The sequence below is a fragment of the Adiantum capillus-veneris genome, chromosome 12 (genome assembly GCF_014529385.1).
Source record: "Adiantum capillus-veneris isolate H3 chromosome 12, ASM1452938v2, whole genome shotgun sequence".
Lineage (NCBI taxonomy): Eukaryota > Viridiplantae > Streptophyta > Polypodiopsida > Polypodiales > Pteridaceae > Adiantum > Adiantum capillus-veneris.
This window is the reverse complement of record NC_140942.1, coordinates 32,150,117-32,294,295: the sequence shown is the minus strand read 5'-3', so window position 1 is coordinate 32,294,295 and position 144,179 is coordinate 32,150,117. Positions and strand designations below refer to the sequence as shown.

Here is a 144,179-nt window from a genome sequence, read left to right as displayed (position 1 = left end):
ACTCACAAAAAAAAAAAAAAAAAGATCAAGAGCAATTAGCAAACGAGTATGCACATTAAAAGTCAAGACATTGACTCAGACCTGCACATGTCACATCTGGTAAAGTGAAACAGAAACCTATGCCATAAAACACCTTTGATCCTCATCACTTGAGTGATGGAGGGTAGGTAAGATTAGTACGATAGGAGTGTTTCTGTTTTAGAGTTGAGAGATTAGCGAAGTTCTCTTTTTCCACTAATGTGCCTCCTGGAGGTATTCCTTTTGTTTCCTAGTGTGTACAGGAACGTGTTGCTATTGATAGGATTTGGACCTTCATGGAACCTTTCTCTCGTTCACACTTCAAATCAAGCGCGACCATCGACACAAACAGGTGTTTTATGTCCATTAGCATTGCCCTTATCTTTTTGCATCCATGTTTTTCTGCCTTGATTGTGATTGGTAGCATAATATTCATCGCATTTGCTTAGTATCAAATATTTAATTCAATGTAATGTTTTGTCACAATCAGTTGTCTAGGTTTAAAAATCAAGCAGTCCGACTAAGCTAGTTTGACCAAGCTAGGTGTTAGAGATCTTCTCTTAATACCATGGGGAATGCCTTCCTAATAAGCAATGGTTACTTAGGTTCTTAATCCGATTTAGGCAGCATTGTATGAAATGTACTAGGGCTTTCTAGTGGGCTTAACCCTATTGACCTTTAGCTTAAGTATTATAAAGGGAGTTTACTAATGTGATGAGCCTGGGGAGGGCAACAGTGTTATATGACCCCCCAAAGTTACAAAATTTAAATGCTGAAAATGAACAAGCAAAAAATCAAAGTGCCACAATGTAAAATTTTAAGCTAAAAGAGAAATCTCAGCTTGATTTGGTACTTCACTCACATGTATAGCCTATGGTACTAGAGCCCTAGAGGTTCCCAGTGTGGGCGCTTTTCCTTGAAAAGCAAAAAACTCAAGGCATACAAAATAAGCACACACATCATAATTGAATCACTGTGAAAAGACTTTGGGGGGTCAAAGAAAAAGTAATCAATCAGGCGATGATTTCATGAGAAATTCGTTTTATGGTAGCTTAACTACAAGGTTTTTTAGGTATAGCCTCCAGTCAGCCCTCGAACATGAATACTTGGCTCTCGCGATTAAACAACTTAATTGACCACAGATAATTAAGAAGCTTACCCATGGTATTAATATTCGATCTCTAGTGCCTTTCGACCGTCAAATTAGCGACCCCAGACTTGTTTAATCTTCCACCTTTACATCTGTTTATGCATTTGATTACATTGCAATTTAATGTTCATTGCTAACAAATTGTTTGAAATTCTTTGACCAATCAATTTTTCTACCTAAAACTGCATATGCTTTTTAAGAGAATGCAATTACTGTGCCAATGTTGTTTGATTTTGCAGTGACTGAAGAAGGCTAAGGACATTCATCTCAAATGCTCTTCCACCTCGACGACCCAGCTTCAACTCAATAGCTTTCGAGGACGGAATCTACATCAGGAAGGGGGGCATGTTAACCCTCACGGCACACGGACACCCTATGATCTATAAACGTTGTATTATTTAGAGTCAGGTACCGGGCTTGTCGGCCTAATAGGAAAAGGGTAGGAGTGATCGCCGATGAGAGGCGCACTCTAACACGAACATGCTAGGGTTAGTTGGCTAAGCATGGGCGCCCAAGTGTGAATGGGGTGAGCTCCTATAAAAGCCAACTAAACCTAATTTTTACTCATTCTCTCATTTGTGCAATAGAAGAGTGCTCTTGCTCCATCTCCATCTCCATCTTCTTCTTCTTCACCTCCTCGTATGTGTGTGTGTGTGTGTGTGAGAGAGAGAGAGAGAGAGAGGGAGAGTGTGTGTGCGATCGAGCATTACGAAGGCACGACGGCGGCGAAGCGGTTGAGCGCGGCACGACTGCAGCTTCTTCTTCATCACGGCGAGGAATCCACCACGAAGGCGAGCGTAGAGCGGTGAGTGACACACCCTTTGCTTCCTTGAGCTTGCTAGTTTAGGCTTGTTGTGTGCTTGGAGCCGTTTGTGGCTCGCACACGGTGTATTGGCAAGTCCCTTGCTTCGACAGTGCGGCAAGGAGCGCACACACTCTCTCTCTACTCTATAATCTCGTGTATATAAATCTGTCTCTCTCCATTAAGTAATCTACTCAATTATCTATTTAGCTACGTCTTATTTCCTAACGGTCTGATCATTCCTTTAGAAATGTTTCTATAATTCAATGATCAATGTCATTTGATCATACTTTGATGTCATTTAAATGTTGATATTAATTATAAAATTTCAACCTACATTGAAATAATCACATTGGTTTCTTTACATAGTTCATTCCAACATTTATCTAAAAAAGAAACAAACTAAACTTTCAAGTTAGGCTGAATTTTGTTGACAAGTAACTTCTCCTTGTTAAACATTGAAACAACTTGAGCTATTAGGTATCCCTTATCTCACAAAAATAAAAATTCTTTGAAAACATATTAAGTGCATAAGTGAAGGGTGAGTTTCGGAAATGAAAAGAAAGATGAAGGTTGAAGGTCAAAAGACATGTGAAGGTGAAAAGTCAAAAGACCTTTTCTGTCCATAAATAGAGGTGTTTCTCTTCTCCTTTATTTTCCCTTTAGCATTTTCTTCTCTTTAAAGTGTCCTTGTTTCTCTCTCTCTCTCTCTCTCTCTCTCTCTCTCTCTCTCTCTCTCTCTCTCTCTTAACTTACATCTTAGCTTACAATTCTACCATCTAGTATCCATCATGCCTAGGAACTCCCTCCTCCCCCTAAGCCCTTTACTCTCTTTTGCAATCAAGGTGAAGATCACGTAGGCATGTTAAAACAGAAAAAATTCTACAACATTATGGGGGGGGGGGGGGAGAGAGAGAGAGAGAAATTCTACAACATTATGGGGGGGGGGGGGGGGGGGGAGAGAGAGAGAGAGAGTCTCAAAATTTGGCTAGGATTTTCTAATCAATACATTAAACCCTGATTTTAATCAAATAGTGGTCTCGATAGCCCCAAAATGGGAAGGCAAGTGTATGTATGTGTGTGTGTGTGTGTGTGAGAGAGAGAGAGAGAGATAGAGAGAGAGAGAGAGAGGTCTCTAAGAGAGTGCCAAAACTTTTTTTCTTGATTGAAATAATTTTAAAGTAAATCTATACACATATAATGGAGCTTAAATTTTCCAAGCAAGGAGAAGCCTCCCACGTGTCATCCACTCTAACTTGCACAATTGCCCATGTTTGCAGCTCCATGCAATAACTACAGCTCAACGACCTTGGAGCTTGAACGTCTCAGACCAACCTTGACGTGCAAAACAGCTACTTGTGTGTGTGTGTGTGTGTGTGTGTGTGTGTGTGTTCATGTCCATGTTGTGTGTATGTGGTGTGTTCATGTGTTAGTGTGTGTGTGTGTGTGTGTGTGTGTGTGTGTGTGTGTGTGTGTGTGAGAGAGAGAGAGAGAGAGAGAAGCAACGCGATTGGCCACTGGCTATGTGTGTGTATGAGACTCAAATCTCAACCTACAATGCGATTGTGAGAGAGTCCAATCTAGATAAGTTAGCCCGTGTGCACACCTAAGGCTCTGAGAGTGTATGTGTGTGTGTGTGTGTGTGTGTGTGTGTGTGTGTGTGTGTGTGTGTGTGAGAGAGAGAGAGAGAGAGAGAGAGATCACAGCTGTCCACAGCCTACGTGTGTGTGTGTGTGTGTGCAAGGGAGAGAGAGAGAGAGAGAGAGAGAGAGAGAGAGAGAGAGAGAGAGAGATAGAGAGAGAGAGAGAGAGAACGTGAGATCACAATTTTCTGCAGTCGCTCTATGTGTGTGTGTGTGTGTGTGTGTGTGTGTGTGTGTGTGTGTGTGTGTGTGTGTGTGTGAGAGAGAGAGAGAGAGAGAGAGAGAGAGAGAGAGAGAGAGAGTCTCTTACTAAGTGGCAAGAGAGAATGAGAGGATATGTGGGGATTTAGTGGGGGAGAGAGAGAGAGAGAGAGAGAGAGAGAGAGAGAGAGAGAGAGAGAGTAGTTGGTCCCATAGCCAATCACGAACAAAAGTGAGTAAGCCGAAGTTGACCAATCCAGGATAGGGAGAAAATCTAAGACGAGTGGTGTGCAATTGCAAGTTAACAATGACGGAAGGCGGAGTAAATTTTTTTGTTTTAAAGGTTTTTGCGCTAAATTTCTCTAAAATTTGTAGGTATTCTCAACTTCAAATTGGAATTTAAAGGTAAATTTCAAAATTTGTGGGTGGGATTACACTATACCTAGGTTTTTCACTATTAACTTCATAGGCATTCTCACCTTCAAATTAGAATTTAGAGGTAAATCTCAAAATTTGTAGGTGCGATTACACCAAACCTAGGGTTTTTTGAGCAGATAGATACATAATGCTTTTCTATAAACTTCATGGGTTTTCTCACCAAAATTTATAGGTGGCATTACACTAAACCTAGCCTTTTTCCTAGCACCAACACTCGGATATATAGTGCTATTTTTCCAAAACTTGGAAAATCTACATATGAAAAAAGTATATTTGAAGGTCTTTACATGATTTTCCTAAAATTTGCCTCTAGAATTTGGAGTTTTGCCTTTAAAATTTAAAGGTTTATATGAAAATTTGGAGGTTATCATCAGGGGCTCTTAGAGAATCCCACAAAAAATTGAAATTTGAAAACGTACATATGATAAACTTTTAGAGACAAATTTACTATAATTGAATGTTTTTATATTTGAATTTCTTAGTTTGTGTGTATGATAATGATTGTATGCCTTCCGTTCATTTGTAGTTCATCCTGCTAATTTCTATGAACTTGTAGGTTTTCTCACCTGTAAATCTAGAATCTAGAGGTAAATCTCAAAATTTGTAGGTGGGATTACACTTTACCTAGGTTTTTTTTCGAGCACTTGAATATAAAGTTTTTTTTCCAAATACTTGAAAAACCTCCATACAACACATTTTAGAGGCAAAATTTGTACTATATTTAAAGTTTTCTACACGATTTTCTTAAAACTTTCCTCTAAAAGCTTAGAGATTTGCATCTAAAAATTGAAGATTTTTATGAGGTTTCCATCAAGGGCCATTTCTACAAAAAATTATTCTGTATGAGAAATTTTAGAAGAAAATTTACTATATTTGAAGATTTTCAAGTTTGATTTTCTCAATTTGCATGTATGATGATGATTGAATGCATCCTCTTTGATTTGTAATTCATCCCTACTAATTGGTCCCAAAGTCAGCAAAACTTGCAACTCCTCACGCTCTCTACCTTGTGGATCCCGCTAGAGTGTGTTTTGTCGGTGTCAATGTTTGGGTTGTCACTAAGGAACTTGAGAAGTCATCACTAATAGTTTCCCTTTCTAGAAACTTACATCCAAGTCATCCGCTTTGCATGCCAGCACTACTAGCTTTTTTTTTTGCTTATTAAATGGCCTAAATGATGTCAATATTGGCTTGCACCTTGAAGTTATGTTAGTATTATCGAATGCCAACATTTAAGAAGTTGACATGAATGAAAGAAATCATGATGAGATTCTTATCAAGGGCTCTTGGAGAAGCCCACAAAACAGATTATGGTTCAAAATGCTTTACACAACATGTACACTAAGTGTGATCATGTACTGAAAAACGCACAATAAGCTCTCGATGGTATTAACGTTTGTAGTTTAGGATGCCGCATTTGTCTAGAAGGAAAAGAGTGAGGGTAAGGAAGCTCTGAATAGTTTTCACATGAGACAAGGTGAGGGCTCGTGTCCGGATACAATTTTGTATCCTTATATCTCAAAGGCATGTGGCTTCATGGAAGTATTTGGCATAAAGAGACTAAAATGGCTATTGAGGGGCTCTTTAAACAAACCATCATGTTTCAAAATGTTTTGGTCGACATGTACACTATACTTGAATGTAGACTCTTGGAATGCAGTTATGTGGCCCTTAGCACCCCCATTCTTAGGGGTTCTTACTCTTTAGGGGCACTTTCAAGGAGGCCAATTTACTATATCTACATTAAACTTAGATTTTCTTTGAGCACTCAAGTACACAATGTTTTTTTCAAAAATGTAAAAACCTACCTATGAGAAATTTTAGAGGCAAATTTATTATGTTTGATGGTTTTCACTAAATTTTTCTAGATTTTGTAGAAGTTCTTACCTTCAAAACTAGAATTTAGAGGTAAATCTTATAATTTGTAGGTCAAATTACAGTAAATATAAGGTTTTTTTAAAGCATTCAGATACAGAAAATTTTCTCCCAAAAACTTGGAAAACCTACATATGATATACTTTAAAGGCAAATTTAAAATATTTGCAGGTGGGATCACACTAAACCTAGGTTTTTTTTAACACTCAAATACACAATATTTTTCCAAAAAACTTAGAAAACCTACATATGATTACAATAAGCGTACACTCAAATACATTCCTAGGTGTGATTGCACTAAACCTAGCCCTTCTTCCAACGTTCGAATACACAAAATCAATGTTATAAGAGATGAAAGCTTTGAGACTTTTAGCAAGGAGGGGAAGGTGTCGAAGTGCCTTACACATTATTTGTTGAAGGTGCCATTGATCCACCATTTAATAATGATGGTGAAGAGGCAAATTCTCCCTCATCTAAACCTTGCATGATGGCTAACACATTAATGGTTTCTTGAACTATTGGTTTGCTGAATGTGGGATGGGTATGGAGATGACCCTTTGAAGGCTAGCGGCCCAACAACATGCTTCAATGTTCGTAAACCATTCTTCATGTCTTCCTACATCAAGTTAGGGGACAATCCGACGGACTCAAGAATGTCGAGTCTGATGTATAAATCATCCAATGAGAGAACATGAGCTATGGTTCTTTTCACCTCTTCTAAATGCTTGGAATCATCCATTTTTAGCATACGAGCTCAATGTGAGTGCAACCAAGTGGCGATGATACTCCTCACCAGATGGATCATTGGGTGGCGATGACAGTACAGTAACATCTTTTGCACGTTTATAGCCAATTTCATCTCGCAGATGTGGTATACATAGGCATGATCGTCTTCCATGTTGGCCAAAGGTGTACAATAGCTCCTTGGAGAAGCTATTTAAGGTTAAATTCTCCTTCAGCATGGAGTTGGAAGGCCCTATGTAGCTCTCTTTTTTCTCAGACACTTAGACTCTCTCTCTCTCTCTCTCTCTCTCTCTCTCTCTCTCTCTCTCTCTCTCTCTCTCTCTCTCTGTGTGTGTGTTGTGTGTGTGTGTGTGTGTGTGTACAACAAACACCATAAGCGTTGGAGAATCTATTTAAGGTTAAATTCTCCTTCAGCATGGAGTTGGAAGGCCCTATGTAGCTCTCTTTTTTCTCAGACACTTTCTCTGTGTGTGTGTGTGTGTGTGTGTGTGTGTGTGTGTGTGTACAACAAACACCATAAGTGTTGGAGACTTCATGACTTGGGAGCAAAGCTTGAGAAAAAGGTGGAATGTCACCTACAAATTTTGAAATGCTACCTCTAAATTATAAATTAGAAGGTAATAAAACCTACACAATATGAAGGTATTTAGTATCTAAAGTTATTTTGTGAGCGCGCGTGGAGAGAGAGAGAGAGAGAGAGAGAGAGAGAGAGAGAGAGAGATTAATATGTTTATTCTCCTCCTCCTCCTCCTCCTTCTGTCTATATATTCTCCTCCTCCTCTTCCTTCTCTCTATTTAATATGATAGTTCTCTAGGTTGCTTGTAGTTGTTTAATTTTCACTATTCTCTCTCTCTCTTTCTCTCTCTCTCTCTCTCTCTCTCTCTCTCTCTCTCTCTCTGGTCTCTTCAATAGCAATAAAGCACTCCTAGCTGATCCATTGAATAAGGGATAAAAATTCTTCTTCTTTTTTTTCTAAACTCACAATTGTTAGTGATTGTATTATATAGTCACCAACATATATACAAATCAGCCTCAAGCTCAGGCCAAGCCGTGAGGGATAGAGGTTTACAACCGAGCCTACGTAACATGTGAGAACTTGCCAAGCTTGGTATTAAAGGAATATTTGCTACCACTTGCATGTATCAAATTTTTTGAGAATCCATAGAGAGATGTGAATAACTTTTTTGAAACACAAAAGAGTGTATACGTGTAGAAAAATAAAATCTATATAATTCTCCACCTTTGTAGTTGTAAGAATAGAAAACATGCATTTTCTAACCACGTCAACGTGCGGGTCACATACTAGTTCATAAGAAATGTTCTTCCTTTGGGAGGTGCTTTCCCATTCTATTCAAAAGAGAAGGATATCACCTTCTAGGATTCAGATAGCGACTCTTCGATTGCTTCAACAAGAAACATTCCCCTTGGAATAGTGAAAATGTTATAATGAAAAAGGTACCCAACAAAGTTCTCAGCATTGAGGTGACTAAATAGAAACATTCTGCTTGTAATAGTAAAAATGTACCCAAAACAATTGTCAGCATTGAGGTGATTAAAAGACATAGTTATTTGTGTCACCTTACTAGGTTGTTCAAAAACCCAAAGATGAGATCAATGTCTATTGTTATTTGATGTGATTCATCAAGAACAATAACAAAATAGACATCAAATAGAAACATTTCGCTTGGAATAGTTTAAAAAAATCATCATTGAGGTGATTAAAAGACATAAATATTTGTGTCACCTTACTAGGTCATTCAAAACCCCAAAGATGAGATCAGTGTCTATTGTTATTTGATGTTCCTTATCAAGCACGATATCTAACAAAATAGACATTAGATAGAAATATTCCGCTTGGAATAGTTAAAATGTAGGACCATCCCACTGACCATGGACGATGCAATCTTATGACTTCTAGGGTGTGCAGGGTAGCACTTGTATAATTTTCAAATGCAAAGCTCCTAGTGAACTTTGTCATCATCAGTTTACCATTAGAGAGGGAGGCATGACAACTTTTGGTACAAGAGATGGAAAGCATCATAAGGGTGGTCCTACACCATATGAAGGAAGAGTTTGCACTTCTTCTTTTCAGGAGGTAGATACTGATGAGGTAGTAAGGCCTTGTGAGTAGGTAGCTTTCCCTCTAAGACCCACACTCATCTTGAAACTCAATGCAGGAGTAGCAAAAAGAGGAGAGTCTGGGGTACTCTAAAGATGTTGCAAATACAAAAGAAAGTGTCATGTTTCTTTTCAAACCAACATTAAAATGCATAGAAACAACCCTCTAATGTATATATGCATGTAAGACATGGTAAGTGAGCAAAACACCTTTATGAGTAGATTTTTCTATTGGAGGGCCAAGTTCTGATTGGGAAGCTTCACAATGCATGGATTTTGGCACTGATGAAGGAATCTATTGGATAGACTTTGCATCCTTGAACAGTCTCTTGCACTTTCTAGAGGGAGTGGCCTTCTTAGAGATTGGAGTGCTAATCTCTATAGGACCGTGAAACCATGGCGAACGATGGAGGGGAGGTTGTGACATAGGAGTGATGGGACAAAGTAGAGAGTAGCAAACAATGACGAGAGTTTTAGAGGAAGGGAGGGCGAGGAAGCGTAGAAACAGTTAGTGTAGTTTCAGTTATGGCGCACAGGTATGAAGAGATAGAGGGAGTAGCGTGTGTAGTTTCATTGTGACAGACAAGCACTCATGGTAAATTAGGTCCACTTCAAAAAAAAAGGGTAAGTTTTAAAAAACGAGGACTCCACTAAGGGTCATACTCACTCGTGGGCTTTTGAAAACCCACTCTATCAAAGGAAAAACTCCGTCTCTCTACATTTGGATCATGTAGAGACAAGGAATTTTGCGTGCTTTTGGAAAACCGCTCTTTGCATGCAGATTTTCCACTCCCTACCTTTCGCAAACTTGAAAAGAATTAAGGTTCCCTCCTTCTAGGGGCTATTGGTCGCACCACCTATACATGCTTTCACCCAAATATTCTATGTACTTGACCCATGAGATGGAACTACATAAACCATACTTTTGGCTCTCTTAAGCTTCCCAAGAGTTGGTCATGGGAGGTATACAATTATGCAAGAGGAAGATTTGTGCATGAAAGGAGTCCCTATAAATTGGAGTAGCTTACGAACAGTAAAGAAATACTTTTCTTTTTGGTTATGAGATGATAAGAAAAGGGGCAAGAAAACTATATATCATTGAGAGGTTTCTTTTTTGTGAGAACAATGTCCTGATGGTCTCCTTTCCCATTTCAACTCCACATAGGCAAGTCAAGGGTGGGAATGATTTTAAATGGTCTTTGAATGGCCCATAGGATGCAATAATGGCAGCACACTCCTTGACAATTCTCGCGTAAATTGACGTAATGACAACATTGTAAAAGAAGGAACTCAAGGAGCTTTTGAGTATCTCATGAATGTGAGACTTCTTTTTTTCAACCCTAATTCTATCATGATACTGTGTGTGTGTATGGTATGTATACAATGCTACCAGCCTCCCTCTCTTTCCAACCTCGTCCAAAGGACCGTTCAGAACACATGTCAACACACTAGTTATGGATACTGTAGAGATAGATTGGGTTACCTACTTTATGACATCTGGCAAGATTAGTTATAGATACTGTAGAGATAGATTGGGTTACCTACTTTATGGCATCTAGCGAGATTAGTTTTGTCACATTGTGCTTGCTCTTAGAAGAAGTATCGTACCTACTCAAGTCGGACATTGCATGTGCAACCACCAGCCACTAGATCGTGGATGAGTGTGTATCTTGTGCACGCTAGATATTTCTAAGATCTCGAAAAAAAAGAACAAACCCATCAGCATTGGGAAGGAAGGAGTGAGAACTTAGGCAAATACAGTGCAAAACTTCTCTTTGCAAAAGCGTAGAGATACAGAAAATGCATGAGAAAAAGAGAGAGAGATTGATCGAATCAACCAACCAGGCACAATGAATTAGGTAGATTATTATAGTGGGGGCAAGATCTCCTCTGAAAGTCTTAAATACCCCTCACATGAATTACCTGGCTGAGACTCATGCCAAATAAGCAGAAAATATCTTAAAATGACCAAATAAATAAATAGCATCACATTGGGCATTCACTTGAGATGCTTAATATCAACACCTAGCTTCTCCCTAAGCGTTTTCTCTCTCTCTCTCTCTCTCTCTCTCTCTCTCTCTCTCTCTCTCTCTCTATATATATATATATATATATATATATATATATATATATATATATATATATATATATATATATATATATATATATATATATATATATATATATATATCTGTGTGTGTGTGTGTGTGTGTGTGTGTGTGTGTTTTTGACAGTTTTCAATTTTTTTGACCGGATACATGTACGTGTATTACAACCGGAATTGCACGAAGGCTCAACCAACTGATTAGCTACGCGCCTCTTTGGGCTGAGACCTTGATGAATTCAAGTGTGCATTTTGGACAGGCACGTAATTACACAAGCAGGGCCTTCAAAAAGCCAAAAAAGCAGAGGGAGTCCAAAAAGCCATCAAAAAATTAAGCTAGAGATTTCTAAGATCTCAATAAAAAGAACAAACCCTTCAACATTGGGAAGGAAGGAGTGAGAACTTATGCAAATACAGTGCAAAACTTCTCTATGCAAAAGCGTAGAGATACAGAGAATGCACAAGAAAAAGAGAGAGAGATTGATCGAATCAACCAACCAGGCACAATGAATTAGGTAGATTATATAATATAGTGGGGGCAAGATCTCCTCTGAAAGTCTTAAATACCCCTCACATGAATTACCTGGCCGAGACTCATGCCAAATAAGCAAAAAATATCTAAAAATGACCAAATAATTAAATAGCATCACATTGGGCATTCACTTGAGATGCTTAATATCAAGACCTAGCTTCTCCCTAAGCGTTTCCTGTGTGTGTGTGTGTGTGTGTGTGTGTGTGTGTGTTTGACAGCGTTCAATTTTTTTTTAATGCCGGCCTCTCTACACATTGCACCCACATGGGGACATACGTGGGAACCTGCCAATGGGAGGGTAGTAGGGAGAACTTTATACAATACTAGTACAGCCGACGGGCTTTGCCTGCTCTCTCTCTCTCTCTCTCTCTCTCTCTCTCTCTCTCTCTCTCTCTCTCTCTCTGCGTCACTGTGCTCCCGGGGCTGCAGGCCACACCCGTCGCTTGAAGGACATTCTGACACGTGGCACGGAGGGGGAACCGGAATTATAGTGGGGGCAAGATCTCCTTTGAAAGTCTTAAATACCCCTCACATGAATTACCTAGCCGAGACTCATGCCAAATAAGTAGAAAGTATCTAAAAATGACCAAATAAATAAATAGCATCACATTGGACATTCACTTGAGATGCTTAATATTAACACCTAGCTTCTCCCTAAGTGTTTCCCTCTGTGTGTGTGTGTGTGTGTGTTGTGTTTGACAACGTTCAATTTTTCTTAATTCCAGCCTCTATACACATTGCACCCACACGGGGACATACATGGGAACCTGCCACTGGGAGGGTAGTAGGGAGAACTTATACAATAATAGTACAGCCGGCGGGCTTCTCCCATCTCTCTCTCTCTCTCTCTCTCTCTCTCTCTCTCTCTCTCTCTCTCTCTCTCTCTCTCTCTCTCTGTGCGTCACTGTGCTCCCGGAGCTGCAGGCCACACCCGCCGCTTGAAGGACTTTTTGACGGTGGTAGGGAGGGTGAACCGGAATTCCCTCCCCCTTTATCCTTAGTATAGATACCTGTACATGTATTACAACCGGAATTGCACGAAGGCTCAACCAACTGATCAGCTACGCGCCTCTTTGGGCTGAGACCGTGATGAATTCAAGTGTGCATTTTGGAGAGACACGTAATTACATAAGCAGGGCCTTCAAAAAGCCTAAAAAAAGCAGACGGAGTCCGAAAAGCCATCAAAAAATTAAGCATATTGTCTTAGTGAGATAGAAGAATACTTACACAATGCAGTACACATCACCACCATTGAAGTTGAAAACCATGAAGTAGCCATATAGTGCCCACAAAACTGCCCACAAAACCCAGGCAAAGCTCGAGTATAGAGATCCATTCATCTATCCATGATGAGGAAGCCTCCTTAATGCTCACACTGTGGACTGGATATGGACCATGGGCTGCTTGACTGCAAGATTTCTCGAGAAGTGGATGCCCGCATAAGAGTGGATCTCCTCTGTAGCTCTCTTTGTTCACGAGCTGCGGCCCAGGGGGTATGGGTCCAACTAGCTCTTCATTGTATGAGACATTGAAAGTTCCCAGCTTGGTGAGGCCCCCCAGACTCATTGGCACGGATCCTTGAAGCTTATTGAATGATAAATCTAGCACTTCTAGCATCAACAGCTTCCCAAAAGCATCAATCTGTTATGAGAGAGGTTCAGCTGCATCAATGCAGATAGTTCAGATGGAATGGCACCCTCTAGAGAATTCTCCGAGAGATCCAAGAATTTAAAGTTATACCACAGACCCTCAAGAGTCATGTCCAGTCCGTTTATAACTAGATGTGAAATTTCGAAAACAATATATTCGGAAATTAAGACGTTCCATCGCGACACTTTTTGAAAGGATGGTAAATGTAGATTGTGGGGAATGTTGCCAGTGAGAGAGATCAATCAGGCCCAAGAATGGCATGAAGTCACCTAGAGACGGTGGGATAGAGCCAGTTATGTGGTTGTGATCTAGACGCAGCACTAAAAGGTTTCTGGGAAGGTTTTGAGGAATTGCACCAGTTAAGTGGTTGTGAGATAGACTTAGCACTAAAAGGTTTGAGGTTTCCTGCAGGAATGAGAAGGGGATCTTCAAATCACCTTCCAGCTCATTGTAGCTCAGATCTAAGAGTTGAAGTAAAGAATATGCCAAGAGAGAAGCTGGGATTTTGCCCTCAAACTGATTATTCAGCATGGAAACTCTGGTGCCACAGAGCACGTCATCTGATTGTAGACCCAACGAAGCCAGGTGCAGGGATGTCGAAAGAGCCAGTACGGAATTCGGGTGCTGGTGCCGTTAAGAGAGTTCCCTCCGCCAAGCCTGAGGCTGCCAAGATTACGGAGATTTTTCCATTCATCGGGTATAGGACCGGCGAATCCACTAAAGGAGAGATCGAGTTTTTGAAGAGATGGCAAATATTGGCCAATCCAGGGTGGGAATGTGCCGGCGAAATCATTGAATGAGAGGTCAAGGTTAGTGAGATTGATGAGCTGTGTGCAGTATAAATTTAGCCTTCGAGAGCTTGTTGTACTTAATTATCAAGGAGACAAGATGGGTGAGCTCACAAAAGATTGTTGTCAGACGACAAATGGAATCTGGGATGGATCCGGACTCCGGAGATGTTGATGAAGGTGAGGGAGCAGCTTGCACGACTTCTACTAGTAGTAGCGTACAGCATTCAGCATAATAATTCATTGCTGGTGCAAACTTGCAAACTTCTTCTCACAAACAAGCGGCCTATATATATAGGCCCCGGAGTCCAGTGTATTTTAACGGGCTCAAATTGTAAAATCCGGGGTTAGATTTTGAGCTTGCCTTTAAGAGCCGAGTCCCCTTATCTATACTAGGGAGGGATTCCGCCCCCCCCCTTCCACGTGGCGCAATTTGCTGCTCCGGCCAGTGGCGCCTACAAACCCGGCAACACGGCGAGATACTGTCACTATGCAATGTACACACAGAGAGAGAGAGATAGATAGCATGCGCACATGCGGGGTGCCGGCCGTTCACAGAGCTGGAAACCTCCACCGGTTGTAGTGACCCTGTTTGCGCACATTCATTGGCGGCAACAACCTCATCGAGCACCACCGGCCGTCAAGTGCAGGTGCACATGCCACACGACAGGCCTGATTGGCTGATTTTGCACTTCATTACAACACGGAGACGGGGCCATTAATGTGCAGGAGCCATGGCACTAAAAATAGCATGCGATCGCTTGAGCACCGTTGCAAACGGTTAGGGAAGAGGCATGAATTTCCGATTGCTGCGGCAGGATCGCGTTCAGCAGACGATACGCTAAGGTCCAAAATTGTGGTGCGGTAGCCTAGAATCTTCACCTGCCGGCGTGTAAATCTTGGTGCATGTGCGCACCCTGAGAGAGAGAGAGAGAGAGAGAGAGAGAGAGAGAGAGACGGTCGTCACTGAATGCTCCAAGCCCGTGTGTGTGTGTGTGTGCTTCGAAAGTTGCACTGGCGCTGCCCGTTGAAGACTCGGGAGTCGGGAGTCGGCAGAGAGCGAGAGAGAGAGAGAGAGAGAGAGAGAGAGAGAGAGAAGAATTCTAGAGCTCGGGAAAAATCATTTATCCAAACATGCAAATTTCTTTCCTCGATTTTGTCAAGAAGAACTTTTTTAAAATTAGGTAATTTTTTTCAGTTTTTTACACTATTTTTCTCTGTTTTGGGTCGGAATTTGTCCCTTTCCCCTTGCCCTCAATCGACATTTTGAAATTGAAAACGGCACAATATTTTTTCCGAAGACTGCTTTCAGTGTTTTGATGGAGAGAGAGAGAGAGAGAGAGAGAGAGAGAGAGAGAGAGAGAAAGCAACCCGTCTGTTTTTGCCGACAACAACTTCCAATTGTCTATGTTGGTATCTGCGCATGAGAGATTGAGAGAGAGAGAGAGAGAGAGAGAGAGAGAGAGAGAGATGACTTCCAGTCAGTGCTCGCGAAAAATCATTTTTCCAAACATGCAAAATTCTTTTTCTCGATTTTTGTGAAGAGGAAAATTATAAAAATTAGGTCATTTCTTCATGTTTTTACACTATTTTTTCTCTATTTTGGAGCGGAATTTCTCCCTTTCCCCTTGCCCTCGACCGGCATTTTTGAAATTGAAAACGGCACGATATTAAGCTGAGACACATTTTTTCCCAAGACTGCTTTGTTGGAGAGAGAGAGAGAGAGAGAGAGAGAGAGAGAGAGAGAGAGAGACCGACCGAGAAAGAGAAAGCAATCCGTCTGTTCTTGCCGGCGACGACTTCCAACTGTCTATGTTGGTATTTGCGCATGAGAGAGAGAGAGAGAGAGAGAGAGAGAGAGAGAGAGAGAGAGAGAGAGAGAGAGACGACTTCGAGCAGTGCTCGCAAAAAATCATTTTTCCAAACATGCAAAATTCCTTTTCTTAAATTTGTCAAGAGGAAAAAAATTTAAATTAGGTCATTTCTTCATGTTTTTACACTATTTTTCTCTATTTTGGGGCGGAATTTCTCCCTTTCGCCTTGCCTCGACCGGCATTTTTGAAGTTGAAAACGGCACAATATTAAGCTGAGACACATTTTTCCCGAAGACTGCTTCCAGTGCTTTGCTGGAGAGCTGGAGAGAGAGAGAGAGAGAGAGAGAGAGAGAGAGAGAGAGAGAGAGAGAGAGAGAGAGAGAGACACGAATTCCAGAGTGGGGAATCCAGTGCTCAGGAAAAAAAATTTATCCAAACATGCAAAATACCTTTCCTTGATTTTGTCAGGAGGAACTTTTTAAAAATTAGGTAATTTTCTTTAGTTGTTTCCACTAATTTTCTCTATTTTGGGTCGGAATTTGTCCCTTTCCCCTTGCCCTCAATTGATATTTTTGGAATTTAAAACGACACGATATTAGGCTGAGACACATTTTTCCCGATCGATGGAGAGAGAGAGAGAGAGAGAGAGAGAGAGAGAGAGAGAGAGAGAGAGAGAGAGAGAGAGAGAGAGAGAGAGAGAGAGAGAGAGAGAGAGAGAGAGAGAGAGAGAGAGCAATCCGTTTGTTCTTGCCGGTGACGACTTCCAACTGTCTGTGTTGGTATCTGCGCATGAGTGAGAGAGAGAGAGAGAGAGAGAGAGAGAGATAAAGAGAGAGTTCCAAAAGTGGTTGCTTCTTTATGCACAGCCTAAGTACTTCGATGTCGTCATAGGTGATGATGACGATGATCGGAATCGGATCTTCGCCTATAGAATAGGGGGGACTTGGGTGTTTATAGGTGACTTGAAACCTGTAGTTTCGACATTGTATTTGTCTACATCAATATATCGAGGTTAGGATTAGCGTCCTTCATTAGTGAGAGGGAGAGATCGTGATTTTTTTGGGTGGGTCGGTGGGGGTGAGGGGGGAAAGAGAGCTCATTCGACCGGATGACTGTGCGAGAGACTGCAATCGTCATTTTTGAAGTTGAAAACGGCACGATATTTTTTTCGAAGACTGCTTCCAGTGTTTCGATGAAGAGAGAGAGAGAGAGAGAGAGAGAGAGAGAGAGAGAGAGAGAGAGAGAGAGAGAGAGAGAGAGAGAGAGAGAGAGAGAGAGAGAGAGAAACCCGTCTGTTCTTGCCGGCGATGACTTCCAACTGTCTGCGTTGGTATCTGCGCATGAGAGAGAGAGAGAGAGAGAGAGAGAGAGATAGAGAAACTCGTCTGTTCTTGCTGGCGATGACTTCCAATTGTCTGTGTTGGTATCTACGCATGAGGGAGAGAGAGAGATAGACGACTTCCAGTCAATGCTCGCGAAAAATCATTTGTCCAAACATGCAAAATTCCTTTTCTCAAATTTGTCAAGATGAAAATTTTTAAAATTAGGTCATTACTTCATGTTTTACACTATTTTTCTCTATTTTGGGGCAGAATTTCTCCCTTTCCCCTTGCCCTCGACCGGCATTTTTGAAATTGAAAACGGCAGGATATTAAGCTGAGGCACATTTTTCCTGAAGATTGCTTCCAGTGCTTTGATGGATGGAGAGAGAGAGAGAGAGAGAGAGAGAGAGAGAGAGAGAGAGAGAGAGAGAGGGAGGGAGAGAGAGAGAGAGAGATGACTTCCAGTCAGTGCTTGTGAAAAATCATTTTTCCAAACATGCAAAATTCCTTTTTTCAATTTTGTCAAGAGGAAATTTTGAAAATTAGGTCGTTTCTTCATGTTTTTACACTATTTTTCTCTATTTTGGGGCCGAATTTCTCCCTTTCCCCTTGCCCTCGACTGCGATTTTTGAAGTTGAAAACGACAAGATATTAAGCTGAGACACATTTTTCCCGAAGACTGCTTCCAGTGCTTTGATGGAGAGAGAGAGAGAGAGAGAGAGAGAGAGAGAGAGAGAGAGAGAGAGAGAGAGAGAGATGAATTCCAGAGTGCGGAATCCAGTGCTCAAGAAAAATCATTTATCCAAACATGCAAAATTCCTTTCCTCAATTTTGTCAAGAGGAACTTTTTAAAAATTAGGTAATTTTCTTCAATTTTTTACACTATTTTTCTCTATTTTGGGTTGGAATTTGTCCCTTTCCCCTTGCCCTCAATCGACATTGAAAACATCACGATATTAAGCTAAGACACATTTTTCCCGATTGATGGAGGGGGGGGGGGGGGGGGAGAGAGAGAGAGAGAGAGAGAGAGAGAGAGAGAGAGAGAGAGAGAGAGAGAGAGAGAAAGCAACCCGTCTGTTCTTGCCGGTGACGACTTCCAACTCTCTACGTTGGTATCTGCGCATGAGAGAGAGACAAAGAGATAAAGAGAGAGATCCAAAAGTGGTTGCTTCTGTATGCACAGCCTACAGTACTTCGATGTCATCGTAGGTGCTTCCAACTGTCTGCGTTGGTATCTGTGCATGAGAGAGAGAGAGAGAAAGCAACCCGTCTGTTCTTGCCGGCGAGGACTTCCAATTGTCTGCGTTGGTATCTGCGCATGAGAGAGAGAGAGAGAGAGAGAGAGAGAGAGAGAGAGAGAGAGAGAGAGAGAGAGAGAGAGGACTTCCAGTCAATGCTCGTGAAAAATCATTTTTCCAAACATGCAGAATTCCTTTTCTCGAATTTGTCAAGAGGAAAAATTTTCAAATTAGGTCATTTCTTCATGTTTTTACACTATATTTCTCTATTTTGGGGCGGAATTTCTCCCTTTCCCCTTGCCCTCGACCAGCATTTTTGAAATTGAAAACGGCACGATATTTAGCTGAGACACATTTTTCCTGAAGATTGCTTCCAGTGCTTTGATGGAGAGAGAGAGAGAGAGAGAGAGAGAGAGAGAGACGACTTCCAATCAGTGCTTGTGAAAAATCATTTTTCCAAACATGCAAAATTCCTTTTTCCGATTTTGTCAAGAGGAAAATTTTGAAAATTAGGTCATTTCTTCATGTTTTTAAGCTATTTTTCTCAATTTTGGGGTGGCATTTCTCCCTTTCCCCTTGCCCTTGATTGGCATTTTTGAAGTTGAAAACGACACGATATTAAGCTGAGACACATTTTTCCCGAAGACTGCTTCCAGTGCTTTGATGGGGGGAGAGAGAGAGAGAGAGAGAGAGAGAGAGAGAGAGAGAGAGACGAATTCCAGAGTGCAGAATCTAGTGCTCAGAAAAAATCATTTATCCAAACATGCAAAATTCCTTTCCTCGATTTTGTCAAGAGGAACTTTTTAAAAATTAATTTTCTTCAGTTTTTTACACTATTTTTCTCTATTTTGGTTCGGAATTTGACCCTTTCCCCTTGCCCTCAATCGACATTTTTGAAATTGAAAACATCACGATATTAAGCTGAGACACATTTTTCCGGATTGATGGAGAGAGAGAGAGAGAGAGAGAGAGAGAGAGAGAGAGAGAGCAACCCGTCTGTTCTTACGGTGACGACTTCCAACTGTGTTCATTGGTATCTGCGCATGAGAGAGAGACAGAGAGATAAAGAGAGAGATCCAAAAGTGGTTGCTTCTGTATGCACAACCTACAGTACTTTGATGTCGTCGTAGGTGATGATGACGATGATCGGAATTGGATCTTTGCCTATAGAATAGGGGGGACTTGGGTGTTTATAGGTGACTTGAAACCTGTAGTTTCGATATTGTATTTGTCTACATCAATATATCAAGGTTAGGATTAGCGTCCTTCATCAGTGAGAGGGAGAGATTGTGATTTTTGTGGGTCGGTTGGTGGGGGTGGGGGGGGCGAGAGAGCTCATGCGACCTGATGACTGTGCGCGAGAGAGAGAGAGAGAGAGAGAGAGAGAGAGAGAGAGAGAGAGAGAGAGAGAGAGGGAGGGGTCGCCGGAGGCAGCCGGCCATACTAGTAGCTTATAATTTTAGTCGCATTTTTTTATGTTGAGTGGTCACCTTACAAAAATGCACAAAGAAATTCTAAGGAGCTTCACTTAAAATTAGACTAAAAGCTTTTACATGTTGAGAATGTGCCCTCTTTTTGAAAAAGGGACCCATCAAATCAAATTTCCATAGGTTAGTCTTGCTCAAAAACCCTTAATACGAAAGAAAATGTGTGTATTTGTGACTGTGTTGCAGGAACCGGCCCCCTAGCCTAAGGAAACACGTTTTTGCATTTCTTGCGGGGGAGCACGTTTCTAGCCAAGCTGGTGTTGGACTATTAAAAGAAAATTAGGCCTCCCTCTTTGAGCATGTTTAAACCGCCTTCTTTCAGTGTGTTTGAACCGGGAACCCATCTTTAAAAACCGAACCCTCTTATCCAAAACAAACGCTAAAACTTGAGAAACAAGGAAATGTTTCTCTGCAAACACACAAAGAGCTCCAGAACTTTGCAAAATTCTCTTCTCGGCACGATCGTAAGCAATGGAAGCTTCCATTTGTGCGTGTTAATGAAAGAGGAAGACTCACGACCACAAGCACTTGTTTTTGCTTTCTCGCGAGCTCAGATTGTTTTGTTTCTTTGTGGTTGGCTACTGTCAAATGGGTATACCCCCGTGGTTTTCTTGTCCTGTAGGTTTTCGTTTCATGTTCTTATAGGTAAGTTAACGTTTCCAAACTGAAACGTTTTGCGCAACACAGATTTGTGAGTTTAAAACTTTCAAGGATTCAGAGTCCTGCATATCACTAAAACAAAATGTGTGATGTCTGACCACAATTATGCAACTTGTAGTTCATCCCACTAAGGGCCAAGTAGCACCCAGGAAGAGTGGAGGGAGTGGGGGAAATGCTTTCTCTACAATAGAAAAGTCCTAAATAGGCCGTGCCAATTTTGTTTTTGGGGCTCATTAAGTGGCATCTACAGAGATGCTTTGTTGGTTTAATATAAAAAAGGAATGGGGGAAAATATTTGGGCAGGGCACGTGGTGGAGAGAGATGAAGAGAGAGAGTACATTTTTTAATGTGTGTGCGTGTGTAGTTGCACCATGTTCGTCAACATGGAAAGCGAGGTGCAAAAGGATCCGCATGCCGAGCAGGGGGGTTGAGGCTGTGCAACATCGGAGCCGGTTTTTCTCTGTCTGTCTCTTTTAATGTCTCTCACTAGCCGCAGGGAATAGCACGCCAGGCCGAGGAGATGTTGATCTCTCTCTCTCTCTCTCTCTCTCTCTCTCTCTCTCTCTCTCTCTCTCTCTCTCTCGTGTTGTAGGTGAGCATGCCCAGGTCGAGTGGAGCACAGGTGCGACTGGCTGCAAGGAGAAGGAGAAGACCAGAGAGTCGAGAACGATGATGGTTTTTGAATTCAAGCTTGAATTGAATGCAACTTTCGAGTTGAAAGACTTGGGGCTTTGCATGATTACTCCCACAAACGAAGCCGAGTATGCAGCAGAGCTGACCAACTCTAGAGGGGGGGATTGAAGGGGTGAGCGGGATAGCCAGAGCTGTGTAGACAGAGTGTGTGGAGAGAGAAAGGGAGCATGCACGGGAGGGTGGGACAGTATACATATTCCACTTCATGAAAGCACATGGACTCAGCAGTATACAGAGGAGTAGTAGCAAACCGGTGCTCGTTGAGGTCGAGAGACAGAGCTGGGTGCAAGAAGGCGAGGAGATGAAGGAATGGATGATTGAGGGTACAGACGCTGCATGGGAACGGGGAACAGAGGGACTTTTACATTTGAAATTGTTAAGAGATATGGAATCTTCCTGCTTAATTATTTAATGGGTTAAGTTTTGGACCGAGTAGAGTTTCTACTAATATATATCTCACCTACAGCAGCCTGCAACTCGGGAGAATGTATCCGCATGTAGCCACGTACCAGACAACAAATGCATGTGCGTTCTGCTACATGGAGGGCTCCCTTTGTGTGTGACACTAACTGTAGGATGCGCTTTGTGTGGATGATCGTGGATGTGTTCGCTCATATGTGGGAGGGAAGCACCGTTTAGTGTGATAAGGAGAGGAGAGATAAATGTGACAAGCTTTGACAAGCACAGGTGCAAGTGTAGCAACGCCTTCAGGAGAAAGAGCTTGCTGAGAAGGGGATTTTCTCCTTATTTGCAGGTATGTGAGTCTGAGCTTGGAGACAACTTGGCTATGGCAAGCTGCATGTGGGAGTGCAATAGGACGCACAAGCTAGGAAGACGGTGCGGGGCAGACCGTGAGCTTGGAGACAACTTCGCTACGGAAAGCTACATGTGGGAGTGCAACATGGCACACAAGCTTGGAAGATGGTGAGGGATAGAAGGCGGTCTGCATGTGCGTGGGAATTGGGGAAGAGCAAGGGAGGGCACGTGGCCGCTCCACATGACAGGTGATGGCGACACTTATGAGAGTTTTTCTTTGGAATTGCAAGATTCCAAGAGAATCCTGTGAACAAATTAATGGGTTTTGGGAGAGTAGACCCACTAATCCTAAAAGGTAACCATTGAAATAGAATGCAAAATGCAAAAAATAACCCTACTAGTACGTTGAAAAAGCAAGGTCATAAGCTGATGTTACGGGGAAACTATTCTTCTCCTTTTTTGGCATGCAGAGGCCATAGGGGCCTGGTGGAGAAAACGGGCATTTTTTTGGCCGTTTGTTTTTTAGGGTGAAGATGCGTGGCACGTGGCCAAGAGCCTTCAATGTAGTGTCTTTTCGGGTTGAGCGGACTTTTGCACCGCGTGGAAAACCACACTCTGCAACGCATGCGCCTGGAAGAGGGGACACCTGAAATGCCTGGAAGAGGGGAGGGTTGCAATGTATACCCCAGAGGCCCATATGGAAGGCGTGCCAAAATGCAGGCTGTGCAATTTCCTCCCGCAAGCAGCGTATCCCCCTGCTACGCCAGTGCGCCTTACAAGGCTAATGGCAATCCCTCTTGCACCTTACAAGGCATTGAATGCCATGACCTTTCTTTTCCACGCTGCATTGCAAGTGATGCGAGTAGGCATTGAATGCCATGACCTTTCTTTTCCATGCTGCACTGCAAGTGATGCGAGTTCACTGCCATGCAGTGTTCGAAAAAATTCATTTTTCCAATATTAAAAATTCATTTCCTTGAGTTTGCCAAGAGGAAATTCCTTTCCTTCAATTTGCCAAGAGGAAATTTTAAACACTTGCTCTTTCAGCCTACAATAAACAAATGGCTTTGCTGATGTTGAATTGAACGGTACTTTTGAAGACCTCTTGTGAAATTGTATAAAAGAAGGCATTGTCGTGCCTTTGTGTATCTAAAGAACTGTGTGAAAATAAATTACTTTGCTTGGCAATGGCTTCTAAACAAAACAATGGGAGTTCTTTTGCTCCTGAAGCCTGAGAATGGTACGTAAGCAGTGGAGATTATGATGGTGCTGACAACATGGATTTTGAAGGCGGTGAGACCTATTGAAGATTTTCGTCTTGTTCTACTTACCGTTTTTGCTTGGCCAAACTCTTTAAGAATTTGTATCATCGAATCTATTGTTGATCGGCATTATGACTGTGTTACTCATTGCGAGATTGTTCGATATTATTGTCTAATCATGCTTACTTTGATTATTGTTAGAGAAATGTGATGGTTGCTTCGCGGATTCTCTTCTTGTCTTCTTGTCCTGTTATTGAGTGCTTGCGTAGTCTTGGCTTTTTTCTCGCGTTCCACCAAGCCGTTCTTGGTTTTTTTATATCTAACTTTCATAACCCTCAAAATAGCAATGTCAATTGCTATGCTTATTGCTTAAACATGTCGAGGAGCGTTCCAAGCGAAGAAAATAGAAATACATGCTAGAATTCTTGCAATAGATATAGATTTTGAGATTGGATAGACCTCTTTCTATGTGATGACTTTATCGCCACAGCTAGCGGAGCGGAAATTTGGAAGCTCATTAGTGCAAAAATCTCTACCTAGGCTCGAATCCATTTCAGTATTGTTGATTTGACTTCTCTCTCCTTTGTACTTTTCGTGTTGTATCTTGGCCCATTGTGACGCCAGCAAAAAAGCAAAAGCAGCTCGAATTCGACTCACATCAACCAAATAGAGTCGAAATGGCTTGACCATTTCATATGCATATGCGTTGTGCGACACACCTAGGCTTTCATTTGAATTCCCACATTGTTCCTTCTCTCCATGAACGTAGGCTTGCACGGCTACAATCCTTCTACTATGTGGTTCTCGACTCAGATCGACCAAACAAAGTCGAAATGGGTTGACCATTTTATATGCATGTGCCTTGTGCGACACACCTAGGCTTTCTTTCGCCTCGCCGCATTGTGCCTTCTCTCCATGAACATAGGCTTACACGGCTACAATCCTTCTACTATATGGTTCAAAGGTCAAAATGGCTTGATCGTTTCATATGCATGTGTGTTGTGCGACACACCTAAGATTTCTTTCGCGTCCCCGCATTGTCCATGAACATAAGCTTGCACGACTACAATCCTTCTAATATGTAGTTCAAAGATCAATGTTCTAGATACATGCCCTGTTCTCCATATTTGCAAATACATACAAGCGTTTCTTAAGTTTGCTAGCTTTTAAGAAGCCAATTGGTAGGCCACTCTTGAGTAATCATACTTGGTCAACATGCTCTCCTTTCAATAGGCCATCTATGGAACTTCCTTCCATCATAACTAAGCTACCTATGTAATATATGAGGATAAGAATTATTATCTTGTCTTGTGTCATGTCATTTACGGTGCTTAATATCTCGTTATTCTTGCCGCATAATCATTGAATCTCTCTCTCTCTCTCTCTCTCTCTCTCTCTCTCTCTCTCTACAACACACACAGACATACATAGACTTGTATCACAATAACATTTTCCACTCTCAAATGATTACCACCCTCCTATAATTGAAAGCGCCTCTTTGTCTTCTAGGTGCTTTGATATACAAAGAGTAGTTATACGGCAAGGTTGTCACCTTGAACAGTTCGTGTGACAAATGACTTCTTGTGTTTCTACCTATCATTATCAAACTTTTCATTATATATGGAAGGCGTTAGGTGCTCATAATTAATTTTCTACAGAACTTCGAAGGTTGGCAGAAGGTACTCCTATCTCAAGTGGTAAACGCTCCGAGGCGCCCCCAATTGCTTGCACATTATCAGTGCCTCACAAACGATCGAAGCACGAGCTTCACAAGCCTACTGCACGCGCACTATTTCATTTGAACGACCCGGTGAACTCTGCAGGTGAGCATTCATTATTGGAAAAGCATTTCTGTTTGGAGAGCGATTTCATCAACTCATAGAGTTGTTTGTTTTTGTTGCTATCTTTTGGATTATGTAGGCAAGCAACCCGTGGTGGAGCCCATTAATATCAAGAAGGAAGCATATGTTGAGTTTTTCGATCCCATGCGCTAAACAAGCCAACACCTCTTGATATTGAGCCTTTGTCTATTGGGCCTCCCTTGCCACTCCAAGCAACAATTGTCCCAAACCCTATTGAGGACATACCTCTTAACAATGCCAATGATCCGAGCTCGATTGAAATTGAGCCTTCTGCTCAACCTTCTGGCTTGTATGGATTGGGTGAATCATCTCAACTAGATAGGAAGCCTATTGATCTTAGCATTGTTCCATTTCCTCAAAGTCTTCTCCCACAATTCTTGATCACTGATATCTCTGACTTAAGCCCACGATTCTGTATTGAGGGCCAGATAATAAATCTATATGGGACCTACAAAGTTGGTCTTGACCAACTGAAATACAATCGTTACTTGAAGCTCGACTTGGTTGATGAAGAATGCACGGACACTATTATGGTGGTGTTCAATGATCCATACATAGATCTCTACGTCAACAAGCTTCACCTCGGTGACTTTGTTCACATTGACAGCCCAGTTATCAGACGCAAAAATACGGCAGATGGGGGGTCAGCACTGTATTCCTTGTATATCGATGCTACTACTGTTGTAAGCACAACGGAACCTTTCCCAGTGTCTCTTACATTCACCCCTGATTGCAAGATATGTGCATTTTTTTATGAGATAGGTTAACAACAATGTTCGAGTGGACGATTTCAATTGAGCACACTTGCTTTTGTTATTTTACAAAAGCACAAGTCGCAGTCAAGATTTGGTGGGTCTGTTGGTGACCTTCTGGTTGCAGATGGTCCTTTCCCATCAGATAGGCATTTGTAAGAATTGACCTATCTTGTTTATTGTTTTCTAGTCTTTTATTATACATTTGAAATCTTCCATGATATATTGATGCTCTTTTTTATTTTGTTTCCATATTAAATCTTTTCTTGTAGCTGAGTTTTGTGAACTCTCGCAAAGATGATTGCCAACAACTGCTTCAAGAAATGGTTGTTGATGGCCCAGTAATGTGTGTTGCAAGAAACATCGATGCATTCCTTGCCAAGGCCAATACCTTGTCAATACTAGATGTTATAATTCTAGTGCCTGTTCGTAGTGCACGCCTCAGAGAGGAGCTTGCTGCCGTCTTTCAGGCTCAATCCAAAAATTTGGACTACAATCATGAGGTGCACTCATATAACATGTAGTGATATATTAGAAGTAACTTTCTCATTTTCTTACATAGTTACCTTGTCCAGGTTGTTGGCACCCTCCGATTCGTCAACTTCAATAGTGTGCTACTGGAGAAGCATTGTTCGAATTGTAAATCCACAAAAGTGTATAGACTTAGGCAGGCACCTTATTGTGGATCTTGCAATAACAACACCACAATAATCACAATACCGAAGCTGGAAGCACGTATTTCAACAAAAAACAAAAAGATTCTTGATGTGCAATTTATTGGTGCAACAGTCGTTTTAGTGCTTGCATTGGATAGAACCTTCAAACAAATTTACGTGAGTCTGTTTCCGAGGCAAGAGATACCCTGGCAAAATCACTGCGAGTGGCCATGTGGTGGTGTATCAAACTGAATCTTAGTCTTGTAAATGTTTGCCTTTCATTATTAGCTGCTCTTTACTTTGCTTGCTTGTTCTAACTATATCCTCAAACAAAACCAATGCTTCCATCCTCTACTTCTTTGTAACGTGCTTTTGCACACTTTTGGTTGTGGTTCTAAGTATTGTGGTTATGCTTATAAGTATTGTTCGCATCTTCCCCGAATTGAGAACTCAAAACATTTCTGTATTTATCTCTCTCTCTCTCTCTCTCTCTCTCTCTAGAATCAAATACAACTAGGCACACATAGATACAAATAAACATTCTCTCTCTCTCTCTCTCATTCACAACACACACACTCTTCTTTTCTCTCTCTCTCTCTCTCTCTCTCATTCACACACACTCACACACACTCTTCTTTTCTCTGTGTGTGTGTGTGTGTGTGTGTGTCTACTCCTCAATTCCTCTCTCTAGCTATCAATTATATGCAAAACAACAAAAACTACTCTCTTCCTCTCTCTATAATGGAAAATCCTACTGGTTTCAGTATTCCAAAAGAGATAGACATTGACATGCTATTTATGCAAACACATCCTCTTAATCAACATTTGTTTCTAGCACTCCATAGTGTATTGCAAACAAAATTAAGCTTTGAATCATTTAGACTTTTAATGCAACAATGCTTGTTTGAGAACCACTTAACGAATTTTATCACACACTCTTCAACTTCATTCTTCTTTGGATCACAACTAGAGTCATTAAGTGAAAGAGCTACACAATTGCATTCTCTATACGGTACTTGTAAAACATCGATGAGTCTCACAATGGTCGAAGTCATCAAAATTTTCGCTTACAAATTCAAAAAAACACTTACGGTAATCCTTCACAATGCTACAAGTGGACACAACAAAAAACAAGTAGTTGGAAAATCAATTGAACAGTTCAAAAAAGGACTCCTAATTATAGATGGATCTATTATCGGCTTCATCTATTATGCTTTCATGGCTTCACAATCACATCGTAAACTTGTCCATTGGACAATTGAAGCCTTGTGATGCATTAACCCGCTTGTGGAGAGAGAACATGCATAAACCAGCTACTCAAATCGCAAATCTATTTACTGAAAAGGAACCACTTTGTGTCCATACACACTCTGCAATTACAAAAAAACTGAAGCGACTAAGGCATATAAAGTTGACAGAGACTGCCTCATTGCAGCAACATCCTTCCATTCATCCACAACAAAAAAACAAGATTGTAAACAAATTCCTAAAGAGGCTTAATGACACACCTACATTTTGATAGCCGTTTTTCAGCTCTCATAAAATAATTTTAAGAAGCCACTTCACCCCACAAAAACACCCTAGCACAATGACTAGGCTCGCTTTTTCATTGTAAATAGTGTGCGTGCGTTAGGGCTTTTATCATATTTTCTTATCAAATCATTGAGCGAGTCATTGGGCTAGGAGACAAAAAAATTAATTTATATTATTACGGTTCTCTTTACATGTAAATATTTTCTATCAAATAAAGGACCTAAGTTTGAAGGGTTTTTTTTCCAATTTTTTTGTATTTATATAAATATATTCCTAGGTGTGCATTATCAGGCCTAAGTATGCTAGCTTCCATCACGTGTCATTCCTTATACCTATTTTACTATCATTCTATCACTTAAGATCTACTCACACAAGCCTTGAAAAACCTTTATGTGATTTCATCGTAGAAATTCACCAATAACCTTATCAGCTCCGTCATATTTTTTTCCATCCCTCCCAGTTAAATATTCACAAGTACATAGATTTCATCGTCAAGTAAATTCCATAAATCACTCAAAGTAGAGAATAATTGAGGGTCCCTTCCCTCATGAGTTTTCTCCTTTTATTTTATATATTTTGCCACCATGCATCCCATGTGTCCATTTTTCATGACTGGCTAGCCTATATTCTTACCCCACAAGTATATATTATATTTGGTACTTATCCTATACCATACATGTGTGCAATCTCCTTGGCAATATTAGGTCATGGTTGATGTATGGGGGGCTCACTTGGAAGACTACAAAAGAAAAAGAATCAAATAGTGGCCCGCTTCAAGCCTTATTAGGTGCTGCACGGACAGCTTTTTGCTCGAATTTTGGCACCTTCTTATGATCCGAATTTGAGGATACTTCCAAAAGACAAAACGTAGCTCATGAGTTGAAGTATTTTCCATAATGTTTTCAAAAATTTTGAAGTCAAGGGAGATTTTACATGAAATTTATGGCCGACTTCAAAAATTCCACCTCATACACCAAAAGGGTCTTCTTATTTCTCTCACCCTTCCACACATCTACTCACTCTTACACACATCTCCCTCTCCTTCCCACTCCCAAACCTGCAACTCCCATGTCCTAATTCACCCTCTTCACCATTTCCACTTCTCTCACACCTCCATAGCCTTCATCCTCCATTTCTACACCCTATGTGCCCCCCTTTCTCTCTACATATATGTCCATATTACCATATCCTCTTCAACTTTCTAAAGAACTCCAAAAAATCAGCAAAAATCCAAGGTTAACCTCTGCAAATGAAGGATTTTATCATGAATTATCCAAGGTTTGAAGATAACATCGCTTCATCGACACGTGCAACTCCGCCATGCTGACCACTTCTTCTACCGGTGCTGTAAAGAGGTGAATGTCAACTTCTCCAAAGCTTCAACCTCTCTTTACAAGATTATCCTTTGTTTAGCTTTGCTCATCATATATCTCACCATTTGGTGAATGATGTTGTAAATATTTTGTAGTGACTATTACTAACCACTAACAACTAACATTATTGTAAAAATGCACCCTCTACTATCTATTAGAGTAGGCACTCCCAAATTATTCACTCAATCCTCTCTCCTTTCACCCTCAATAATTATCTTCCCTTGAGCCCACATCCATGTGAATCAAAGGACAAGAGAGACCCACCCTCATTTAAAAAAATAAAAATATGCTAATCTTTGATTTCTTCAAATAAACTTAATTAGGTCTAATCCTAATCGGGGCTTCTAAAACCTATAAATAGAGCCCTTCTCTCCCTTGTAAATTCAACACATGATCACACTACACCACACCATTCTCCACACATAACACACCACTCTTAAGCCTAGTTTTGTAGAGTGTGTGCATTGTGAGCACTCTATTCCCTCACTGCACATAGTTGCATGGAAAAGCTTGAAGTTAGTTATGCCATCTAGAGGAGTGGAGTGATTCCATACTCTTCATCACACTTGCAGCCTACTCTTGTGCATAAATAAGATTTATAGTCTTGGGTGCAATTGTATGCTGCAACTACGACTCTTCTCTCCAAATTGACTTGATAAGTTGGCTCATCAGGTGGTTGAAGGTATATTGTCCTTGAAGTTTTGTGTGCCATTTCGTGCTTGGTGGTTAGAGGTCTTATTGAATTGTTTTCCTAAAAAGTAAATTGTAAGAAGGTGCTCGCTGAGAGGGCTCCTGTGACCCTAAGACAATTTGTGTATTGGCAACAAGGTCAAGTTTTGTGTTGTCTCTCTGTTTCTCACCAATGTTTGTGTGCATCTAGTCATTAAGGCTAAAACTGAGTTGCTCAAGTTGATTTGTGCTCTTCACCTCAATCTGTTGTGGTGAATGTTTGTGTTTGGTGTGTGTGGCTATCTTGCATTCCCCTCCCTTTGTGTGTTTGAGTACAAGGAGATATCGTGCGTGTCCTAGTTCTCATCTACAACTAGGTGGTGTCCCTTTCTTGTTTGGTTTCTGGCTGTGGGTGGTTGTTGTCTTTGATTGTGCTTGCCCCAGCCCCAATTGAGCAGCACGGGAGCCTCGAAGGGTGTCTAGAGGCCGCTCTTCTTGTTGCCCGCGCCCCGGACCACCTCAATTTTGGTGCCCCCACTGAGGACGGCTTGTGTATTTTTGTGAAGAATCAACCTTTAGCATAGTCAAGTAGTTTGAATGAATCACGAGAATTTGTATGATCCCTTCATTCCCATTGCAAGGCAAAAGGTACACATAATTTTTAGTACTAAGTTGCAATTTCAACGTGTAATTCGTAGAATTTTAGGTCCTCTTAGGTTGGGCGAGATAAACGCTTCAGTAAATCCTTTTATTTTTCCTCTCATTAGGTACGACCTTAATCTGAACGTCTATATTTTTGTTTTGTTTTAAGAATTAGGGCATGCATAGACCATGGATAATGGCCCTGGAATAGAGGTTTTCCCCTTCCATTTCACTCCACACATTAGAGTAAACATTTCAATTAGTAGAAAAATCCATTTTCAACAACGTATGGTGTTCATGTTTGGTGCCCAAAGAGTAGGAGAAATTCTCGCATCACCAAACCCTGTCATCCTACCTCTTATTGATTATCATAAGTCATTTGATGTGAATATTTTTATTTTGTTGTAGAAATAGATTGCAATTTAGAAAATATTATTGTGTAAATCTTTTAAAGAAAGAAAAAACAAAAAATTGCGTCACTTTGAAATCAATTTAATGGAGAGCCAACGCCAAATGTCTGGATATCCTCTTTTCTTTGGAGAGCCTGGAGAGGATGCAGAATTATTTTTAGCGAATTTCAAGATGTCTTGATGTATCAAGAGGATAGTAACTGATCAAGAACGTGTAGAAATGTTTGAGGTGGTCCTTAGGAAAGATGCTAGCACTTGGTTTGACTCTTTGCCTGAGGAAGTTAAGGGGAATTACACAGACGTTTTGAATCGTTTCAAGAAATACTTGTTTGATCCCCAAAACACTCAAAAACTATGGCAAGACATTGTTTCTCATAAGCAAAAAGACTTAGATGACTACTACTTGTACAAGCAAGAGTTTCTACGTCTTTGGGCTCTATGGATACGAAATGTTGCTAACCCTGGTGATGGTGCAGAATTTCTAAAGAAGGAGAGGTTCATAGACGGACTCTTTCCTGACCTTAAGGTAAAAGTTGAGGTGGGTGCACCTGCTACCTTTGATGTAGCTGAAACTAGGGCTGCTGAGAAATATTGGAAACTCAAGTGCTTAAGGGGAGAGGTTCCAATAGAAGGTCTTAGACCCAAAGGTAAGTCACAAGCATCGACATCTAGGGAGCTTCCTGAGGTAACGACGGAAATGATTGAGAAGTTAAATGAATCTTTAAGCAGACTGTCAATTCACCTTGCACAAGCTGTAGGTCCAAAGGGACAAGCAAAGAAGTCTGAAGAGCGAGATCCACAACCTAGGAGAGTCTTGCAATGTTGTAATTGCGGAGAGTCTGGACATGGAATGTATAATTGTCCTTGGCCTCATGGGGAGCCAGGGAGACCTAACTTGAATTACCCAGTGATGAATGCAGGTGAAGGAACTGGTCAACAACCAAGGATTCTACAAAGACCAAATGGACCAAGACCACCTCCACAAGGTGTAGAAGGAGTTCCACCTTTGCCAGATCCAAATGTGCATGTGGTAGAGGTGACAAACTCAAATGAGGTTGACATGGAAGCAAATGGCATTAAGCGTGGCCGAGGAAAAGGTAAAGAGAAAGAAGGTGTCACATCACAGAGTGACCATGGACGAGGCAAGAAGGCAAAGGAGACCAAGGAAGCTAAGAGGACTCGACGTCGTATCAATCTCCAAGACTTCCCTCTTGGACATGGTATGGATCCATACAACCTGTTGGAAGACATGCGAGGTAAGGGTCCTGATATCTCATGGCCTCAGTTTCTTGCATTATGCCCACAAGTTAGGAGGGATTTAACAAAGGCAGTTAGCACTAGGAGAAAGGTAAAAGAGAGTGTTCATGTTGTAAAAATTGCACATGCTGAAATGAACGAGGATATTACACCTGTGCTAGATTGTTATATCAAAGAAAGATTGGTTAGGAAAGGTCTAGTGGATGGGGGTGCACAAATTTGCATCATGACAGAGGGGCTCATGCAAAGACTAGGCATGCACATCCATGAGACACCTGAAATTAAAGTCAATATGGCAAACAATAGCAAGGCTAGGTGCGTAGGCATTTGTAAAAATGTTTTTGTGGAGCCCTTTGGCATTAAGAAGGCAGTGGATTTCTATGTCATGTCTAACAAAGGAAATGGCTGCCCATTTATCCTAGGAAGACCATGGCTAATGAAAATGCAAGCTTTGCAGGATTGGGAGAGTGGAAAGCTAATTTACAGGAATGAAAATCATAATAAGGTTGTCTTTGGCATGAAGGAGCAACGCCAAGAGGAGCTCCATGAAGAATCATATCAAAGTGAGACGGAAGAAGATTGGACTGAAAACACTTCAGAAGAAGAAAGTAGCAGCAGCGTTACTGAAGAGGAGTCCTCCATTGAAGTCATGGGGGTAAGGTTTAAGCCAAACAACCAGGAGACCTCTTGTCGAGGTTTGGAAAAGGTAGCTACTCAAGAGAACAAAATGTGCAAGATGAATAAATGTTAGAAGGTATGTTGTCTACAACACTTACAAAGGACGAAAGAGAGGAGTTTAAATGTGTGCTAAGGAAATTTCCTAGGCTTTTTGCTAAGGACTACACCAATGTGCATGGAGTGGATGTTGTTCATCACAAGATTGAGTTGAAGCCAGAGGCCACACCTAAGGCTCAAAAGCTACGAAGGCTAGGAGTCATCAAGGAGCAGGCTCTACTTAAGGAGGGAAGAAAGCTTCTAGCAGCAGGTTTCATGTTAAGTATGGAGCCTGATTTACCCTTGTAATTTTCTGTGGTCAAAGCGCACATTTGTAAGGCCCCCATTATGAGGAGAAGCCATCGTGCGTGAAGGAAAATCACTCACCGGAAACCAAAATTTTCACGGACAAGAATCATGGGCAACTTTAGAGGCCTCGGGGGCGGAGGCCCCCGAGACCTTTTTTCGCCGGAATATTATGGCCGGACGGCGGCCGGAAAGTGGTCGGAAAACAACCGGTCGGTTGGCCGGTGGCCGGTAGTCAATGGCCGATGGCCGATGGTCGGAAGTCAATGGCCGGTGGCCTGTGGTCGGAAGTCAATGGCCGGTGGCCGGTGGCCGAATTCAATGGCCGGTGGCCGAATTCAAAAGCGGACTTGTCTTCTCAAGGGCAGCCACACATGGGCGGATTGGAGGGTCCGATTTGGACTTATTCGCACAAGGGCGGCTACACATGGCTGTCTCTCATTAGAGAGGGAAGCCCTTTTGGCCTATAAAAGGAGGCTATTTCTACACACATTTCATAGTGTGAAGTTGATGCAACAAGGTGAGTGTGAAGCAAGGCGGGAGCTCTATCAAGGGTTTAATCCCTTTGTAAACTACTTCTTCTTTTGAAGTGCTAAAGCCATTGAGTGGCTGCTTTCCCGTGGACGTAGCCCACATTGGGTGAACCACGTATATCGTGTGTACTCTCTCTCTCTCTCCATTAAGTAATCTACTTAAAAATCTATTTAGCTACGTCTTATTTTCTTACAATTGGTATCAGAGCAAGGTTTTCTCGTAGCTAAATTATCTCAAGGAAAGGATTCCTTGAATTGAGTGGGAGTTATGGCGGAGGAAGGGAAGCTCAAGATTGAGAAGTTCAACGGCAAAAACTACCAACATTGGAAGATGCAGATTGAAGACTATCTCTACCAGAAGGACCTCTATTTGCCACTAGGCGGTCTTGCGAAGAAGCCCGCAACAATGGCAGATGAAGCATGGATTGTCCTTGATCGAAAGGCACTGGGAATAATCCGGTTAAGCTTGGCGTCAACGGTGGCCTTCAATGTTTCGGAGATGAAGACCACAGAGGACTTGATGAAGTCACTTGACGACTTCTACGAGAAACCATCGGCATCCAATAAGGTATTTCTTATGAAGCGCTTGCTCAATCTAAAGATGGCAGAGAATGGTTCAGTTGCAGAACACCTAAATGACTTTAACACAAACATAAGTCAACTTCGATCAGTGAAAATCAATTTCGATGACGAAGTGCAAGCTCTCCTTATACTATCATCTCTACCGGATAGTTGGGATAGCCTTGTGATGGCTGTAAGTAATTCTATCTCTGGCACAAATACTCTTAAGTTTGATGATGTTGTGGGTGTTCTCCTAAGCGAGGAAATGCGAAGGAGAATCACAGGAGAATCATCAAGTGCTGCACTATTAGTGGAAACAAGAGGAAGGATTAAGGAGAGGTTCAAAAACCAAAAGGGTCGTGATCGCTCAAGGCGGAGCAAGTCACGCACAAAGTCAGTTCTTGAATGTTGGAACTGCGGCAAGAAGGGCCACGTCAAGAAGGATTGCTGGTCCAAGAAGAAGAAGGAGATAGAGTCTCAAGACAACAAGCCAACATCGGAGGCCAATGTGGTAGGTAAAGTAGAGCAAGATGCTCTAATTCTCTCATTAGACAATGTGTCTAATTCCTGGATAGTAGATTCCGAGCTTCATTCCATGCGACACCACACAAGCAACATTTCCAAGACTACACCAAAGGTAATTTTGGGTATGTATACTTGGGAGATGATGAAGCTTGTGAGATTGTCGGAAAAGGTACAGTTTCTGTCAAAACTGCTAACGGAAATGAATAGAAGCTTAAAGATGTTAGGCATGTTCCTTCTCTTCGCAAAAATTTGATCTCTACAGGACAATTGGACGATGAAGGTCACAACATTGCATTCAGAAACAAATGGTGGAAGATCTCAAAGGGATCTTTGGTGGTTGCCAAGGGTGAAAAAGTCGGTACACTTTACTTGTGTACTGTTAGCACGCAACCTTCAGCTTGTGCAGCCACTACAGAAGTTGAGAGTGCGGTGTGGCACTACCGACTTGGGCATATGAGTGCCAAAGGAATGCAAATCCTTCAAACAAAGAAGCTTCTACCAGGTTTGAAACAAGTGGACTTAGAGTTCTGTGAAGATTGTGTTTACGGTAAACAAAAGAGGGTAAAATTTCAAAAATCAGGAAATGAAAGAAAAAATAAAAAACTTGAGTTGGTTCATTCTGATGTTTGGGGTCCTGTAAGTACACCATCACTTGGTGGCTCATTGTACTATGTAACATTCATAGACGATGCGAGTAGAAAAACATGGGTTTATGTCATGAAGAATAGATCCGATGTATTTTCCATATTTCAAAGGTGGAAAGCCTTTGTGGAAAATGAAACAGGTACCAAGGTTAAATGCCTCAGATCCCACAATGGAGGCGAATATTGCAGCCAAGCTTTTGAAAGCTTTTGTGCTAGCAATGGAATTCGGAGGCAAAGGACAACCCCAAGGACACCTCAACAAAATGGAATTTCGGAAGGGATGAACAGAACAATCATGGAACGAGCACGAAGCATGCGGCTACATGCAAGCCTACCGCTTGAGCTTTGGGCGGAAGCTGTAAGTACGTCTGTGTACTTAATCAATCGGTCACCCTCAACGGCATTGGATGGGGGAGTTCCAAAAGAGGCATGGACAGGTAAACCAATGAATTATGCATTTCTCAAAGTGTTTGGGTGTGAGGCTTTCATGCACATAGATAGAAGCCTAAGATCAAAGCTAGATGCAAAGTCCAAAAAGTGTTTCTTCATTGGCTATGGAGAAGGAGACTTTGGGTATCGCCTATGGAATCCTGAAGATGGTAAAATCTTAAGGAGTAGGGATGTAATTTTTAACGAACAAAATATGTACAAAGATTACTTGGAAAGAAAACAAACAAAAGAAACAGGTGATGAGTACATGGAGCTTGAGGACGGTGAAGACTCAAGGACTGCAAACGGTGACAATGTGCAACAACGTCAACCAAATGAGGAGCCTCAACCTATTCCCCGAAGATCTACAAGGGCAAGTAGACCTCCAGAAAGGCTTGTGCCTTCCTTCAACCATCTCTTGATCTCAGATTCTAGAGAGCCGGAATCATACGAAGAAGCTATGCAACATGAATCCAAAGAACAATGGACGAAGAGCATGCAAGTGGAGATGGACTCACTACATCGCAACCAAACATGGGAGTTGGTTGAGTTGCCTAAAGGTAAGCGGGCACTTCAAAACAAATGGGTGTACAAGCTGAAGGAAGAAGAAGGTGGGAAGAAAAGGTACAAGTCTAGGCTTGTGGTAAAAGGTTTTTCTCAAAAGAAAGGTATTGACTTCAATGAAATATTTTCTCCTGTTGTAAAAATGAACTCAATTAGGCTTGTCTTAAGCCTTGTGGCTGCTCATGATCTAAATCTCGAGCAAATGGATGTAAATACGGCATTTCCTCACGGTGACTTAGAGGAGGAAATCTACATGCTTCAACCAAAGGGGTATGAAGTAAAAGGTAAGGAGAAAATGGTTTGCAGATTAAAGAAGAGCTTGTATGGTTTAAAGCAAGCATCAAGACAATGGTACTTGAAGTTTGATTGATGGATGTTGGATCATGGATTCACAAGATGCAACTCGGATCATTACGTCTACACGAAGAATTTGGGAGATGGGAAATTCATCATCCTAATGTTGTATGTTGATTGCAAGTGCTAACATGTAGGACATCAAAGACCTAAAAGAGGAGCTGTCCAAATATTTTTCAATGAAAGATTTAGGTGCTGCAAAGAGGATACTTGGTATGAAAATATCAAGGGATAAGACGAAGAAGACAATAAAGCTATCTCAAGAAGATTACATCAAGAAGGTACTAGAAAGGTTTGCAATGCAAAATGCAAAACCAGTTTCTACACCTTTGGCTGGTCATTTTAAACTAACGAAGGATATGTGTCCGAAGACACAAGAGTAGATAGCCTATATGTCTAAAGTTCCATATGCTGCAGCGTTAGGTTCTCTAATGTATGCTATGGTCTGGACAAGGCCAGACATTGCACATGCAGTGGGAGTTGTGAGTAGGTTCATGGAAAACCCAAGTAAAGAGCATTGGCAAACTGTGAAGTGGATACTTAGGTATCTAAAAGGGACAACAACAAATGCTTTGTATTTTGGAGGAACTGATATTTTTCTAGAAGGGTATGCTGATGCAGATATGGCAGATGACAAAGATACTCGAAGGAGCACTACTGGCTATGTGTTCACGGTTGGAGGCACAGCAATCAGCTGGGCTTCCAAGCTGCAGAAAGTGGTTTCACTTTCTACCACGGAAGCAGAGTATGTAGCAATGGCAGAGGCAAGCAAAGAAATTCTGTGGCTTCACAGATTCTTAGAAGAGCTTGGATTCAAACAAGACAATTGTGTCTTGTATAGTGATAGCCAAAGCGCTATCCATCTTGCGAAGAACTCAGCCTTTCATTCAAGGACAAAGCACATTGAGGTGAGATATCACTTCATACGCACTCTTTTGGAAGAGGGACAACTCAAGCTAGGAAAGGTGCATACAAGGAAAATCACTCACCGGAAACCAAAATTTTCACGGACAAGAATCAGGGGCAACTTTAGAGGCCTCGGGGGCGGAGGCACCCGAGACTTTTTTTCGCCGGAATATTCCTTTTCACCGGAATATTATGGCCGGATGGCAGCCGGAAAGTGGTCGGAAAACAACCGGTCGGTTGGCCGGTGGCCGGTAGTCAATGGCCGATGGCCGGTGGTCGAAAGTCAATGGCCGGTGGCCTGTGGTCGGAAGTCAATGGCCGGTGGCCGGTGGCCGGTGGCCGAATTCAAAAGCGGACTTGTATTCTCAAGGGCGGCCACTCATGGGCGGATTGGAGGGTCTGATTTGGACTTATTCGCACAAGGGCGGCTACACATGGCTGTCTCTCATTAGAGAGGGCAACCCTTTTGGCCTATAAAAGGAGGCCATTTCTACACACATTTCATAGTGTGAAGTTGATGCAACAAGGTGAGTGTGAGGTGGTGAGAGTGAAGCAAGACGGGAGCTCTATCAAGGGTTTAATCCCTTTGTAAACTACTTCTTCTTTTGAAGTGCTAAAGCCATTGAGTGGCTGCTTTCCCGTGGACGTAGCCCACATTGGGTGAACCACGTATATCGTGTGTACTCTCTCTCTCTCTCTCTCTACTCTATAATCTCTTGTGTGTGAAATCTATCTCTCTCCATTAAGTAATCTACTCAAAAATCTATTTAGCTACGTCTTATTTTCTTACATTTCATTTATCCAGTGGAGAATTCAGAGTGGGTCTCCCCCGTTGTTGTCACTCCTAAGAAAAACGGCTAGTGGAGGGTGTGTGTGGATTACCATACACTCAATGAGGCAACAAAAAGAGATCACTTCCCCCTCCCATTTCAGGATGAGATACTAAATGAGGTAGCTGGTCATGAGAAGTACAATGTATGTGATGGCTACTCAGGCTACTTTCAAATAGGTATTGCTTTGGAGCACCAATTTAAAACAACCTTCATCACTCCTTGGGGTTGTTATGCTTTTAGAGTTATGCCATTTGGCCTGACAAATGCTCCTGCAACTTTCCAACTTTTCATGAACATGGTGTTTCAAGCATTCTTTGGAAAGTCAATCAGGGTGTTCATTGATGATTTCTGCATTTAAAGCTCAAAATCATTGCATCTACAAAATGTAGAAGAAGGTTTAAAAAAACTTTACGACATGGGAGGCCAACTCAACCCAGACAAGTGCCACATAGGTGAGGATGAAGTGATCTTGCTTGGTCACAAGGTTTCCTATAAAGGTATTGAGGTGGATCCAGCAAAGGCAAAAGCTCTCATTGAGCTATCATCACCGAAGAGTCTTAAGGAGGTCATCTCATTCATTCAAAAGGTGAAGTATATGTCACGCTTCATTCACTTAGCCCCGGAGTTACTTCACCCTTTGCAAAAGTTGACACAACAAGTAGAATTTGCATGGTTTGATGATCTTGAAGAGTATTTTTGTAATATTAAAGTCATTCTGTCAGAGCTACCAACACTCATGCCTCCTTGTTGGGAGTACACATTCTCAGCTCTAGTGTTGGGAAGGAAACGATTGGTGCAGTTTTATTACAACAAGATCCCCACAGTACCAGGATGTGACCCATCTACTGTGCTAGTAGGGTCATGAATGCTTTAGAGAGAGTCTACACGGAGGCAGAACTCATGATGCTTTCTCTCATGTTTGCAGTGCGAAAGTTTAGATCCTACTTGCTACCAAAACCTTTTGTAATTCTCACTGCAAAAATTTGTTCCCTTGGGTGTCATCTCAAATGAATCTTAGTACTAGGATCTCAAAGTGGATTATGGAGTTGCAAGAGTTTCAATACTCTTTCAAGGTAGAAGATAGTGTGCGTGCACAATTGGCAGGGATTCTCACTTATAAGGTACATGAGAAGGAAATAAAGGTGCCTGAAGTAAAGACCCTACCATTTCCACCACCTAAAAGTATTCCTAATGCTTTTACCTTGTTCTTTGATGGAGCTTCTTGATGAGCCATAGGAAAAGCAGGGGGAGGGCTAGTATTGCTCAACCCAAGTGGAGAGGTGGTCATGAAAGAGAAGGTCAATCTATCAGATTCAACTAGCAACAATGAAGCAGAATACGACACACTACTTCATGGTTTGAAGATGTGCATTGGCCAAGGTATACAACGTCTCATGGTGAAAGGGGATGCACTTCTCATTGTGAAGCAAATTCTAGGTATTTGGGCTTGTAAGAATGAAAGGCTACGGCAAAAGGTTTATGCCATCCGTAAACTCTTCAATCAATTTGAAGAAGTACAATCGTATCATATTCCTAGGAAACAAAATGAAGATGCTGATTTGCTTGCCCAAAAAACAGTTGCATGTGTTGAAGGTGAAGTGCAGGTCATCATGGCAGCAACAATGATTAAGCAACCAAGGTACTAGGGGATGGAGTCATTGGCTCCCATTGTGAGATACATTTTAGAGGGCAAGTTTCTAGAGGGCTTCACAAAGGCTCAAAAGAGGAGGCTCATTAAGAAGGCGAGTTCGTATTTGTTTTTGGAAGGTACCCTCTACCAAAGAGGAAAAGATCAAGTTTGTAGGAGAATACCGACAACCAAAGAGATTCTAGCCATTCCTGAAGGTTTGCATGAGGAAACGTGTGGTTGTCATTTTGCACAGGAACTCACTGCGAAAAAGATTTTTCTTTCCGGGTATGTTTGGCCAAGCTTGCACATTGATGTTCAACATTGGTGTAAAAGTTGCCACAATTGTCAGATTAATGGAAACAAGCGTCTGTTACATGGTCCACGTCAGTTTGTCCTTGCAAATGGTCCGTTTGAAAAATGGGGCATTGATGCTATGGGTCCATTGCCCAGGACTAAAAATGGAAAATTTTATATCTTGGTGGCCATAGACTACAAAAGGTCCAGGATTTAGGAAGGGCTTGCTCACAAAAGTTTGTAATGAGCTTCACATTCTACATCGGCATAGCACACCCTACTATTCTCAATCAAATGGTTTGGTAGAGAAGGCTAATGGCATCATTGCAGGAATCATCCGAAAGATGGTAAAGAACAAGACAAAGCTATGGGGTGACTTCTTGGATGGAGCATTGTGGGCTTATCGAACTACCTACAAGAAAGCGATAGAGTTCACACCCTTCCACCTAGTCTATGGTCAAGAAGCTTTGCAACCCATCGAGCTCAATATTCCAACAATGCGACTTCATGGAAAGGTGGCACAAGGAGAAGAAGCAGCATGGGAAGATCGTCTTCTCACCCTAGCAGAACTAGAATTGAAACGGGAGGCGGCTTATGAGTGCTATAAAAGAAAGGCTACCCAAATAAAGGACATGCTCGACAAAAAGGTGAAAGACAAAGGGATCAAGGAAGGAGATTTGGTGCTAAAGTACGATAATCGCCTTGACAATTTCTTTGATGTGAAGTTAAATACACGATGGCAGGGACCATACATTGTCAAGAAGACCTTCAACTCTAGCTACTATCAACTCATGGATTTGGATGGCAAGGAGCACCCCAAGAAGGTGAATGGGTATCGATTAAACCTTACTTGAGTCGAGTTCTACCAGAGGATCTACAAGAGCAACAAACAGCTACAATACCATGTAAGTCTTTGAGCTTGGTACTACGAGATGAAGATTCGACTAAGGAACCAAATATCACGAAGGATCGAAAAACACTCTCATTGGAAGATATGCCTTTTGATGGTACATGAATGTACCATCATCTAGGGGAGGGCTAAATGATAGCCGTTTTTCGGCTCTCATAAAATAATTTTAAGAAGCCACTTCACCCCACAAAAACACCCTAGCACAATGACCAGGCTTGCTTTTTCATTGTAAATAGTGTGCGTGCATTAGGGTTTTTATCATATTTTCTTACCAAATCATTGAGTGAGTCATTGGGCTAGGAGAAAAAAATAATAATTTTTATTATTACGGTCCTCTTTACATGTAAATATTTTCTATCAAATAAAGGACCTAAATTTAAAGGGTTTTTTTCCAATTTTTTTGTATTTATATAAATATATATTCCTAGGTGTGCGTTATCAGGCCTAAGTATGCTAGCTTCCATCACGTGTCATTCCTTATACCTATTTTACTATCATTCTATCACTTAAGCTCTACTCACACAAGCCTTGAAAAACCTTTATGTGATTTCATCGTAGAAATTCACCAATAACCTTATCAGCTCCGTCATATTTTTTTCCATCCCTCCCAGTTAAATATTTTCAAGTACATAGATTTCATCTTCAAGTAAATTCCATAAATCACTCAAAGAAGAGAATAATTGAGGGTCCCTTTCCTCATGATTTTTCTCCTTTTATTTTATATATTTTTCCACCATGCATCCCATGTGTCCATTTTTCATGACTGGCTAGCCTATATTCTTACCCCACAAGTATATATTATATTTGGTACTTATCCTATACCATACATGTGTGCAAGCTCCTTGGCAATAATAGGTCATGGTTGATGTATGGGGGGCTCACTTGGAAGACTACAAAAGAAAGAGAATCAAATAGTGGCCCGCTTCAAGCCTTATTAGGTGCTGCAGGGACAGCTTTTTGCTCGAATTTTGGCACCTTCTTATGATCTGAATTCGAGGATACTTCCAAAAGACAAAACATAGCTCGTGAGCTGAAGTATTTTCCATAATGTTTTCTGAAATTTTTAAGTCAAGGGAGATTTTACATGAAATTTATGGCCGACTTCAAAACTGCCACCTCATACACCAAAAGGGTCTTCTTATTTCTCTCACCCTACCACACACCTACTCACTCTTACACACATCTCCCTCTCCTTCCCACTCCCAAACCTGCAACTCCCATGTCCTAATTCACCCTCTTAACCATTGCCACTTCTCTCACACCTCCATAGCCTTCATCCTCCATTTCTACACCCTATGTGCCCCCCTTTCTCTCTCTATATATGTCCATATTACCATATCCTCTTCAACTTTCTAAAGAACTCCAAAAAATCAGTAAAAATCTAAGATTAACCTCTACAAATGAAGGATTTTATCATGAATTATCCAACGTTTGAAGATAACATCGCTTCATCGACACGTGCAACTCCGCCATGCTGACCACTTCTTCTACCGGTGCTGTAAAGAGGTGAATATCAACTTCTCCAAAGCCTCAACCTCTCTTTACAAGCTTATCCTTTCTCTAACTTTGCTCATCATATATCTCACCATTTGGTGAATGATTTTGTAAATATTTTGTAGTGACTATTACTAACCACTAACAACTAACTTTATTGTAAAAATGCACCCTCTACTATCTATTAGAGTAGGCACTCCCAAATTATTCACTCAATCCTCTCTCCTTTCACCCTCAATAATTCTCTTCCCTTGAGCCCACATCCATGTGACTCAAAGGACAAGAGAGACCCACCCTCATTTAAAAAAATAAAAATATGGATAATCTTTGATTTCTTCAAATAAACTTGATTAGGTCTAATCCTAATCGGGGCTTCTAAAACCTATAAATAGAGCCCTTCTCTCCCTTGTAAAATCAACACATGATCACACTACACCACACCATTCTCCACACATAACACACCACTCTTAAGCCTAGTTGTGCAGAGTGTGCATTGTGAGCACTCTATTCCCTCACTGCACATAGTTGCATGGAAAAGCTTGAAGTTAGTTATGCCATCTAGAGGAGTGGAGTGATTCCATACTCTTCATCACACTTGTAGCCTACTCTTGTGCATAAATAAGATTTATAGTCTTGGGTGCAATTGCATGATGCAACTACGACTCTTCTCTCCAAATTGACTTGATAAGTTGGCTCATCAGGTGGTTGAAGGTATATTGTCCTTGAAGTCTTGTGTGCCATTTGGTGCTTGGTGGTTAGAGGTCTTATTGAATTGTTTGACTAAAAAGTAAATTGTAAGAGGGTGCTCGGTGAGAGGGCTCTTGTGATCCTAAGACAGTTTGTGTATTGGCAACAAGGTCAAGTTTTGTGTTGTCTCTCTGTTTCTCACCAATCTTTGTGTGCATCTAGTCTTTAAGGCTAAAACTAAGTTGCTCAAGTTGATTTGTGCTCTTTACCTCAATCTGTTGTGGTGAATGTTTGTGTTTGGTGTGTGTGGCTATCTTACATTCCCCTCCCTTTGTGTGTTTGAGTACAAGGAGATATCGTGTGCATCCTAGTTCGCATCTACAACTAGGTGGTGCCCCTTTCTTGTTTGGTTTCTGGCTGTGGGTGGTTGTTGTCTTTGACTGTGCTTGCCCCAGCCCCAATTGAGCAGCACGAGAGCCTCGAAGGGTGTCTAGAGGCCGCTCTTCTTGTTGCCCACCCCGGACCGCCTCAATCCATGTGAAAAGTGTGGCCGATTGTTTTTCAGCTCGCAAATCACGCATTTCACTCCTCCATTGTGCTTATATGCTAGAGGTGGAAAACAAAAAAGATGCTCCTCTCTAATCTGTTGTCGTGTATGCAAACGCAAATCAAATAGATCTATGCTGCCATTTGAGAGCTTGCATACATTGGGCTTTAACGACCCTCTGCTACCAGTCCTGCAACTGAACAATGTCGAAGCACGCCTGGTCTCCATTCGCATACCGTTTTCAAAGATTCAAGAACTAACTTATGATGGCCAATATGGTTTGCGAGGGAGTGTCGGCCATGCCTTCTACAACACCAATTTAATGCAAAACTGGGTGTTTCAATGCTCCACCAAGAAACACTAATCCACTTTGACCATGGGAATATTTCTCGTCCGGGAATTGAGATGTTGCATACAACGATCAAGTTCACAAACAACAAAATCATCAAAATAGTTTCCCTTTACAATATACCTTCAACGAGGCTAACAAATTTAATAGACGCATTAAAAACATTGCTTCAACAATACACTATGGAAATTCCAATCATTATCTTGGGTGACTTCAACGTTGACATAAAAGTTCCTAATACTTCGTACTACCAGCTTTCCTCTTTCCTAAACAAATATAACATCCGACAGTTGGTAAAAGATGTTACAACTATCTACGGATCTTCTTTAGACCATATTTAGGCGAGCTCTGCAATCTCCGAATACAATTCAGGATCCAGCTACATGTATTGGACAGATCGTTGTCCTATATAGCACCTATTAGTCCTACTTCATTTTTCCTCTTTCAAAGTAGTTTTCACATCAAGTGTAGTCACTCGCCATGGCTCACAACAACATGAATTCTTTCAAGATGTTTGATGTTGAGGACAAATTGTATGGGGATAACTACCTAATGTGGTCTTACATGATGACACATGTTCTTGTGTCAAAGGGCATTTGGAATGTTGTGTACGGCATTGATGTACGTACGCTTTCTTTGGATACATGCTCTGTTGAAGATGTTGCAAGTTCTAGCAGATCTGTTGTTGCTAGAGTTGTTTGCCTACGGCTAAGAAATCTCATTGGGATGTAAGATATGCACAACCTCATGCATTGATTGCATTATTTGTGAAGCACACAATTATTTCTCACATTTGTTCAAGAAAAATCAGCAAAACAGGCTTGGGATTCTCTTGCTAGCAAGCTGCAATGAGGCTAAAATCACATTGTTTCATAAAGGGATAGAGTCAGAGATTATGTAAGAGGAAGATGACATGGAAATTTTTCTTATTGCTATCAAGGATATCAATGAGAAACTGATTTCTATAGGTAAAGTTATTTTTGACAGTTTACTTGTGTAGACTATTCTCGATTTGTTGCCTTACTAGACATCTACTAGCACTTGGAGACTTATGACCCAAGGAAACCCTCAAGTGATCAAGTCTTGTGCATTATGCATTATGAACATTGCTATTATAGGAGTCACTTTCAAGAAATAACATGGCCAAACAACGTGCAATTAAACAATCTTTTTTTGTTGCTGCTCAAAGAGGAGGTGGTAATAGCAATGACTTCTCGTGGTTCTTCTATGAGTAGCAGATCACTTGTGGCAAGTGATTTTGTTAATATCGACTCGTCTAGGAATTCTCGCAAAAAATGCAAGAAGAAGATGCGTTGTCATGATTGCAAGGCTAATGATCACTTGATAAAGCAAGGTCCTAAGTTGAAGGCAATGAAGCCAAGAAGAAAGAGGTTGGATCTACTACCTGTGCAGCTATTGTAGAATCTTTTGGAAATGGATTTTGTGATGTTGATGTAGATGTAGAGTGGGGATTTAGTGCAAAGTATACTTATGACACTTCTATCCATGATGCATGTTTGTCAATTGTTGTAGAGTCACATGTTTGGTACTTTCATAGTGATGCTACAAAGTGGGGATGGGAATGGAGGGAGCTTTTGGAGGGAGCTATTGAGGGAGCTTTTTCTAAGCCTTTTACTTCAATAGTGTTTTATGGATAAAGCTTTCCACACCCTATGTGGAGAGAGCTTTTTGGAGGGATCTTTCTTTATTATTTCCCAATCCAATTAAATCCAGGCCAAAGTAGCGAAGGAAGATGAAGAAAATATGCTTGCAAGCTATATATGGTTTTCTTTGTGCCACTCGTTCTGCAGAGTCTCCACATATACACATCTGGCTACACAATATGAACTGCATACCTCTCCCCCCGGACTTGTGAAGAAGATGTCTCTTTTCATGCATGCATGTCTTCACAACAATGTGCTGCACAATTTGGGCTTCCATAGTTACTACCAATTCAATTCTTGGAGGCTTGATTGATACTCCTAGACGATAACACACACTGCTTGTTTTCGTAAATGTTGTCTTCTTTACTGTGAAGCCTCCTGTCTCTAATGCCAGCAGCTCCAAAGCAGTCATGTTTGTTCCCTTTTCCACAGGCCATATACTCAGGACTCTTACAGGGCTTTGTGTGGTCGTGTTACAGATCTACAATGTGTGATCCACACTATCATTGCAAAACCACATGAATTGTTCCTTTGAACCAGTATCGTGAGCACTATCATCCCCTCTTTTCCATGTCCAAATACCCCAAAAGGATGGTGCGACGGCACCTCTACTTGTGTTCTTCATTTTTAATTTGCATTTTCCTACTCTAGATCCTAACCACCCTTGACATTGAACCTTGCTTCCCTTTGATGAATGGCGGATTGCCCACATTGTCTTATGAATGTCTATTTCCTCGACCATTGGCCTACCCTCGTGTTCTTTGACTACTTAACCGGGCCAGTTTGGCAGTTTCTTGGACACCTCCACGACTTTGCGAGATGTTCTGTGAGAGATACTTAGGTCAATGTGAAACATTCTCCTCCTCCTAACTTACTGTCCTAGCCTGTTTTTGCTTCTTGGCACCAACTTAGCCAACAATCCATTTGCGACAAGTTGCAATCATACGCTTTTTCAAATACCCACCAAGCTCGTATATTTCTGTACAAGCTGGCTGCACCTTCTTCGCTCCTTGCACAATGCCATAGTTCACACATACGCTTGTGCTCATCTTGGAAAATTTTTTGCATGTACTGCATGGTGTGAATGTGCAAGCTTTGCTCCCAATGAAACAAGTATGAGCGTTCTCTTCTTTCCATAGCATTCTCAGGTTCTTCGTTGAATATAGTTTGAATATCTTTCCAATTTTCTCCAGCCTCGTCTGCCATGAGTCCTCTAAAATCAGCTGGACGATGACCGCTATCCAACAACACCAAATTCATCATCTTCCACCTTAGTCTGAATGTCACCATCTGGAATGGAAATGATGGCAAACATCTTGTTGTTACTACTACCCTCATAATTGCTAGGATTTACCATGGCAAATCTTGCTAAGCAATCAAGCAACAAAGGTTCACCTCTAACACTATTCAAGAGCAGACTCACCTTTCTTGATGAAGAGGAAGTCATGACTTGTTGAATCCTTTAGAGAAAACTGGCTATCTAGATATATGTAAGCTGACACCCAAGCCTATATTTATAGACAATGGACACCTATTTTCGGACCTAAGCTTGAAATGTACCATGTTTGTTGAGTGAAATTTATCAATTTGAAGCCAACATATTATTAGCTCAAAATGAGTGTAATTCTGGCTATATGAAAATTCACTTCCGTTTTTTTGTTTTTGTTTACTATTTAGTATATTAGCTGCCCCGAAACTCAAGGAAGAAGAGTTATATAGTGAGAACTCTATAAACACACTCAAAATTGGCCTTTGATCATGAAGGAACTTCCAAAATATTCATCAAAATGTGAATTTTACTAGTAAATTAGCATAGAGAATTTTTGTAAGTGGGCCATAACTTTCAATACATGGGCTTTCCATTTTATAAGCATAAAAACATCTTTAGAACTACCTATGCTAGATATGTATCACTTTAGAGGTCACTAGTTGCCTTGTAGGATAAATGCCAATTATTAAAAAAGGTCAAAAACAGCACACGTTTTTGTGGCTCAAATTAGGTATTAAAATGTTAATATTCAAACCTAACTCTGAAGGTCAAAGCAGTAGCCCCAAATAGTTCCAATTTTTTTTTTTCGAGTGATAAGCTAGCTTTGTGGATATAGAGCACTTTAGAAGCTCCTTGGCATCTCAACAAATAATTCTAGGGAGTTGTTGAGTTAAGAGGACACTACAATGTCCGAGGACATGAAAGTTTCCTGCTACCAATATTCTAGTGTTAAGCCAAATGCAGTGCTTTGTGATGTTTTTTCCAGGAAGGCAGGCAAGGGACTGCCTAATATGAATGGCCACTTAGTCAAGGTGTTGAAAACAAGGAAAAATTACCAAAGTACCCCTCTAATTTGTGAAAATACCCAAAATTTCTAAAAAACCCAAAATACCCCCAATATTTTGTCGTAAATTCTCAAAATGCCATTCAAATTCTCCAAAATACCCAATATACCCAAAATACCAAGATTAAATTTCTTCAAGGATAAATCTTCTTGTAGCTTTTCATAAGAAGACTGATTGTCCATCAATACAAGATGTTAAAGCTAGAATTTGAGCTGATTATGTATGCTTTGGAGATAAATTGCTTCCTTATTTATAGAGCTAATTGTTTTTTTAACGAGGTAATTTGTGACAAATTACATGTTAAGCACTCAAAAACGAATCTCAATTGTCAAAAAGGGATGAAGATTAAAAAATCATAACCAATCTAACCAAAATAAAGCTACATTGTAAAATAAATAGGAGATAGTCCTTGGCACGTTTGTCTTTTGTTGTTTGACATATGAAATAAGTGTTTGTTACTTGTAGTACTTGAGACATGTGGGGTCCAAGAGAATACCTGATTTTGAACGAATGCCAATTTTGTTGTCAGTGCCAGTCATTGCACAAGAAGATTTATATTTTTTCTCATGTAGGAAAACGGAGTCTTTATCAGTGTTTTTCATACAATGCATAACATGAGGAGCTTCTGTTCGAGAGGCACCACATACCTAGCTAGGTACGCTTGGGAAGTAAGTCACAATGTGGGAATTATTCTGAGAATTTGTCCAAAACTTCTTGTGCGCAATGGGCCTTCGCTTATCTGTTAACTACTGTGAGTGGAGCCTATCAAAATGTCCCTAGCAAGACAAAGTTACAATATCGCGCTGATGAGGCGGCTACACAAAACCGAAAGGCTTGCGGCGATCTGTTGCACCGAGTGGAGAGTGGCATGAACAGATGAATGAAACACAGAGTGTTGCAAATGAAGGGAATCATCGACAAGCAGAGGAGAGAGGAAGTAGCTCGGCAGGGAGCAACGCTAAAGCAGGGGTTGACGAGGCCGCCACAGTTTGTAGAGGAGCGAGGTGGAATATTCAACATTCAGACTAGCTGTAGGATTCCAGCATAAATTAAATTGTAACTGCCTACATATTGCGTGATGCGATGCCCCATGCAGTGCCACATCTCCCTCTCTTTCTCTTTTGGATGGCAGTCCACGGCAATCTAAGCGCTAGCGCTCGCTTGCAACAAAAGCAAGTGAGAGAGAGCGAGATGGAGGGAGGGATCCAAAAAGCCAAGCGCTAGTGCTCGTTGATAGCTGAGAGAGGTCTGCCTTGCTTCTCTTCTTTGCGCTGCCCGAGTGAACCCTTCTCTGCCTTCTTTGCAAAATCCAAGCAACCCTCCATCATGTACCTTGTTAAAGATAGGCTTACTCTTCTCTTCCCTCTGCGACTCTCAGAAGTCGGCAGAAAACACATACCTGCTGCATATTCATTCAGGGGTGGCAATTCGCATTTCATATCTTGCTTTGTAACCTACAGAGAAGAGTGCAGCACGTCAGTTAATTGCATGGCCATGATGTTCACTAGTACACATGTGATCCATCCCACTCAATGAAGCCTCCGGAATACAGTTGTACCAAGACTAGTCGACACAAGGAACTTTAATTCAATTCCTACATAGCAAAAAAAAAGACTTTCCTATATAAAACTTGAACATATGTAGAAAAAGTCTAAACTTGCACAAACGGGACCTTTTATTACATATATATGTAGTAAAAAAGACCCACATAATAAAACTATGTAGATTTTTTATCAACATGCACGAAAAGAAAACTATATAGCTTTTTGACCAACATATGCACAGGAAAAAACTACATAGTAATTGGAACGGAAGAAAATTTATATAGTAATATTCATGTTAGTCTTACATACACAGTTTATACAATAGCTAAACAAAAAGAGTCACATAAGTGAATAACATAAATTTAACTATTTTATTATATAAAAATTTATTGACTTTATAATTAAAATAATAATATTATAATAACAAATCTCAAAAATGTGTCGTAGATCTTGCATCAGAGAAATTAAATCTTTGCATCAAACTCATTATGCATGGGTATTTGGAACAAAGACTAGCTCATAAGAAAAGAACAATGTATAAGAGTAACTCACAATAGCTTTTTGAAGAATTCAATATAAGTCATAAATTTAATAATTGAAAATAGTTGATGCTAGAATGTTCACCCTTTCTTTGGATCTGAAGGTTACATTGAAATAAACAAATCAGCATAACATTACTCAACCACAGATACATCATCCACACTTAGTGGAGAAGAGTCACATTTGGAAATTCTAACTTTGTTTGTGGCCAAAAGGTACACCACAAATGATGAGCGCATGCCATCCACACTTTGCTCTTGACGATCTCCAGTGAAATCTGTACTACGCTTTGCTAGATTGAAACTAGCCTTTAGCGTAATATACAATGCATCAACTGTTGGAACCTCTAAAAACTTGATTAAAATTGTCTCTTGGTCGTCTTTATCAAAGCTCATGTCCTAAATAAAAGTTCAATTGTAAAAAGTCACTACTTAATTGAAGCTTAATCCATGCCAAAAGATGAGTACAACAAAAGTCAATCTCCTTACATATTCATGCAGCCCGGTTGATAGTTTATTGAAGGCTTTTGTGTTTTGAAGAGTAACACTCTCATTAAGAACATTCTTCAGTACACTCTACATGCGTAGAAAATTGAAAGCATAGAAGTTCAGTTAGAGCTCTAGACTATGAACATTTGGGCAATAGATAACAACTAACTTTTTCTTGGTGCAATCTTTTTTTTCCTTTTTAGTCTGCATCATATCCATCATCTTTTTATTCCACTGCATCAAAAAAGTTAAGTTAAAGCTCAAAGCATACAAGGATATGAAATATATAAAAGTTAAAAGATGTGAGTAAACCTTAGGTGCACGCTTGCTCTTTCTAGAGCTCACATCTACTTGATTTTCCCCATGAGAGCTCTCAAAATCCATTTGTTCTTTAATGAGATCAACCTTTGCATGTTTTCATAATAAAACATATTAAATACATAGCTAGTTTAATTATTGTAAAGGAAAATAACATAGACATACCTTTGCAACATCTTCAATAAGAGCAAAGAAAGAACCAATTGAAGCTAAAGCCTCATCCTCTTCTTCAACATCCTAATAGTAAATAAGTAAATTAAAGAAAGTGTACAAAATAACTTGAGATAGTATAAGTTGAGAAAACATACATCTAGAAGGGCTTCAACTTGCACGCGAGTGAAAATTTCCTTTGAATAGTTTTGGTTTTTCTCAAAGTCTATATGAGGATGATACACATCCTCATTGATAGGTTGCAAATGATTTTCCTCAATCTGCAATTGTATAACGTTTCTAAGTAACTTTAGTTAAGAAAAACCAAATAAAAAAGAGGAAGAAGATCCCACAAGCTGTTTTTCTTTTTCTTCCGCCTTTGCATTCACTAAGTCGGCTCCCTACAATGCACAACTTCACATAATCAATCTTATTATGATAGCTCAAAACTATGAAAAAATAATGATAATGTGGCTTACAGATATTAAATTTGTGATATTGATGAGCGTTGATTTTTTTTTTTCATTCTTTCGCTTAGCTTGTCTATGACGCAAGAAAAATGTGTAGATGTCATCCACTTTCCAATGGTACTCTGCACCACAGAAGCTCATCTCCTCAATTTCATCATGGTGCTCTTGAATGAAGCTCACAAGTTCATCCTTCCCCTGTAGATTGTGTTGTAGGTCACAAAGCTTGGAATCAAATGCTTTCATCCAACCTCTAACAGTTCTCAGATTGGAGCAATGGACTGCATGTACACTATCAGCGTAATACTTTGCAAGAAACTCTTTTCCATACAAGAGTGTTGGATCTCTATCACTTTTCTTCAGTGGGAAGCGAAAGAGTTGCTCATATGTCGGAAGTGGTTTTTCAACTGTGTCTTCCTTTGCAACTTGTATAGCCTTACTATGCCTTTGAGACAATCTTCCAACTACCATACTATTCTTATGATCAGTCTTAGAGGACTCTCCACCACTTGATTCTAGCTCTTTTACCCTTTTCTCTAGCATTGCTATTGTCTCTTTGAGAGACATTGTTTCAGATGGAGAAGCCATGTAGTAGCTACAATTACACAAGTTATACCTTAAATCATATAAAGTGTAAACATAACTTAAAAAGCACAAAAAAATAATTTTCCCAATAAATTAAATTATTTTAATGTTAGATACATCAAAGGCTAAGCACTTGTGCATCTCCAAACTACTGGAAAATTCAATTGAGCACCACTTCTTGAAGACATGCACCTCCTACTAACTACAATAAAGTCATGTATCACTACTTTGCATGAGTTCCGATCTCTCTCTTTGTGCTGTTGGCTTTGTATCCTCCATGTACAATGATCTAAACTATCGCGTACTAGCCAGGCTAATTTGCATTTTTTTCCCTGGTGGTCAATCTCTCTAACAACTACGTGTAGAATGTTGAGATGTAGAGAGAAAGAGAGAGAGACGAGACAAGAGACACACCATATACGCTCCCAAAGATTGATTCATATTGAGGACAAGATACAAATATATAGGTGAGACCAAATTGAGAAGAGTGAGCCATATATAGCTCCAACACCCCCACTCAAACAAAGGTCTCTAGCTTTGGATGCAAAAACCCTTGGGGAGTTCAAGGGAAAAACCCAAGCCCCTATACAATGTGAAAATATGAACCAGGGATGATGATGTGAAAGTGAATTGTGCATCTATGTACAAATATTCAAGTGACTTAGAGATCACAATGTGAAAATGTGGAGTGTGCATAGTGCATGGTACCTAAAAGATTACAATGTCATATGTACAAAGCTATTACAATAGCAAAGAAGCTAATCTAGAAAGAGTGAGGTCGAAGCAACTCCAAGCTCCGAGTGCAAGATGATGAAACGTGACTCGTTGAGGCCTTTGGTCAAAATGTCTGCAATCATCTGGTCACTTGGACAGTGTTCAACCATAATGGTTCCTTTGCGTACTTCATACCTGACATAATGATAATGGACAACAGTGTGCTTTGACTTATTATGTTGAACATAGTCTTTTGCAAGACTAATAGCACTTTGGTTGTCACACCGCAAGGGTGTGCTAGAAAGAGGAGAGTGACCAATATCAACCAGCATTTGTCGAAGTCAAATCAACTCACGAGCTACAAGTGATGCCGCAACATATTCTGACTCAGTCGTAGAAACTGCAACACAACGTTGTTTCTTGCTGGTCCAAGAAACAAGACAACCATTTATAAAGAAGCAATTTCCACTAGTAGATCGCATAGATAAATGTGAGCTTGCCCAGTCTGCATCTGTGTAACCCAAAAGAGAAAGAGATTGCATAGAATCCGATGTGAGTTGTCGTTGATAGACTAAACCAAAATCTGTAGTGCCTTTCAAGTATTTCAACACACGCTTTGCAGCAGACCAATGCTTAAGAGAAGGACATGCAAGATGTTGTCCAAGATAATTAGCAGCAAACAAAATATCAGGACGAGTGTTCATGCCGACAAACTGAAGACATCCAATCAAGTTAGCATAAGGTTGATTTGTGACAAGTTGACCGCCATTGTCAGAAATGTTCTTCGTAGAGCTCACAAGACAAGGTGTGTTGGCTGAATGTGCAGATTTCATACCAAATTTTTGAATAGTATCTGCAATAAACTTTGACCGTCGAAGGAATAAAATACCTTTTGTACGGTTCCGTTGGATTTGAATGCCAAGACACGAGTGAATCTCTCCAAGATCCACCATATCAAATGCAGAAGACAATAACTTTTTCACTTGCTGAAGAAATCCCAAATCATTGGAAACAAGGATGGTATCATCCACATAAAGAGCAAGAATCACAAAACTGCTACCTTGGCATTTTATGTATAAGTTGGGGTCTGACGAGCAAGAGATGAATCCTTTAGAAGTGAGAAAAAGATCAAATTTTGTATACCAGGCTCACGAAGCTTGTTTGAGACCATATAGTGCCTTATGGAGTTGAGCAACAAGGTCTTCTTTACCTGGAATAACAAACCCTTCTGGTTGTTCCATATAAATTTCCTCTTCCAAGTCACCATTAAGAAAAGCAGTTCGCACATCCATTTGATGAGCTTCTAAATCAAATTGAACAGCAAATGCCAATAAAACTCGAACACTTGTAATGCGAACAACTGGTGAAAAAGTATCTTGATAATCAACACCAGCTACTTGGGAGTAACCTTTTGCAACTAAACGCGCCTTGAACTTGTCAAAAGATCCATCTTCTTTTACTTTTGTCTTATACACCCACTTACATTTAATAGCTGTACGGCCAGGAGGTAATTCAGTTAGTATCCATGTACCTTTAGAGATAAGAGAATCGTACTCTGCTTCCATAGACTCTTGCTATTGATTCTTTTGTGGTGAAGAGATAGCTTCATCATAAGTAATGGGATCTTCGGAAGTAGAAAAAGCATTATCATCAATATCGTCATCATAAACATGACATGAGCCATGTTCAAAATCAATAGGCAGATCAACAAAAATATCAATATCATCATTGGCAACATTCGGAATGGATGGTTGTGAAGAGGAAAGTTACTCTATAGGAAGAGTTTCATCTTCTGAAAGAAATGGAAAAGCCTGAAGCAATGATTTAGTATCATCAGAATCATCCATGGACCATGAGCCTCCCATAAGCTGTTCGTTAAAAGTAGCATCACGATTCACAATTACTTTCTTGGAGGAAGGTTCATAGAATTTGTAGCCTTTGGAAGTGTCAGAATATCCAATAAAAATAACTTTAAGACCAGGAGCATCAAGCTTTGTTCGTGTTTCTTTGGGAACATGAATATAAGCAATACATCCAAAGGTTCGAAAATGAGATACAGAAGGAATGTCACCTGTCCATGCTGTGATGGGTATCTTACCAGAGGGTGCAGTAGTAGGAAGATGATTCTGAATAAATACTGCTGTCAAAGTAGCTTCAGCCCAAAAAACACGAGATAAGCCAGAATGAATCAACATACATCTTACAGCATTGAGAATAGTGCGATTCTTTCGTTCAGCAACACCGTTCTGTTGAGGCGAATATGGAATAGTGTGTTCATGATGAATTCCACTGTCAGCACAGTAACTCACAAACTCTCGAAAAACATATTCGCCTCCATTGTCACTACAAAGCTTCTTAAGGCGACGACCAGTTTGAATTTCCGCAGCCTTGTGGAATTGTTTGAAAACAGATAAGGCTTCAGATTTTTGTCTAAGTAGAAATACAGTCGTATACCTTGAGAAATCATCAATGAAAGTAATGAAGTAGTGATATTGTGATCTCGAAGAAGGTAGAGGTCCACATATATCAGTATGAACAAGATCCAATATGTCATGAGAATGAGTTGTATTTGAAAGAGGAAAGGGTTTGCAATTGTGTTTCCCAAGAGCACAAAATTCACAAATTTCCATATGGGGATGGGCTTTAAGATCCATGCCATGAATAAGATCACGACGTTGAAGATCAAAGAGTTTTGAGAAATCAGCATGAACAAAACGGTGATGCCATACTTTGCAATCATGATCACCTGGAGTAGTGACAACATTTGCTACAGCATTGTTGAGAGAGAGTTCAAACAAATTACCATTTCGAGGAGCAGTGGCTATAGTCTGTCCATCTTTCTCAATTCGGCATTTGGTATGATCAAATCCAACAAACAGACCAAGATCAACAAGTCTAGCAACTGAAAGAAGATTACGTTGAAGATCTGGTACATGTAATACTCATCGCAAAATTCGAGTGGAAGAAGATAAGGTACCAAGATATAAGTCTCCAATACCCTTTACTTGACAAGTAGTATCATCAGTAAGATAAACAACACGTTGAACTGGCAGTGGATGATAGTTATGGAGCCACTTAGAATGATATGTCATATTTCCTGTAGCACCACAATCGACAATAAAAAGTGATCCATCGCGTACATGAAGTATTCTGTCTGGAGCAACTGAACATAGGACGCAGCTTGTTTCTGGTACAATGTTGTTTCGATGTTCAGTAGCATATGCTCTATTTCGATCTGTGTCGAATCGACGCTTATAGCACATATGAGTGGGATGATCAGATCGTCCACAATATTCACAAGAAGAAGAAGAAGAGTCTCTAGATAAACGTGGTTGTTTTGTGGTAATATTGTGTTCTTCATCATATTGATGTGCCCAACAATCATCTTCAGTATGGCCATTTCTGTTGCAGTAAGAACATTGCTTATTAGGAAATTTGAGACGAGAGAAAATATTACCGCGATGGCCACCTCTGCCGTTTCCTCGTTCAAATGGACGCCTTCGAGCATAAAAATCCCATTCCATCTGTTGTGACTCAGTCTCCTCTTGTGAAATCATAGATGTATCATGACCAACATTACGACGTTCTTGATGTTGAGAGTATTCAATTAAAGACATGCAGGCTTGGTCGAAATCAAGACCATCTTTATTAGAGAGAATAGTAACAATGTTATCATAAGAAGAGTCCTTCACCGTATCAAGGAGAAGTGTAATCAGTTGCTTTTGTGGAACAGGATCACCGACAGCAGCAAGTTGATTAATAATAGATTTGAAAGATTCAATATGTCGCGTCATGGCAGTACCAACTTCATATTGTAACTTGTTAAGCAACCCTCTCAAATAAAGTATTTCTGTGACATATTTCTTCTGAAAGTTTGCAATAAGGTACTTCCATACGTCGTGGGAAGTAGGCAGTTCATACATATCAAGCAAAAGGGAATCAGTAAGAGCAAAAAGAATATACCGACGAGCTGCTTTATCACGTCGTTGCCAATCCGTATAGGCAACATTCCAATCTTCAAATATAGGTCCTTCAGTGATAAGCACGTTATCATTATCCGTATCAACAGGCTGAGGTGGACAAACACGATTTCCAAGAACAACATCGGAGAGTTCATCGCCTTCAAGAATTAACAACATCTTTGCTTTCCAGCCTGGAAAACCTTGACCTTGGAAAGGAGGAATAGAACGCTGGCCAGAAGGAAAGCCGTTGGCGAGAATATTCATAGCCATATCTTGTTGCGAGAAGACGTATAAGATAAGATCGCAGAATTTGCACACCATATATGGTGAAGGCCGCAATTGAGAATGAGAGAGATATGAGGACTGCGTTCTGTCAATGATAAACGTAAGAAGGATGCTCAAGGAACGTCCAAAGATGTGAGAGACGTCACCCAAAAAAACGCAGGGTAAAGGAGATGTTAATAATAAAAGAGTCCTCAAAATAGAGTGGCGTGAGACGCAAGATTGACCGCCACAATACGAATAGCAAAAAGCTAAATCTTCTCAAAAAAGTTAACGCCAAAATAAGAAAAACGATCCCGGACGCTTCACAAAGAAGTAGGACAAAGAAAGCTGCTTCAAGCTCAATTGCAGTAAAAACAGCATAACTTTCTGCTGCGAACTCCGATTGATGCAAACCTAGAACTCAAATCAAAGATCTCGAGGAGAAGAACAAGTTTTGGATGAAAAGTGCTTTTTCCGTTTCTCCAAATTTTGAGCAGAACAGCAAGAAAAATTGAGATGAAGTTCAGGGTGTCATCAACAAGAAAACGTAATCAACGATTAGATTGATTAGCAATAAACGCCACACAAAACACTGATCATATTCTTCTTAACATAAAACAACCACAGTTAACAAGAATCAATGCTCAAAATTAAAATTTGTAGCAATTTTTGAATCTTGTATGCAAATCGCATACACATATTGTTTTGTCACCATGAATTGAATCGGCGTGTGATCATTACTGCTCTGATACCATGTTGAGATGTAGAGAGAAAGAGAGAGAGACGAGACAAGAGACACACCATATACGCTCCCAAAGACTGATTCATATTGAGGACAAGATACAAATATATAGGTGAGAGCAAGTTGAGTAGAGTGAGCCATATATAGCTCCAACATAGAAGATCATCTTCACAGTCATTTTTGGTTGCTAGAATGATATCACCAACCTCTAACCAAGGGTGTGCATGTCCGACCTCTCCGAGAGTTGTAAGCCACTTTCTTTGAATCAAATCCTTCACCTCATATGCTACTAGCATGTTAGTTGTCAATGGAAGAGGTATGAACTTATGCATCAAAGATGAGATTGGTATTATATAATCCCAAGTGTATGGCATAGTTTGTTGTTGTACAATGCTCATTCCAGTTGCATGGTGAACTACTAGTTCGTCAACCCCATTGTGTGAGGATATGCATTGTATATAATACTCTGCCCCAAAATACAAATAACATTGACCATTGTGCTCCATAGAGAACAATGTTTTAATCTTGGCCTTCCAATGCCCTACATGAAGAGCATCAGTATCACCATTGTCCTGCTTTACAGTCACATGATCACCAACTTTAAAATCCTCACCCTGGTAAAGTATCTTCTGGTAGACAAGAGTATTTTCACCTTCACTAACTGTCGTCCCCCATAGTTGTTGAAAGTACCTTTTCTGCTCATCTGAAAGGCATCTCTTTGTGCATTTCTTCTTGGTTACACCGATCCATTTTGCTCTAATCATGTTGTGGCAGTAAGCAGGTTCATAATCTACCAAAATCTTATGCCATACCTCCCTGGCTCTTGTTAGAGAAGAGAGTTTCAAGAGCCCTTTTTGATGGAAGATAGAGCATTGTGGACTCATAGGATGCACTAGAGTGAAATCATCTAGGAGTATCAACCTTTGGTGTAAGAATCACAAATTCCTCTCATGTGGTAGGAATCCATCCTTCTCCTCTTGAAGCATGCGAGTAACCCATGTAAACAGAAGTCGCTTGTAAAAGTGGACATAAGTTATCTCATTATTTTTTTTGTTAGTCTTTACTCCCATATATATGGAGACCATCCTTTCAAAAATATAGCACCAATATACATCATGAGATTCATGCCTGATAATGTCATCAAGCAACTCCCCATTCCCAGCAACATGCTCCAATGGTGAAGAGTTTGGGCCAAAGAATTCCTCGCTCCTTACTCGCCAAGATGAAAACAAAGTTCGCATCATCTTGATACTCTCCTTTGTCCAACCCTTCTCACGACTAAAATTGTAAAATGTGTGGGCGATGTCTATTAGGAGAAGACCAAGCTCATACATGGGTCTTGATACATCGTTGATGACACTCAATACATATGGCAGACACCACTGAATAAATTTTTGATTTTCCTCTGCCTTAAAACCTTCAAAGTACTTGCTAGGAGTGTGTTTCCACCTGCCATTGCGAATTGATGGTGGTGCAAGCTTATATACAAGCTTGCACATTCGTCCACCTTCTTTTTTGAATCATTTTGCAATCCTCGCATGAGATTTGATGTATATTTACTGAAAAATTTCACTGGAAGAACATGCATTGTATCATACACCAAGTCAAGTGACAAATCAAAGCCATATAAGTCAAAGAACTTCCATAACAATGACTCTCCAGATAGTCCTGCATGTGCAAGATTAGTATCTCTTTGATTTTGAGAGGTTGCTCTTCTGGCCTGAGTTACTGCATTGGATATTTCCAAAATGGAGCGTTTTGTTGGTGGATATCTTGCTTGTCGTCTATTGTCATGATAGACATATCGCCCTCTATACATTGGATTACTAGCATCAAGAGTTGCTTTGGGCTTGTCTCTTTGACAACCCTCCTTGCCACCGTCCTTGAAGAGTCCTATTTGGCACTGGGCAGGATGGTCTCCAATGACCATCATAAGCATCCCGTGTAATATGCATGTCTATTGCCGTTGAGTTCCCATGCCAAATATTTTGTTGACATCATAGTTGTAGTGTACTGCTATTCCTGACATGAAGAAGTCTTGCAATTCCTCCATAAGAGGACATAGAAAAGCACCAAATAGACCACTATTGTTTCGGGCTATTTTCTTGGAGCTAAATGGGAGGAATAGTACTGGGAGTACACTAACATTGGAAGACTTTCCCATGTTCAAAATTTTTATCTCTACCACCCCACTGTCTTTCTGTGTGGTGTGAGAAGATTGGAACCCATCCCAATGCAATAGAAGTGCCAGGTTACGGGGATCTCCCTGGAAAATTATTATGCCATATGAAAATACTCAAAAAATGAGAAAAAAGAAAATAAAATACCATGCTAGTATTTGTAAAACCATACCTCAATCAATTTCTTACTAGTGACCATATGTTTGCGACAATCTCTACACACGAAAATATATTCTTGAGTCTCCTCATTCCACCCTTGTTAAATCTCTTGCGGACGGGATGAAGGAGGAAATGTTGTGTACACCTTATTACACCCTGGGTTTGTACAGATAACTGGAAGCTCAAATGTCTGATGTGGGTCCCAAAAGTGCTGGACTATATGACACTTTGCGCCATCCCAAAAATCATGGATAGACTCTGGATGTAGTTCCACTACAAGAGGTTATGTGTTCTTGTGACGCTCTTAGCGACGGAAATACACTGGGTTTTTATAACCCCCGGCGTCGCTATAAGCGTCGCTAAAAGCGTCGCTACGAGAGCGTCGCTTTAGGCGTCGCTATAGGCGTCGCTATAGACGTCGCTATATAGCGACGCCTATAGCGACGCCTATAGCGACGCTTATAGCGACGCTCTCACAGAAGAGTATAGCGACGCATATAGCGACGTTACAGAGCCATAAATAGCGACGCATATAGCGACGCCTGAGAGAATATTTTTTTGGTGGCAGGACATTGAATGCCTGCCACCCATCAACCATATTGTACTTGATTCACTTTTTAAAAAAAGTGCAAAGGTAAATAATAGACCCAAAATAGTCACCCACAAGACGCATTGTTTGCAAAATTGACAATTGTACACATCATAGACAAACTGAATTGATTGGCAAATGTAATAATGACAATTGTACAACATCATAGGCATAAAGAATTGATTGGCAAAAGGAATTGCGGTGACAAATGTAATAATATACATGGTTCAAAAAGACGTATAAAATCCGTCTCATGATACATAAGCTATGAGAAACCCTAAACTAATGCTATCTAGATACGGCTAAACTGACGTCGTCTAATCAGACGTCTCATCGCGTCCAAGCGGCGTATCTGTCGGATTCTGCAAAAAAAGACAATAAGACAGTTTTCAGTAAGTATAAACATATAACGACATTTATAAAACAATACAAAAAATAAAAAAGAGTAAACCCTAATACTAACCATGCCGCTGCGAGAACTGAGAATGTCCATCAGGGCGTTTAAGCCCTTCCTGCCTGCGTACTCGCGCTCGTACGGTGTGGGATCACGTCCTGTCATCGACCACTGTCAAAACATACAAAGATTTCATTATGTTAGAACTAAAAAACTCATAAACCCTAAACTATCGAACATGCATAAAGAGCAATGTGAAAAGACTTACAAAATCGGCCTCAAATGATGCCCATCCACTGCTCCCCAAGTGGTGCGAGCTCCCTGCCTCTACTCGCGCTCTGGCTGCATCCTTTTGTTGCTTCCACTTGTCGGGATTCTCGCGCGCTGCTTTCTTCGCATTCTTCCAATCTTCTTTGGCCAGCCAATCTGGCCTATTCCACCCATTCTTGATTGCTTTTTGCACTTCGGAACGCTTGTGTTTGCAGTATTCGCGCATTCGAATCTTCATCAGGTCTTCATTGAAGCGCTGATCCCGTGTTGGAACGGGAAACTCATCATGAAGTATGCTGATGACTCTGTTTTTTAAATCACTTGGTACTTCACTCCATTTGTTTAGTATATAGTGCCTAAACAGCTGAGAGCAAAGACCACGCATGCGCGAGATCACCTTCTTGCCGTCATCATCCATGATGATGCCGCCGCTGATGTCGACGGAGTAAGGCAAGCCCTCTGGCCGGTGACGCGTGAACCTGGGTGTCCCGGCAGGGGTCTCTAGCGGCGTGTCGATGGGGGTACGGACGTCAGGTGTCTCCACCGGCGTCTGGGCCCCGAAGCGAGGAGTGTCGAGTGGGGTGGCTCCTGGCGGAGTAGGTAGAGGTGTGTAGCTTCTAGGAACAGTCAGCCGTGCAAAACCTGGCGTAGACGGCGATGCTGTGGCTGGTGTGGGGGCGGGCAAAGAAGGGGAGGGTAAAGAGCCTCGTCGAACACGAGGCGGTGTGGAGGCATCGGTGGCGGAATCCCCACAACAACCGCCACCGCCACCACTAGAGCGCCGGTGTCTAGAAGAGTGTGACGCTCGTCTCGTCGACGCCGAAGCTTCGGAGCGCGCCGAATGCTCCGAAAGAGAGGGAGATGCGGATGGTGTAGGAACGCGCGATGATGCGCCAGAGCGATGACGCTCCACGTACCACTGTCTCTGCTGCGGTGACAAAGAAGAAAGAAACTCCTCATCATCCATACCTGCATTAAACACACGAATATTTAAACTTAATATTGAATGAATAGAGTAGACAATGACGCAAAGACCATTAAATACAATGACGTAATGACGCATATAAATACAATGACGCAATGAATCGAGTGGTAGAAGAGGCAAGTCGAAAACTCAGAATTTTCAATCAAAAGATGTGAGCGCGAGTAGAAAAGAGCGTTACACACCATGGAAGCTACTTAGAGAGCTAGAGCTTTTACAGCACGGAGCAAAATTGTTCAAATACAATATTTGTGGCTTTAAGAGATCTCTCTCTCATCCTCGCATAACTCAGCATAACTTCCTATATCTATATAGAGCTCTCCGTTTAAACACATATCCTCTGTTTCATTTTGTAGCTCCTCTGCATGCACCCCATATAGAGCAGTAGCATCTTGATGCTCGTCTGGCACCACCGCAGCGGCTTCTGATTGAGCATCTTCTCTGATCTCCTCCATTGATGTCGTTGTGATTGGCACATGGTAGCCTTCATACGTCCTTGCACTACGAGGGGCTAACTCTATGACGTACCACCAGTTTGATGTAGACTTTGTAGGATGAAATACTACCTGCCAAAGCCACATAACTTACATGAGAGCTTTCAAGCACATAACTTGTAAAAGGGGGATGTTAACTATTTATATATATACTTACTTGTTCACAATGCTCGGGTAGTACGAAAGTGTCTCTTAGGTCAGTCCATTTCTTAGTAGAATCCACCTCAAGAAAACCAGACTCTCCTCTACGCACAGTAGCGTTTCGACCCTCCATGATTATCTTGAACCATTGCACGTCGAACAAGTCGACAAAAAATCCTCTGTAATCGATCCTCAAAATCTCTTGCAGCGTGCCGAAGTAAGTGAGTTCCGCCACCACGGGATCTGCATCAGAGGAACGTCGTCGACTAGACTGTTCAAATTTTGCCATGATTCCACAATCTTGAGTAAAACGCTTTTTGTCGATTCGTTCCACCCTAAAATGTCGACCTTTACACCATGCTGCTGTGTATGACTTATACTACAACGAACAAAGATTATGAGTGGCCGTTCAAACGTTTATAAATAAAGTCACTTGCTAGTCGTACATTGCAAACTTACCTTGGTCGCGCAACCCCGAGAGTACTCCCACTCTTCTTCAGTCACTTCGTCACCGCATTGTTGTGCGCTTTTCAATTGGTTGTGCAACCATCTTAAGCTCATGAAGGTTGGTAGGCTCTCCAGAACCGCTGGATAGTGCATCGGTGGTCGTCTTCCCCGTCTCCACTCGATTCGTGCCCTTTGTCGCTCTTGCTTTGCATCCTCATATTGTGAAATCCACTTTTGCATCACTGGATTGTGAAGCATGCAAAATCGGTTGATTTTAGCCTCTAGATCTTCCGTCATCTTCTTCTCAACACCGAGATTGCACATGACAATCCCAGATATGCGCTCATCATCTATGGTTCGCCATAGCGTGTCCCGGGATTTATCAAATCCGTCTAGCCACTCTCCAATGTACACTAGGGACTCTGATACCAACCAACCTTCTGCCATGCTACCCTCCGGACGTGCCTTTTGACGCACATATCCCTTAAGCGTTTTCATGAAACGCTCTAAGAAGAACATCCATCTGGAATGAACTGTGCCAGCTATTTCCACCTCATCAACTATGTGAATAAGAAGATGCACCTGAATGGTTAGCATTGTAGTAGGAAAATGTTTCTCAAACATGCACACAAGCTCCGCAGCATTTAGTTTGGCGAATGGTATGGAGTCTACGTCGATCTCCTTTTGTGAGATCCATTGCACCAGCTTTGCAAGTTTGTAGATTGTGTTACGGATGTCGAGAGACAAACATCCCTCAATGGCAACCGGTAAAATAAACTGTAAAGTATGTGCAGCAATGATATTAAAGTCCACATTTTATGCAATGATATTAAAGTCCACTATGAACGTACCTGACACATTTTATGCCAATCGTGTGACTTCAAACCGGTAAGCTTTCCTTCTTTAGTAAAACACGTTCGGAGCGAGTGCATTACGCCAGTGGGGGTCCGCAAAGATCGAATGGCCTCTTTTACTTTGCGTTCTTGGGCTCCTGTGAAAATCCATGGTGCTTTAGGAAGTTTTATCGATCCATCAGACGCTGTTTGCGGCCAATATTGCTCCATACGATCCACATTTCTAAGGTCAACTCTGGCTCCCAAAGTATCTTTCTTGCCGGTCAAATGGTCCCATAGTAGATTACCCACATTCTTGAATATGTGCATTGGATCGAGCAAGTGATTGATCACGAGTCGAGGCCAGTATGGTAACTCGTACCATAGAGATAGTCTCTTCATCCCTGGAGGCAATCCGTCATCGCACATCTCCTTCTGCTCTAACCATGCTTGTGCAGACATCCTTGGTGGCTCTCTTCCCAAAAAGCCGTCGCGTAACACATGATTCTCCGGAAGATACGCTTGATGACCTTCGTAGATTTGCTTCTTCAGTGAGGGTGCCCTACGTGCATTCAGTCTAGGTCCACATGTGACACATGCTCTGTATCCGCTTGTTTGAAGCCCTGCATGTATACACATGATAATAGATCAACTATGGGGAAAAACCAGATTTACAGTGTCTGAGAGAGGAGTGTCAATAGATCACCTGAGCATTCTGTTAGCCCGGGATAGTCATGCATGGTCCACATTAGAATACCTCTGATCAAAGCATTCCGTCGTCCTGTGTGTCGGCTCATATCCACCACCTCTATGCCAATCCACAATTGTTGTAGCTCTTCCAATAGTGGACGAAGATACACATCCATATTCCCCACTTTATATCGCCCTGGCACAATCAAGCTTAGCCATAGGTGCTCCTTCTTCGTAGTCAACCACGGGGGAATGTTGTAGTTGACGATGACAACGGGCCATACACTGTAAGATGTTGATCTTTGACCAAATGGATTTACGCCATCCATAGCCAGGCCTAAGCGCAAATTTCGAGCTTCCCTGGCAAAATCCGACCATGTTCCATCTATATGTTTCCAGGCTGCGCAATCTGCAGGAATTCGTAGCACACCATCCGAAGATTTATTCTCCTCATGCCATGATGCTAGGGCGGCCATGGACTTACATTCGAAGAAATGCTTGATGCGAGGAAGCAAAGGAAAATGTCGCAAAACCTTTTGTGGAATTTTTGTCCCGTGGAGATCTACTCGATATCTTTCGGAATCACATTTCGGACACTTCTCCATGTCTGTGTATTCCCCTCTGAAAAGAATGCAGTCATTAGGACAAGCGTGGATAGAATTGTAATCCATCCCCAAGTTTCGCAAAATCTTTCTTGCTTCATCTCGGGAATCTGGCATCACATTGTCAGCTGGTAGAATGTGCTCTTTCAGCAATCTACACAACATAAAAATATGATACAGTCGTGTAAAAATCTATCAGATCATTATACACCATGAGTTCTATTAAAGTAAACTAATTGTAATAGATCACCTGAAAAGCGTTGTGACGCTAGTGTCACTCCATCCAAACTTTGCCTGCATGTTGAGAAGAACCAGGAGTGCTTTCAATCTAGACATACGTGCTCCATTATACAATGATGTATCGGCTTCACTTTTCATATCATCATAGATAAGCCTTTCTGAATCCATGATCGTCTCGATCATTTCATCAATCTCGGGCTCAAACATTGCCTCGTTGGGAATGTGCTCTGCATGATCATCCCCCGAGCTGTCAGAGGCTACATCTTGTGGCCTCACATATGCTGCTTGACCAAAGCGCCTGCGAATACGTCTATTGGGTTGCAAGATTGCTGCTTGTTGGCCAGCGTCAGAGTCCGACGAGTTATAATTGGCAACAACTCGATCTATAATAGATGGATCGAACTCGCCAAATTCACGAACGTGCTGCAAAGAAACACGTCTTGTCCGTCGCACAGCATGCTTGCATTGATTACAAGGACATAAGACCCTCGTTGAGAGATAGGTGTTTCGGTTGGACGGTCCCACATCTTCGTCGCTACTCATAATGAGGATAAAAAACTTATAACCTAGACAACAAATTTAATATTCTATTGGCATTCTTCGTCTTATCTCTCTCTCTCTCTCTCTCTCTCTCTCTCTCTCTCTTTACCTCACATTCTCTAGTCATGTCCAATCCCCGCACACCTCGGTCTAGAGGTGCACGGAGATCAGAACCACCGGGTTATAATCTCGTCTTTATTGGTCAATACCTATATTTGTGGGTACAAGAAATCTACACACCCACATCTACATGATACTGCATGTAGTGGACAAAACCCCTTTGCCTCTTCTCTAGCTGTAGCACTTCACAGCATCTTAACATCTTTTCACAGTAGATCTTTTCACTGTTCGTCTAACTCTAAACCCTAAACCGTAAGTAATTCTTGCGTGGACTCGATCTAACGTAAATAAGCGTAAATCTAAATAAACGTAAATCTAACTAAAAATAAAGCTAAATCTAATTTAACGTAAGTCTAATGACTAGAGGTTGTCTAGATGGTCATTGTGTCGGGGATGTAGTGACTCTTGCCGCCCTGAAGATCCACCTTCTTCCCTATCTTCTGAAGACATTTCACCAGTACTTTTGGATCGACGGAGCCCACTATGAGAGAAGGCAGCAATACCCTATATTCCATTCAGGGCTTTCTTCACCCGCTTCATGCAGGCATCGCAGTCTATGGAGACCCGCATCTAATCTAATATAACATAAATCTAAATCTAGCTTAAATAAATGTAAATCTAGTTAAAAATAAACCTAAATCTAATTTAATGTAAGTCTACATATAACCTAATCTTTAACGTCTTTTAAAATAGTTTCCTACGACGTTATAACTCTCTTCTTCCTGTGTGTGTGCGCGTGTGTGGATGTGTGTGCCAATAAAAAGAGATAAATGGTATAACCTTTCTATCACCCATGCCAAGTATGATAGATTGATTATGCCATTTCTCTCTTGAATAATAGGTCTTCAGTTCAACTCCTCGTCGGCTAGATCTTTAGGTCTTTTAATTTTAATTAGTTTCCTACGACGCTCCCTTAGTTTCTCTTTCTTTCTCTTTCAATGTGTGTGCGTTTTTTTGGATCGTATGCATGTTTTCTTTCTCTTTTCCTCTCTCAATGTGTGCGTTTTTTGTTTATGCATGTTCTCTCTCTCTTTTCCTCTCTCAATGCGTGCGTTTTTTGTTTATGCATGCTCTCTCTCTCTTTTTCTCTCTCAATGTGTGTGTGCATTCTTTGTTTATGTATGTGTGTGCGTTTTTGCACTCTCTCTCTCTCTCTCTCTCTCTCTCTCTCTCTCTCAAAAACACTATATGTGTGTGTGTATGTGTGTGTGTGTGAGAGAGAGAGCGAGGGAGAGAGAAAGAAAGGAAGGGAACATGAGAAAGAGGAGAGGGAAGGAGCATACCTGTCTCTCCTTCCTCTCCTCGTGCGTGTGTGTGTGTGTGTGTGTGTGTGTAAAAGAAAAAGAGAGAGAGAGAGAGAGAGAGAGAGTGAGGGAGAGCGTTACCTGCTCTTTGCTTGAGGGCGCCGAAAAACTCAGATCTGAGATCTGAGTTTTTGGGCGCGCTCGGTTATTTTTTTTACCCCAGCTGGCGTCGCTATGAGCGTCGCTATGAGCGTCGCAAATTTACAAAGAAATTTGCGACGCTCATAGCGACGCTTATAGCGACGCTCATAGCGACGCCGGGAATTTTTTTTTGGAGCGTCGCTGTGTGAGCGTCGCTAATGTGAAGAGCCTCTTGTAGTGTTCAGGTGGCTTTCCCAACCATTGTCTCGGTTTCTCCACATGGAGAGCATGCCATGGCACAAAGAATGACTCTTCAACATAAGCTCAATTTGTCTCCCAATTGGGAGATAATCAAAGGCTAGTGTCTCCTTACTAATGCATGCACAAATTTCCACACTACACCATTCATAGTTGTCCTCCTTGCTTGGACGTAGGAGCTCTCACTCATGGAGATTTCCTTCTTCACCCATGCAGACTCTGTATCAAAGAGGTTGTACCATACCAAGCCCTTGAAATAGCGATTGCAACTGCTCCCAGCAAGCAGGCACCCTATAATTATCAAACAAGAAATCATCCCAATTCTGTTCAAGTCGAACCAAGATTTTGCTCAAGCTTGGATCTTCTCTAGTGGAGTCATGCTTGCCTATTCTTGCCCCACCCATGTCACCGAATAGTAGACGAAGCATTTCATCTTGGCCACTAATGGGAACTTGATATTCATCCCACAATGTTTGAAATTGAATGATCTTTGATAAAATCGCAATTCCAAGCGGTGCATGATCTGGAGTAGTACATTGTTGGCAGTCTTCATCTGCTCTAGTTGTATTTGTTGATCTCAAATCTATGCCCTCTTCAAAGCCCTCTTCCACATTCATGCAAGCATCTGATGGTTCCATGTCTGGTACATTGTTATCAAAGTGCCTTACCTCCACATCATCTCCATTTACCAACCCAAGCTCACTTGCTAGACTACCTGCAACACTCCTTAGTTGTGCATGTCTAAAAAATGTCGTTTTCCCAACATATTTTCCACCATGGAAAAATGCAGAACATGTACACCACATTCTTTGTGTGGTGTCATAGTTGGATGCACTCTGAAGAGGTGGTGTACTATCAAGCCCATTCACATTAGGTGATTGACCCTGAAGGGCTCCAAGATTTCTGTTGTGATGGAAACCTCGGTAAATTTTCTGGAGTGCCTCCTGTTTTCTATGTTGGAAAAATGTGCTTTTGCTCAACATTTGATATCCTTCAGGTGTAAATGCACAATTATATGTGCATGCACACTTGAAAGTCTTGGAGGTGGAAGGCATGTATGCCTGTATCACCTAAATGTCGTGAGCCATGGTTACACGGACTATAGTGGCCCATAAACCACATTAACACATGATCCTAGTGTCTACCGCTATAGTGCCGCATACTTTAAATCGCAGATACGAATTAGATAAAACTTTGCATCTTTGTGCAACTTCAATAATTAGAGAGCGACATACATTAAAAGACTAATCTGAATACACTTGTTGGATCTTTTAATATAGATGATGTATACATTCATGCAAGACACAATTTCTTGCTCGGAACAAGGCTTTTAATTACAACAAGCCTATCACTTAAAATCCTTGGAGATATAGAATTTACATCATGGAAAACTACTTTGTAATAATCAACTCGATTTAAGGTTTCCTTCAAAAGCACTAAAGCCATATTCTCAGGCCACCAACTGGTGTCATCTATAACTATTCTTGAAATGCGTATCGGTGGCCTTTCTCTCCCAAAGACATAAAACTGTTTCTCTGGCCAAACGATCATCCCTTCAAGATGACAGGCTATCTCAGCAACTAGTTCTTCTATTACTTCTTGTCGAACCTACATATGCAATGTTTACAAGAATGAGAACCGTTAATAACATGCGTGTGTCAATAAGCAAATGACCCACTCAAAGGCAGTAGTAGGATAAATGTCCGTACTTACTCTTAGCGAAGTCTATGCATGGCCTAAATCTCTTAAAAAGTTATGTGTATGCCACGGCTAAACGTCGCTCTCATCTGAAGAATATTTAATTTTTAAAAACGTTCAAATTTTAAAAAATGATCATCTTTGTTTTGGTTTTTGAGTTACATTCCTTTTTGCTTTGTATATAAGAGACACAAGCGTATCTCTATGTCTTTGCGCATGTGAGATCCGCAACAAGCAACCCTAAAAAAAAGGCACATGGATGACTTTTTGAAACTAAGTTTTTTTTTTGACAATCACATTGATTTAATTTAATGCTATTGGCATATGTGTGTGCGCATAGGTGAATTTATTTGAATTTCTATGTGAGGATGATATGCAAACTATGTACGTGAGTGCAACAAAGAGAGCCATGGTTCAAAGTAGATAGTGAAATTGTAGTTACCCGACAAAAAAAGGCGCAGAGTAGTTAGTCTTGGCCGATGAAACACCTCTCCAACGGCCGAACCTCAAGAATCCTCGACGTTTTCCTCAATTCAAAAAATATATGCACAATGCAGTAGGTTGCCTCTCTGTGTAGAAAAAACTGAACTTCAATGAGAACAATATAATGGGTATCCTTCACACCAAAATCCATAAAACTTCATACACTACCAAAAAATCAAAACCTTCATGATCAGGAAAGTTTAAATGGTGTGCATTACCAAGATAGACTTGTGTGTAGATACTCGTTCAGAATCTAGGATCCGATCCCAGAATTTTCCAGATAATCAACTTTGAGTAGGTGCTTCTGGTGTGCACACGTACTCAGGCTTTCTAATTAGGACGCCGCTGTTGAGTACAGCTTGCCTTCGATATCTTGCTGCGGCACTCTTACAGAGGGTGATCCACTCCTGCTTTCCAGCTCCTCCCCATTCCAACGTTGCACAGCTCTGATTCGTAGTCTCTGCAGCTCGCCCTTGCAGCACAGCTAGCAGCTCGCGCCCTTAATTAACAGCTTCAGATCACGTCCTTAACGGCTGAATGAGATGCCCACTGCAACCTTAATTGGATTTTTTTTTTTTTTATAGAACTTAACCCCAATCTGTGTGCAAGCAGCTCCCCGTTAATTCTGAAGCTCCCTTCAAGAATTGTCGCCACAGCTCGTGTACTCCCCTAATCTTCTGATCTGAGCTGCCTCGCTCCCTTTGACAGAGAAGGCGACCCCTCTTATTTAATATGGCCAAAAATTTGGAGAAGTTGCAGACCGTCGAGCAATACAGCTAGATAAGGCGCTGGATACCTGCTGCAGATCAAGACGTCGAGCTGGATACCTGCTGCAGATCAAGACGTCGAGCTGGATACCTACTGCAGAAGCTGCTGACATCAAGAAATACTAGATAAGGTGCACCAGACCCTAAAGCCGATAAGATTAAGCACAAGGAACTTTTATTCAATTCCTACATAAGAAAAACCTATGTATGTTGTAAAATGTATCTATTCTACTAGTTATAACAAGCTAGATTTCCTATATATATCTAGGAAAAGGAAATGTCTACATAACACGACGATTCTATACAGGAAAACAAGTGGATTACTAGGTAACATGCTATTCAATATAAGAAAATGGTCGTAACTTCTATTTCCTTTATAGGAAAACCATAGTTAACTAGCAGACTTCTATTAGACAATACTCTCTATATAGGAAATGTAGACATGTATTTAACTACAATTTAGTTAATGTCAAAGCTTGTTTTATCTGTAAAAAAAATTCACCGGAGTTGTTTAGCAATGCAAAAAAAGCACCATCTATACTACTACTTTATATAGCTTAAGAAAATATCGAGTTGTGAGCATTGCCACGTGTGTCACAAATGTGCGTGCACAGCCTAGAGAGAGAGAGAGAGAGAGAGAGAGAGAGAGAGAGAGAGAGAGAGAGAGAGAGAGAGAGAGATGCGGTACATCGTGGGTCACAGAGAGAGGATTTTGATATCTGTTACAACGCTCTGTGTGTCACGGGTCTGACACACACACACACACACACACACACACACACACACACACAGAGAGAGAGAGAGAGAGAGAGAGAGAGAGGTGCGGTACATCGTGTGTCACAGAGAGATGATTTTGATATCTGTTACAACGCTCTGTGTGTCATGGGTCAAAGAGGAGAGAGAGAGAGAGAGAGAGAGAGAGAGGGAGAGAGAGAGAGAGAGAGAGAGAGAGAGAGAGAGAGAGAGACATGTTTGTCATCTGCTGCTACAGGGTGTGTGTGTGTGTGTGTGAGAGAGAGAGAGAGAGAGAGAGAGAGAGAGAGAGAGAGAGAGAGAGAGAGAGAGAGATATGATGCCGTGTTTGAGTGCAGGATCCCTAAAACCCTAGGGACTAGCGACCTATCACCATGGTGGGGATACTCTATAAAATACTCGCAAAATCTATTGCTCTTGGGATTGGTCCCGAACTCAAAAAACACATTCAACCAGCTCAAATAGGCTTCATTGAAGGGAGGTCAATATTTAATAACATTTTGATAGTTCAGCTGGGCATAGAGCATGCGTTATCTTCACAACAAGACATGGTAATGTTTCAGATAGATTTTGCCAAGGCATTTGACACGGTGCAGTGGGACTTTGTGCAGCAAACCATGCAAGGTATGGGGTTTGGCCCTCGGATCAGCAGGTGTATCTCTCTGCTTGGTGAACATGCTTACTCCAGATTGTGCATTAATGGTACACTCTCGGACAAAATATACATTTCCAGATCGGTAAGACAAGGATGTGCCGTTAGCCCTCTTTTTTTTGTTGTGGCCTCCCACTCCCTGTATGCATACATGGATCAATTGGCACAACAGGTCTATTTGAAAACCCTCGAATTAGGAGGTAAAGACATCCCGGGAAAAGGGTTTGCGGATGACACCTTTCTATTTTTGAAGGCCCACAAAATCAATTTTCACAGATGTATGAAAACTCTAGATATGTATGCTCTTGCAGCTGGTCTTACACTGAACCTATGTAAATCTTCTTTGATTAACATATCTGCAAGGGAATTTGACTCTCTAATTTGGTTTGGGAAAGGAGTTCCTAAGGGTCATGTTTTTGGACAACTTGGCTACCCGATTGGGGTCATGGTCTCTCAAAAACACTTGCAACAGTGGGTTCTAGAGAGAGTGTTGGCTAAAATTGCTTCTTGGCACTGTGATGAATGGCCTTTACATGTCACGCTTAGAATCGTTCAGAGTATTCTCATGCCTTATCTGCTGTTTTACTTGCCCTTGATCAACTGGTCTGATAAAATTCTTCAGAAATGCATCTCAGTCTTGGCTAGCTTTTTGTGGAACTCCTCTCGATCTTCCAATGCTTTGGTTGCTTGGAGAAAAATTGCAGTACCATACTCTCAGGGAGGCTTAAACATCTTGAATCTACATGTCCATGCTCAGGCCAGGAGGACCTCCCTTATCAAGCATATGCTTGCTTCTTATACCGACTTGGCTTTATGCTTGTGGAAGCTGGTTGACAAATCAATTGTTTACTTCCATGGAATCTAGAATATGTCAGCCTGGGATAAAGTTTTCTCAGCTGCTCCTCTTAAAACAGGATATGACGTGTCAAGCATGCTAATATCTTCTTGGAAGATGATATGCTCTGCTTTGGTCTAGCAAGGTAGGGCTAGGTATACAGGAAACTCATTGGGGGGGGGAGAGCTTGTTCTGGAGCTTTGCTTTTAAAATCCCACCAGCCAGGTTGTTAGGTAAGGTTGCACTATCGATGCACATAATAGGTCTCAATCAAATTCAGAAAATGGTTGATTCTAACCTCGACTTGAAACTCTTTTCGGTTGCCAAATGACAATATAAACTAGGGTTTGGCTTCAGAATACCTTGGCATCAACTATGTGCTTAGATTCACGGCTTGCCTCTTAGAGATGCTCTCAATATGGAAGAATGACATCGGGATTGGAACATTCCTAATCAAGCAATTAATTGGTGAATCGCTAACACCGCTGTCTTTTATGCTTTGTTGTTACCAAAACCAAATATTTTTGTGAAATGTAATTCATAATGGTCCCTTCATCAGGATGCATATTGGTGGCAAAAAACTCTTACAAATGTATGGTTGATTCCTAACCAGTTTAAATTCAGACTTTTTTTTGGAGAGCTCTCAGAGATGTATTGGCTACTGCCATGAATTTAAAGAAAAAGGGTATTACCTCTGGCAAATGCATTAGATGCTCTTGTCCTGAAACCACTAGACATGTATTCTGGTCATGCAAGTCTGTTATGGAATGGTGGTAGTGGGCAAAATGGATGTGGTATGATGCTTGAGGGACTCCATATCTAGGTATCAGATGACCTTTTTCAACCTATGTTATATCCATAATAACAAAAATTACATCAAAAGAGACACTTATTGACCACACTTATGAAGTGAATGTCACAAACCTAGCAAATAAAATGTAGAAAATAAAATGTAATTTGAAGTGTGTGCATAGCATGAAATGCCTCACATTGTAGCAAAAAAATGGCAGCTTAGAGATTAATCTCTAATAAAAATAAAAAGTTATTATAGGGGTTCAAACCCATGCATAGGTCTATGACCTCATCAACATCCAAGATATGGAAGAGTCAAAGTATCTCATCCTCCTACACTCTAAAAACTCTCTATTTCTTGGCATTGAGGTAATCTAGTCTTGGTATCTACTTAGGAATAATTCTAGCCATCTCGTTTGACCAAGTTTCTCCCTAGAACCAAGTTAGTTCTCAAAAGCATTCAGAGTATGCTTTGTGAATGCAATTATGTTATAGGTCCTATAAACATTGCACCTCACATAGGATTTACATTCTTGTGAAAGTGGAGCATTTGTTCAATAGAACTAGATGTGGTTCCAATCTAAGAGAGAAGATGGTCAACACGAATTTATCTCTTGGACACCATATTTTCTAAGCAATTTTGATTACAATATGATGGATTCAACTACGTGTAAATCCATGACGGATAAAAACATTCAATACTAATACCTCAAGTACTAGTACATCTAAAACACCCATTACTTTTTATCTTTCTAGTTTTTTCAGCAACCAAAAATCTCCCCTATTATTTCCACAATATTTGATATTGAACTTCCTCAAAAAATCCATGCCAATGTTTTCAAATAGCAAATACTTCCCCAACACACAATTAGTCAAAACAAACTTCTTTGTTGCTTATACCAACTGGTAGGTCACTTTTGCAGATGGAGGAGGCCAAGTTTCAAAGCACAACACAAAGGAGTGAGAACTACATCGCTATTATTGGACTAAGTCATGCTCAAATGTTAAATTTTATACTAGGCCTCCCCAAAAGTAGGTTACACAGTGCACCCCTCTACACCAAGAATTTCATTAACTTAATCAGGAATACATGAACACGTTGATAACGTAGACTGACCACATTTTAAAATACGTGATCATGTTAGATATTCACTATATTCCTCTTAGCCTATAGAAATCATCCAATTTGATAAGCCCACTTTGATTTTTTCATTTCTTTGTGGGCCCGGTATAGCATTCTTATAATTTCTCAATGGGCGCGTTGGGAAAAACATATACCCCGGTGAGGTTTTGGTGGGTTGCCACATCACCACTTATTGACTTTTTTGTAATCGCATTAATTGTGATTATGTGAATGTGATAATAAACATTGTGATCACAAGAAATTTTGCGTGATCACGTTGACAAGAGGAAGTCAGAGCAAAACACCTCTATAGCTTGACCTCTCTGCCAATTTCATAATACAAACCTATCCACTCAAACACCTGCAACTACCACTTTAAAGAGTGTATCCAGCCGTCAACCCAAGTCCTCGGCCGTGGGATCTTTACAATACACATCGGCCAGGTTGAGACAAAAAAAAACCAATTGCCTACTGAGATCCTTTCTCTTTAATGTTACCATGTCCTTAGGTTGGAATTCAATGAAAATTCGATGAATTCTATGAGGAATGAATGATGGCAACTACAATGTAAAAATTAACGCAGCTCCAAGGTCTATCTGCTGTACAAGATTAACCCCAATCAGTCCCACATGGCGTCTAGCCAAAAAATGTTGCGTCACGCAATGGGAAGAGGAAACGTTGGGCTACTGACTACCAGATTATGATCTAGAATGAGAGGGCACAGCCCCTTGGTCCCTCATATACACTGCAAACACACACCTCAAGCTTCATACTTTAATTCTACCTCATATAAAGGTTTGCAAGTAAGTGACATAATTCACAGAGAGAAAGAGAGAGATAGAGAGAGGTATTCGTCATCAAATGCAGCATGGTGTGTGTGTGTGTGCGTGTGTCTGAGAGAGAGAGAGAGAGAGAGAGAGAGAGAGAGAGAGAGAGAGAGAGAGAGAGAGAGAGAGAGAGAGAGATGTTTGTCATTTGTTGCTGCATGGTGTGTGTGTGTGTGTATGTGTGTGTGTATGTGTGAAGACACTCAGGCAACAATGAGTGAAAGACGTGAGCCATGGTGTACGGAGCACACTAGCCATCTCCTGAGAGAGAGAGAGAGAGAGAGAGAGAGAGAGAGAGTCCCTCTGTGTATACACACAATACGCCACTTATAGGTTTTAAAGTTTGGACCACAGGTGACATTCTATACATCTCTCCCTCTCTCTCTCTCTCTCTCTCTCTCTCTCTCTCTCTCTCTCTCATTTGGTGGATACAATGTTATGCTAGATTAGGAGCAAGGTAATGACGCTCATTAGGGATGGGTAGGACATACTTTAATTCCAACTTCCAACGAGTACGTACTTGCCTATGTAGATAGAAACTTGGGATACACGTGTTTTAGAGAACAAGAGTGTTTTAATTCCCTGGTAATCTCCCCCCGCCCCTCTCTTTCTCTCTCTCTCTCTCTCTCTCTCTCTCTCTCTCTCTCTCTCTCTCTCTCTCTCTCTTTTTCTCTCTCTTTTTCTCTCTCTCTCTTGCTCGCGATTATGACACAAGTCTTCAACACTGAGAGAGTGTTGAGAGATGCGTTAGACTAAGTCATATATTTATCTATAGTCATATGTGTCCTAATTTGGAATGTCAAGGCTTTTGAAAATGCTACAACAGACCTTTCCATTTTTGTGCCTGTACATTGTATCAGATCCACCAAGATTGCATCGATTTGGTCTCGTATGTCATTTTGCCTTTTGAAGACGTTTAATATAACTTTTTTTTTTAAGACATTGAGAACGAGGATGATGATCATCATTCTTGATTTTTATTTACTTCATACAATTTTGCGTCGAATCATTCTATTTTTGTACCTATACATTGTATCGGATCTACCAAGATTGCATCAGTTTGGCCTAATCTGTCATTTTTGCCTTTTGGAGACGTGTAGTATAACATTTCATCTCTCTCTCTCTCTCTCTCTCTCTCTCTCTCTCTCTCTCTCTCTCTCTCTCTCTCTCTCTCTCACACACACACACACACACACACACACACACACACATCTGCATGGGAAAACGAGTTTCTTATGCTGTAGGGACACTCCCAAGAGACCTCCAAGATCGAGGAAACACACACTCAGACTCACACACACACACACACACACACACACACACACACACACACACACACACACACACACACACACGCATGCACAAGCAGGCATGCGCAAACACACTTGACCTCGCACACGCTCACATCCATGCATAACAAGAAATGTTTTTGGCGTTTCCGTTTGACTTGGAAAATTTTACCCTAGTGCGGAAAATTTGTCTCGATTGCGTAGCTTAACTCACCTGCTTGGAACTATTTCAAAATTTTAGAGGGTACTCCAAAAATTTAGTAGGCAGGATTACACAAACCCTAATCGAGGCGTTACTTGAGTACCTAGCTACCTAATTACCTTAAATTTTGGCGTGCAAACTGACCTGCTCTCAACAAATAGAGCTCTACAAGGCGGGCCGCAAATGTACCTGCTGATCTGATCCAAGCCCAGCTCGAACTCATCTGCTCTCACCGCTCATTCAGAGTGAGCTCCCGCTTCATGCTACGCTAGCTAATCACTTTATCCTCAGTTGCGCTTTCAGTTGCAGCTACCTTAATCTTCTCGACTTTAGGGCTAGTGCACCTTATCTAGTATTTCTCGACGTCAACAGCTTCTGCAACAGGTATCCAGCTCGACGTCTTGATCTGTAGAGCAGGTATCCAGCGCCTTATCTAGCTGTATTGCTTGACGGTCTGCAGCTCCTCCAAATTTTTGGCCATATTAAATAAGAGGGGTCGCCTTCTCGGTCAAAGGGAGAGAGGCAGCTCAGATCAGAAGATAAGGGGAGTACAAGAGCTGTGGCGACAATTCTTGAGGGGAGCTTCAGAATTAACGGGGAGCTTCTTGCGCACAGATTGGGGTTTAGTTCTATATTAAAAAAAAAGAAGCCAATTAAGGCTGCAGTGGGCGGCTCATTAAGCTGTTAAGGGCGTGATCTCAAGCTGTTAATTAAGGGCACGAGCTGCTAGCTGTGCTGTAGGGGCGAGCTGCAAAGACTATGGATCATAGCTGTGCAACGCTGGAATGGGGAGGAGCTGGAAAGCAGGAGTGGATCACCCTCTGTAAGAGTGCCGCAGCAAGAGATCGAAGTCAAGCTGTAATCAATAGAGGCGTCCTAATTGGGAAGCCTGAGTACGTGTGCAACAACAGAAGCACCTGCTCAAAGGTGATTATCTGGAAAATTCTGGGATCGGATCCTAGATTCTCAACGAGTATCTACACACAAGTCTATCTTGGTAATGCACACCATTTAAAATTTCCTGATCATGAAGGTTTTGATTTTTTGGTAGTGTATGAAGTTTTATGGATTTTGGTGTGAAGGATACCCATTATATTGTTCTCATTGAAGTTCAGTTTTTTCTACACAGAGAGGCGACCTACTGCATTGTGCATATATTTTTTGAATTGAGGAAAACGTCGAGGATTCTCGAGGTTCGACCGTTGGCGAGGTGTTTCATCAGCCAAGACTAACTACTCTACGTCTTCTTTTTGTCGGGTAACTACAACTTCACTATCTACTTTGAACCATGGGTCTCTTCTTTGCACTCACGTACATAGTTTGCATATCATCCTCACATAGAAATTCAAATAAATTCACGTATCCGCACACACATATGCCAATGGCATTAAATTAAATCAATGTGATTGTCAAAAAAAAAAACTTAGTTTCAAAAAGTCATCCATGTGCCTTTTTTTTAAGGGTTGCTTGTTGCAGATCTCACATGCACAAAGACATAGAGATAGGCTTGTGTCTCTTATATACAAAGCAAAAAGGAATGTAATTTATAAGCATCTTTGGTGCTAGGTAACTCGAAAAGCAAAACAAAGATGATCATTTCTTTAAATTTGAACGTTTTTTAAAATTAAATATTCTTCAGATGAGAGCAACGTTTAGCCGTGGCATACACATAACTTTTTAAGAGATTTAGGCCATGCGTAGACTTCACTAAGAGTAAGTACGGACATTCATCCTACTTCCGCCTTTCAGTGGGTCATTTGCATATTGACACACGCATGTTATTAACGGTGCTCGTTCTTGTAAACATGCATATGTAAGTTATGGCTCGACAGGAAGTAGTAGAAGAACTAATTGCTGAGATAGCCTGTCATCTTGAAGGGATGATCGTTTGGCCAGAGAAACAGTTTTATGTCTTTGGGAGAGAAAGGCAACCAATACGCATTTCAAGAATAGTTATAGATGACACCAGTTGGTGGCCCAAGAATATGGCTTTAGTGCTTTTGAAGGAAACCTTAAATCCAGTTGATTATTACAAAGTAGTTTTCCATGATGTAAATTCTATATCTCCAAGGATTTTAAGTGATAGGCTTGTTGTAATTTAAAGCCTCGTTCCGAGCAAGAAATTGTGTCTTGCATGAATGTATACATCATCTATATTAAAAGATCCAACAAGTGTATTCAGATTAGTCTTTTAATGTATGTCGCTCTCTAATTATTGAAGTTGCACAAAGATGCAAAGTTTTATCTAATTTGTATCTGCGATTTAAAGTATGTGGCACTATAGCGATCGACACTAGGATCATGTGTTAATGTGGTTTATGGGCCACTATAGTCCGTGTAACCATGGCTCATGACATTTAGGTGATACAGGCATACATGGCTTCCACCTCCAAGACTTTCAAGTGTGCATGCACGTATAAATGTGCATTTACACCTGAAGGATATCAAATGTTGAGCAGAAGCACCTTTTTCCAACATAGAAAACAGGAGACATTGTTGGAGCCCAACTTGTCCAACTGTTGTAATGAGCCCACCATGTAAAGCCTATCAAATTCCCATTTTTATGTCAAAGACGTCTTATCATTTTGATCCATTTGTCTGGGTTATGTAAAGATTAATCAGTCAGTCACGACTCAGATTTGTTCCCACTTTGTAATTATGAGGAAGAGAACCCCATGTACATTTTTGAGCTAAGGTGACTAAAGTATAAATGTCACCTTAGAACCATTTTTTGGATAACATTTGAACATTAATCCTGTGTCGTACGAGTCTGAGAGAGAGAGAGAGAGAGAGAGAGAGAGAGAGAGAGAGAGAGAGAGAGAGAGAGAGAGAGAGTGTCTTATCCTCTTTGCTACGCGCTTCTCCCTCATCGGATTCACAACGTGACCACACCATCGCAGTAGCCTCTCCGAAAGCTACGCGCCCACGCCACGCATTCACATTTTCGAGCTGTTCGCGATCGATCCTTCCTCGAGCTTGTTTTGCTTGTAAGTAGCACAAATAGTGTCCGTTTTCAACAATCAAGTGCTTTATGGAATGAGAAAGAGATTAGCTACACATAGATACTCATAAACTTAGGCTTCACGCACTTTTGGATTATGACCTGTGAGTCTATCGCGACTGTATTCGAGATAACTAGGGTTCAAATGTGGTGAGATTAGACTTATAGGTAATTGTGTCCTATTGAGAGGATGATGCCTAGTAAGTTTGATGCGATTCTAAGTTCATTTGAGGTATAAACGGTGTTGTGAGCATTTAGGGATAGAGTGGGTTGCATTCTACAAGGGTTAGCGATTGATGCATCATAGAAGTGCATATGTATAGATTGATCTCAGCCTGACAAGCTAACGAGATTGCCTCCGTGCACCTACGGGTTAGTCGTGTCATCGGATGATAAGTATGTTGTCTGTGTCGTGCTTGTGAGCATGAACAGGGGAGTAGTTTGGCCCTAAAACATTGGCGCTGCTGTCGGGGACACAAGACCTTAAGTAGGGAGATCTATGTCACTTGTGTGATGGTTAGCTTACTTTAGTTTCGACTAGAGAGAGCTTAAACTTTTAGAACAAGATCTAGGATAGAGTATCCTGAGGTCTAGTGGATAGCCAGAAAGCCTGTGTCTTGCCGAGGGTCTGTGACTAGTTAGATTTAGTTAAGTAGGATAATGTGGAGCTATGGTTTTTTGGTTTTGAGTGCTGTTTATACTTGTGTAGAAATAGAGTAGAAAAATGATGTAAAAACACAAAACAAACAAAAAGAAGAAACAATAAGTCTGTTTGCTTGCCTTGAAAGAAAAACCCACACCATATACTCTTGAAGGAGGTGAAAAGAGTAGACATTGGAATTTATGATCCAACACTTGAGAAAACATAAAAATTGCGACCAAAACCAACAAAAAGAAATAGGTGATTGTCATAAGAAAACACTAACTGAACCTAAAGAGGCCAATATGAGATATCACCATTAGCCTAGGGTAAACTGAGTGTGTCATGTGGTACGACTGATATTCACAAGCTTAAGAAGAAGTGTCATCAAATTTGCATCACTTTAAGTGCATTTGAGTTGTGAATTGCCATAGAAAAGTGAAATTTGTGAAGTGCTTGAGTCCAAGGTCAAAATAAGTCCAAACTTCATAAAACTTGAGGGTTAGACTTATATGGGTACAGAGAACACAACTGTCCAAAAGCAGACAAAAAATCAAATTCCAATTGCTCTCTGGCGAGTCTATCGCAATAGACTGATGAAGGTGGTGATTGACTAACAACAGGAAAAAACCTTTATACCACAGGTTTAACACATCAATACAAGGGTACTCACAAAAATTGAGTGAAAATGAACACCATCTTGACCACAAAACTTCAACACTGGTGTTTTAGAGTCTGAATTCAGAGACAAGGGCAAGAAGGCTTTGACCAAATGTCCAAACAGTGCAAAAATTTGTCAATGCACTATACAGGGAGAGGGTGAACCAGCTGTGGAGATAACTTGAGAAAAATGACAACAGTGGAGAACATGCCGAGTCTATCGCGATAGACTAGGGAAACTACTGCTGAGGACCTTATCTTTCAGATTTCCCCTAGGGAGAGCTTTATCAGAGCCTATACAACATACACACCAAATTTCAAGGCATTTAGATCACTAAAAGTCATCCTAAGGCCCAAATAGAGAATCAGGCTCTGATCAAAATACTAAAATTGGACCAAAACCCAAACCAAGTGTCCAAACTTCATAAAACTTAAGGGATAGACTATAGAAGGTAAAAGGAACTCAAAGGTGAAGTCACAATTTTAAATTGACTTATGCTGAGCAAGTTGTCAGTCTATCGCAATAGACTAGGAAAGTAGTGATTCAGACATATTTTGCAAGTTGTGACTACACTGCTAGGACATACTCTCCACATAGATCCCAGCCATCATTTCATATTTGAAATTGGACCACCAGAAGACTGACTAAGTGGTTGTTGTACATACTTGAAAGATTTTTCGTGGTTCAAGGAAAACCCTTGAGAACAGACTAACCATACTTGTGTAGATCCCAGAAGGAGATAATCACAGAGCCGCACAGGAAGAAGGAGCCCAAGTAAGCTTTAAGTTTGCAACCTAGCTTTCATTCTTATGTATTTAAGGTCGGGAGCCTTTGTTAAGTCAAGAGCTAAAAGTGTCAAAAGTCAAGTAAGCACCACGTCCACCGAAGAGAGTGTAACTCAGACGAGACTAGACTCATTAGCACCGATCATTGAAGAGGGTAGTGATACTGACACTTCGTCAGAGAAGTCCTTCTTCATGATGGAGAGTCAATAGCCAGGAGGTTTCAACGGTGAAGGACCAATCCCAAGGGGAAGCACCTCCCTACATCCTTTGAATGATTCCAAGTTCACTATAATCTTCTTGGAAGGAACAAACTCGAGGGGAGCCTTAGTTTATTCTGACTATCGAGGACGCAAGTGTATTTGTATTGAAGAAAGACCGGCTCAGAGACTGGAGATAATTCGAGTCTATGATAATGGAGACAGATTCCGAGACGAAAAGGGGAACCACTATCTGATAGTGAGTAACCCTGAAAATTACAATAGATATGGGGATAACGTGGCAAAAGGGAAAATGGTTTCAGAAACCCAAGAACCGCCTCCTAACATTGATCGACCTGGAGCGCTTTTTATGTATGATAAGAAAACAACCAAGGTCCCAACCTATAATGAGAATGTGGGGATTTACAAGCATGAAAGCGAGGGAATAGTCTCTTACTTTCGATGCAAGGAACCCTACCCAAATGAATTAAACAAAGACAAGGTTCTTTACTTATTTTCTTATGAAACTGCTATGGGGAAGGATATTGTTTTTGTTGACAGGTACGGGCGAGAATACAATCGTATTCTCCCAGAGGAGGTTGAAAAGGCAACAGTTTCGGGAGCATCGACCTATGGCCCCGACGAAGTACCAAGAGCCACCTACACCCCTAGCAAGTCTACAAATCCCTTTTCAGAAGAGTATGACGCTACCTCACATTCTACCCGACAACCAACATTCAACTACCAGGACCAACCAACTACTCAACCATCATTGCAGGCATGGCTTCAACAGAGTGCTACATTAGAACAAGACCAAACCCGAGAGGGTTATCAAACCGCACGAGGGCTAAGGGATTTACAAGTACCACCACTCTATGCACAATATCAAGGAGAGAGTAAGCCAAAGACTCAGGGGTCAACAGAGCCTGGAAGACCACCCCTAGAATGAGTTCGGAGAGATGAACCATCTCTTGCAAGAACTGCTAGAAATTATGTCTTAGGAGCACCATTGGGAGAGGAACCTGGCTACTACAGAAGACCAGAGGAGGTATATCGACTAGGACGTGGAGATCCAATGATGAGATTTGTAGACCATCGTAGAACTAGACCTTCTCAAGTGCAAAAATGGGTAAACAAGAAATACACGGGAAGCACGGATCCGAGAGATCATGTAGCAGCCTTTGTGCGTATAATTAGAGCTGAAGAGGTGTTATACTTCCCTACCCAATTTGCAGGGTTTGGACTAACCCTAGAGGATGAGGCTGCTACTTGGTTTGACTCTGTGGAGCGAAGAGACTTTGAGTCTATGGAGGAAATGTTTGACGAGTTTATCGAGGAATTCTCACAAAGGGGAATAGCTCATAATACAGTCTCACAAATCCATAAATTCAAACAGAAAGATGGGGAATCTGTACGAAAAGCAACCCTACGATTAAAAAGATATATTAAGTTCTACCCTGTGGAAGAACTGCCAACTCAGTCCAGACTTATGCTTATATTTATCCAAGGACTAAGGAATGCAGATCTCCATAAGGACTTACATATGAAGAGGATCACGACGTTGAATGAGTTAACCAAGGAGGCTCTGTACCTTGTGGACAATTGTGCGGTCTACAAAGAGGGTGAGTTCAAGGATCTCGACGATGATTCCTCCTCGCAACAAAGTGGAAGCAAGTATGCTAAGACAATAGCGAAGGAGAAGTAGCTGTAAGTCAAGAGCAGCTTGTAGAGGAAGTGCTTAAAAAGATTAACTTGTATTCCAAACCACAAGCTAAACAACCAAAATGGTTTGCGATTGAAGAAAAATGGACAAACCATGGGATGGAGGAATGTTATTATAACAAAAGGATATGTGAGAGAACGACCATATGCTCCGCAAGATCAGGCGACATCCCCTCAAGTTTCACCAATGCCTAGATATCAAACAGGCAACCTACCAGGACCTCTAGGTGTAGAAAGACCACAACCAGTGTTGGGACAACAACCACCCCTACCAGGATTACGACCAGTAGGCATAAGATACAAACCAACAGTAAGTGAATCAGAAGAGAAATCTTTGGTGCCTATGCATGCATACTATGAAGATCCCAATGGATATGCGGAAAACTATGTCTATTATCCACCGGAAGAACCTCCCACACCAGAACCATGGAGCATGATAGGAAATACCGGACCACCAATTGCTGCACAGGCAGCGGGGGAAGGAAGATATAGCTTGGATGAAAGAACATTGTTGTTCATAGCCAACGGTGTCGAGGGATATGTGTTCACTACGTGAGCCGGGCAGGCGCCGGGCCTCTAGCTGTGGGAGGTGTGAAAGAGAGAGAACAAGAGACAATGACAGCTCTGCCAATCATTGCAACCTTCAATTAATCAATTTAAGCTCTGAGTACATTCTGCTGGCAATAGCCAAGTCGGGCTCTTAACAACACCGACACTTAGGTTCACTGAAATCAAGGAGTTTAGGCTCCCGTTACAATTACCCGGGCTGTTAACAACTCCGCGATGCATCAAAAAGAATTAATTAATCTAAGTTGCCGGTGACAAACAAAATCCTATTGTGTCGGTTCCATCTGTTTGATTTCTCTTCAATCACTATCTTTGAATTCTTTCTTGCCTTTTCTTTAGCTCAAGACCGAGGGATTCTTTTGCCCATTCTCTTTCCCTCCTTGACCTCGACTCGAGTTTCATGCCGTTGATTGGTCTAGACTTCCGGTTTTCCCTTCATGCTCGGCTTGCTCCGAGCTCTCAAAGATCGCCCTGCTCATTATGCCGAATCTTGGTTTCGAGCTTGCCTTTCTTCTCCTACAACTGCTTGCGAGCCTTGGTTGCTCTCTCCTTTGGCCCTCGTTGCCTTCCAAAGCTTCGAGAACTAGCTCGAGAGAGAGACTCGTTCCTTGGTTAGCAAAGGCCGAGAGCAAAAGAGGAAGAGAGAGCTTTCCTTTGTCTTGCCGAGGACGAGAGAGAGAAAGAGAGATCGGCTTCGGAGCCGAGGACGAGAGGGAGGAAGAGAAAGATTTCCTTTGACTCTTCCCCGTTCCTCACTTGCTTCCTCGATAATCCCCCTCGTTAACTCTTGCTTCGCTCCCTTCTGGCCCTCATCGTTTTTTTTTTTTTTTCTTTGTGTCCGAGGTGTTCCCTGCTTTTTTTTTTCTTCTTCTTCTTCTTTTCTTTCCTTTCTTCTTCTCCTTCTTCTTTTTCTTTCTTTCTTCTTCTTCTTCTTCCTCTCCACGGCGCCTAACCTTGCATGAGCTTTTCTTTTTCTTTTTACTTCCCTCTCATAAAAAAAAACTTCTTTTCAAGAGGCCGTCGTTGCCCTCTCTCTCTTTTTATCCCTCCTTTACACACTTAATTGGGTGGCCTTCCCATGGGCGACCACTGCTTTTATGCATTTGGGCGGCCTTAAGCCTTTTGGGCGGCCAATTCTTGGCTATTGGGCACCACATTTGGCATACATGCCGGCCAAGGCCATCTCATCAAAATTCTGTCATCCGCTGCCTATTGGGTAAATCTCGCAATCAACACGCTCTAGGAGACGACATTTCGGGCAAAGAGCTCATGAAGAGCTTTTTGTGCTTTCTTAACGGCACCGCATTCAACATGCATATAGACCAAGGCATTGCTTCCAACAGCTCTTGACTGACAATATCCTCGTGAATTTTATTGTCTATAACAACATCTCGAATAATGCAAAAATTACCCAGCTCAATAGTGTCAGCAACTGTCACCAACATCAAGCCGTATTATCTGATCAAGCCGGACTCTGCATGCCAAGTCGTAAATCCCATTAGACTTCTCAAACTGCATAAAGTGCATACAAACCTTGCCGAGGCTGTAAAATTCCCAGATGGCACACCGACCGAGCGGACCGGACTTGTGCGGAACCAGCCCCTGGTGAATCTTTAACGGCCAATAACTTGGCAACCGTAACTCCGATCACTGATCTGAAAAGACCGACGCGCTCCACAAAGTGAGCACTTCAGGACCATGCATTCATTTCATTTCTGTCACCTCATCTGTAGTTGCCCAATCCAGGACAGATCTGCAATCGACTCAACCTTCAAACTGCCATAACTTTTGCACCGTAGCTCCAATCGACAAGCCGTAAAGACGGGCCGATAGAGCACTTCAAGCACTGCGATTCTAGATCATAATCTCCCATCTATGCTCACTTCAAGCATACTCCTTTTTGGCATCATTAAGGCATCTGTTGACCCTTTAAGCCGCATCTGGCATATATTAATCATTAAACTTGTCCTTTTAACAAGCCCTGATCACTGACCATTAAATGTGTAGGCTTAAAAGAATCTTAGCTTGCATTTCTCAGCTTTTTTTCTCTACATGGCAGCGGAGCTGCACGACAACGGAGGCATGAGCGGGCAGAGGTTTGCACACCAACAAAGAGGAGCTCAAGGAGCACCTCAACAACCTAAGGGACCATGCTACAAGTGTGGTGGAGACCATTGGCTGAGGGGATTTCCTCATGATGAAATCATTAGGGGCAACGCATATTGCACTGAGTGTGGAATTACTCACTTGATCCCTGATTGCCCTAAGAACCTAAGCAAGGGAGCAAAAACTACTTTGAATATACTGGGAGCATTGCCTTCCAGTGGAGGGTCAGAAAACGAAACTCCGATTCCTGTTAAGGTCTTGACGAGAGCCCAAACAAGGAAAAATGACAATCAGCCCAAGAGTAACGATGAAATCAAGACTAACAAGTCTAGCGTCAGTTGTGATAATCCTTGGAAAGAACGAAGAGCGAAAATGAAGCTAGACGTGAGCGACAACAGAAAGATGTAGAAGCTGAGCTAACCATAGCTCGAGAGCAACTTAAACAACAAAGAGAGTCGGATTCTCTAAAATCAACGGAGGGACCAAGAAGCGCAAGCTCAGGAGGGTCTGTATTGGTAGATAAGGTCAATGAACCCTTAGATGCAATCTTGCAAGCATATGAAGCAAGACTGAAGAATAGACAGACTCTAGAGAAAAGGTGGATGACATATCCATATCCAGAGATAGAAAAACAGAGACTAGAGATGTGCAAGCAACTGATTGAAACTGCACAAGCTTTACTACAGCCTCCACCTATGGAAGTGGGAGATAGAATAATCAAACCACCAAACAATGAAACACCTCTCAAAACAGAACAAAGGGTACCTGACAAGATAGAAAACGTTAAATCCTTGCCTGATGTAGAGGATGCAAGAATCGTGCCTAATAGCACTGATGAATCGCTGAAAGATTTTCCACCACATACACCTATTGTGTAAGAAAATTGGCCTGAGGAGCTATGGGAAATGGTGAGAAAAGATCAAGAAAAGTATGAGACAAAAACAGTCGAGTCAGCGCCTTTCTCGGAGTTGAACTTGAACAAACCTCCATGGGATTTAGACGCTAAATCATTTCAAGGGGATAATGGTTCAGTTGCATCCAAAGACAGCAGACCATCATCACTCAGAACTTTGCCGCCATACATGGGAGACTACGAGGCAAGGTCAGAAATTCAAAGAGTACCTTCTCAAAGAATAGGAGGGTCAAATCAATTGGACACTAAAATCTTGACAGACTTGTTGACCACTCCGGTCAAGTGTACAATCACATTGGCAGAATTGTTAAAAATTAGGCCAAGCATGTGGACGGAAGTGGGCAAATGTCTTGAAAAATTTGGTATAAGGACGCCTCTTAAGTTCTTCGAAACTGAGCTTAATGACACAGAACCGAAGAGAGCCAACACTAGACCAGTGCCACTCAACAAGGTCGAAGAGTATTGTGAGGGTGAAGACGGCAACACTACTCTACCAGTTGAGTATAACGGCATAGAGACTAAGGCCATACTTGATAGCAAAGATGGCATTGCCATTGCGACCAAAATGCTATAGGAAAAATGGGGAAAACCAGCAATACGAACAACTAGAATGAAATTGCAACTAGCCGATGGGCACATAGAAAAGCCTATAGGATTGCTTGAGGCAATTGTGGTATCTTCATGTGTATGAACATACATTTGCCATATTAGATTTCAGCAAGAAGAACAATTATGAAATTATCCTTGGTAGGCCGTTCATGAGGCAACTCAAGATGGTGCAGCACTGGAGGTATGATTATCTGTATCTAAGACATGCTGAAACCACTACACGTGTAAACATGAAAAATCATAGCTACCATGATGTCAGGAGAACAACTATAGAAGAATTTGACTCAGCCACCATTAGTGGATCAGAAGTCCCAACATGGCTCTGTAAAAAAAAGGAGATATGGATGTGTGGAGCATCTCAATGTAGTGAATTTGATCACAATGAAAGGACGCTAGAGAGGGTCTTGGAAGACGATGCCTATATACGAGAAACCTTCCTTGAAGAGAAGCTCGAACCCCTAGAATGGTCTCAAATTTTGGCGACATTGGATGTATGCGTCAATGAAGTCACTCCCACCAAATTTTGTGACGAGAATGGCTACGATATCATACCATACTACATGCTGAGCAAAATTGTGGAGGAAGACGAGAACGATGGAGATACTGAGAATACGAGGATCAATAAAACGGAAACAAAACTTGAGATTAAGATAGTGGGCTATGTGGACATCCCCACTAAAGAAATCGAGCATGAGGGAGAAGAATTTTATGATTCTTCTGATCAATGTGAAAACAAAGATAATGCGGATGACGAGAAGTCAAAAAATACGGAGGAAGACGAACATCAAGATCAAGACAATGACATCTTCTACGATTCCCCAAACCAAAGTGAGAGACGCCAAAAAAGATACAAGAGTAGGCGACACCATAACAGTCTACCAACTAGGCTTAGACCTATGCCGGAGTTCAGGGGTAAGACACATTTCCTTATGAACATTCATGTTGTTAATTGTGCTCAGGACAAAGTGTCAGGAAGGTTTCTTAAGGTTGCTGAAGACTCTGGTTTTAAGTCCAGACTGTTGAAACCTAAGAAAACCAGCAAAGCAAAAAAGAGGGTTGCAACAAAAAAATTGGATGTTTCTGGCGATCCAATTATAACGAAAGTTGAGCGGAAAAAGAGATACAGTGATTTGAAACAAAAACTGAAAAATGTATGGACAACTGAAATGGAAAGTAGCGATGGAACAAACGCTAGTGATGGGAGTAAAAAGATAGATGTACCTCCTCACTAGTGTAAGTACACCATTCAGGAAAGAAAATTGGTGGTTCAGCAACCAATGATGGGCCAGAGAACACCAAGAAAATACACTTAGCAAAGCCGGGAGAAAGTCCTCGACCTGCTTACATTGCCACAGATCTAAGCCGGGAAGAAGAGGACTTAGTGATCAAAACGATTAAGGAATTTCGTGATGTATTTGCCTGGGCGTACAAAGATTTGAAGGTGGTGGATCCTAACATTTGTGAACATTCAATCCCTCTTAAATCTGATGCAAAGCCAAGCAAACAACGTCCAAACACGTACAATGAGACATTCGCCAAAAGGATCAAGGAAGAGATAGACAAACTTATGGAGGCTGAATTTATTTATGAGATAGAGCACACGGACTGGGTGTCGCCGATAGTGGTGATACCTAAGAAAAATGGGAAATTACGAGTGTGTGTGAATCTCAAGAAGGTAAACGCAGCAACAATAAGAGACAACTATCCTCTTCCTATCAACACGTCCTTGAATGAGTAGCAGGCAAGCAAGCCTATAGCTTTATGGAAGGATTTTCTGGTTATAACCAATTGGGGGTCAAACTAGAAGATCAATACAAAACAGCGTTTGCAACAGGATGGGGCATATATGCGTTTAGGGTAATGCCATTTAGCTTGACCAATGCTCCAGCCACATTTCAGAGATTAATGACACATTCTTTTAAAGAATACTTGCGAATATTCTTGGATATTTACATGGATGACTTGTGTGTCTATTCTCTATTGAGAGAAGACCATATAGATCATCCTAGAAAGGTATTCAAAAATTGCAGAACGTATAGGATTGGCCTCAACCCAGAAAAATGTGTATTCATGGTACGACAAGGTAAGATCCTAGGCCACATAGTATCGGCTAATGGAATTACCACTGATGAAGACAAGGTAAAGGTGATCATAGAATTGCTAAGACCAAACACTATACGAGAGGTACAATCATTTATGGGACATTGTGGATACTACCGACGTTTTATCTACATGTACGCTGTAATAGCAAAACCCTTGTATAGTCTAATCATGATCTTCATATGGACCAACGAATGTGAGGAGTCATCAGAAACTAAAAGATGCACTGGTATCTGCACCAATTCTAAAAGCACCAGATTGGTCAAAGATCTTCCATGTACATGTAGATGCGTCGGCATTTGTGATAGGCTGTATATTAGCACAACCAGGGGAGGGTAATGCAGATTTTCCGATCAGTTATGCTATTAGACAACTCAACAATGCAGAAAAGAATTACACCACCACTGAAAGAGAAGGATTGGGTATGATATATGCGGTAAAGAAATTTCGGCATTACTTACTTGCGAACAAATTCACATTTTTTGTGGATCATCAGGCACTCTTGTACTTAGTAAACAAGCCTTGTAACACGGGAAGAATTGTAAGATGGTTTATTGTGTTGCTGAAGTTTGATTTTACGGTAGTAGTTAAGAAAGGAAAAACTCATCAAAGAGCAGACCACCTTTCTTGATTGCTACATGGCGAAAAAGCTACTGGGGTAGATGATGATCTCCCAGACGCATACCTGTTTAATATAGAGATGGTACCGAAATGGTAAGAGCGAATTATTCCGTTGCTGACATATGAAATGAATCTTGACGACAAACACACGGTGGAAGACGTTAGACAAGCATGAAATTACACAATGCTTGCGGGAAGAATGTACCATCATGGAAATGATGGAATTCTAAGGTTGTGTATAGTCCCAAAAGATTCCAATGCGTATCTAGAGGAGGCACATACCCAAACAGGGGGATTCCATCGAGGAAATCAAATGACCTATGGACAATTAAGAAGACTTGGAGTGTATTGGCCAGGAATGGCAGGCGATGTAGCTAAGTACATCAAGAAATGCAACTTTTGCACATCCAATACCATTGTAGATTATGCCACCTTATACCAAGTGATAGTAGCACCCGCATGGAGTCATGATATTGTGGAATATTTGACTGATAAGGAGTTTCCAGGAGATTGGTCTAAAGCCAGAAAAAAGGCTTTACAAATCGAAGCGAATAGGTATACCATCATTAGTGACCAATTGTATAAAAGAGGAACTGATGACCAGCTGAGGTTAGTTCCTCATGAAAATGACTACTTTCCATTATTGGAACAAGCTCATGCAGGCATAGCAGGAGGTCATTTTTCAGTGCAGAGAACCGTAAAAATCATTATGGTTGCAGGCATATGGTGGCTGACCATGATTCAAGATGCAGCAGAATTCGTGAAAAGGTGTGATGAATGTCAACGCACTAAGGTACCAGTTAAAAGAGATGAAATGCTTGTAAGACCAATGATGAGTGCTCGAGCATTCGCTAAATGGGGATTGGACTTTGTTGGTCCTATTACTCCACCAATGTATCGTTCACAAGCACATACATCATAGTGGCCATGGATTACATGACCAAATGGGTGGAAGCAAAAGCCACAACGAAAGCATACGCTAGAACCACGGCCCAATTCTTATATGAATATGTGTTTACACGTTATGGCCTTCCAATCGAGCTAGTGAGTGATAGAGGGACACACTTTGTAAATGAAGTTATCCAACATCTCTTAAATGAGTTTATGGTAATTCATCGCAAATCTGCACCCTACCATCCGCAAGCCAATGGCCAAGTAGAAGCGACCAACAAAATATTGTGCACAGTTCTTACGAAACTGGTTAGTGAAACAAGAACGGATTGGGATCAGATGCTATATTCGGCATTGTGGGCTTATCGAGTTGCATATAAAACAACAGTCAATGCTACACCATTTAATATGGTATATGGGTTAAATGCAATATTGCCTATTGACTTTTTGATCCCCACACTAAGGGTAGCCACACAATTGGATTGGACAGGGCAAACTTTCAGAACGATTAGCGGACCTTGAAAAATTAGATGAGTTACGACTCAATGCTGTAGCAGCCATATATGCAAAAAAAAGACAACAGAAAGAGTTTTTTGACAAACATGTCAAGAACAAGGACTTTAAAACGGGCGACTATATCTTAGTATACACCCTTAAACAGCATGCCAAGAAGCTAAAGAAAAGGGGAATGAGGCCTTATTTGATCCAAGAAATATCATCCAGCGGAGCAGTAAAACTGTCGACACTAGATGGAAAAGAAATGCCGAACTGGATTAGTGGGTGTCGTTTGAAAAAGTATTATCTACCTTTAACACCGGAAATGTTGTTTCAATTGCATTATGGCAAAGCCTATAGACAGGAGCAGCAAAGAATTCAGGACCAGGCACAACAAGAAGCCAAGGAACGCATTGCTAAGCGAAGGCAGTTTCTACGGACAACAAACATGGTCACACCAATGATGAATGACGATTATCCTCTTTCGACATCCCAAACAATCGAAGCGGATATACAAAGCAAAGAATTAGCAAAGACAATAACAGACTTTATGGCTCAGGACGGAAGCACCATTAACGACTTGGAAAATATGTGGTGTAGTCCTTACATAAAAGCTTACGTAGGCACAGAACAAGTTGAAATCTATGCATTGCTTGACACTGGAGCAAAAATGAGTGTCATCAGCTTTGAGCTCTTTCGAAAACTTGGACCAATGAGGAAGATCCCAGAGACACACAGGTTGAAAGTAGCATCGGGGGATGAGGTGACCACGTTGTGGCCTATTATATTACCAATCACAGTGCAGGCACACCAGTACACTACCAAGTTCCATGTACTCCCACCAAGTAAACCAGCAACGCCGTGTATCTTAGCAATGTCATGGATGAAAGCTAACAGGGTATTCATTGATTTGGATACGAATGAAGCACTGTTCAGAAATGAAAACTTTTCACAACCCTTCTTATCATATGACCAATACATGTCAAGGTGGAGATAGGAGTCGATACATCCACGAGGCATTGGCCAACAACAAACAAAGTTTACATGTCAAGAAATGTGTTATCAAAAATCAACAATCATGCAGGGAACCAGGCAAGTTTGGGTACGACGTACAGATCTAGCCGAGGCACAATTTCATCAAGGGTAGAAATATATAGTTTGGATCAAGCAAGACAACTTAATTCCTGTAAAAAAAAGGACAAAAGAACAGACAAAACACCAAAAGCCAGCAAAGCTTCAAAGAACAATTGTCAAAGAACAATTGTCAAAGAACAATTGTCAACCAGTCAAATACGCAAAGGACTATATTGGTATGGCGTCCAAAATTACCAATTTAGAACGCGCCAACAACACAAGTATGGATGCCAAAGAAGACCAACGAAGAGTTGTCTACAAGTGTCAATGAAAAGCTAAATCATCCAATTAGCAAGCGGAACTAAGCAGAATCCACAACAACAACTATGAGGATCTGTATGCACAAAGTCCTCCAATGGAAACGAAAGAATGTTCCACTAGAACATGCAACAAAATATACAACAATATCGACTTCAAAGGAGCCACATACGCCAATTCAAAAACCATGGAAAACAATCAAACAAAGAGCGGCAGATTTACAACTTCTCCTTGCAAAGAAAAATCTGCCAGCCAACTCAGGCTACCACAGGAAACCTCATCGACAAATGCCAATAAGTGACTCACTTATACCTTCCTCTTACACCGCATAAACTTTTTCTAAATGCATTGACTTTGCATGCATATAGGGCTACATTACAAGGCATGCATTAGCACGAGTTCATACCCATGCACAGCACATACCCTTGACGACACCCTGTCGTCTGGGAGGACTCCAACTAGGAGGGGGGGAGGCATTCCAAATGCGGACTCACGTCATATATTAGAGGGCAATGTTTGTGATTAATCTTTCAACCCATTTTGCGTTTTATTGCGTGATTTTTGGGAAAAGAATATGCCCTCGTAATCAATCAGAATTGGGGACCAAATGATCGTATATGAGCCCCTAGGGATGTGTATATACTATAAAGAGAGTCAAAACTGGCCAAAAACAGCAAAAAATAGGCCAAGGTTGACGATTAAGAGTGAGAATGTACATAGATGAGAGAAAAGTGAGCTACAAAGTGTTTTGCTTTTCATTGGTATTTCTACAGGTTAGAATTTCTATTTGGGTTATTTTGGGATTTATTTGTTTTATTTTAGCCATTTTCTAGCAAAAAATATAGAAAAAAATCCATAATCCAGATGGAAACACAATAGAAGAGACGCCTAATCAGAGCAAGGTAAAGAAGACACAGAAAAAATAGGGACTGCAAAGGTGACAGGGCAAAAATGACCACCTTCATGACGGGACCTCCAAAAGGAGAAATCTGCAAAAATTGTAGAATTGGAGCAAACGAGGTCCAAATCAGGAAATTTGCGAGCCTAATACGCATCTCGCAAAAAGTTATGGCCACAGGTAAAAGATGGGAAAATTTCGTGTCGGAATCTCGATTACATATAGAGGGGCTAGGCTAGAAATCTCTCATTTGAGTCATTTTCCATTGTGAGAAAGAGAGAGCTCCCTACAGCAGTTGAGACTTCCAGGAGCTCATCCATCGCGCACGGTCACCAGATCAACATCAGATATGAGAGGTATGCTCGTCAACATTGACTCTAAGTGTTGTTTACTTCAGTTAGTCGCAAAACCTCGCCAGCACTACCATCACAACCTATGCACACATATTGTAGACCGGTTGTTAGGAAGACCTAGAGGCCACCAAATGGAACCAAAATTGAAAGGCACAATGACTATAGCTTAGGGATCAAGCCTATGACCTCAAAAAGCATGAAGGAAGCCGCCCAAAAAACCCTAATTTCAAAGAACCTGCAGAAGGACAGTTGAACCAAAGTGATCGGAAATGAGCCAAAACTCATAGGCAGCAAGCCGATAACCTCGACAAACCAACTGAATGGTTAGACCATGAAAAAGTTCGTCAAAACGAATCCTAAAGTCCCTATCTGATGGAAACTGTGCAAAGCGTCACGATACTCTAACGGGCCGACCAAGTGACCAAATGACACCAAATTTGAAAAGGTACATCAAAAAGAGGTCAACTATGAGTTGGAATGTGTCCACTCAAGAAAAAGCTCTTCCACTAGGGCAAATGCCAGCAACAGGCCAGAAAGATGTCCAAATGCTTGTTCTTGGTGTTGTAAACACCAAAACAACAACCGACTGCTTTGACGGAAGGTCAAAAGGAAATGAAAGACAGCCGGAGTCATACAATGACCAAAAGGAATGGCGACCATCACCTAAGTGGTCTACTCCGACTTCAGAACTAGCTAGTACTGCAAACAGAGAGTACACTCTTCTAAATTGATTAAACTTAATGTGAGTGTCTAGGAGAGCCTACTAACCCCATTGCAGTCAACAAACATCAAAAAACTTGTAAAAATGACCAGATGCTTAGTCTATCGCGATAGACTTGATCATCCACTTAGACAAGTAAAATTTTGATTGTGACTTCATGAGGGGTACTAACAAGGAATAATGACCACAAATATCAAATCAAAGTGCAAAATTGCTCTCTCTTGACCAAGTACCTGAGTCTATCGCGATAGACTTGCTATTTTTATCCTTAGGGGGAAGGCTTTTCAAAATTTTCACAGAATAGACTTGGGGAAGCATATGGAGGCAGTACACCAAATTTGGTGACAAGATGGACTCATATGGCAAGCGGAGATAGACTGAACAACAACTCAGAGTCAGAACAGGGCATCTCAAGGGCAGACAATTAAAATTCACATGTGAGAGGTCAAGAAACCTTACATCAACTAGGAGAAGGCAGACAGATGATCACAGAGCCAAAAATGACAAAATGACACTAAGTCCCAGTCTATCGCGATAGACTAAGCAGAGGGATACAAGGCCATCTGATCAAAAATTGGAATCAACAGTTGGCTTCAGCATGATGCAAGAGGACTACCCACTAAGTTTGAGCCCAAAACAACACAAAATGAAGGAGATAGACCAACATCTCCTTGGAAGGAATCTGGAAAAATGGAAGTTGGTCCAAAGAGGGATCACTTGATATTCATTTGAGGTGGAAATGGGATTAGATCATGTGCAAGACATGAGAAACCAACTGGTGGAGTCACAAGTGGAAAATATGTCCCTTGTCAAAAGATAGCCAGTCTATCGCGATAGACTGGGCAGAAGTTACAACTGAGCTGATTTTCAGTTTGTGACTACAGAGTGACCTTACATGCACTGTGCACATACACCACACAAAATTTCAAGCAATTTGGACTTGTTCTCCTTCATCAACAACATTAATTTGAAGCCGTCAAAGTCGACAATGGAAGAGCTTGTCTATCTGCTAACATTTTACCTTAACTCATCTTGGGATTAAGAAGGCTCATCTAGATGCATGATTAAGTGGTAATCAATTTAGAAGAGAAGTACTATGTTTGAACATTAACCGTTATTTGTGAATACAGGATCCATGGATGCTTCTCCGGGAAAAAGAAAAGGCAAGAACCTGGCAACAGAAGGTGGAATACCCTATGCACTTCTACCCAATTCATTAAAGCCAGCAACAACCTGGATACCTGCAGACGTGCAACAGGCAGCAGCCTTTCAAATCTATCAAGGTTCATATGTGGATGACAAAGGAAATTTGGTGGATACAGTGATGATCCCCAAGGAGGCAGAAAATTACCTAAAAAGATCACCGCAAAGGGCATGGCTGAAAAAAGTTGGCTTGTGGAACTTTGTCTCACTACCACTAGTGGGGATAGATTTCAAGAGGGTACAACACCTAATTGAGACTATCCAAGAAGATGGAACTTGCAGAGTGGCAGGCATGGATAATGAAGTGATGGAAATAAAGATCACCAAGGAAATCATCAAAGAGGCATTGAAATTGTCTGATCAGGGAGCCAACATGAGAGAAAGAAGGAAGAACCTCACAGTCTACTTGCAAAGGTCCAAACTGCCTTCTTTCTAACTTGTAGCAAACCTGGAAGTAAGAGAACTGACACAGGTATACAGTCAATGTTTGTTGAGCTACAGCAAAAGACCGCCAAGATACACTACACCACACGGGTCCATCTCAACAACACTGACCTGGGCTATGGGAATGACCCATGAGTTCTATATAGATCACGCATCATATCTGTTTGAAGAAGTGACAAAGCTACGGCAGGACAAGCCAAATTACATTGCAGGAGGAGAAGTCCTCACCAGAATAATATACCAGGCCATAGGCACGGCAGATCAGCTACCACCTGCTCCCCATCAAAACGACTGGCTGGTGTTAAGAGAGAATATCGAAGACAGATCACAAAGGCGAGTACCGGCATCTACTAACACCATTGGAGGACGTAGGCTAGAAAGAGTAACCAGAAGCACACAGGAAAAGGTGGAAGAAGAAAGAAAAACTGAAGAAGAAGATTTGCGACTAAAGAAGCGGAAAGCGGAAGTGGAAAACAACACCAGATTGCAGAAGGTAGCAAAAATGGAAAGAATGGTAGAAGGCTTTTTTCTTGAGAGATCTCTACGAGGCGATGTAGGCGCCACTTGGAAACCTTCTAGTAGCACTTACACATTGAGAACAAAGAAGAAACACAACCCAGCTTTCAAGTTCGACTGGTTTGAGAGGTACATCCAAGAAAGAAATGCTACAGATGAACCAGAGCTGCTACTTGAAGAGGAGGATCTCCAAACCTTGAGAGATCATTTAAGGCCAACTTCACGAGATCAAGGAACACCACCTCCGTCTCCAAGGCCAGAGACAAGTGAGAGGCAATCAACCCCACCTGTAGACTCTCCTTCGCATTCAGAGAGCTCACATCGCGATGAGAGGGTTCATACACCACCTAATGAACAAGAAGAAGAAAGGACAGACGGACACCCAAACACTGGAACAGTATCACGCATTGATAAAGGCAAGAAAAAAGAGGTGGACCTAACAAAAGAAAAAGCTTCCTCCTCTCACGAAATTGAGCTGGAATCTACTGTAGACCTGGACTTACAGTCAATGGAGACCCTACTAAACCGAACAAGACTGCACAGTCAGTGGCAAGGCGATCAGAACAGGTCCAACAAAACAAAGTTAGAAACAACCCATCAAGAAGTTATGAAGCTGCAGGAGCAAAGAGATGACACCCTAAAACTGATCAACATCAGAGATGCTGAAATCTTGGGGCTCAAAAGCAGAGTAAACCTCCTCAAGGAAAATTTACAAGAGTCAGAAAAATTCAATGCCATTTGTGAAGATACAATCAATGTATTTCTTGAAGCTGTCAGTGACAGTGATGAACAAATCCAAAGGTTGGAAAAAGAAAAGCAAGATGCCCTGGAAACAGTCAAAAGTTTGCAAGTCGTAATCGATGACTTACAAATTGAAATTCAGGATTTGAGAGCAGTAACAGATATACAAGCAAGGGAAATAGAACGAGCAAGGAAACAAAAAACGTTGCTAACAACAACATCGGTGGTCCAACCGCAAGAAGAAGTGGTTGCACTGAAGAGAGAGCTGGAACTGGAAAGAAAACATCGATTAATGATAGCCAAAAGTGCGCTTAGAGCAGAGGATCAATGCAGAGGAAAATCTCAAATTTACAAAGTGAGCAACAACAAGGACCAGCTCATGACAGTGAAATGGAAAGCATTGTTTCCAAGTCCCTCAGGGAGGAAAATGAAAATTTGCACATCACGGGAAAAGAGTTAGAGGAGTCTGCAGCCCAAAAAGAGATGGAATTTCAAACTCTCCAAATCAATAATAGAACAATGGCCGCGCAAATTGTAAGTCTCCAAACTGCAAGGCAACACCAAGGACAGGTACGAGTGCACCTGGAGAGAGCAGCCACGGATTTGGCTGGACTGGCAAAAATAAATTGGGGTGAAGATGACTATGAGGAACAATCAGATGATCATGAGGCCCCAGATACGCAGACTGATCAAACTGGCTCCAAAGACGAAGAAATAGACGAAGATTCAGTCACAAAATTTGAAGAGCAGAAGCTGGCCGAACAAATGGAAAAGTAATCAGAGATGATATGGTACAAGGCCATGCAACTAGAGAAGGAGATGCTACAAGGGCTCTCTAGATCATACAAGATAGTAATAGAGCTATGGAAAGAATGGAATGTCCCTATGTTACCCTATGCTCTGCTAAAATATGAAACTCTAACACATCAACGACAGCTCGCAAAGGAAGAACAAGTACCAGTATTTGAAGGAGAATTACAGGATAGGGATAGCAAAACAGGATAGTAGACAGCCAACCAAAGTGGAGGCGTCAATGGCTTTTGGATCACCCTAACAACCTGATCCACTTAGTCAATGCACCGCATGAGCTGAGGAATGATAGGACTTTTTGTCCAACGCCCCGAACTTACACTTACAGCCAACATAAAGCATTACAAAGCAGAAATCCTACATGGCTGAACTATCCAGTATTGCCAGGGCCTGCAGAGGGAGAGAGAATATTTGGTTTTTACATGGTGAAAACCCTTCACAACAAAGACATCAACACGAAGAACCTCTCGCCCTGATTCTAACGACTACTTGATCATTCAGATCGGATGTCGTTTGAGGTACTTACGACCAAATATAGCTCGTAGCAGGCATGCTCGCGATGTGGTCCTCGGCTTGCATTGCTTGCGTTGACACGGAGAGCTCCTCGATGCTAACACTCTCCTACTCTCATATCTGAAATGTGATTAGTGTGCGCGATGGTGTGTGTGCGTGAAGCTCACTACCCTGAGCTGCAGAACCCATGACTGTATATTAATTGAGATAACGTAATGTGTCCTTACAAAGCCTTAGGTTTCAGCTTATATACAAAGCCTTCAAACCTAATGTCCAGCCAAATGACCTGAATTGTCCCTAGGCTTCTACAAAGCTTAATTACAAGAAACTGAGTTGGCTTTACTCATTATACAAGAATATGTGGCCAAAATACAAGTGCCGACTTAAAATATGAGGTTCCCGTAAACATTACAAAAGTGGTCGTAATGGCTCAAAATAATAATAACAGGATATTCGATGACGTCCATGAACTCGTATCTTCATGTTGTAGCATCCATCTTCATCTTCATTACTTCATCACCATCTTTATGTGGAATCTTTACAAAATCTTTGAGGAATCTTAATGGAATCTTTATGGAAATGTTGTTTAAAGGGCGTCCTTTCAACACTCTCCCCCTCCGAATTCTTGTCGTCCCCGATAAGACCCTATGTCTTTGCTGGCCTTGACGAGTTCTTGATGTCTTGGTGTTGGTTGAAGTTGTTGTGGCAACCTCTTCTGCAGCTGGTTGCTTTGCGTGATGTTAAAGCTGCCTTGAAGTTGTACCTGTAGTGTATCTGAAGCCTGGAACTCTCCCCCTCCGATTGGTTGTTGTATCTTGAATTGCATGAGGTTGTATCGACTTGTTGGTGCAGCAGTTCGTTGTCATTGTAGCTCTAGTTTGCTTTTCTTGTGGTTGTTATTTGGCAGTCGTACCTGTAAGTTGACTTGAAGCTTTTTCAAGCTATTTTTTGGCCTCTCCCTTTTGACTTGTCAGTAGATTTTCAATTAGTAGTGTGGGGATATCGTGGTTCTTCTTGTTTTTGTTGTTATAAAAAATAAAAGAGTAAAAGTAAAATGTAGCGTATATACAAAATGAAGGTCTTGGATACCTGGATAAGACTAAAGGGAAAAACCCAGTGGGAAAAAATGTCTTTAGTCATAATTAAATGCGAGGCTATATGTACTTAGGTTCTGATGTTATAGAGTTATGCTGAGTTAAAGTACATATGGCCATATGGCTACTAGTATGGGCTTGATATACATGGATAAGTGTTAGTAGCTTGAAGTTAGAGTTATTGTTGTTGAGCAAAGGCTCATAAAACCTGTTTCCGCTTGGTCATCGTCATTTGTTTGTGTAAGTGCATGGGTGGAATAAAAAAGAGTGCCTAATGCATATGTCCAATGATGGGACATCTATATGCTTGCACAGAGTTATGCATGTTAAGAAAGATGCGGTGCGAGAGAAGAGTATTGATGGGTTCTTCATGGAGTTAGTGTAGCGAGCAAAACATATAGCATGAGTGCTTCAAAATCTTTCACTACTCACAAGAAGGGTTTTTGTTGTCGAGGTTTCTCCACTCTTCCTCACTGTGTCAAGTGTGTGAGTGTTTTTGTTTTGGACTAATCCACCTTCTCCACCTTATATATTATATGGACTTTGACTCTTATGCTCACCTCTTCCAGCATGAGCGACATGACTTTATGTATGCTCAACTCTGCAGCTTGAGCTTATACCTATTAGCTAGACTCATAGACCACAGAAAAATATTAACTTAAAGCTTGGTTCTGACACTTTGATCATTGAGTGGCTTAGCTGCCCGACTCTAGACTCTTATGCCATGTAAGTTTAATGGCAACTTGGACTTACCTGATCGCGGCCTGAAATCCAATTCCATATGCTTTTGATGTTTAGGCCTTTCTCGTTAGTTTTTGTTTGAGATGCCATGTTGTCCAATACATTGGCATATATCTGCTCTTCATTCCTTGGTAGCAAATTGTGGTCGCTTGATGAGACAGGTATTGATGTTGAAGCAATGGTTGATGAAGTCTTCTTCCTCCATATAGTGTTCTTCAAAACTGTGACCTCCGCATTTACCGTTGCTTTCTTTTTGTTGTTAAGAGGCTGTAAAGGAGTTATGTACCTTTCTTGTTGTTGAGCCTCAATCGCGGATTTTGGAACCCACATTGTTCTTCGGCCTGGTGTGATCTCCTTTGCCACTTGCCTTGTTTCTTCTTTGACTTGATGGTACCTTGTCTTTAATTTCCAAATATGGCTATTACTTTTGTAAAAGCCTTGCTCTTGTAGTAATTGACAAGGGATCCATCTATAGGTTGTAGTACTCTTGGGTGTAGCAGGTGGCTGCTCTTGATTTCTTGAGGTTTCTTGCTTTTCCTGGGTGATTCCTTGATAAGCTACTACCTTAGGTAACCAGACTTGAAAGTTACCCTCATAGAATCCTTGTGCTTTGAGTAACTCGACTGGAATGAATCTTTGGACTTGCTTGGAGGTGATCTTCACTTGACTTTGTTGGGTAGTCTGGTAGAATTCTGATTTCATTACCCAGACTGGTCGTATGGTTTGTCCAGTGGAATACCTTCTCTTTTTCTTTTTGTACCTATCCTTTCTCTTGGTTGAGTTATGTGATTGACGTTGATGGCTTTGTTGATTCCTGTCTGAGTGGTTGTCATAGGATGGATATCGCCTGGCTGTTATCTTGGGCTTGTTGACCCAAACATCTGAATTTCCTTTCTTGTAGCCTTGTGCAATAATTGACTCGCTTGATGTGATCCATCCTGTTACCTTTGCTTGTTGAGGTTGTTCCTGTGATTGTATCCAAATTGGATCATTAACTTTAATATGTGCCTCGGATAATAGCACTTGGTTCACCTGTTTTGACTTCCTTTGGAGACTTTCGGACGATGGAAACTTCGGTTGATAGACTTTTTTCTTGAGTTTCCATTGTTTTGTTGATGGTTTGGCTTTTGATGTAGAGGCTTTGTCTTGCACTTGCATTGGTTGGGCTAGAGACTGTGGGCTTACTTTAGCTTTGCCTATTTCAATAGCCAAGAATCTTTGAATTGTTGTAGGCTTGACCTCTGTTGCCACTTGATAGCTTGTTGTGATGACCATTGTTGAAGATTCAGGCTCGTTTTCAAAGACTTGTGCCCATGGCTTGGACAAAATCAAGTGTGTTCCCATTTGTCAAGAATCTACCACCAAGAATTTTTCTTTGACATTCTGTGAGTGTAGTTGGAGAGTAGCTTCTGCAATCCCCATACTTATAACATCTACTTCAGGTGAGATATTTACCTTTATCTGAATATCATAAAGCTTTGGCTTACCTAGAAGTAACCACATGCCATATGACATGACATTAATCGTGGAATTTGTATCAATTTCTGCCATAAAATTCATATTGACTCCGTCTTGTGCACTTAGCAAAAAGTTGATCTTCTTTGGTACTAGATTTCCTGTGTTCTCTTGAGTGACTTGAGCAATCTTTGGCCTGGACTCCTTGTTGTCTTCTTCTTCATTGTTCACATTTGTGAGTTCATCTATGTGTTCTAGCTCCTGCTTGACCACCATTTCCTTTTGGAGAAACAAAATCAGCATTTGTTTCCTATAGAGTCATAGGCTCTTCTTCCTTGACTTCAGCTGTTGAAATGTCACCAATAGTGTCTGAACTTCCTGTCACTTGATGCATCTCTTCCTTGATTGATACCAAGTATTCATCTTTGTCTTCTCCTGGCTGATTATCTTCCTTGTTTGGGCTCCTTGCGTCTGAGGTTCTAGTGGTGAGAGATGCATCATGTGGTGGTGATTTCCATCTAGCACTTTGGATAGCTCTCATACCTCCCTCCGTTGTAGCAAGTGTAGCAATACCACCCAGTAATATTGTAGACATCATTGAGGTATTCACTTCTTGCCCATCTGACCCTTCATTATATGAATTACAAGCAGGATCACCCATAGAGTCACTTGTCTTGACTTTGAGTTCATCATACTCAAATTCTTCATCTGTCTCACACATAACCCTTAGCATGTAGTAGGGGACTATGTCATACCCATTCTCATCGCAAAATTTTGTTGGTGTGGTCTCATTAACACAGACATCCAAAGTAGCCAATATCTGAGTCCACCCTAGCGGTTCTAATGCCTCTTTCGGAAAAGGTTCTCTTATGTAAGCATCATCTTCTAAGACCCTCTCTAAGGCATTCTCATTTCTCCCAAAGTCACTACACTCCGATGCTTCGCACATCCAGATTTATTTCTTTTTGCCCATCCGCGGATGGTCTGTTGATCCACTTTGTGTTGCAGAATCAAAATCCTCCACGGGCATTCTAGTTACATCTTGGTAACTATGATTTCTCTTATTTACACGTGTTGTGGTTTCAGCATGTCTCAAGTATAGATAATCATAACCCCAATCTTGTACCATCTTGAGTTGCCTCATGAATGGTCTTCCGAGGATGATTTCATAGTTATTTTTCTTGCCAAAGTCAACTATGGCAAAAGTATGCGCATACTCTATACCACAAGAAGACACCACTATTGCTTCTAGCAATCCCATGGGTCTTTCCACATGGCCATCAGCTAGCTGTAATTTTATTCTGGTTGTTCTAAAGGCGGGCCTACCCCATTTCTCCCATATTTGTTTTGTTGCTATGGCAATTCGTGCTCCGCTGTCAAGTATAGCTTTTGTTTCAATCCCATTGTACTCGACAGGCAAAGTGGCATTACCATCTTCTCCTTCACAGTACTCTCCTACTTTGTTCAGAGGTACCGGTCTTACATTTGATCTAGGCTTCTCGATCTCATCTAGCTCTTTTTCCAAGAACCTCAACGGGCTTTTGATCCCAATTTTTTCCAAGCATTTTCCTATATCCGTCCACATACTTGGCTTGATTTTCAAAAGTCATGCCAACGTAATTGTGCACTTCACTGGCGTGGATAGCAAGTCAGTCAAAATTTTTGTGTCCAATTCTTTTGTCCCTCCTAGCCTCTGTGATGGAACTCTCACAATCTCAGACTTTGCCTCAAAATCTCCCATGTACTATGGCAAAGTTCTTAACGATGCAGGTCTACTATCTTCGGAGGCTATTGATCCTACGTCACCATGATATGACCTCGCATCAACACTCATTTGTGGTCTATCTAATGTGATTTCAGGAAATGGTGCTGGTCCAGCATCCTCTTCTCTTTTTTGGGCATCTCGGACAGCCTTCCATAACTCTGCTGTCCACTACTCCTCAACTATAGGAACATAGGGTGGGAAATCCCTCATTGATTCATCTGTTGTATTTTGGACTACCCTCGAGTCTTGCGACCTTGCCAGTGGTTCTTCCCTATGATCCACCTCTTCTCTAGGCAATTCATCTACTTTAATGCTCTCATCTTTGTGCACTGGGGTGACTATCCTATCCTTCAATTCTGATGGAGGTGGTTCTAGTAATGCTTGAGCATTTTGAATGAGCTGCTTACACATTTCTAGCCCTTTCTTCTCTAGTTGAGTATAAGGATGGGTCATCCATCTTTGTTCTAAGGTCTGTCTATTTTTCAATCTAGCCTCATAAGCTTGTAAAATCGCGTCTAAAGGCTCATTCACTTTGTCCACTAGGACAGATCCTCCTGAACTAGCCCTTTCTAGCCCTTACTTTTCTAGTTGAGTATAAGGATGGGTCATCCATCTTTGTTCTAAGGTCTGTCTATTTTTCAATCTAGCCTCATAAGCTTGTAAAATCGCATCTAAAGGCTCATTCACTTTGTCCACTAGGACAGATCCTCTTGGGTGCTTCAGCTGGTTTAAGGGTTTCAGCTTCCCTTTGCTGTGTCTATTGCTCTTGAGTTGTTTCCAACTCAGCTGCAACAGCCTTTTCTTCTCCTTTCTCCCTTTCTAGTCTCGCTTTCAGTCTAGTCCTTCTTGCTCGTCTAGAGTTTCTACGGCTTTTGGAACTCTTACTAGTCTCTCCATATGTAGGCTTCTGCTCTTGCACTTTTGCTTGTGCTCTTGTGACAACGTTTAGTGGAGCAACTTGCTTACTTTCATCTTCTTCTTGTTTAAGCACCTGTTCTTTTGCAATTGTTTCTTGCTCTGTTGTTGTTGTCGTCTCTCCTTTTGTTGCGGCTCGTTCTTTCTCTGATTTGATGGTAGAAGAAAAGGTAACATGTGGTTTTATTTTACCTTTCTTTCTTGGATTCTTAGGACAATCCAAAATCATATGTGTGACTGCACACTCATTACAATATACATTTATCATGATGTCATGGTGTGGACAATCCTTAATCAAGTGATCACTACTACCACATCTGTCACACGGACGTCTTGGTTGTTGTGGCAATACTTGATATTGACCTTGAAGTGGTCTCTGATCTACCACATATCTTTGTATTTGAAGCTCATGACTCACATATGCATTTCTAGCAGCTATGGGTCTTTCACTTAAGAACACTTGTTCCGCTACAGGATGATATCTAGGAGGTTGAGACATAACATGCTCAAACCCTGGTGGAGTATTAGGTCTATTGTCAGGACAATGTTCCATCGGATGGTCCCCTCCACATGTCCTGCACCTTCGTCGTTGAGGAACTCTATAGGCTGGTACTCTGTCAGAGTGGTTGATGCGTTGCATCACATTATCTATGATTTGCTCCTCAACATTTACTTGGTTTTGTCCTAGATTCCCTCTTTGATCCTCAAGATCAGCGGTTTTCTTTTTCTCACTTGCATCATTCATCTTCTTCTGACCATCTTCATAGTATTCGAAATTGTCAACTAGGTCAACTGTCGCTTTGGTCACCTCTTCTAAGGTTTGGTATCTTTTCATGTATATGTCCTTTTGGAGATTCTCATTCCTAAGCCCTCTGATGAAGCATAGGATCTGACGTTCTCGCGTGGGTAACTCTTGGGTAGGACATCTAGCAACATATTGCTTGAAACGCAGTATTGCATGTCGCAATGTTTCTGTTTCGCCTTGTTTAAATTCATGAATCTTAGGAAGGGTGTTATGTTTTATGTCCCTCTTAGTGAATTCTTAAACAAATTCATCCAACATTTGCTCAATGGTTGTGAACTCTCTCCGGTTCAATAGTTCAAACCATGCTTGTGCATTGTCCTCCAATGTAAGTCCAAAACCCTCACGCTCCGTGTGGAAGTCCTCTACTCGTTCTGCTCGTAGGACTTTCTTGAAAGCCGAGATATGGGCGCATGGGTCTCCTATGCCATTGTACTTTCTATTTACCCATTTTCTTAGCTGAGATGGTCTTATACTTTGGGGTGCAAAGTATGGAACCATACTTCTCTCTGGTATTGTTTCATCTCTCGTTATCGCTCTAAGAGCAAATCCATGTGGTGGTCCCCTCTTTGGAATTCTCTTAGAGGTTCCTGTGTTTGGTGGATGTATCTGAGGTCCTTCATTGACCAAATATCCACTCATCTCTAATTTGGTTCATGGATTTGTGCTTTCTACAGCTCTATATTCTCGTTCATACTTGTCAACAAATAAAGATGTCCATTGTCGGTCGACCTCGTATATATAGACATATAAGAGCTTGTATTCTGTCAGCTCATCTAGGTAAGGCTCTAAGCAACTGTAAAGGTTGAATTGATTTCCATTAATATACCTATATAGTCCTTCACTTTCATGGTTATACGTCCAAACTCTCTCCACAAAATTGGTCTTTATGTACTGTAGGTTTGGAAGATATATTCTGGGCGGGTGCTCATCTATCCCTGCAATCCATGTGCTTGTATAAGCTGAGTCTGAGTCTGTTGTAGACATGACTTCTAGGCTTAATAGCTCTAGCTTGCTGTAGTAATACCTCTCTCAGTGTGTTCAAGTGTTTTGGTCAGGGAAAATCCAAAACTATGTCCAAAACCGTGAGCGTTTTCTCTCAAATTGTCGGTTTTAGACACCCCTGACTTTCGGATGTATTTTGAGGCCTTAAACATCATTTTTTTCTCTCAAGCTACGTTTTGATAAAAAAAGTTTTGGAATTGGAGTCCGTATGTGAAAGTTATGACCAAAACAATGCGATATAATTTGGAAAGTTGCTCTATCTGATGTTTTTCCAAGTGGTCAGTTTGAGCCCAAAATTGATGTGTGCACTCCTTATGCAATGATTAAGCCCAATGGTATACTTGGTTTCAAAAAAAAATCTCAAAATTTTTTCCTGACTTGTCTATCGCGATAGGCTCACCAAGTACCCTTTGCAGATGTCCAAATGCACTCAAACTGTGTACAGGGTATAATGGGCCTTCTGAACCCAATTATGAAGTCAGATTTGAATTTTGATTTTTCTACAGTGAATTCCTAGTCTATCGCGATAGACTCACCAGAGTGTTACTGGGATACAATTTTTCAACTGTTTTTACAGATTTGAGTTCCCCCTTCTCTTGAGATACTACTCACCAAGTTTCAACCAATTTGGAATACTTTTCCTTTGTAACTTGCATCAAACAACAGTCTCTTTTCTGATCTTATGAAGTAATCCTCTTAGATGCACTTACAATACTCCAAAGCTAGTGTTGTATGCCTACTTGAGACGGCTAATGTTTCTGCCAAGCTATCATCTCCAAACATTCGAAGAAGCATTTTACACAGGCTTCTTCAAGTACAAATCCAAAAATTTTGGCCCATTAATGGCAAGCGAGTCTATGCGATATGATGCATTTCTACATCACATCAACGAGGAAGGAAGACCTCGACACTGAAGACAAAGACGATCATGTCGTGGTAGACATGAACTAAGAAGGGGGGAGTGTTGGAGACCAACTTGTCCAACTATTGTAATGAGCCCACCATATAAATCCTATCAAATTCCCATTTTTATGTCAAAGACGTCTTATCATTTTGATCCATTTGTCTCGGTTATGTAAAGATTAATCACTCAGCCAGGACTCAGATTTGTTCCCACTTTGTAATTATGAGGAAGAGAACCCCATGTACATTTTTGAGCTAAGGTGACTAAAGTATAAAAGTCACCTTAGAACCATTTTTTGGATAACATTTGAACATTAATCCTGTGTCGTACGAGTCTAAGAGAGAGAGAGAGAGAGAGAGAGAGAGAGAGAGAGAGTGTGTGTTTTATCCTCTTCGCTACATGCTTCTCCCTCACCGGATTCATGACGTGACCACACCATCGCAGTAGCCTCTCCGAGAGATACCCGCCCACGCCACGCATTCACATTTTTGAGCTGTTCGCGATCGATCCTTCCTCGAGCTTGTTATGCTTGTAAGTAGCACAAACAGTGTCCGTTTTCAACAATCAAGTGCTTTATGGAATGAGAAAGAGATTAGCTACACATAGATACTCATAAACTTAGGTTTCACACACTTTTGGATTATGGCATGTGAGTCTATCGTGACTGTATTCAAGATAACTAGGGTTCAAATCTGGTGAGATTAAACTTATAGGTAAGTGTATCCTATTGAGAGGATGATGCCTAGTAAGTTTGATGCAATTCCGAGTTCATTTGAGGTGTAAACGGTGTTGTGAGCATTTAGGGATAGAGTGGGTTGCATTCTACAAGGGTTAGTGATTGATGCATCATAGAAGTGCGTATGTATAGATTGATCTCAGCCTGACAAGATAACGAGATTGCCTCCGTGCACCTACGGGTTAGTCGTGTCATCGGATGATAAGTATGTTGTCTGTGTCGTGCTTGTGAGCATGAACAGGGGAGTAGTTTGGTCCTAAAACAGGCACTCCAGAAAATTCACCCAAGTTTCCATCACAACAGAAATCTTGAAGCCCTTCAGGGTGAATCACCTAATGTGAATGGGCTTGATAGTACACCACCTCTTCAGAGTGCATCCGACTATGACACCACACAAAGAATTTGGTGTACATGTTCTGCATTTTTCCATGGTGGAAAATATGTTGGGAAAACGACATTTTTCAGGCATGCACAACTAAGGAGTGTTGCAGGTAGTCTAGCAAGTGAGCTTGGGTTGGTAAATGGAGATGATGTGGAGGTAAGGCACTTTGATGACAATGTACCAGACATGGAACCATCAGATGCCTACGTGAATGTGGAAGAGGGCTTTGAAGAGGGCATAGATTTGAGATCAGCAAATACAACTAGAGCAGATGAAGACTGCCCACAACGTACTGCTCCAAATCATGCACCGCTTGGAATTGCGATTTTATCAAAGATCATTCAATTTCAAACATTGTGGGATGAATATCAAGTTCCCATTAGCGGCCAAGATGAAATGCTTCGTCTACTATTTGGTGACATGGGTGGGGCAAGAATAGGCAAGCATGACTCCACTAGAGAAGATCCAAGCTTGAGCAAAATCTTGGTTCGACTTGAACAGGATTGGGATGGTTTCTTGTTTGATAATTATAGGGTGCCTGCTTGCTGGGAGCAGTTGCAATTGCTATTTCAAGGGCTTGGTATGGTACAACCTATTCGATACAGAGTGTGCATGGGTGAAGAAGGAAATCTCCATGAGCAAGAGCTCCTACGTCCAAGCAAGGAGGACAACTATGAAGGATGTAGTGTGGAAATTTGTGCATGCATTAGTAATAATAGAAAAAGGAAAGCAAAGCGTGATTTCTTGGCATGTTGTGAAAGGTGCCCAAGTTGTCTCAAGCCTTGCAAGGAGACACTAGCCTTTGATTATCTCCCAATTGGGAGACAAATTGAGCTTATGTTGAAGAGTCGTTCTTTGTGCCATGACATGCTCTCCATGTGGAGAAACCGAGACAAATGGTTGGGAAAGCCACCTGAACTACAACCGGAGTCTATCCATGATTTTTGGGATGGTGCAAAGTGTCATATAGTCCAGCACTTTTGGGACCCACATCAGACATTTGAGCTTCCAGTTATCTGTACAAACCCAGGGTGTAATAAGGTGTACACAACATTTCCTCCTTCATCCCGTCCGCAAGAGATTTAACAAGGGTGGAATGAGGAGACTCAAGAATATATTTTCGTGTGTAGAGATTGTCGCAAACATATAGTCACTAGTAAGAAATTGATTGAGGTATGGTTTTACAAATACTAGCATGGTATTTTTATTTTCTTTTTTCTCATTTTTTGAGTATTTTCATATGGCATAATAATTTTCCAGGGAGATCCCCGTAACCTGGCACTTCTATTGCATTGGGATGGGTTCCAATCTTCTCACACCACACAGAAAGACAGTGGGGTGGTAGAGATAAAAATTTTGAACATGGGAAAGTCTTCCAATGTTAGTGTACTCCCAGTACTATTCCTCCCATTTAGCTCCAAGAAAATAGCCCGAAACAATAGTGGTCTATTTGGTGCTTTTCTATGTCCTCTTATGGAGGAATTGCAAGACTTGTTCATGTTAGGAATAGCAGTACACTACAACTATGATGTGAACAAAATTTTTGGCATGGGAACTCAACGGCAACAGACATGCATATTACGGATGTTCTTTGACTTATATGGCTTTGATTTGTCACGTGACTTGGTGTATGATACAATGCATGTTCTTCCATTGAATTTGTTCATTAAATATACATCAAATCTCATGCGAGGATTGCAAAATGATTCAAAAAATAAGGTGGACGAATGTAGCAAGCTTGTATATAAGCTTGCACCACCATCAATTCGCAATGGCAGGTGGCCACACACTCCTAGCAAGTATTTTGAAGGTTTTAAGGCGGAGGAAAATAAAAAATTTGTTCAGTGGTGTCTGCCATATGTATTGAGTATCATCAACGAGGTATCAAGACCCATGTATGAGCTTGGTATTCTCCTAATAGATATCGCCCACACATTTTACAATTTTAGTCGTGAGAAGGGTTGGACAAATGAGAGTATCAAGATGATGCGAACTTTGTTTTCATCTTGGCGAGTAAGGAGCGAGGAATTCTTTGGTCCAAACTCTTCACCATTGGAGCATGTTGCTGGGAATGGGGAGTTGCTTAATGACATTATCAGGCATGGATCTCATGATGTATATTGGTGCTATATTTTTGAAAGGATGGTCTCCATATATATGGGAGTAAAGACTAAAAATAATAATAATGAGATAACTTATGTCCACTTTTACAAGCGACTTCTGTTTACATGGGTTACCCGCATGCTTCAAGAGGAGAAGGATGGATTCCTACCACACGAGAGGAATTTGTGATTCTTACACCAAAGGTTGATACTCCCAGATGATTTCACTCTAGTGCATCCTATGAGTCCACAATGCTCTATCTTCCATGAAAAAGGGCTCTTGGAACTCTCTTCTCTAACAAGAGCCAGGGAGGTATGGCATAAGATTTTGGCAGATTATGAACCTGCTTACTGCCACAACATGATTAGAGCAAAAGGGATCGGTATAACCAAGAAGAAATGCACAAAGAGATGCCTTTCAGATGAGCAGAAAAGGTACTTTCAGCAACTATGGGGGACGACAGTTGGTGAACGTGAAAATACTCTTGTCACAACCTACCAGAAGATACTTTACCAGGGTGAGGCTTTTAAAGTTGGTGATCATGTGACTGTAAAGCAGGACAATGGTGATACTGATGCTCTTCCTGTAGGGCATTGGAAGGCCAAGATTAAAACATTGTTCTCTATGGAGCACAATGGTCAATGTTATTTGTATTTTGGGGCAGAGTATTATAGACAATGCATATCCTCACACAATGGGGTTGACGAACTAGTAGTTCACCATGCAACTGGAATGAGCATTGTACAACAACAAATTATGCCATACACTTGGGATTGTGTAAGACCAATCTCATCTTTGATGCATAAGTTCATACCTCTTCCGTTGACAACTAATAGGATAGTAGCATATGAGTTGAAGGATTTGATTCAAAGAAAGCGGCTTACAACTCTCGGAGAGGTCGGACATGCACCCCCTTGGTTAGAGGTTGGTGATATCGTTCTAGCAACCAAAAATGACGGTGAAGATGATCTTCTACACGCAGTTGTTAGAGAGATAGACCACCAGGGCTAGTACGCGATAGTTTAGATCATTGTACATGGAGGATACAAAGCCAGCAGCACAAAGAGAGAGATTGGAACTCATGAAAAGTAGTGATACATGACTTTACTGTAATTAGTAGGAGGTGCATGTCTTCAAGAAGTGGTGCTCAATTAAATTTGCCAGTAGTTTGGAGATGCACAAGTTCTTAGCCTTTGATGTATCTAACATTAAAATAGTTTAATTGATTGGAAAAAATATTTTGTTGTGCTTTTTAATTTTTGTTTACACTTTATATGATTTAAGGTATAACTTGTGTAATTGTAGCTATTACATGGCTTCTCCATCTGAAACAATGTCTCTCAAAGAGACAATAGCAATGCTAGAGAAAAGGGTAAAAGAGCTAGAATCAAGTGGTGGAGAGTCCTCTAAGGCTGATCATAAGAATAGTATGGTAGTTGGAAGATTGTCTCAAAGGCATAGCAAGGCTATACAAGTTGCAAAGGAAGACACAGTTGAAAAACCAGTTCCGACATATGAGCAACTCTTTCACTTCCCACTAAAGAAAAGTGATAGAGATCCAACACTCTTGTATGGAAAAGATTTTCTTGCAAAGTATTACGCTGATAGTGTACATGTAGTCCATTGATCAATCTAAGAATTGTTAGAGGTTGGATGAAAGCATTTGATTCCAAGCTTTGTGACCTAAGACACAATCTATAGGGGAAGGATGAACTTGTGAGCTTCATTCAAGAGCACCATGATGAAATTGAGGAGATGAGCATCCGTGGTGCAGAGTACCATTGGAAAGTGGAGGACATCTACACATTTTGCTTACGTCACAGGTAAGCTAAGCGAAAGAATGAAAAGAAAAAATCAACGCTCGTCAATACCACAAATTTAATATCTGTAAGCCACATTATCATTATTTTTTCTAGTTTTGAGCTATCATAATAAGATTGATTATGTGAATTTGTGCATTGTAGGGAGACGACTTAGTGAATGCAAAGGCGGAAGACAAAGAAAAACAGCTTGTGGGATCGTCTTCTTCTTTTTTATTTGTTTTTTCTTAACTAAAGTTACTTAGAAACGTTATACAATTGCAGATTGAGGAAAATATTTTACAACCTATCAATGAGGATGTGTATCATCCTCATATTGACTTTGAGAAAGACCAAAACTATCCAAAGGAAATTTTCACTAGCGTGCAAGTTGAAGCCCTTCTAGATGTATGTTTTCTCAACTTATACTATCTCGAGTTATTTTGTACACTTTCTTTAATTTACTTATTTACTATTAGGATGTTGAAGAAGAGGATGAGGCTTTAGCTTCAAGTGGTTCTTTCTTGGCTCTTATTGAATATGTCGCAAAGGTATGTCTATGTTATTGTCCTTTACAATAATTATACTAGCTATGTATTTAATATGTTTTATTCTAAAAACATGCAAAGGTTGATCTCATTAAAGAACAAATGGATTTTGAGAGCTCTCATGGGGAAAATCAAGTAGATGTGAGCTCTAGAAAGAGCAAGAGTGCACCTAAGGTTTACTCACATCTTTTAATTTTTATATATTTCATATCCTTGTATGCTTTGAGCTTTAACTTAACTTTTTTGATGCATTGGAATAAAAAGATGATGGATATGATGCATACTAAAAAGGGAAAAAAAGATTGCACCAAGAAAAAGGTAGTTGTTATCTATTGCCCAAATGTTCATAGTCTAGAGCTCTAACTGAACTTCTATGCTTTCAATTTTCTACGCATGTAGAGTGTACTGAAGAATGTTCTTAATGAGAGTGTTACTCTTCAAAACACAAAATCCTTCAATGAACTATCAACTCGGCTGCATGAATATGTAAGGAGATTGACTTTTGTTGTACTCATCTTTTGGCATGGATTAAGCTTTTTCAATTAAGTAGTGACTTTTTACAATTGAACTTTTATTTAGGACATGAGCTTTGATAAAGACGACCAAGACACGATTTTAATCAATTTTTTAGAGGTTCCAACAGTTGATGCATTGTATATTACGCTAAAGGCTAGTTTCAATCTAGCAAAGCGTAGTACGAATTTCACTGGAGATCGTCAAGAGCAAAGTGTGGATGGCATGCGCTCATCATTTGTGGTGTACCTTTTGGCCACAAACAAATTTAGAACTTCCAAATGTGACTCTTCTTCACTAAGTGTGGATGATGTAATTGTGGTTGAGTGATGTTATACTAATTTGTTTATTTCAATGTAACCTTCAAACCCAAAGAAAGGGTGAACATTCTAGCGTCAACTATTTTCAATTATTAAATTTATGACTTAGATTGAATTCTTCAAAATGCTATTGTGAGTTACTCTTATACATTGTTCTTTTCTTATGAGCTAGTCTTTGTTCCAAGTACCCATGCATAACGAGTTTGATGCAAAGATTTAATTTCTTTGATGCAAGATCTACGACACATTTTTGAGATTTGTTATTATAATATTATTATTTTAATTATAAAGTCAATAAATTTTTATATAATAAAATAGTTAAATTTATGTTATTCACTTATGTGACTCTTTTTGTTTAGCTATTGTATTAAACTGTGTATATAAGACTAACGTGAATATTACTATATAAATTTTCTTCCGTTCCAATTACTATGTAGTTTTTCCTGTGCATATGTTGGTCAAAAAGCTATATAGTTTTCTTTTCGTGCATGTTGATAAAAAATCTACATAGTTTTATTATGTGGGTCCTTTTTACTACATATATATGTAATAAAAGGTCCCGTTTTTACAAGTTTGGACTTTTCCTACATATGTTCAAGTTTTATCTAGGAAAGTCCTTTTTTTTGCTATGTAGGAATTGAATTAAAGTTCCTTGTGAAGGTAGCTGCAGCCGCAAGCGCAACTGAGGATAAACTGATCAGCTAGCGTAGCATGAAGCGGGAGCTCACTCTGAATGAGCGGTGAGAGCAGATGAGTTCGAGCTGGGCTTGGATCAGATCAGCAGGTACATTTGCGGCTTGCCTTGTAGAGCTCTATTTGTTGAGAGCAGGTCAATTTGCGTGCCAAAATTTAATGTAATTATGTATCTAGGTACTCCAATAACGCCTCGATTAGGGTTGGTGTAATCCCGCCTACTAAATTTTTAGAGTACCCTCTAAACTTTTGAAATAGTTCCAAGCAGGTGAGTTAAGCTACGCAATTGAGACAAATTTTCTGCACTAGGGTAAAATTTTCCAAGTCAAACGGAAACGTCAAAAACATTTCTTGTTATGCATGGATGTGAGCGTGTGCGAGCTCAGGTGTGTTTGTGCATGCCCGCTTGTGCATGCGTGTGTGTGTGTGTGTGTGTGCGAGTCTGTGTGTGTGTTTCCTCGATCTTTGAGGTCTCTTGGGAGTGTCCCTACAGCATAAGAAACTCCTTTTCCCATGCAGATGTGTGTGTGTGTCTGTGTTTGTGTGTGTGTGTGTGTGTGTGTGTGTGTGTGTGTGTGTGTGTGTGTGTGTGTGTGTGTGTGTGTGTGTGTGTGTGTGTGTGTGTGTGTGTGTGAGAGAGAGAGAGAGAGAGAGAGAGATGAAATGTTATACTAAACGTCTCCAAAAGGCAAAAATGATAGATTAGGCCAAACTGATGCAATCTTGGTAGATCCGATACAATGTATAGGTACAAAAATAGAATGATTCGACGCAAAATTGTATGAAGTAAATAAAAAGCAAGAATGATGATCATCATCCTCGTTCTCAATGTCTCAAAAAAAAATGTTATATTAAACATCTTCAAAAGGCAAAATGACATACGAGACCAAATCGATGCAATCTTGGTGGATCTGATACAATGTACAGGTACAAAAATGGAAAGGTCTATTGTAGCATTTTTAAAATCCTTGACATTCCAAATTAGGACACATATGACTATAGATAAATATATGACTTAGTCTAACGCATCTCTCAACACTCTCTCGGTGTTGAAGACTTGTGTCATAATCGCGAGCAAGAGAGAGAGAGAGAGAGAGAGAGAGAGAGAGAGAGAGAGAGAGAGAGAGAGGGCTATGCACTCTCATTCTAGATCATAACCTGGTAGTCAGTAGCCCAACGTTTCCTCTTCCCATTGCATGACGCAGCATTTTTTGGCTAGACGCCATGTGGGACTGATTGGGGTTAAGCTTGTACAGCAGATAGACCTTGGAGCTGAGTTAATTTTCACATTGTAGTTGCCGTCATCGATTCCTCATAGAATTCATGGAATTTTCATTGCATTCCAACCTAAGGACATGGTAACATTAAAGCGAAAGGATCTCAGTAGGCAATTGGTTTGTTTTTGTCTCAACCTGGCCGATGTGTATTGTAAAGATCCCACGGCCGAGGACTTGGGTTGACAGTTGGATACACTCTTTAAAGTGGTAGTTGCAGGTGTTTGAGTGGATAGGTTTGTATTCTGAAATTGCCAGAGAGCTCAAGCTATAGAGGTGTTTTGCTCTGACTTTCTCTTGTCAACGTGATCTTGCAAACTTTCTTGTGATCACAATGTTTATTATCACATTCACATAATCACAATTATTGTGATTACAAAAAACTCAATAAGTGGTGATGTGGCAACCCACTAAAACCTCACTGGGTATGTGTTTTTCCCAATGCGCCCATCGAGATACTATAAGAATGCTAAACTGGGCCCACAAAGAAATGAAAAAATCAAAGTGGGCTTATCAAATTGGATGATTTCTATAGGCTAAGAGGAATATAGTGAATATCTAACATGATCACATATTTTAAAATGTGGTCAGTCTACGTTATCAACGTGTTCATGTATTCCTGATTAAGTTAATGAAATTCTTTGTGTAGAGGGGTGCACTGTGTAACCTATTTTTGGGGAGGCCTAGTATAAAATTTAACATTTGAACATGACTTGGTCCAATAATAGCAATGTGGTTCTCACTCCTTTGTGTTGTGCTTTGAAACTTGGCCTCCTCCATCTGCAAAAGTGACCTACCAGTTGGTATAAGCAACAAAGAAGTTTGTTTTGACTAATTGTGTGTTGGGGAAGTATTTTCTATTTGAAAACATTGGCATGGATTTTTTAAGGAAGTTCAATATCAAATATTGTGGCAATAATAGGGGAGATTTTTGGTTTGCTGAAAAAACTAGAAAGACAAAAAGTAATGGGTGTTTTAGATGTCCTAGTACTTGAGGTATTAGTATTGAATGTTTTTATCCGTCATGGATTTACACGTAGTTGAATCCATCATATTGTAATTAAAATTTCTTAGAAAATATGGTGTCCAAGAGATAAATTCGTGTTGACCATCTTCTCTCTTAGATTGGAACCACATCTAGTTCTATTGAACAAATGCTCCACTTTCACAAGAATGTAAATCCTCATGTGAGGTGCAATGTTTATAGGAGCTATAACATAATTGCATTTACAAAGCAGACTCTGAATGCTTTTGAGAGCTATCTTGGTTCTAGGGAGAAACTTGGTCAAACGAGATGGCTAGAATTATCCTTAAGTAGATACCAAGACTAGATTACCTCAATGCCAAGAAATAGAGAGTTTTTAGAGAGTAGGAGGATGAGATACTTTGACTCTTCCATATCTTGGATGTTGATGAGGGCAAAAACTTATGCATGGGTTTGAACCCCTATAATGACTTTTTATTTTTATTAGAGATTAATCTCTAAGCTGCCTTTTTTTTGCTACAATGTGAGGCATTTCATGCTATGCACACACTTCAAATTACATTTTATTTCTACATTTTATTTGCTAGGTTTGTGACATTCACTTCATAAGTGTGGTCAATAAGTGTCTCTTTTGATGTAATTTTTGTTATTATGGATATAACATAGGTTGAAAAAGGTCATCTGATACCTAGATATGGGGATCCCCCAAGCATCATACCACATCCATTTTCCCCACTTCCACCATTCCATAACAGGCTTGCATGACCAGAATACATGTCTAATGGTTTCAGGACAAGAGCATCTGATGCATTTGCTAGAGGTAATACGCTTTTTCTTTAGATTCATGGCAGTGGCCAATACACCTGTGAGAGCTCTCCACAAAAAAAGTCTGAATTTAAACTAGTTAGGAATCAACGAGACATCTGCAAGAGTTTTTTGCCACCAATATGCATCCTGATGAAGGGACCATTGTGAATTACATTTCACAAAAATATTTGGTTTTGGTAACAACAAAGCATAAAATACAGAGGTGTTAGCGGTCCACCAATTAATTGCTTGATTAGGAACGTTCCAATCCGGATTTCGTTCTTCCATATTAAGAGCATCTCTAAGAGGCAAGCCGTGAATCTAAGCACATAGTTGATGCCAAGGTATTCTGAAGCCAAACCCTAGTTTATATTGTCATTTGGCAACCGAAAAGAGTTTCAAGTCGAGGTTAGAATCAACCATTTTCTGAATTTGATTGAGACCTTTTCTATGCATCGACAGTGCAACCTTACCCAACAACCTGGCTGGTGGGATTTTAAAAGCAAAGCTCCAGAACAAGCTCTCCCCCTCCCCAATGAGTTTCCTGTATACCTATAGCCCTACCTTGCCAAACCAAAGCAGAGCATATCATCTTCCAAGAAGATATTAGCATGCTTTATCCTGTTTTAAGAGGAGCAGCTGAGAAAACTTTATCCCAGGCTGACATATTCTAGATTCCATGGAAGTAAACAATTGATTTTTCAACCAGCTTCCACAAGCATAAAGCCCAGTCAGTATCAAAAGCCAGCATATGCTTGATAAGAGAGGTCCTCTTGGCCTGAGCATGGACCTGTAGATTCAAGATGTTTAAGCCTCCCTGAGAGTATGGTACTGCAATTTTGCTCCAAGCAACCAAATCATTGGAAGATCGAGAGGGTTCCACAAAAAGCTAGCCAAGACTGAGATGCATTTCTGAAGAATTTTATCAGAGCAGTTGATCAAGGGCAAGTAAAACAACAGATAAGGCATGAGAATACCTTGAACGATTCTGAGCGTGACATGTAAAGGCCATTCATCACAGTGCCAAGAAGCAATTTTAGCCAACACTCTCTCTAGAACCCACTGTTGCAAGTGTTTTTGAGAGACCATGACCCCAATTGGGTAGCCAAGGTGTCTAAAAACATGACCCTTAGGAACTCCTTTCCCAGACCAAATCAGAGAGTCAACCAAAGAAGATTTACATAGGTTCAGTGTAAGACCAGCTACAAGAGCATACATATCTAGAGTTTTCATTCATCTGTGAAAATTGATTTTGTGGGCCTTCAAAAATAGAAAGGTGTCATCCGCAAACCCTTTTCCCGAGATGTCTTTACCTCCTAATTCGAGGGTTTGCAAATAGCCCAATTGTGCCAGTTGATCCATGTACGCATACAGGGAGTGGGAGGCCACAACAAAAAAAAAGAGGGCTAATAGCACATCCTTGTCTTACTGATCTAGAAATGTATATTTTGTCTGAGAGTCTACCATTAATGCTCAATCTGGAGTAAGCATGTTCACCAAGCAGAGAGATACACCTGTTGATCCGAGCGCCAAACCCCATACCTTGCATGGTTTGCTGCACAAAGTCCCACTGCACTGTGTCAAATGCCTTGGCAAAATCTATCTGAAACATTACCATGTCTTGTTGTGAAGATAACGCATGCTCTATGCCCAACTGAACTGTCAAAATGTTATTAAATATTGACCTCCCTTCAATGAAGCCTGTTTGAGCTGGGTGAATGTGTTTTCTAAGCTCGGGACCAATCCTGAGAGCAATGGATATTGCAAGTATTTTATAGAGTATCCCCACCATGGTGATAGGTCGCTAGTCCCTAGGGTTTTAGGGATCCTTCACTCAAACAGGGCATCATCTCTCTCTCTCTCTCTCTCTCTCTCTCTCTCTCTCTCTCTCTCTCTCTCTCTGTCTCTCTCTCTCTCTCTCTCTCTCTCTCTCTCTCTCTCTCTCTCTCTCTCTCTCTCTCTCTCTCTCTCTCTCTCTCTCTCTGTGTGTGTGTGTGTGTGTGTGTGTGTGTGTGTGTGTGTGTGTGTGTGTGTGTGTGACCCATGACACACAGAGCGTTGTAACAGATATCAAAATCCTCTCTCTGTGACACGATGTATTGCATCTCTCTCTCTCTCTCTCTCTCTCTCTCTCTCTCTCTCTCTCTCTCTCTCTCTCTCTCTCTCTCTCTCTCTCTCTCTCTCTCTAGGCTGTGCACGCACATTTGTGACACACGTGGCAACGCTCACAGCTCGATATTTTTTTATGCTATATAAAGTAATAGTATAGATGGTGCTTTTTTTGCATTGCTAAACAGCTCCGGTGAAATTTTTTTACAGATAAAAAAAGCTTTGACATCAACTACATTGTAGTTAAATACGTGTCTACATTTCCTATATAGAGAGTATTGTCTAATAGAAGTCTGCTAGTTAACTATGGTTTTCCTATATAGGAAATAGAAGTTACGACCATTTTCTTATATTGAATAGCATGTTACCTAGTAATCCACTTGTTTTCCTGTATAGAATCGTCATGTTATGTAGAGATTTCCTTTTCCTAGATATATGTAGGAAATCCAGCTTGTTATAACTAGTAGAATAGATACATTTTACAAAATACATAGGTTTTTCTTATGTAGGAATTGAATTAAAGTTCCTTGTGAGATAGTCATGACAGGAGAGCAATAGTCAGTCCTTCACCATCACCTGTGTTGGTCTCACATGCACATGCGCCTCTATGAGCCATGCATACCAACATCGCCAATGCATTTTTAACCTGTGATGAACGTAGAATGTGAATAAGATACTCATTCATGTGTGTGTAGTAGATGATATGGTGCAGGTAGGGCAGCGAGTGTGCATGTGCATAGGGCAGGCTAGTATGCATGCACATAGGGCAGGTGAAGGTTCTCAAACTTACTGTTTAACGGCTTGGCACACCAGAAAGCGCGGCAACAAAGTCAACACCACAAGAATCCTTGTCAAGCGATGGGTCGTACAATCGCAGTGGCCCGATAATTGGAAGATCAGATAGGGCCATGGAGCGAACTGCTTGAAGCTAAGCCGTCTTTCTTGCGATGTGGGAATGAGGCAAAAGCTTGCTCTTACTGGAGGAGGAAGAGGAGCTGAGAGGGGCAATGCAGCGCCACAATCCATCACTTCTAAGCCTCAATGCCTTGGATAAATCCTCCACACAAACTCATCGTAAGCCTCCTGTCACACATGTTCATTGCATCCTAGCCATCCCCTTTTACACACACCCTTTTGTGCTAAATATTGTGTTTTCAATCTTGCTAGGGTAAAAGGCCCTACTTAAGAACATTAAAATCAAATATGATCTATTTCCCTCTCCGATTCAAAATTTTGAGCGTGAAATGATGCAAAACGAAGCCGAAGCTGAAACCCTTCGAGAGAACTTGTTGTCGTAGATCGCTATGTGCCCTCCAATAAATTATACCCGAATTACAAAAATGAAGTGTAAAAGTTTTGTACCCAAGTAGCCACAAGGAAAATTGAGCAAGTAAAATTACAAAGAGGGTGAGGTTTGTACCCTTAGACCCTTTCCCACTTGGGCGGGTGACCCAAAATACCCCCAATATTTTGTCATGAATTCCCAAAATGCCCTTCAAATTTTTCACAATTCCTAAAATATCCCTGGTAGTGAGATTAAATTTCTCTAAAGATAAAAATATTTGTAGCTTTCCATAAGAGAGTAATTGTCTATCAATACAAGATACTAAAACTAGAATTTGAGTTGTTTATGTAGGCTTTGGAGATGAATGGCTCCCTTATTTTTAGACATAATCACCTTTTTTTGTGAGGTAATCTATGATAAATTACATGCTAAGCACTCCAAAATGGATCTCAATTGTCAAAAAGGAATAAAAATTAGAAAATCTTGAACAATACGACCATAATAGATACAAAGGTATTTTAGGAATTGTCACAAATTAGAGGGTATTTTGGTAATTTTCCCTAAGGAAAATTATGCCAAGCGGTAGCACTTAAGAGAGATTAGGGGAGAGGGGCAATCATTGAGCCTACCCTCTCCATCTCCTTCTTTCTCTCCCTATCTCCCTTTCTTGCGAGTAAAGCTAGTGAGTGCTAGTGCTTAGATTGAATTCCGCATGAGAGAGAAATAGAGAGAAGAGGAATAAGAGAGCGATAGCAAGAGAGATTTTCAAAAAATACTAGCGCTAGCACTCATTGCCAGAGAGAGATAGGAGAATAGCTTTTTCAACAAAAAGCCAAGCGCTAGTGCTTAAGAGAGATGAGGGGAGAGGCACTTTTGAATTTGCGCATGAGAGATGAGGGGAGAGGAGCTTTTCAACTAAAAAATCAAGCGCTAGCGCTCATTGATGCTTGTCAAAATGGAGAGTCGTAAGGAGGAAGGATGGGAGGCGCCTATATAAAGGCATGGTGTGCGTTAATTTTTTTGACTTTTTTAGCTGTTTTTTGTGAAGATCATTAGCCTTTGAAGGTACACTCTCTCACCCTCTCCATCTCCCTCTTTCCTTCCCTATCTCTCTTACTTGCGAGTAAAAAAAGTGAGCTCTCCATCTCGTTCCCTCTCCATTTCCCTCTTTCCCTCCCTATCTCCCTCACTTGAGAGTAAAAAAAGTGAGCTCTCCATCTCGTTCCCTCTCCATTTCCCTCTTTCCCTCCCTATCTCCCTCACTTGCCTGGTTTGATTCGTTGTAGGAGGATGATTGGACGAGAGAGGAGGATGGTACACCTATGCAAGGTACACTTAGATGCCCACTATCTGTAAATACACTTTTTATGCATCCTTTGAAATTTATTTTTTGTGCAAGGGGTATGGAACGTGGGCATTGGTTTGTTTGGCAATTACTCACGCAGTGCACAAATGAGAACGACGTTGTCGTTCAGTACGGAGGTGAGTGTGGAGCATTGGCTTTATTGGGGAGCCAGATGAGCCGTATGATGACAATATTTGAGAGCAACGAGGAGTTCTCCACCAAACTACTCATTGTTTTAGAAATGCAAGCTTGGCGACTGAGAGAGATACAAGAGCGAAACAAGAGACATGCATATGAGGTGGAGTGTTCTTTGAAGGCAACATCTCTGTTGGAGCTACATCCAAACATTGTGGAGCTAGATCCACCGGCCCATGATTTGGAGTAGATTTTTTAAACAGGAACTCGCATTGTGTGAGCGATGATCTTTTTTGTAGATTGTTGTAGATGGTTGCTTTTACTCATCTTGTGTACTGTGGGAGAGATATATGAACTTGTCTGTTTTTTTACCTAGGCGAACATTTTGTATTTTTGTAACTCTTCTTTATAAACTTGCAGTCAGTGTGGTTGTCCTTTCTTGGTAGTTGAGCTTACCAATCGCCAGATCCTACCACTCAAATCGTGATTTGTCCTCTCTCTCTCTCTCTCTCTCTCTCTCTCTCTCTCTCTCTCTCTCTCTCTCTCTCGCTCGCGCTCTCTCTCTCTCTCTCGTCATTCTCTTGAGCACAACCACAACAACTCATAGGAGACAACTACTCTAGCTGGATACTAGTAAAGCATAGTTAGATGACTTTGGCCTTGGACATTGTCGAGAATTGATATTAGAGAAAAAAGAAAAAAAATTGTAGATGTAGCATTTGTAGTCCTGCTACAACATGCCAATCAATGTGTGATTTTCTCTCTTAAATTGTTAAGTATGTCTCTCCCCCCTTCTCCCCCATCCCCCGCTGCGTGTATTGCATCCTGTACTAATTGAAACATGCAAGCATGCATTGTCTTTGGCATTATGGAAAATTCACCAAATTCTGCATCAGAGAAGTTCTCTGCTGCACCATTTTCTTTGATCCTCGTATTTAAGGTGAAGAATCTATTGGCTATTTTGAGGAATGGAGTCATATAATGCTCTCGAGTGTGAAACTTATACGCTTTTTCCCTCACTTTTATTGTAGCTTGTGTGCAAGCACATTGTTAGAAGTGCACATAAGACCTCCAACCACCCAACCATCACTCTATAGCATTGTCTTTTAATGTGGCGGCACAATTTTGTTTGACAGCTACCGAGATCAACCAACATTTGGCGGAGGGAGCTTTTTGCATAACACTAGGGAATCCAACAGAAAGTTCATAGAGAGATCTTTTTCAATGGATTTGCCAACCGGTCCATTTTTCATGAAAAGCTTCCTCAAAACCTCTCTCGGATCCCCTACTCCTACAAAGCGCATTACGTTGCATCGTGATTTGTTGCCTCTCTCAAGGTTGTCCCTCACGAGAATACGATCACTTGTGCCAACAATGCCTCTTATCCGGTCAAGGGAGTTGGAAAAATTGTGCTCACTCCTTGTTGATGCATTTTATGTACCAAGAATAAAAAAGAACCCTTTGTCTATATTTGCACTGGCAAGACTTGGTCTTGTTGTCAAATTTGTGGATCGTTCTCTTTGTGTCTACCTATGCATTTCTCTATATGTCTCCCCTACATATGTCTCCACACCACCTCCCTTTCTCTCCATCTTTGTCTACATGCCTTGTGTCTACCTATGCATTTCTCTATATGCCTTGTTCTCTTTTGTCTACCTATGCTGTTATGTGACATGTGCATTTGTGGATGCATCAAGTGGGACAAAACACCAGTCGTGGGATAAAACACCAATGTATAGTGCCTTATACACCTCAGCAAAATGGTGTTGCTGAGAGGAAAAACATGTCACTGACAGAAATGGCACGATGTATGGTCAAAAGCCAAGCTTTGCTGCATTCTTTTTGGCTTAAGGCCATCATGTGTGCCACTTATGTACTTAACAGGTGTCCTACAAAAGCTTTGCAGTCTATTACTCCATATTGAGCATGGCATGATAGAAAGCCTTCTATTGAGCACATGCGTGTTTTTGGCTGTTTGGCATATGCTTTGGTGCCACAAACACAACGCAGAAAATTGGATGATAAGGCTTGTCAAATGTAGTTTTTGTTGGTTATAGTGTTGACTGTGTATGCATATGTATTGTGCGCGTTTTTGTGTGGACATTATTTATTATGCATAAGGTGCATTTGTGTGTGTGCTTTTCCTGTGATGTTAAAACTTCTCTTCTTCTCTCTCTCTTGGGATAGTTTCCTACGACGTTAAAATCCTCTTCTTCTCGTGTGTGTGTGTGGGGGGGGGGGGGGGGGGGGGGGGGGGGCGGGGGGTGTGTGAGTAATAAAAAGAGGAAAATGGTATAGTCTTTTTATCACCCAAGTGTGGTAAATTGGTTATACCATTTCCCTCTTGAGTAACAACTTTTGAGTTCAACCCTCGTCGGATAGATCTTTGAGGTCTCTTGGGATAGTTTCCTACGACGTTAAAATCCTCTTCTTCTTTTTCTTCTTCTCCGTGTGCAAGCATGATCAAAGTTCTCGAGTCTGAACCTTGCTCCAGCAGCAAGTTTAGAGCGCTACTATGCACGCTCTCGGTTGTCATTGTCTGTTTAGCTCTCATTTCTCCCTTCGTTATGCCGCTCTTGAAGGGCAGCATTCCCACGCTGGAAAATCTTGGCCGTGCGATTGCAGAATTGGAGCGCCTGTACAAGCTTGGCTCGAACTTGTCCGAAGAGTCATCGTGGGTGGAAAGCGTATGCTGATCATTGCACTCAGACTCGATGTCGTTGCCATCCTTGTCGCTCTTGGAGGGCAGCATTCCCACGCCGGAAAATCTTGGCCGTGCAATTGCACAAGCTTGGCTCGAACTTGTCCCAAGAGTCCGTCCTTAATCTGTTGCAGAGGTGCATAAAAGAGAGAGACATCGTGGGTGGAAAGCGTATGCCTCTGCAAAAAGAGAGAGACATCCTGGGTGGAAAGATCATTGCCATCCTTGTTGAACATCTCATTCGATTGTTTACGGCATCTCAATACCTATTTGAGGCAACTGTGATCTTTTTCAAAGATGTCGAACCGAGCATTATTACCTGGCATGCAGTCATTTTAGCAAATGTGGAACAAGAGAACAATGGAAGGGCACTCGAGCTGTACAAGGAAATAAATAGGTGTGAACCAAATAAATAGGTGTGCTAAAATCAAGCAGCAATATAGGAGCCTTAGGCGCTGGAAAATTGCTGAATACCGATATCGATATAATTAGAGGTAGATTAGTGCTAGATGTGGTTCTTGGAAACACTTTGATTGATATGTATGCGAAATCTGGGAGTCTAATCGATGCCTGCAAGGTTTTTGATGGCCTGCCACGTCGTGATATTTTTTATTGGGCTGCACTTCTTGGGGGTTATGTAGACTATGGGGAAGGTGCCTGTGTCCTTGAACTCTTTGAAAAAATGCTCCTCGAAGGCATTAAGCCTAACAAAGTTATTTTGCTATATGTGTTGAAAGCATGTGGTGGGTCAAGAGCCCTAATTCAGGGCAGGCTTTTACATAATGAGGTAACAAAACTTGACCTAGCAATTGATCCAGCTTGGATTGGAAGCAAGGCATGTCATGTAATTTTTTGATATTCTTAACATAATTGACCCACATATTCTTAACATATGTGGGATGATTATTACCAACTAGTGGAGCAAATGAAAGCGAAAGTGCCCAAAGAGCAATGGGTTCAAGAGAACTAAATCGGCTTGCAAGATTAGCGAGATTTCGATAAAAAGTAGTATATGCTGAAACATCGTGGGTATGACATTCATAGACTTGTACTCGTCAAACGTGGAGCGTGTCTAGCTGATGACAAATTTACAGGTACAAGACCATCCCTCCCTATATTGATTGATATGTGAGGTCTTACTATTGAGGGTTTGTGATAAGGATCGGGTTTCTTCTGTTGTTGTATTTTGTCCTTTTGGCAGACAGACTATAAGGGCTAATCTTTCTGATTCCTACAGGTGTTTCATGAGTTACCCTCACCAGAAGATTTAGAAATTTTCTCGTGTAGGAAAATGGAGTCTTTTCCAGTGTTTTTCATACAATGCATAACATCATGAGCTTCTGCTCGGGAGGCACCCCATACCTAGCTAGGTATGATTGGGGGCAAGGGACCACCGCCCCCCCCACCGGGCTGGCGGTCCCCTGCCCCCAATCGTACCTAGCTAGGTATGCGGTGCCTCCCTCACAGAAGCTCATGATGTTGAGGTATGTCACAATGTGGGAATTATTGTGAGAATTTGTCCAAAACTTCTTGTGCCTCATGCAATTGTACCTTTCTCATTTAGTGGTTGCGACTTGTCGTAAGTGGTGTAGTCAATGCTTTGACAATACAGACGTCAATCCACATTGCTTTCCAAGCTTTAATAGCTGATAATAACTCGTTATGGCTTCTCTTCCTATCCCTAGTCTAGCTTCCAAGTGATCTTTATTTTTATTGAGGACCAAAATTGTGACACACTTCCGTTTCGTGACACTGGTAAATTGGCGATTCTCCCATTCGGTCAGTCTAAGCCAGCAAGAAGAAATTCTTAAGCAAGCTAACAAACTTTTGGAAAAGGGCATGATTAGTCTCTTTTGTTGCTCTCCAATTAAGAAGAAGGAAGGCACGTTTTGAATGTGCAACGCTTACAATAAGGTTACAATCAAGAATCGCTTTTCGATTCCCCGCATTGATGTTGTTTTTGATAAGCTAAAAGGTGCTTATATGTTTACTAAAAAATAGAGATCTGTCAAAGTGTATGATGCAAAAGCGTAGAGCAATGGGGAGAATACATGAGAGAGAGAAAGAGAGATAGAGAGAGAGAGGTATTGCTGAGCCAACCAACCTTGGCAATGAATTGATACATGATACAATGGGGGCGATGTATTGCATATATACCCACCTAAGTAAATTGCCCTACCTAGACTTTGACAAATAAGTGAAATAAATTCCTAAAAGCCAAAATAAATATTGGGATCACGTTACTTGAGATGGCATAAATACAACACCCTCTTTGTAGCTGTTAGTGGACATAAATAGAGAGACCAACTCGATGAAGAAGCTACCATGGACACCCCAGTAGTTGATCAGTCTATTGGATACACCTATGCTACCCTCAACTTTGTACCTAAAGAAAATGCCATCCTGAGCATTGGTTGCCTTTGAGAAAATTGAACTATAGACCACACTATGTTCAAGAATCCCCTTTTGTGAACTGTGAACACATCACATCCAAAATACTCCAAGATAATAAACTTTGAAACACATCTTGTCCATAAACCGGGGGGGCCAAGAACAATGGATTGGTGCACTCATCTATAGTGTTTTGGATACGTCTGATTGGTTCCCTACCAGATGCATGTGCCTCAAACTCTGACCCACGGGTTCAAACATCGGTAACTTAAACACCAACACAAAAGTCCAAATTATTTATAGGGAGCACTGCTTGCCCCTCTCTGCCACTCACAAGCTTTTCTCTGGCTAGTGGTGGCAACCGCCTCATGACTAGAAATCTGGCGTCATGACCACTCTGGTCGCCACCACGGATGCCATGCCGATCTCCTTTGTCAAATCTTTATCACAAATATCTATGTCCAACTTGCCTTTGCCTTATTCCTTTTGTGAGTTCCTGTGTTTGCCTTTGGCTTCAAACTCTCGAGCCAAACAAAGCGTCATGTCACACTTATAACAACGGTTATTGCACCTTATGGGTACCGAGGCAGTATTGGTACTGCCATCCTTGTCAAGCTTGCCTTTGCCTTTGTCCTCTAGCGACCTCGTGCATTTGCTTTTGGCTTCACAATCTCGAGCTGTCACAAATTGCTGACGTGTCAAGCCTTGAAGAATGGAGCCAACTTACAGATCTCAGCCAAGGGGCCTAAACTCTAAGTGAAGAAGCAAATGCAACAGAAGATGAAGCAGTACCAGCACACACACACACCAAAAGATACGCAGCCAGTTGATGATGCGGCAGACCTGTTTGGACAGCCCGGAAATTGCACTGATATGCTGATGTGGAAGACCTGTACGGACAACCTAGAAATTGCGCAGACATGCTGAAGTGGAAGCCTGTACGGATTTCGGCGATTTGCGTTGCTGACGTGGTAGTTGTACGGATTTTCGTGATTTATGCTGGCAGCTTTTGGGCATTGCTTTTGGACCAGATGCTTTTGAGTTTGAAGGCTTTTCATGCAAATTGATTTTTGGCCTAGGGCCTTTAAATATGAGGCCATTGGCTCTTCTTTGGCATGCTTCTCGGGAGTCTGGAGTACCGGCTTGTACTGTGTTGATACAATATAAAGAAATACCGAAAGAAGCGCCAACGTTTGGGGCCAATACTCTCTGGGGTGGAATTCCTCCACTTCGTGTCGCATGTGCTCTCTCTCTCTCTCTCTCTCTCTCTCTCTTTCAGTTCAATTGTTATTAAAGTGCTAAAATTCTATTCAGTCTGTTCTTTTCCATTGGCACGTGCCCATCTTGTGACAATGGTATCAGAGCATCAGGCGTGTGCTTTTCTGAAAGCATACCTGTCCTACAAAAGAGCAAACAAAGCAAACCAGAGACTACTGGAATTTTATTTGAAGTTTATCCGGTCTCGATCTCGAACTTATTAGCCACTCCCTTGCTAAAAGTCTGTTCAGTCTTTTCTTTTCTGTTGGCATGTGGTGCCCATCTTGTGACAGTGGTATCAGAGCATCAGGTGCGTGCTTTTCTCAAAGCATACCGGTCCTACAAAAGAGCAGACAAAGCAAACCAGAGACTACTGGAATTTTATTTGAAGTATGTTTGGGTCCCGACCCCGAACTTATTAGCCACTCTCACCCTTACTTCATCGCGCATCAGGCGTGCTCCTATCTTCATCGCTCATGTCTTACAGGGCATTAGCCATAAAAGATTACTTGCAAGAGAAGGATCCAAGATTTGTTTCGAGTCACTATTTTTCTCAAAAGCAGTGCCATGCAGATGTTGATGTCTATAGCTACCAAGTCGCACACTCCAAGGACTTGGCAAGCTTTCAAGAAATTGTTTTGCCCGAAGTTATATGGTTTCTGACATCTTCCTTCGGAGTGCAACTTTTGGCAGAGTGGGGTATCCTGACATGCTTGCTATGGAAACCCTAACAGATTCTAACTTGAAATTTCTTGACATATCTCAGTAGATGTCTCTTCACTAGTTAATGACCTTGGAGGTCTGATGTGATTGCTATGGCTTGGGACGACCATAGCCGCCAGAGGAACACTACCTGTTCAAGAGCTGATGGACCATACTGTGGTCGGCTACGACCTTATGGAAGGAACCTAAGCCTAATTTTTTATGCAGGTTTCAGGATGGAAAGTCGGTCGACTTTTCGAGCTCGGTTGATGTCGAGATTGCGTTTTAAGTTTGAATTCTGTTTGAACTTGTTTGGTGATCTTGTTTGGAATTTGTTTGGAATGGATGGTATCTGTTTTGAACCTGTCTTGGTGCCGATTTGAAATGTTTGACTTTGGTTTTAATACTGGTTTCAATGATTAGTGATTTTACTTCCAGGTGGGATACTGAGAAATGATGTTTGATAATGCTTGTTCATACTCATGGCCCGGACCCTTGTGGTTATTTGCCGGGGGAGTATTGAAATGTTTGAAAAGTGCTGTTTTTACTCATGGCCCGGACGCTTGTGGTTATTTACGGGGGGAATATTGTTGTTGTGACTTATGGCCCGGACCCTTGTGGTTATTTGTGGGGGGAGTATTGAAATGTTTGAAAAGTGTTGTTTTTACTCATGGTCCCGACCCTTGTGGTTATTTACGGGGGAAGTATTGTTGTTGTTACTCATGGCTCGGACCCTTGTGGTTATTTGCGGGGGGAGTGTTGAGAAGTCTGAGTAGTGGTTACTCTCAGCACCTCCAAACGACGCAGGTTGCGATCTGGGGGGACGTTTGGTTGTAAAAGACCTCTATATTTGATGGCCCGGACCATTTTAGATTATTTGCGGGAGGAGTATTGAGGGAGTCATTAAACAACTCATGGCCCGGATCTAGATGGTTATTTGCGGGGAGAGTGTTCATTGGCGACTTTATGTTTCTATGTCTTGTAACATGTATATGTGAGCATTTGTGTTGCATTGTGATGTTCCAACCTCTGAATATTCCTACTTGGATGAGATTGCCTGGGTATGTAATTTTAGTGCATCAAGACACCCGTGGAAGATCAGCGCGGTCTAGGTGTGATGGCTAACTTTACTACGCCGGAATATCAAGAGTTCCGACCTAGACAAAAGGAGAAGCCAACTCCTTGATCAAAAGAGCGGAAAGGAGAAGCCAACTCCTTAACAAAAAAAAAGACAAACTGATTGTCCCTCTGATTGTTCTTCGGAAATTTTTGAGCTAACTTCAATTATTTTGCAGATATGTTGTAATCATGGACGTCCGCGATTACTTTCCTTCAAGAAGGGAGGATGTCACAAACTGCTAACGTGTCAAGCCCTCAAGAATGGAGCCAACTTGTAGATCCCGGCCAAGGGGCCTAAACCCTAAGTGAAGAAGCAGAAGATGAAGTAGGACCAGCACACACACACCAAAAGATATGCAGCTAGCTGATGACGTGGTAGGTCTGTACGGACAACCCGAAAATTACACTGACTTGCTGACGTGGCAGACCTGTACGGAAAGCCCAAAAATTGCGTTGACATGCTGACGTGGCAGCCTACACGGATTTATGCAATTTGTGCTGCTAACGTGGCAATTGTACAGATTTCCATGATTTACGCTGACAGGTTTTGGGCATTGCTTTTGGACCAGATGCTTTTGAGTGAAGGCTTTTCATGTAAATTGCTTTTGGGCATAGGGCCTTTAAATATGAGACCATGGGCTCATTCTTTGGCATGCTTCCTGGAGAAGGTGCAGAGTTTGGAGTACCGGCTTGTATTGTGCTGATGCAATATAAAGAAATATCGAAAGGGGCCCCAAGGTTTGGGGCCAATACTCTCTGGGGTGGAATTCCGCCACTCCGTGTCGCGTGTGCGCTCTCTCTCTCTCTTTCAGTTCAGTTGTTATTGAAGTGCTAAAATTCTGTTCAATCTGTTCTTTTCCGTTGGCATGTGGTGCCCGTCTTGTGACACGAGCCAAACAAATTGATGGTTTCCTTGAGAGCTTTATCTATGCATAGGCCGCTAACTGGGGGGTAATTGATATACTTTCCAAATCCATGTGTAGGTGTTGGTCATGGTTTATCATTGATGACGAGGCTTTGTGGAAACACTTGCTGCCTTTGCCTCTCTGCCACTCACAAGGTTTTCTCTGGCTAGTGGAGGCAACTGCCTCATGACTAGAAATCTGGTGTCATGACCATTGTGGTCGCCACCACGTGTGCCATGCCGGTCTCCTTTGTCAAATCTTTATCGCAATTTTCTCTGTCCAACTTGCCTTTGCCTTATTCCTTTTGTGAGTTCCTGTGTTTGCGTTTGGCTTCAAACTCGTGAGCCAAACAAAGCATCAGGTCACATTTATAACAACAATTATTGCACCTCGTGGGTATCGAGGCAGTATTTGTACTACCATCCTTGTTAATCTTGCCTTTGCCTTTGTCCTCTAGCGAACTCATGCATTTGCTTTTGGCTTCACAATCTCGAGCCAAACAAATTGATGGCTTCCTTGAGAGCTTTATCAGCGCATAGGCCGCTAACTGGGGGGTGGTCGATATACTTTCCAAAGCCATGTGTCGAGGTTGGTCTTGGTTTATCATTGATGACGAGGCTTTGTGGAAACACTTGCTGCCGTTGCCTCTCTGTCACTCACAAGCTTTTCTCTGGGTAGTGGCGGCAACTACCTCATGACTAGAAATCTGGCGTCATGATCAGTGTGGTCGCCACCACATGTGCCATGCCAATCTCCTTTGTCAAATCTTTATCACAATTATCTATGTCCAACTTGCCTTTGCCTTATTCCTTTTGTGAGTTCCTATGTTTGCCTTTGCTCTGACACCACTCTAACAAACTTGGACACTCCAAGTCAAGATTCTACCGCGACACTGCAGAGATTCACTTCAAAACAGTTCACATTTCACAATTAAGTCGACACGGCCCGGCGTAGTTCCGTGCCTAGAGATATTGGCCGTAAAGACTGGCGCCCCTTTCGGTATTTCTTTTTGTATTAATTTGTGTTCAAAGTACAAGAGAGTGGGTAGGTGCTCACTCTCGAACTCCGCGTCCAGATGCTCTGAGAAGTGAGGCCCTGCCCACTTATTTATTGATACAAGGGATGCCCAAAAGCAAAGCCCCAAAAGCATTCAACTTGAAAAGCTTTCAATTTAAAAGCAACTGGCCCAAAAGATGCCATAAAAATAGCCAGCGTAATTTCAGGGAATCCGTACGCTATGCCACGTCAGCACCTCCGTAATTTGCGAAAACTCCATACGGATGCCACGTCAGCCTGTCAGCTCGTTTTGCGCCGCTTTTTCCAAAATTTCCGTACCAGCCTGCCACATGTCTCTATCCGGACAGTGTGTGTGTCCAGGGTCTGTTGCCACGTCACCAGTTTGTGACACCTTTGGCTTCAAACACCCGAGCCAAACAAAGCGTTGTGTCACAATTATAACAGCAGTTATTGCACCTCGTGGGTACCGAGGCAGTATTGGTACTACCATCCTTGTCAAGCTTGCCTTTGCCTTTGTCCTCTAGCGAACTCGCGAATTTGCTTTTGGCTTCACAATCTCGATCCAAACCAATTGATGGCTTCCTAACTTTATCTGCACATAGGCTGCTAACTGGGGGGTGGTTGATATACTTCCCAAAGCCATGTGTCGGTGTTCGTCTTGGTTTATCATTGATGACGAGGCTTTGTGGAAACACCCGCTGCCTTTGCCTTATGGAGAACTTTGCCTTCTCAACTTTTCAAAACGCACGCAAGAATTTAGCCCCAAATTAGGCCATTGGGCGCGGTGTTTCCATCTCTTGCATGAAAAGACCTTCATTGGAGAAAAACAAAATCGCACGCTCTTGAAGCATTTGTAGCCGTTGACATGAGTAGACAGCCCCTACGTTTTAGAACGCCTTAGGCAAGGGAATAGTGCAGGTCACTGGAAGTGCTGGTTGACACAGGTGCGTTTCAAAACACAAGCCTAGAAGGTTCCGTTGATGAGCTTCTTAACAAGTTGTCGCCAACAACAGAGCCCCTTGCAGCTGCGTTTTGTGAGGGAATCGAGATCATGCTACCAATAGGAACTGCTCACAAGCGTTTGAAAACGCTAGTGACTGCTTCTCAAAACGCTACAAAAAACGCACTTCCTTCTGGTGCTTCTTTCTTCTTCTCTTCACTCCCTTCTTTTCCCAAGATCAAAGACCTTGACGCTCTGATACCATGCCAAAGTCGACGATGCGAAAGTGTATAGCAATGGGGAGAATACACGAGAGAGAGAGAGAGAGAGAGAGAGGGAGGTACTGCTGAACCAACCAACCTTGGCAGTGAATTGATACATGATACAACGGGGCAGTGGGTTGCACATATACCCACCTAAGTAGATTGCCCTACCTAAACTTTGATAAATAAGTGAAATAAATACCTAAAAGCCAAAATAAGTATTGGAATCACATTGGGCAATTCACTTGTGCCATAACTTTAACAAGACCATGAGATATATAAAGCTCCTAAGTGTTGAGACACATACTTGATATGGAGTCTCAAATGAAGTATACCTTTAGGAATTCTCTCTATGCACATGATGACATCTTTGATGATGTACACCTCCTTGTACCAAAGGCTATATATAAGCCTGTCTTCCTAAATTGGAATTTTAGAGCTATTTGATGTTGGAATTTATTTCCTCTCACCGAGTCTCTTTCATCACCATTCTGCCAACATGGTGTTAAGCCACAAGAGCCTTCAGTCACGTGAGCATAGCCCTTTCTTTGGGGATGTACATTAATTACTATTTGCGTCTTTTTGGTCTCCATCCTCAACCCACCCCTCTTGGTGCTTTCTACAAAGCTACATAACTGCCATAGCTTCACCTCTTGAGCCTTGTGCCTATTGTCGTGGGGAAAACTGCTATGTCAATCGGAGTAGAGACCAAATGTGATAAGCTAGTCATTCTTTAAATATATAAAAAAAGGTGATGTTAATTTATTACCAGCATAAACTTGAATTTTCTAATCACTCAAGCAAAAAATAACAAACCAAACCATAAATTTGAAATTCTGACAATATCAACAATTATTACTTAACCATGCATATATGTGCACTTCTAAGGACACATCCTCTAAGGTCAACCTATGTCAGTTTCCTATATAGTCCTTGGTGTTCTCGTAGTACAACTTAGGCTCTGATACCAGCTGAGAGATCCCTCACCACTCTGGTTCTATTCAATATTTATCATTTTGATTTTCTTAATTTTGATATAGATAGTGGAAGCAAAATAGACATTATATCCGGACCACGACTTGAGCTACCGAGAACGAAGGGTCTCCCACATCCACCATAGAGTAGGGGTGGACTAACTCAAGAATACCCAGCGCCTAGTGCTATCTTGAGTAGAGAGAGAGATAAGATAGAGAAGAGAGTAAGAGAAAGAGAGTGTCGACACAGTGTGATGCTGAGTCATAACCCCTATATGAGGCATTCATTAATAACAAAACCATATAGCTTGTACAACTCAATTCATGAATTAATACAAATCAAACTTGAAAACAATAAATTGGAGAGCTCCGGACCATTTATCGGGCCACCCATTCGCCCGCTCCCCTACGAACGAAGAGAATCTTGCTTCTATGGTGTGGAGCCGGACACCGCATGACCAACACTTAGGTCATAGGCCGTTGCAGACACCCCCACAAGCCCGAGCTTCGAAAGGATCTCACATCCACCAGTGACAAAGATCAGTGCCTATTGATGAGTTTAGGAAAACTGGCCTCTTCATGATGCTACACTGATCTTGGGCAAAAACACGAGAACATACCCGGCAATACACGGGAACATACCCGAAAATACTTATTTATTACCACTTCATATACAGATGATCCAACTCACTGGTTAGTATCATCGCCTGGACCATATAAAGATACTGCAAGTAACCATACCACATGTCAATCCTGTTCAATGCAATCATCACTATACCATACATGAAATACTTTTACTCGTGAAAAGCATCAATCTCAATAGTTCATTATAAAATCCAACCGAGACCTTCTATGATTCCTCCTTACTATCAAGGAATCAAGTTATCCCTCCTACAATCATGATTAGGCAACAAGCAAGCATCACAATGTATTTTTCAACCTCAAGATGTCATGAGCTCGCATGTTCGGGCCATACAAAGTCTAAACTATATCCAAACATTAAAAAAATCTCTTTTTGAACATATAAAGCAACCCAAATTGGTACCATAACCTTATACCAATAAGCAGAATTAAACTCGGACTCCAGTTCTCTCCTTAGCATGCACGCGAGAAAAAAAACCCGCAGACGTCAACCTATGGACTTGGCATACAACGTGCATCTATCTTGGAACATCAAAATATGATTTTGAAAGTATAATTTAATTCATCTCAATACCCCGATCGTGCTCTAACAAACGGAATTGAATTTGGATAAGTTTTAGTGGTTTTACCCCATGCATCGAAAAACGCAAAACTAGCATGCAAAATTGACGAAAATTTATAATTCATATCTCTATACATCAAATTTTGATTTTGAGCATGTAGACCTTTTCTAACTATCTTATCCTTACGGGCTGATAAGTTTCACCAGATTTCGATAACAAAAACTACCAATCTACCCATAAAAAGCAATTTCCTTTTCTTCCTAGAAACCTGTCTAAAACAAGCCACTGCTCAAAAAAATTGAAAGAACTTAAAATCAATGCAGAATCAGCCTACGGTCGTGAGACAAGAAGTTGAAGAGAATCAAATTTTGCTCTCCCTTCCGTAAGTAAAAGGAATCCTTGAGCACAGTTCGGAGCACTCATCTTGAGCAAAGTTCAACATTCACTTCCGTTGCACCTTACAGGTAATACTCGGGCTCCTCATGCTAGTTAATTTGTCCCTCTGGATGTCTCGTAACATATTTTTGTTTTTGAGCAGTTACAATTTATGCACGTCTTCTCAGTAGCAAAAGGCGATTTTTATTTTCCCAACAGGACTTGTATTGTAAAAAAAAATTGAAAAAAATAAAAAGTTCACGTGATCTTAAAACAAGATAAATTTTATACAACAACAATAATAATAATAATAAAATGGATTAGTCTTTAGAACCGATCAAATGGATCGTTTAATTATTATTACTTTATAAATTTATTTGTTTATTTATCTTTTGAAATTTTAGGGATCTTATAGACGAAACTACCTACTTGCTTGGAATTGCACATCTACCCCAAGGCAACCATTTGGTCCCGTCATTAAGCTCCGTCTACACTCTCTGGAGCCTCTCGTAGCAACTTCCCAAGCTTGCCATCTCAAAACGATAGTACTGATCCATGCGTGTCTTGCGCCATCATATGTAGTGAACAACCACCCTAACCGAGCTGTCCCACATTTCACCTACTGTTCATCAACCTCTATGTAGGTTTACTAACTTGCGATTGTTCCTCTTTGTAGTTGTCACTTCATTGCTGACTTGTATATGGACATGAAATGCTTATATGCTGAGCATCTAATTTTAATTGAAGATCTAATCAGATGTAATCCGATCTAGTAGTGTGATCAGAACATCTGACCTGATTTGAACATCTAGTTTGAACTAAACTGGTCTGATTAGAAGTGAGATTTGATCTGTTTTGATTTGAATGTCTGAGTTGGGTTGATCTGATGGTTTGATGCTAATGCGTCAGAGAGGAATGCAAAGTAGTGGAGGTGGAAGAAGAGGTTGAGGTAGAAGTTACAAAAGAGGAAATGCCAAGTCTCCACATACTGATGACAAGCAAAATGTTGAAGTGGACAACCTCTTGGACTTCTCCTTGGAGTTCACTAGAGGTCTCTTATACATAAACCACATGGAAGAGTTCCCCTCCCCAGAGCACTGGCCCCAAAACCCTTGTGCCCCTTCTGGTATTTCTTTTGTATCGCAGCTTTACAAAGGTACAACTATTGGGGGACTCCTGCTCTACTTCCAAAGACCTGGAATGCCAGAGTGAGACCCCTAGGCACTTATTTAAAGGCTCCTAGCCTCAGCAAGGCTAGAGTATCAAACATGAAAATCTACTCACACAAAAGCCTAGGCCAAAACATGGTGCCCATAATCAGTTCTGTAATTTGCGGCCATCCGTATAGTGCCACGTTAGCTGCGCATGTCCGTATAGTATGCTACGTTAGCATATTCGAGTTTTTACGGTTTAGCACTTTTAGCCAATAGTCCCACATTAGGGTTTAATGTCCTGCCATGTCCCCAACTTGTGACATTACCCCTCTTGAAAGAAGAGTGATTGTCTGCTATTAGACCTGCAAAACTCAATCGGATTCTTTCGCGGAAACTGTCATTTTGCATACATGCCAATGACTATCATTATCAGACAACAACATATTCTCTAGCATGCGTTACACCATACAATTGCACAATTAGATTGTCATCTAGTCATCTCATCCACATCGGAGCTCTTGATATTCCGGCGTAGCAATGTGTCAAGGGTCTCGATGCACTAACAACACATACCCACGAAATCTCATCCAATTTGGAACCATGCATCGTTCTTGTTGTGCCAAGGCATGCCGAAAAGAGTGTCGCAATGCCTTTACTTCATGATCTGAAAATCTGCCTTGCCATGGTACCCTTGAATGGTGACAGGAAGGGCACAAATAAGCGATACAACTGTACAGTTATCACCTGTAGCTAGCTCAATCTCAATGGCTCCTACAAACTGAGCGTACTCAAAGTCCATCTACTTGAGAAACTGTACGTGGATGAAATTTTTGGTTGCTCCTAGGTTGAAGATGATAAGGGCTTTGTGGCCATGAATCTACCATAGGCTATGCGTAATTCCTTGGAAGCATTGGGTACACAAATGCCGTAAATATATAGAGCAAGTCCCACTGAGGTTCTTGGAAGCCTTAACTTCCTATTCCTGGGGCAACACCCTATTCCAAGGAACTTCCGTTCCTTATTCTGAATCCTCGAGAACCAAGGTTCTTGCCTCTAGATCTTACCTTCCAAACTCATGGCATAACATCCCTCTATCCCGTTTCCGAATCTATTCCCAAAGTCCTCTTCCACAGAAATCCTAGTGAGAGGTGGATGCGCAAAACAGACCCAGTATGTGGGCTCTACACCAAGACTGTGCACGATAGCCTCATCATGGGAGGTACACAATAGGGGCACCACCTAGCTTGGAATGCGGCTAGGACGCATGGTAGGGGGGTTGGTACATAGCACAAGGAAGATGTGAGAGAAGGAGAGAGAGGGAGAGGGAGAGTGTAACAGACTTGGACACTCCAAGTGAAGAATCTATCACGATAGCACCAAATAACCTCTTCAAAACAGTTCACAATTCACAATTGATTTACACTGGCTCGATGGAGTTCCATGCCTAGAGATATTGGCCCCAAAGACTGGTGCCCCTTTCGGTATTTCTTTTTGTATTGATCTGAGTTCAAAGTACAATAGTGGTCAGCTCTCACTCTCAGACTTTGCGTCCAGATGCTCTGCAGAGTGGGAGCCCAAACCACTTATTTATTTACAAGGGATGCCAAAAGCAGAGCCCCAAAAGCTTAGAATCAAAAGCTCTCTCTCTCTTGCCCTAAAGTAAAAGCAAAAGAGTTCTCTCTCTCTCTCTCTCTCTCTCTCTCTCTCTCTCTCTCTCTCTCCCATCCTTTTGCGTAGAATAAAAAGCAGGATCCAAAAACTTGTCAAAAGCAAAACTGCGACAAAAAATCAACCTTCGTAAATTCCGTCACAATCTGCAGACGTCCGTACTGCTGCCACGTGTCATGTCCCCAAAATTAGGGTTAGGGTTTTAGCATTTAGGGTTTTTGCAGATTAGGGTTTTTGGCAGCATTTAGGGTTTTTGGCAATTAGGGTTAGGGTTTTAGCATAAAAAGCAGGATCCAAAAACTTGTCAAAAGCAAAACTGCGACAAAAAATCAACCTTCGCAAATTCCGTCGCAATCTGCAGACGTCCGTACTGCTGCCACGTGTCATGTCCCCAAAATTAGGGTTAGGGTTTTAGCATTTAGGGCTAGGGTTTCTGGCAGCATTCAGGGTTTCTGCAGATTAGGGTTTTTGGCAGCATTTAGGGTTTCTGTAGATTAGGATTTTTGGCAATTAGGGTTAGGGTTTTAGCAGTACAGCCATGTCATCAAAACCCTAATAATCAGGTAGGCATGTCATCACTTTGTGACATACCCCCCTCTTGAAAGCATTGTAATCGCCCTCGATTATGCTTGCAAAACAGACAGAGGCCATAAACCGTCTTAGCAGACACCAACTATTAGTACCTACGTACTAGGAACACACATCAGCACATGTACCAATCGACAGTCACATCGCACGACATCACAGGACATCACTCGACATCACAGGACATTACATGACATTCAACATTCATTTGGATCTTAGATCATGATTTATCAGCAATGTAGCTAGCAATCGCATCTAGATCCAGTCGGGACCTCATCGATGTCCGATGGACTAACCCCTATTGCAACCATGTCTATTCGAGATCAAGTAGACCAAAATGGTGCAGTCATTTCGTGTATTAGTTCCTGCACTTAAAAACAAGTCAAGAACAAATCAGTTTCATATTCAAGAATTCCATTTCATAAAGTCATACATCAGAATACTGCCAGCTCTCAGTATCCCTGAAGCTCAAAGAGACATCAGTGACTCTAGTATCAAAATTGAGGCATCTGTTGACAACCTCTTATGCAATCCCACTGCACCAGATCTCCGCCCAAGCTAAATTCTGGGTTCCATTTGGAGTAGACTATGCTAAACCAAAAGCTTCGAGGTAAAAGTTTCACAATTTGAGGAGTATCTGCTAGGTCCTCCTCCTCCATCCACTTTGCATCCAATGTAGGATAGTTCTTGAACTTAACCAAGAACTGCCTTCGGATTTTACCTTTATTCTTTGTATCCTTATGTGCCAAAATCTATTCCGGAACAAGGATCTCCTCGTTTTCTTCCACTTTGGGTTGCTCATCAGGCTCCCCATCATCAGGCACATCACCTTTAAAAGGTTTAAAGAGACTCACATGGAATGCATTGTGAATCCTCCAAGTGTCAGGCAGTTTCAGTTGGAAGGAGACATCATTGATCTTTTCGAATATCTGGAAAGGTCCATAGTATCTCATACTAAGTTTTGGAAAAAGCCTCTCCTTTCCCTTTTTCTTTCTCAGGCGTGCCTTCTCAAAACGTCAGAGCACCCAATCATCCTCCTTCAATTTCAATTGCGATGATGGCGATCTGCTACCTTCTTCTGTCGTTCTTGAGATTTCTGCAAAGCCTCGTGGACCTTGGCAAAAGCCGTGTCTAAGTTGCGCGTATACTCATCCGCTTCAAAAATCTTATCTTTCATGCTTAGGAAGGGTGGAACCTTCGCAGCACCTTCAACAATCTCAAATGGTGCCTTCCCTGTCGAAGAGTGTATCCTATTGTTGTAGGCAAATTCCACCAAAGGTAGGTACTTTTCCCATTGAGTCTTCTGATATGAGATATAAGACTTCAATAAATCTAAAACCAGTGAATTAGCAATCTCAAATTGCCAGTCAGTCTGCGGGTGGAACGATGACGAGAACTGCAACCGTTTTCCAATGTTCTCCCAAATTTCCTTCCAAAACAAAATCGTAAATATGGGGTCCCTGTCGGAGACAATCGTCTCAAGCATGCCATGTAATTTGAAAATCTGGGCCACGAACAGTCTTGCTAAATGATCCGGCTTGACTAATTTTTTCACTGGAATGAAATGAGCCTGTTTGCTAACTCTGTCAATAATAGTCTAGATACCATTGTGACCACTCTGTGTTCTTGGGAGATTAAAAATGAAATCCATTGCAATACTTTCCCAGGGGCGGGTGGGTATGGGCAAAGGCTGTAACAATCCCTATACTTTATGCCTGCCAAACTTGACCTTCTGGCATACCAAGCAACTGTGCACAAACTCTTCCATATCCTTCTTGAGTCTCAGCCAAAAGAAGTATCTCTCTACCCCTTTCATGGTGGTAGCGATGCCGTGGTGACCCGTAAAAGGTGGACAGTGGCATTCAGTCATAACCTTTTCCCTCAACGGCTGTGTAACGCACAACATGGTTTTTCTCATCAAGTAGCCATCCCGAATGGAATATCCCGCTACTGTCTCCCCATCCCGTATCCGTGTGAAAACGTTTGCAAAATTTGTATCTGTGGCATACTGGTTGACCATATCCTCGAAGATCCTATGATGTATCGCGAAAATAGCCAGAAC

General features: G+C 41.3%; 2 protein-coding genes and 1 pseudogene across 2 annotated transcripts; 2 read left to right on the top strand and 1 right to left on the bottom strand.

Moving 5' to 3' along the window:
* Positions 1-50,946: 50,946 nt before the first annotated feature.
* LOC147445537 (uncharacterized) lies at positions 50,947-69,809 on the bottom strand. Its single transcript, XM_086526060.1, has 9 exons — positions 69,279-69,809; positions 59,116-59,476; positions 52,248-52,789; positions 51,927-52,049; positions 51,784-51,855; positions 51,613-51,705; positions 51,466-51,534; positions 51,301-51,387; positions 50,947-51,210 (listed from the first exon to the last, which is right to left on the bottom strand). The coding sequence occupies exons 2-9, from the start codon at positions 59,384-59,386 to the stop codon at positions 50,947-50,949; spliced, it is 1,521 nt and encodes a 506-aa protein (XP_086382186.1). The 5' UTR covers positions 59,387-59,476; positions 69,279-69,809.
* A 3,266-nt stretch (positions 69,810-73,075) lies between these two features.
* On the top strand, positions 73,076-112,031 carry LOC147445536 (uncharacterized). The gene is made up of 3 exons (XM_086524597.1): positions 73,076-73,264; positions 78,989-79,174; positions 110,805-112,031. The coding sequence occupies exons 1-3, from the start codon at positions 73,076-73,078 to the stop codon at positions 112,029-112,031; spliced, it is 1,602 nt and encodes a 533-aa protein (XP_086380723.1).
* Positions 112,032-114,360: 2,329 nt separating this feature from the next.
* Positions 114,361-115,885, top strand: LOC147445535 (uncharacterized; annotated as a pseudogene).
* The last annotated feature ends 28,294 nt before the right edge of the window (positions 115,886-144,179 follow it).

Excerpts from the sequence above, each read along its gene's own strand:
- LOC147445537 (XM_086526060.1), bottom strand. The coding sequence starts at position 59,386 with ATGAGTCCACAATGCTCTATCTTCCATCAAAAAGGGCTCTTGAAACTC. Across the intron at positions 52,050-52,247 it reads ATATCACAAATTTAATATCT|ATTGAGGAAAATCATTTGCA; the intron begins GTAAGCCACATT and ends ATACAATTGCAG. Across the intron at positions 51,211-51,300 it reads CAACCGGGCTGCATGAATAT|GACATGAGCTTTGATAAAGA; the intron begins GTAAGGAGATTG and ends ACTTTTATTTAG.
- LOC147445536 (XM_086524597.1), top strand. The coding sequence starts at position 73,076 with ATGGTAATGTTTCAGATAGATTTTGCCAAGGCATTTGACACGGTGCAG. Across the intron at positions 73,265-78,988 it reads AAATATACATTTCCAGATCG|GGGCGAGCTGCAAAGACTAT; the intron begins GTAAGACAAGGA and ends GCTGTGCTGTAG. Across the intron at positions 79,175-110,804 it reads ACAGAAGCACCTGCTCAAAG|GGGAGTAGTTTGGTCCTAAA; the intron begins GTGATTATCTGG and ends GAGCATGAACAG.